The sequence below is a fragment of the Pristiophorus japonicus genome, unplaced genomic scaffold (genome assembly GCF_044704955.1).
Source record: "Pristiophorus japonicus isolate sPriJap1 unplaced genomic scaffold, sPriJap1.hap1 HAP1_SCAFFOLD_317, whole genome shotgun sequence".
In the NCBI taxonomy this organism is placed as follows: domain Eukaryota; kingdom Metazoa; phylum Chordata; class Chondrichthyes; family Pristiophoridae; genus Pristiophorus; species Pristiophorus japonicus.
In genome coordinates this window covers 487,447-630,266 of record NW_027252966.1, presented here as the reverse complement: position 1 = coordinate 630,266, position 142,820 = coordinate 487,447, and the positions used below count along the sequence as shown (strand labels likewise).

The window sequence follows — 142,820 nt, the reverse complement described above, 5'->3', positions numbered from 1 at the left end:
TTCCCAATGTTGGGAAGTCCAGAACCAGGGGTCACAGTCTAAGGATAAGGGATAAGCCATTTAGGACCGAGATGAGGAGAAACTTCTTCACCCAGAGAGTGGTGAACCTGTGGAATTCTCTACCACAGAAAGTAGTTGAGGCCAATTCACTAAATATATTCAGAAAGGAGTTAGATGAAGTCCTTACTACTCGGGGGATCAAGGGGTATGGCGAGAAAGCAGGAAGTGGGTACTGAAGTTTCATGTTCAGCCATGAACTCATTGAATGGCGGTGCAGGCTAGAAGGGCTGAATGGCCTACTCCTGCACCTATTTTCTATGTTTCTATGTTTCTATGAAAGGCGTTTTATTTTATGGGGTTCCCCTTACTGACATTCTCAATGAGGTTTTGAAATCGAGATCAAATGGAGACATGGAGTGGTTAATACCACTTCCTGTTCATGGTGCCTCTGTGGGGACATCTCAGGACAAAACATCGCGGAGGTGATAAGGAGTTCATGCTCCTTTACTAGAAAGGCGTGAAATTCTACAATGTTCTGTACAGTGGGAGTGAATGGGAAGGGGTTGGGTCCATTGGGATTGTGTACAGTGTGGGAGTGAATGGGAAGGGTTTGGGGTCCATTGGGATTGTGTACAGTGTGGGAGTGAATGGGAAGGGTTTGGGTCTATTGGGATTCTAATATAACTGAAGTGTGTGTGTCAGCTTGGCTTGTGTTGAGGGGAGAGCAATGGTTCCAAGCCCAATGCCCCCTCCAGCAGAAGTGGCCAATCATGTGTGAGCTTAGACAATGTCAACAAGCTATTCGACTGAGAGGCCTCACCATAGCTGCGCCCAATCGTATCCTCACACCACGTCCACAGTCGTTCACTCTTCATCAGTGGGGGGTATGTTGGGGGTGGCGGAGACTGGTCAGCGAGCAGGAAGCCCTGGCTGATTCCTCTCCCCCTCCCCAGCACCAGTTACTGAGACCCATTAACAGAGCAGGACACCCTAAGCTGGGGCCTCCCTCAGCCCCAAACTAAGCAGTATGCCTCTCTGATGGCTTTACTGGGCGAGTGGATCAGAGAGATGTGTGCAGTAGGCTGTGAGGTACCCACCCCAGATTGTGTGATTGTGTGATGCCCTGGTGGAGGTAGAATTGGAGAGGGCTAGCTTCTGCATCACTGGCTCCTCACACCGTGACTAGCCCAACATCATTCACCATGAATGTTTAAATTGCAGCCTGAGCCAAGAGGACACTGCGATGGTGCGTGGCTCCAAACCTAACCTAACCCTGACCTACCCACAGTGTCAGCTCTGCCTCACTGGGTACAACTCTCACCTCTGAGTCAGAAGGTCGTGGTACGAGTCTCACTCTAGAGCCTTGAGCAGCACATATCCAGACCGACACTCCCAGTGCAGTACTGAGGGAGCGGCGCACTGTCGGAGGGGCAGTACTGAGGGAGCGGCGCACTGTCGGAGGGGCAGTACTGAGGGAGCGGCGCACTGTCGGAGGGGCAGTACTGAGGGAGCGCCGCACTGTCGGAGGGGCAGTACTGAGGGAGCGCCGCACTGTCGGAGGGGCAATACTGAGGGAGCGCCGCACTGTCGGAGGGGCAGTACTGAGGGAGCTCTGCACTGTCGGAGGGGCAGTACTGAAGGAGCGCCGCACTGTCGGAGGGGCAGTACTGCGGGAGCGCTGTACTGTCAGAGGGGCAGTACTGAGGGAGCGCCGCACTGTCGGAGGTGCAGTGCTGAGGGAGGGCTGCACTGTCGGAGGGGCAGTACTGAAGGAGCGCTGTACTGTCGGAGGGGCAGTACTGAGGGAGCGCTGTACTGTCGGAGGGGCAGTACTGAGGGAGCACCCTAATTGATCCCACGGCACTATTTCGAAGAAGAGCAGGGGAGTTATCCCCAGTGTCCTGGGTCAATATTTATCCCTCAACCAACATCAATAAAACAGATGCTCTGGTCATTATCATATCGCTTTTGTGGGAGCTTGCTGTGCACAACTAATCTGCTGGGTTTCTGACATTACAACAGTGACTACACTTTCGAAAAGCACGTTATTAGCTGTAAAGCGCTTTGAGACATCCTGAGGTTATGAAAGGCGCCATAGAAATGTAATCATTCCCTTTTTGGTTTTATAAATGAGGAATTGTGGAGGCCATATATTAGTCACACGTTTAGTAGTAGCCCATATATTGACAGTACATTGGTGAGGGTTGTACCCTGGGTGAGCAGTGCCATCAAGTGACGGTTCGCTGGGGAATGACCCCAGGATTTAATGTTCCGCTCTGTGCCTGTACGATTAGCAGATCTGTTGTCAGAGAGACCTGTGTTCAGGTGTCTGTTTCTGTCGTGTCTGTCTAAGTGCCTGTTTTTACCTGTGTGTGCATGTCTGCATAAATACATCTATTTGTATCCGTGTGTCCATCTGTGTATGTGTATTTGCTTCTGTCAGTGCCCACATGCCCTTTCTGTTAATCCGTTCCTGGGATGTGTGGCCAAGGCCGGCATTTATTGCCCATCCCCCTAACTGCCCCTTGAGAAGGTGGTGGTGAGCCCCCTTCTTGAACCGCTGCAGTCCGTGTGGTGAAGGTGCTCCCACAGTGCTGTTCGGGAGGGAGTTCCAGGATTGTGACCCAGCAACGATGAAGGAACGGCCGATATATTTCCCAGTCAGGATGGTGTGTGACTGGGAGGGGAACGTGGAGGTGGTGGTGTTCCCATGCGCCTGCTGCCCTTGTCCTTCTAGGCGGTAGAGGTCGCGGGTTTGGGAGTATCATAACTCCAGCTACCCACCTTGGTTCCATAATCCTTAATACCCTTGTCTCACAAGCTCCTATCAATCTCAGCTTTGAAATGTTTAATTGAGCCCCCCTACCCTTCCCCGCACCCCCCAGCGGCTTTTTGTGGGTGGGGGGAGGGGGGAGGGGGGCGGGGGGAGAGTTCCAGATTTTTACTAACCCGAGCTTAGCACAATCACTTTCAATAATACAGAAACCATTTCAGGGCAGGATTAGGTGTGTGTAATGTATTTGCTTCATGGGTTCTTGGCTTAAGAATCCATAGCAACACATTGCTATTAAGAACTAGTTGGTTTATTAGCAAAAGGTTTAACAATCACACTACACATTACCAGTTCATCCACCAGGCTCACAACCACCTGCCCCATCGTGGATCCCCCGAACCCAACTGGCTGGGGTTTTATTGAGTCTTGTGAACATCACGTGACTGGCTAAGCCACTCCCACCTCAACAGCTCTACCAATCCGTGAGCATCCTCACCGGGACATACATACTGTGATTTGGCCATGGTGGACAGGAAATAGCTACTTGTGGGTAAATCAGTGTCGGAACAGTGGGAGGCATTCAAGGAGGAGATCCGGAAGGCTCAGGCCAAACATGTGCCTGAAAGAAAAAGGCTGGGAAAAATAATTCTAGAGCCCCCTGGATGTCTAGGGACTTATAGCGGAGGATAATGAAAAAAAGGGACTCTTATGTCATTTATTAATGGCAAAATACTATACTATAGAATCTTTAGAAGAATATAGAAAGTTAAGAGGCAAATTTAAGAAGGATATTAGGAATGCTAAGAGAGAGCACGAGAAATTCTTGATCAGTAAAATTAAAGAAAACCGTAAGATGTTCTCTAAATATATTAAGAGTAAGAGGGTAACTAAAGAAAAGGTAAGGCCTATTAGAGACCATGAGGGTAATCTTTGTGTGGAGGCGTGATACGTCCTTACTATACAGTATAAATGCACACGAGGCCCATGCTTGAGAGAAGTTCAGTCTGTGACCTGTCCTTTATTCCTTAGCACTCAAGTGCAGGAAGTAAGTGGAGCTTCCCCTTTTATACCTGAAGGTCCAGGTTAGGAGTGTCTCCCACAAGTTCACCACCTAGTGGTCATTACCTAGTACAACTTAGGTCAGATTATACATGGGTTCCAATGCTGGTTGAATACATGACATCACCTCCCCCCAAAGTCTTATTGGGATCACAGGTTGAGTCTCTCTGGTGGTTTACGCTCCCTTGTAGAGCGCCTGAGTTGGGGCTCCGGTTGTTGGACGCTGGCCTGAGTGTCTGCTGTTTGAGGTGCCTCAGGCCTGTCCGGACTGTCCACAGTGACTGGGCTCTCCTCCCTTTGGTCCGTGTGTTCGGTCACCTGTGGAGGAGTGAACTCTATATTGTGTTCTTCCTCTGCTTCTTCTATGGGGTTGCTGAACCTCCTTTTTGTTTGATCCACATGTTTGCGGCAGATTTGTCCATTGGTAAGTTTAACTACCAGAATCCTATTTCCCTCTTTGGCAATCACAGTGCCTGCGAGCCATTTGGGCCCTGCAGCGTAGCTCAGGACAAAAACAGGATCATTGACATCAATACATCGCGCCCTCGCATTCCTGTCATGGTAGTGATATTGTGACTGGCACCTGCTCTCGACAATTTCTTTCATGATGGGGTGTATAAGGGATAACTGGGTTTTGAGCGTCCTTTTCATTAGTAGCTCTGCGGGTGGAACCCCTGTGAGTGAGTGTGGTTGGGATCTGTAGGCCAACAGGAGGCGTGATAAGCGTCTTTGTAAGGAACCCCCTTGCATTCTGAGCATCCCCTGTTTGATTATCTGCACTGTTCGTTCTGCCTGGCCGTTTGAGGCCGGCTTGAACGGTGCTGTTCTAACATGGTTAATTCCATTGCCTGCCATGAAGTCATGGAATTCAGTGCTTGTGAAGCACGGGCCATTGTCGCTGACCAAAATGTCCGGTAGACCGTGGGCGGCGAACATTGCCCGTAGACTTTCTACCGTGGCAGAGGATGTGCTTGAATCTAAAATGTCACATTCGATCCATTTGGAGTAGGCGTCTACTACAACCAAAAACATTTTTCCCATGAAAGGACCTGCGTAGTCCACATGGATGCGTGACCAAGGCTTGGCGGGCCATGGCCAGGGGCTAAGGGGGGCTTCCCTGGGCGCATTGCCCAGCTGGGCACACGTGTTGCACCTGCGAACACAAAGTTCCAGATCTGCGTCTATCCCTGGCCACCAAACATGTGACCTGGCAATTGCCTTCATTATGACAATGCCCGGGTGCTCATTGTGGAGTTCTCTGATGAACACCTCTCTGCCCATCTGGGGCATGACTACGCGGTTTCCCCACAGTAGGCAATCAGCCTGGATCGAGAATTAATCCCTGCGCCTGTGAAATGGTTTAAATTCCTCAGGGCATGCCCTGTACGTGGCTGCCCAGTCCCCATTCAGGACACATTTCTTGACTAGAGACAATAGCCTCTATTTGTCCAGACTTTAATCTGACGGGCTGTCACGGGTGAGCCTTCGCTTCCGAAAGCTTCAACAGCCATGACCATCTCAGCAGCATGCTCGGTAGCCCCCTCAGTGGTGGCTAGTGGGAGCCTGCTGAGTGCATCGGCGCAGTTTTCAGTGCCCGGTCTGTGCCGAATTGTATAGTCATAGGCGGCTAACGTGAGTGGCCACCTCTGTATGCGGGCCGATGCGTTTGCATTTATGGCCTTGTTGTCGGCCAAAAGGGACGTTAGGGGTTTGTGATCTGTCTCAAGCTCAAATTTCTTGCCAAACAGGTACTGGTGCATTTTCTTTACCGCATATACACATGCGAGCGCCTCCTTTTCTACCATCTCGTAGCCCCTTTCTGCCTGGGACAGACTTCTGGAGGCATAAGCTACCAGCTGTAACTGACCCTTGGCATTGACATGCTGCAACACACACCCGACACCATAGGACGATGCATCGCACGTTAACACAAGTTTCTTACACGGGTCATATAGCGTTAACAGATTGTTGGAACATAACAAATTGCGTGCTCTATTAAAAGCCCTTTCCTGGCTGTCCCCCCAGACCCATTCACGATCTTTGCGTAGGAGCACGTGTAGCGGCTCTAGCCGCGTGCTCAATTTGGGAAGAAAGTTACCAAAATAGTTCAGGAGCCCCAGGAACGACCGCAGCTCCGTCGTGTTACGGGGTCTGGGTGCTCTCTGGATCGCTTCCGTCTTGTACGCAGTAGGGCGGATCCCGTCTGCTGCTACCCTCATCCCCAGGAATTCTACCTCTGGAGCTAGGAAGACGCACTTCGCCTTTTTCAGTCGCAGCCCTACCCGGTCCAGTCTGCGTAGCACCTCCTCCAGGTTGTGGAGGTGTTCTTCAGTATCGTAACCCGTGATGATGATGTCGTCCTGAAAAACCACCGTCCCTGAAATCATTGGAAGATCGCGGTGGCCGAGCGAATCCCGAACGGACATCTGTTGTACTTAAACAACCCCTTGTGTATCGTGATGGTGGTCAGCTTCTTTGACTCACTCGCCAGCTCCTGGGTCATGTAAGCTGAGATCAGGTTAAATTTTGAAAAAGTTTGCCACCGGATAGCGTCGTAAAGAGGTCCTCCGCTCTCGGTAGCGGGTACTGGTCTTGGAGTGACACCCAATTGATGGTGGCCAATCGGGTTCGCCCAGTCACTGAATTCGACTGGCGAGATGATGCCTTCCCTCAGCAGGCGGTCCAATTCACCTTCTATCTTTTCCCGCATCACGTACGGCACCGCTCTGGCCTTGTGGTGTACTGGCCTGGCGTCAGGGTTTATGTGAATCACTACCTTGGCCCCCATGAAAGTGCCGATGCCGGGTTGAAATAATGAGTCAAATTTGTCCAGGATCTGTGAGCATGATACTCGCTCCACAGAGGAAATTGCATTGACATCGCCCCATTTTCAGTTCATGACAGCAAGCCAACTCCTCCCCAGCAGTGCGGGACCGTCCCCTGGGACAATCCAGAGTGGCAACCTGTTCTCCGAATCTTTGTGGGTCACGACTACTGTGGCGCTGCCTAGCACCGGAATGATCTCCTTTGTGTATGTCCGTTGCTGCGCGTCAATCGGTGATAATTTTGGCCTCCTGGCCTTGGATACCCACAACTTTTCAAACTGTTTGATACCCATCAGGGACTGGCTGGCCCCCGTGTCTAGCTCCATTGATACTGGGATGCCATTGAGGAGCACTTTCATCATTATCGGTGGCATCTTGGCGTATGAACTGTATATGTGCTCCACATGAACTCGCTGAACTTCAGCTTTCAGCGATTTCCCCCAGCATTCATTTCTGCAATTTCTGCAGGTATTTTGCTCATCTCTGCAAACTCCGGCTGAGTGTATGCCTCCACGCCTCCAACATGAGCTGTTGTTGGAAACAAAAGGTCCCTTGCCAGTCGATCGTCCCTGACTGCCCCGTGATTGTCCTTGAGTGCACCATTAACAGGTGTTGATGGCCCCATTACTGGCCGCATTGTCACTTGCAATGGCGTGAATCGCTGTTCAGCTTGCCATTGTCTGTCGAATTCCCCCTCTGGGTTCGACTACATATTGGGGCATGCTCGATTGCCCTTGTCTGCCTGGAGAACTGTGTGCTGCTTTAACAATGTTGAATCTCTGTCCCAACCATTCCTTCACACAGTACCTCTCATCTGTTCTGCTAGTGGCCATGCTCGCGTGGTTTAAATCCCAGTTTCTCGTCGCCATTGATATGTCCTTACTATACAGTGTAAATGCACACGAGGCTCATGCTTGAGAGAAGGTCATTGTGTGACCTGTCCTTTATTCCATAGCACTCAAGTGCAGGAAGTGGGTGGAGCTTCCCCTTTTATACCTGAAGGTCCAGGTTCGGAGTGTCTCCCACAAGTTCACCACCTAGTGGTCATTGTTCTCACAGTGTACAACTTAGGTCAGATTATACATGGGTTACATTGCTGGTTGAATACATGACAAGGCGGAAGATGTTGGGAGGGTTCTTAACGAATACTTTGCATCTGTCTTCACAAAGGAAAGGGGCATTGCAAATACTGCTATCGAGGAGGAGTGTGATATTCTGAATGAAATAAATATAGTGAGAGAGGAAGTATTAAGGGGTTTCGCAGCTTTGAAAGTAGGTAAGTCCCAGGCCCGGATGAAATGCATCCCAGGCTGTTGAGCAAAGTAAAAGAGGAAATAGCAGAGGCCTTGACCATCATTTTCCAGTCCTCTTTGAATCTGGGCATGGTGCCGGAGGATTGGAGGACTGCTAATGTAGTACCCTTGTTTAAGAAGGGAGAAAGGGATAGGCCGAGTAATTACAGGCCTGTCAGCCTAACATCAGTGGTAGGAAAATTATTGGAAAAAATCCTGAAAGACAGGATAAATCTGCATTTGGAAAGGAACGGATTATTTAGGGACAGTCAGCACGGATTTGTTAAGGGAAGATGATGTCTGATTGAATTTTTTGAGGAGGTAACCAGGACGGTCGATGAGGGTAGTGCGTACGATGTAGTATATATGGACTTTAGCAAAGCTTTCGATAAGGTCCCACATGGTAGACTGGTCATGAAGGTTAAACCCCATGGGATTCAGGGCAAAGTGTCAAGTTGGATCCAAAATTGGCTTGGAGGTAAGAAGCAAAGGGTAATGGTTGATGGATGTTTCTGTGACTGGAAGGATGTTTCCAGTGGGGTTCCGCAGGGCTCAGTACTGGGTCCCTTGCTTTTTGTGGTATATATCAACGATTTAGATTTGAATATAGGGAGTATGATTAAGAAGTTTGCAGACGGCACTAAAATTGGCTGTGTGGTTGATAATGAAGAGGAAAGTCATGGGCTGCAGGAGGATATCAATCTACTGTTCAGGTGGGCAGAGCAGTGGCAAACGGAATTTAATTCAGAGAAGTGTGAGGTGATGCACTTTGGGAGGGCTAATAAGGAAAGGGTATACACACTAGGCGGTAGGCCACTTAATAGTGTAGATGAACAAAGGGACATTGGAGTGCTTGTCCACAGATCCCTGAAAGTAGCAGGCCAGGTGGATAAGGTGGTTAAGAAGGCTGAGGCACAGAATATAAGAGCTGGGAGGTTATGCTTCAATTGTATAATACTTTGGTTAGGCCACAGCTGGAGTACTGCGTGCAGTTCTGGTCGCCGTATTATAGGAAGGACGTGATTGCACTAGAGAGGGTGCAGAGGAGATGTACTAGGATGCTGCCTGGAATGGAGAATCTTAGATATGAGGGCAGATTGGATAGGCTGGGTTTGTTCTCATTGGAACAGAGGAGGTTGAGAGGAGACCTCATCGAGGTGTACAAAATATTGAGGAGCCTGGACATAGTGGATAGTAAGGGCCTATTTCCATTGGTGGAAGGGTCCATTACAAGGGGGCATAGTGTTAAGGTGGTTGGTGGAAGGTTTAGTGGGGATTTGAGGGGGGCTTCTTTACATAGAGGGTTGTGGGGATCTGGAACTCGCTGCCTGGAAGAGTGGTGGATGCAGAAACCCTCACCACTTTTAAGAGATGGTTGGATGGGCACTTAAAGTGCAGCAACCTGCAGGGTTACAGACCTAGAGCTGGTAATTGGGATTAGACTGGATGACCTTTTGTTGGACGGAGCAGATATAATGGTAAGTACTGCAGGGAATAGAATACGGCCAGGGTGATCTCCTGGAGTAGTGTCGATCGCCTGGATGGGTCGGAGAGGAATTTTCCCAGATTTTTTCTTCCTAAATTGGCCTGGGTTTTTATCTGGTTTTTCCCTCTCCCAGGGGATCCCATGGCTCCGGTTGGGGTGGAGTGTAGAATGTTTCAGTATAAGGGGTGTCGCAGTTGTGTGAGGCGGATTGGTTGGGCTGGGTGCTCTTTACCTTTCCGCCATTGTTCGTGGGTTTATATGTAACCTTCAGGGCTGCTGACCGAGGGCAGTGCGGCTCTTTGTCGGCCGGCGTGGACACGATGGGCCGGAATGGCCTCCTTCTGCGCTGTAAATTTCTATGTTTCTATTACAGAGTGTGCATTTCAGCGCCCAATAATCACGCTTCATACACAAATGTTTAATCTCCGTCAAAACCTTTGTACACAACGTCAGAAATGATTATTTATTCCATTTCAATCTTTGCACACTCAGGCTGTGGTCTCCTCGCTGCTCCAAGTCCCCCTCCCAAAAAAGTGTAATGCTGAAGGATTCGATGCCGGTTCTGGGGTGAGGTCCGTGTCGGGGGTGCTCTAGCGGGCGATCGCAAAGGTCTGCACCAGCAGATTGATCTGGTGAATCAGGGTCAGCGCGCCGACAATCACATCGCAATTCCTGGCACAGGGAACAGGAAAGCAGAGAGAAGCCCGTTACAAGCCGATCCCGAGAGGCAAGATCCCGTCCGTGTTTTCTGACTCGCCAGCCCATTCCGTCTGCCCTGCATTGGACTCCACTCCGTGTTTTTGTGGGCAGTTGCCAACCCTCCAGTATACGTTACAGGGACACCCTCAAAGTCTCCCTGATAAAGCGCAACATCCCCACCGACACCTGGGAGTCCCCGGCCAAAGACCAGTCCGCCCTAAGTGGAGGAAGTGCATCCGGGAGGGCGCTGAGCACCTCGAGTCTCGTCGCCGAGAGCATGCAGAAACCAAGCGCAGGCAGCGGAAGGAGCGTGCGGCAAACCTGTCCCACCCTCCCCTTCCCTCAACCTCTGTCTGTCCCACCTGTGACAGGGACTGTGGTTCTCGTATTGGACTGTTCAGTCACCTAAGAACTCATGTTAAGAATGGAAGCAAGTCTTCCTCGATTCCGAGGGACTGCCTATGATGATGATGGATATATCAATGAACTGGTCAGGTGGGCAGAACAGGGGCAAATGGAATTCAATCCGGAGAAGTGTGAGGTAATGCATTTGGGGAGGGGCAACAAGGAAAGGGAATACACATTAAATGGTCGGACACTGAGAAGTGTAGAGGAACAATGGGACCTTGGAGTGCAGATCCACAGATCCCTGAAGGTAGCAGGCCAGGTAGATAAGGTGATTAAGAAGGCACACGGAATACTTGCCTTTATTTACAAGAGCAGGGAGGTTATGCTTGAACTGTATAAAATATTAGTAAGGCCACAGCTGGAGTACTGTGTGCAGTTCTGGTCACCACATTACAGGAAAGATGTGATTGCACTGGAGAGGGTACAGAGGAGATTTACCAGGATGTTGCCGGGACTGGAGAATTTTAGCTACGAGGAAAGATTGGATAGACTGGGGTTGTTTTCTTTGGAACAGAGGAGGCTGAGGGTGACCTTATTGAGGTGTATAAAATTATGAGGGGCCTGGATAGAGTGGATAGGACGGACCTGTTTCCCTTGGCAGAGGGGTCAACAACCAGGGGGCAGAGATTTAAAGTAATTGGGGGGAGGTTTAGAGGGGATTTGAGGGGAAATTTCTTCACCCAGAGGGTGGTGGGGGTCTGGAACTCACGGCCTGAAAGGGTGGTAGAGGCAGAAACCCTCACCACATTTAAAAAGTACTTGGATGTGCCGTAACCCACAGGGCTACGGACCCAGAGCTGGGAAGTGGGATTGGGCTGGGTAGCTCTTTGTCGGCCGGCGCGGACACAATGCGCCGAATGGCCTCCTTCTGTGCTGTAAATTTCTGTGATTGGCCTTGGGAGTCTCCAGGAATTGACGATTAATCTCCAGGTCACTGGGAGAAAAATCAGTAAACAAACATTTTTCATATTATTGGAGATGGAGGAGGGGGGGAGCTATTTGACTGGGTGAGGCATCGAAACCTCCAGGGCTATTTCCAGCCCCAGAGTTGGCAACTGCTGTTTGGGTGTTGGACTGGCACCATCTATAGGCCAGACTGGGTAAGGGCGGCAGGTTTTCTTCCCTGGAGGACTGTAATGAACCAGATCGAGTTTTCCTGACAATCCGACCACCATCATGGTCACCATTACTGACAGCAGCTTCTTATTTCCAGATTTATTTTTTAAACCCGAATTGCGAATGCTCAAACTGCGGGATCTGAACTGGCGATCTCCGGGTTACTGGTCCAGTGATGTAACCCGCCGCACTCTCACTCCGTGCTGGTTGCAACCTGAGATCCCCCATCAGCGAAGAGTGTAAACATGACAACGCTGCCCTCTGCTGGGGGAAGGAGGGAGGGCTCAACACAAACCCACAAAAAAACTCAGGGTCAGAACTGGGAAGCACATGTCCTGTGAGGTACATCAGAACAGGAGGTGGCCATTCAGCCCCTCGAGCCTGTTACACAGGAACAGGAGGTGGCCATTCAGCCCCTCGAGCCTGTTACACAGGAACAGGAGGAGGCCCATACAGCCCCTCGAGCCTGTTACACAGGAACAGGAGGAGGCCCATACAGCCCCTCGAGCCTGTTACACAGGAACAGGAGGAGGCCCATTCAGCTCCTCGAGCCTGTTACACAGGAACAGGAGGAGGCCTTTACAGCCCCTCGAGCCTGTTGCATCGGAACAGGAGGAGGCCCCTACAGCCTCTCGAGCCTGTTACACAGGAACAGGAGGAGGCCATTCAGCCCCTCGAGCCTGTTACACAGGAACAGGAGGAGGCCCATTCAGCCCCTCGAGCCTGTTACACAGGAACAGGAGGAGGCCCATTCAGCCCCTCGAGCCTGTTACACAGGAACAGGAGGAGGCCCATTCAGCCCCTCGAGCCTGTTACACAGGAACAGGAGGAGGCTCATTCAGCCCCTCGAGCCTGTTACACAGGAACAGGAGGAGGCCCATTCAGCCCCTCGAGCCTGTTACACAGGAACAGGAGGAGGCCCATTCAGCCCCTCGAACCTCTCCCGCCATTCAATGGGATCTTGGACGATCTGCGAACTAAGTCCATCCACCCTCCTTTGGCCCATATCCCTTAATACCTTTGCTCAGCAGAAATCTATCAATCTCCAATTTTAAATTAAAATTGATCCAGCACCAATTGCCGTTTATGGAAGAGAGTTCCAAACTCTTCTCAACCTTTGTGGGTTTTTTTGTTCATTCCCGGGAATGTGAGCGTTGCTGGCAAGGCCGGCATTTATTGCCCATCCCCCGAATTGCCCCTTGAGAAGGTGGTGGTGAGCCTCCTTCTTGAACCGCTGCAGTCCGTGTGGTGAAGGTGCTCCCACAGTGCTGTTAGGGAGGGAGTTCCAGGATTGTGACCCAGTGTGTATAAGTGTTTCTGAACTTCACTCCTGAAAGGTCTGGCTCTAATCTTTAGACTGTGCCCCTAGTCCGAGACTCCCCAACCAGCGGGAATCGTTTCTCTCTCTCTACTCTATCTGTTCCCCTTAATATCTTAATATCCATCAGTTCACCCCTTAACCTTCTATATTCCAGAGAATACAACCTTAGTCTGTGCGATCTCCCCTCATAACTTAACACTTGAAGTGCGGCTATCATTCTGGATCGGGCTGGGACCGTGATGCCCTCTGCAGTCGAATAGCCTTCTGGCGCTGACCTGTCTCGGCCCCCCCCCCCCCCCCCGAACAAGGATTGGCCACTGAGCCGGGCCGCTTGAGGGCAGTACACCTTCCAGGGTCAGTGCTGGGGAACGGGGAGGGATTTAACAAATAAATAGCACAACTAAATCTCACCGGTTGTCCCGGAAGTACTTTTTCAACGTATCGCTGAAGGTTTTGGAGGCGATTACAAACTCCTTCTTCCTCTGGTCGAGCACCTGCGAAGGAAGTAAGATGGAGCTGTGGGTCGAGGTATTGGGAGAACGAGGGGAGGCGAGAGAGGGGCAGGGAGTGAGGGCGAGGAGGGCTCTGCGTCAATCCTCACTCCGAACAGCGAGATCGCTTCGACTCGGCAGCTTTGAGCTATCTGGGAGTTAATGGGGTCGGGGATGTTCGGAACTGACCGCGCGCTGCAGTATAACTCTGGGGTTCGCCAACATTCTGGGACTGCCCTGGAGTCTCCGGGGATCCACGATTAATCATCAGGACACTACTCCGAGTGTTCCAGGAGAGAAAAATCAATGGGGCGCGGGGGGGGGCCTTACAAAAAATTCCCCATTTAAAAAAATGTTCCTTTTCGTTTAGTTATTAAAAATGTTGGAGTTGGTGGGAAAAGGCTGTTCGACCAGGGGGGTGTGGACGTCACCAGCATTTATTGCCCTCGAGAAGCTGGTGAGCCATTGAGTGTTTCGCTGGGCCATTGCAGAGGGCAGTTAGGAGTCAACCACTTTGCTGTGGGTCTGGAGTCACCTATAGGCCAGACCGGGTAAGGGCGGCAGATTTCCTTCCCTGACAATCCAATAGTTTCATGGTCACCATTACTGATACTCGCTCTTTCTCTCACATTTATTTAATTAACTGAGTTTAAATTCCCCAGCTGCCGTGGTGGGATTGGAACTGACGTCCCGGGATCATTAGTCCCGCCCTCTGGATTACTGGTCCAGTTACATCACCACTCTGCTATTGTTCCCAATCGTGTGATCAGACCTCCAGAAATCCGTGCAGCCAGAGTTGGCAACCCAGTTCAACATGCCCGAGGCAGTCAGTGCATCAAAGGGGGGGTGTGGGGGGGCTCTATTGACAGAAGAAGGATGCTCAGGTCGATGCAATTCTCTCCCTCCCAGTCCCATTGTCTCTCGCTGGCCTGTGTTATCCTCTGCCTTCCTCCGAGGAGTTTCTCCTTCTCGAGTCCCGCCAACACGGTGTGTGATAGGCTAGTGCGGAACACCTGAATTTTAACACCCAGCTGTCTTACTCTCGTTCCGCAAATCTCATTTCGTAATCTGTCAGCCGTGGCTCAGTGGGTAGCTCTCGCTCGCCTCGGAGTCAGAAAGTTGTGGGTTCAAATCCCGCTCCAGGGACTTGAGCCCAAAAATCCAGGCTGACACTCCCAGTGCAGTACTGAGGGAGCGCCGCACTGTCGGAGGGGCAGTACTGAGGGAGCGCCGCACTGTCGGAGGGGCAGTGCTGAGGGAATGCCGCACTGTCGGAGGGGCAGTACTGAGGGAGAGCCGCACTGTTGGAGGGGATGCACTGAGGGAGCTCTACACTGTCAGAGGGGCAGTACTGAGGAAGAGCCGCACTGTCGGAGGGGCAGTGCTGAGGGAGTGCTGCACTGTCGGAGGGGCAGTACTGAGGGAGAGCCACACTGTCGGAGGGGCAGTACCGAGGGAGTGCTGCACTGTCGGAGTGGCAGTACCGAGGGAGTGCTGTACTGCACTGGAGTGTCAACCTGGATTTTTGTGTTCAAGTGCCTGGAGTGGGACTTGAACCCACGACCTTCTGACTCAGAGGCGAGTGAATTACAATTACACATGAAGTACATTTACCTGCATTGTGTGCAAGGCGTTCTCTACTAAACTTAGCATGCCTGGCGAAAGCAATTTCTATTGGGACGAGACTGCAATACAATCATTTGTAACACATGGATTTGTAACATTTTTGGCATGTAATACTCTGGTTTGTAATACCTTACCTGATGGGTCTGTGGGGGAAATTTCTTGATCAGATCAGAAACTGTGTTCAGCAGATTCTTGATAGCTAAAGCTGACTCCCTACAGAAACAATCGAAACACATTCATTAGCACAGCATTAGCAGCAAACTGCAAAGGGAGAACTTGCATTTCTATAGCGCCTTTCACAACCTCAGGATTGCCCAAAGCGCTTTACAGCCAACGAAGTACTTTTGGAGTGTAGTCACTGTTGTAACGTGGGAAACACGGCAGCTCAATTTGCGCACAGCAAACTCCCACAAACAGCACTGTCTCCTTATTTTTTTTAATTTATTAGTTCCTGGGATGTGGCTGTCGCTGGCCAGGCCGGCATTTATTGCCCATCCCCCTAATTGCCCCTTGAGAAGGTGGTGGTGAGCCGCCTTCTTGAACCGCTGCAGTCCGTGTGGTGAAGGTGTTCCCACAGTGCTGTTAGGGAGGGAGTTCCAGGATTGTGACCCAGCGACGATGAAGGAACGGCCGATATATTTCCCAGTCGGGATGGTGTGTGACTGGGAGGGGAACGTGGAGGTGGTGGTGTTCCCATGGGCCTGCTGCCCTTGTCCTTCTAGGTGGTAGAGGTCGCGGGTTTGGGAGGTGCTGTCGAAGAAGCCTTGGCGAGTTGCTGCAGTGCATCTTGTAGATGGTACACACTGCAGCCAGGGGGCGCCGGTGGTGGAGGGAGTGAGTGTTGGAGGTGGTGGAGGGAGTGAGTGTTGAAGGTGGTGGGTAGCGTGTCGATCAAGTGGCTGCTTTGTCCTGGATGGTGTCGAGCTTCTCGAGTGTTGTTGGAGCTGCAACTCATCCAGGCAAGTGGAGAGTATTCCATCACACTCCTGACTTGTGTCTTGTAGATGGTGGAAAGGCTCAGGGGGTGAGACTCTGGCCACAGAAGACCCAGCCTCTGACCCGCTCTTGTTGCCACGGTATTTTGAGCGGCTCTGCCGACCAATGTGATGACCACGTGGCTTCCTCTGTGCACACGGGCTCACGCCGTTCAACGCTTCACCCACACACGTCCGCGTGGAACCCAAACCAGAGGCCATTGTGTAGGGCACTGCAAGTATGGTGTCATTGACTGATGCACTGGGGGGTACTGACCTGATGGTCTCAATAAACTCTTTCCGGCTGTTGATGTTATCTGCAATCTCGCTGAGGACCTTCCTCAGTACCTGTCCTTTCGCTCGCAACTCTGATAAAACTTTGTCTTCTCCACCCTGGTCCAAGGGGCCTAAATAACAACAACAACTTGTATTTATATAGCGCCTTTAACGGAGTGACGTAGCCGCATAAGGAGAAATTAGGGCAGGTGACCAAAAGCTGGGTCAAAGAGGTCGGTTTTAAGGAGCGTCTTGAAGGAGGAGAGAGAGGCGGAGAGGTTCAGGGAGGGAGTTCCAGAGCTTGTCCCCAGGCAACAGAAGGCACGGCCACCGATGGTGGAGCGATTATAATCAGGGATGCCCAGGAGGGCAGAATTAGAGGAGTGCAGACATCTCGGGGGGTTGTGGGGCTGGAGGAGATTACAGAGATAGAGAGGGGTGAGGGCCATGGAGGGACTTGTAAACAAGAATGAGAATTTTGAAATTGAGGCGTTGCTTAACCGGGAGCCAATGTAGGTCAGTGAGCACAGGGGGTGACAGGTGAGTGGGACTTGGTGCGAGTTAGGACACGGGGCAGTGAGCACAGGGGGTGATGGGTGATCGGGACTCGGTGCGAGTTAGGACACGGGGCAGCGAGCACAGGGGGTGATGGGTGAGTGGGACTCGGTGCGAGTTAGGACACAGGGCAGTGAGCAGAGGGGGTGATGGGTGAGTGGGACTCGGTGCAAGTTAGGACACGGGGCAGCGAGCACAGGGGGTGATGGGCGAGTGGGACTCGGTGCGAGTTAGGACACAGGGCAGTGAGCATAGGGGGTGATGGGTGAGTGGGACTCGGTGCAAGTTAGGACACGGGGCAGCGAGCACAGGGGGTGATGGGTGAGCGGGACTCGGTACGAGTTAGGACACGGGGCAGCCTCAGCACATCCCAAAGCATTTTACAGCCAATGAATTAATTTTCGGAGTGTAGTCACTGTTGTAATGTAGGATACTCGGCAGCCAATTTGTGCACAGCAAGCTCCCACAAACAGCAATGTGATAATGACCAGATAATCTGTTTTAGTGATATTGGCTAAGGCACCAGGGATCACTCCCCTGCTCTTCTTCAAAATAATGCCATGGGATCTTTTACATCCACCTGCGGGAGCAGAGGGGATCCCCATTTAATGTCATATCCGACAGTGCGGCGCTCCCTCAGTACTGCCCCTACGAAAGTGCGGCACTCCCTCAGTACTGCCCCTCCGACAGTGCGGCACTCCCTCAGTACTGCCCCTCCGACAGTGCGGCACTCCCTCAGTACTGCCCCTCCGACAGTGTAGCACTCCCTCAGTACTGCCCCTCCGACAGTGGAAAGAGCAGGCTTGATGGGCCCAATGGCCTTTGCTTGTTCTGACATTCCACGGCCACCTGTGCAGTGAGGACAAACACAAACCTACCCCCAGCGTCCCGCCCGGACATGCGAAGCAGGGCCTCGGTGTAACTAACGTCCACATCTACAGACTCCTGTTCCAGAATTTTCAGGATCAGATTCTGGCAGAGGCCTGGTTTCTCCAACTCAGCCTTGAATCAACACAGAAAACAGCTCCAATCAACCACATTCTGTCACGAATCAACAGTAATAAATACTCTTGTTACCTTCCCTGTCCTTTCGTTACATGCAAAATAACTTATTGTGAGGGGAGTCTCAGAGGCCTGGGCTTGAGTTAGAGAGAGGGGCCTGGGTGTGAGATACAGAGAGGGGCCAGGGAGTGAGGTACAAGGAGAGGGGCCTGGGGGTGAATTAGAGAGAGAGGCCTAGGGGTGAGGTACAGAGGGGCCTGGGAGTGAGGTACAGAGAGAATGATGGAGTTACAGGCCCAGGAGAGGAGTGCTCTCTCATCCTTTTTTCAGTTATCTGAGATAAAGTCCCTCCACGTTTCCCCAATGGACCCTGGTTCCTCTGCCACAGACGTACTGTGGAGCGGGGCGAGGTGGGGGATGGGGGAGGGGCAAGGGGTGGACTGATCCACGGGGCGCCCCAGTGCCTTTAGGATGGGCGAGAGGTTCCAATTGTCCCCATTCCTTGTGAAAAAACACTTGGTTTCTTCTTGGCCCTCCCTCTGCCCCCAGAGTGATGCAGCTATTGGGGGCTTGTGGTACGGTGTGGGGGCGGCGGGCGGATGGTGAGGGAGATGGGAGCACTCCGATAGCGCAATGCCAGAGACTTTTTACTCTTACCTTGGTAAAAACAGCCTTCAGTTGTTGAGCAGCGACAGCATTGACTTCCTCCAGCTGGAATAAAGGACCGTGAGATGTCAAGACAGATACAACCATCGCTGACCTTCAAACTCTCTCAGCACTTCCCCCCCCCCCCCTTCCCCCTCCCTCTTAACATAAGAACATAAGAAATAGGAGCAGGAGTAGGCCATTCGGCCCCTCAGGCCTGCTCCACCATTCAATACGATCATGGCTGATCTGATCATGGACTCAGCTCCACTTCCCCGCCTGCTCCCCATAACCCTTCACTCCCTTATCGCTCAAAAATCTGTCTATCTCCACCTTAAATATATTCAATGATCCAGCCTCCACAGCTCTCTGGGGCAGAGAATTCCACAGATTTACAACCCTCTGAGAGAAGAAATTCCTCCTCATCTCTGTTTTAAATGGGCGGCCCCTTATTCTGAAACTATGCCCCTAGTTCTAGATTCCCCCACAAGAGGAAACATCCTCTCTGCATCTACCCTGTCAAGCCCCCTCAGAATCTTACACGTTCCAATAAGATCACCTCTCATTCTTCTAAACTCCAATGCGTGGAGGCCCAACCTATCTTCATAAGACAACCCCTTCATCTCAGGAACCAACCTAGTGAACCTTCTCTGAACTGCCTCCAATGCAAGTATATCCCTCCTTAAATAAGGAGACCAAAACTGAATGCAGTACTCCAGGTGTGGCCTCACCAATACTACTAATGTTCCTTGAAAGCTGAGCTGTTGAGCCAGTGGGTAAGTGGGCTCATGTGGATCGGAGCCCTACGGGCCGAAGGTCCCGGGCCGTGCTGAGTGGGCTGGACTCTGATGGGGGCGGTGGGTGAGGGGAGGGGCTATAATTGGTGATCTGCTTACAGAGTGTTTACAGCACAGAAAGAGGCCATTGGGCCCATCGCTCCGTGCCGGGGTTTATGCTCCACACCAGCCCCCTCCCACCCCTCCTCAAACTCCATCACCATATCCTTCTATTCCCTTCTCCCTCATATGTTTGTCCAGCTTCCCCTTAAATGCCTCGATACTATTCACCTCAACCCCTCCCTGTGGCAGCGAGTTCCACATTCTCATTGCTCTCTGGGTAAAGAAGTTTCTCCTGAATTCCCCATTAGATTTATTGGATAAACTTGCCATGGAGGGAGTGCAACGAAGGTTCACCAGACTGATTCCTGGAATGGGAGGATTGTCCTATGAGGAGAGATTGAGCAGATTGGGCCGATATTCTCTAGAGTTTAGAAGAATGAGAGGTGATCTCTTTGAAACATACAAAATTCTTACAGGGATTGACAGGATAGATGCAGGGAAGACGTTTCCCCCGGGCTGGGGAGTCTAGAACCAGGGGTCACAGTCTCAGGATAAGGGCTCGGCCATTTAGGACTGAGATGAGGAGAAATTTCTTCACTCGGAGGGTGGTGAATCTTTGGAATTCTCTGCCCCAGAGGGCTGTGGCGGCTCAGTCTTTGAGTATATTCAGGACAGGGATCGATAGATTTTGGGATATTAAGGGAAGCAAGGGATATGGGGATAGTGCAGGCAAGTGGAGTTGAGGTCGAAGATCAGCCATGATCTCATTGAATGGCGGAGCAGGCTCGAGGAGCCAAATGGCTGACTCCTGCTCCTAATTCTTATGTTCTTATATTTATGGCCCCTAGTTCTGGTCTCCCCCACAAGAATGTCTACCCGATCGAACCCTTTCATAATCTCAAATACCTCTATCAGGTCACCCCTCAGCCCTCGAGAAATGGATGATGAGGCGGAGTGCGGGAGAATCAGCCAAGACTCCAGTTTGAATTCATTCTCGGGCATGTCGGCGTTACCAGCAGGACCGGCATTTGTTGCCCGTCCCGAGTTGTCCCGAGAAGGAGGTGGTGAGCCGCCTTGAATCATGTGGTGAAGATGCTCCGAGGATGATGTTAATGTGCAGTGGCGTTGATCCAACTGAGTGGCTTACGAGGCCACTTCGGAGAGGGGCAGTGGACTCTCAGAGAGGTCGAGACTCTAAGGACAGCAGCCTTCCTTACCTGGAGGGACCAGTTGTATTTTTAACAACAATCTTTACTTTAAACTGAATTCCAATTCTCAAACAGAATAGACACATAACAATCTGCCTGCAAACGCTGGCTGCCAATCGGTTACCGCGGTGGGATCTTCCCATGCAGTATATGCAGGAAGGAGGGGCGGGCAATACGGGGGATTGACAACCGGCGGACAGCACCAATCTTTGCGTGCATCGTGTTCACGATTTATCCTTCAATTGACGACAGTTCTGATGGAACCCACCTCACCAAAGACCGGGTACATCACGGTGTAGAGAGCCATGGAGACGGTGCGGTTAGCAACCGAAACAGTGTCTGTCTTCTCCATGGTGCCACTGTCAGAAGAAGGAACCAACTTGCATTTATACGGCGCCTATCACGACCTCCGGACGTCCCAAACCCCTTCACAGCCAATGACGTACGTTTGAAGCAACTGCTAAACAGGGCGGATACTGGAAGTCTGAAATATAAACAGAGAATGCTGGCAATACTCAACGGATCAGGCGGCAACTGTGGAGCGAGAAACAGAGCTAATGTTTCAGGTCGATGACCCTTCGTCAGAATAGGCTGACTTGCTGAGTATTTCCAGCATTTTTTTTTTTTTTTTTTAAATTCGTAGCCAATCGTTCCAATTCTTTGTCAAATCACAAACGCCAGAGGTCACCTTGCACATGCCAAGGATCACTCTGCGCCAATGCTCTTAGCCAAAAGGCCTAGAGCCACTGTACCGTTCCTGGAAGTACTGCAATACCAGGTTCGTGCTATGGAGGTGGATGGGTCAGGTCCCCCACACACCTCCGTGGAGGTGGATGGGTCAACCCTCCCCACCCACCTCCTGTTTCCAAAAATGCAAGCATATACCTTCCTGACCAGGAAGAAACCACCCGGAGGTCATGGTGGCTGGTCAGAAACGGTACTACACTTGATCTTAGCCAAAAGGCTGAGTATTTCCAGCATTTGCCGCAACTACTTTTTGGAGTGTAGTCACTGTTGTAATGTGGGAAACGCAGCAGCCAATTTGCGTACAGCAAGCTCCCACACACAGCAATGCGATAATGACCCGATAATGTTTTTTTTTGTTATGTTGATTGAGGGATAAATATTGGCCCAGGCCACTTCTTCGAAATAGTGCCATAGGATCTTTTACGTGGGCAGACGGGGCCTCGGTTTAATGTCTCATCCGAAAGACGGCCCCTCCGACAGTGCAGTGCTCCCTCAGTACTGCCCCTCCAACAGTGCAGCGCTCCCTCAGTACTGCCCCTCCGACAGTGCAGCGCTCCCTCAGTACTGCCCCTCCGACAGTGCAGCTCTCCCTCAGTACTGCCCCTCCGACAGTGCGGCGCTCCCTCAGTACTGCCCCTCCGACAGTGCGGTGCTCCCTCAGTACTGCCCCTCCAACAGTGCAGCGCTCCCTCAGTACTGCCCCTCCGACAGTGCAGCGCTCCCTCAGTACTGCCCCTCCGACAGTGCGGTGCTCCCTCAGTACTTCCCCTCCAACAGTGCGGCGCTCCCTCAGTACTGCCCCTCCGACAGTGCGGTGCTCCCTCAGTACTGCCCCTCCGACAGTGCGGCGCTCCCTCAGTACTGCCCCTCCGACAGTGCAGCGCTCCCTCAGTACTGCCCCTCTGACAGTGTGGCGCTCCCTCAGTACTGCCCCTCCGACAGTGCAGTGCTCCCTCAGTACTGCCCCTCCGACAGTGCGGCGCTCCCTCAGTACTGCCCCTCCAACAGTGCGGCACTTCCTCAGCACTGCCCCTCCGACAGTGCAGCGCTCCCTCAGTACTGCCCCTCCGACAGTGTGGCGCTCCCTCAGTACTGCACTGCAGTGTCAGCCTGGTTACAAATTAAAAGACAGGGCAGTACTGAGGGAGTGCCGCACTGTCAGAAGGGCAGTTCATAAGAACATGAGAAGCAGCAGTAGGCCATACGGTCTCTCGAGCCTGCTCTGCCATTTAAAATGATCATGGCTGATCTGATCATTGACTCAGCTCCACTTCCCCGCCCGCTCCCCATAACCCCTTATCGTTTAAGAAACTGTCTATTTCTGTCTTAAATTTATTTAATGTCCCAGCTTCCACAGCTCTCTGAGGCAGCAAATTCCACAGATTTACAACCCTCTGTGAGAAGAAATTTCTCCTCATCTCAGTTTTAAATGGGTGGCCCCTTATTCTAAGATCATGCCCTCTCGTTCTAGTCTCCCCCATCAGTGGAAACATCCTCTCTGCATCCACCTTGTCAAGCCCCCTCATAATCTTATACATTTCGATAAGATCACCTCTCATTCTTCTGAATTCCAATGAATAGAGGCCCAACCTACTCAACCTATCCTCATCAGTCAACCCCCTCATCCCCTGAATCAACCGAGTGAACCTTCTCTGAACTGCCTCCAAAGCAAATATATCCTTTCGTAAATATGGAAACCAAAACTGCACGCAGTACTCCAGGTGTGGCCTCACCAATACCCTGTATAACTGGAGCAAGACTTCCCTGCTTTTATACTCCATCCCCTTTGCAATAAAGGCCAAGATTCCATTGGCCCTTCCTGATCACTTGCTGTACCTGCATACTAACCTTTTGTGTTTCATGCACCAGTACCCCCAGGTCCCGCTGTACTGCAGCACTTTCTCCATTAAAATAATAACTTGGTCATTGATTTTTTTCTGCCAAAGTGCATGACCTCCCCACACTTTCCAACATTATACTCCATCTGCCACATTTTTGCCCATTCACTTAGCCTGTATATGTCCTGAGGGAGTGCTGCACTGTCTGAGGGACAATACTGAGGGAGCGCCGCACTGTCGGAGAGACAGTACTGAGGGAGCGCCGCACTGTCGGAGGGGCAGTGCTGAGGGAGCGCCGCGCTGTCAGAGGGGCAGTACTGAGGGAGCGCCGCAGTGTCGGAGGGGCAGTACTGAGGGAGCGCTGCACTGTCGGAGGGGCAGTACTAAGGGAGTGCCGCACTGTCGGAGGGGCAGTACTGAGGGAGCGCCGCAGTGTCGGAGGGGCAGTACTGAGGGAGCGCTGCACTGTCAGAGGGGCAGTATTGAGGAAGCGCCGCACTGTTGGAGTGGCAGTGCTGAGGGAGCGCCGCACTGTCAGATGGACAGTATTGAAGGAGCGCCGCACTGTCAGAGGGACAGTGCTGAGAGAGCGTCGCACTGTCGGAGGGACAGTGCTGAGGGAGCGTCGCACTATTGGAGGGGCAGTACTGAGGGAGTGCCGCATTGTTGGAGGGGCAATATTGAGGGAGCACCGCAAGGTCGGAGGGGCAGTACTGAGGGAGCGTTAGAAACTGAATTTCGACCCCTGAGTTTTTTTCACTTTCTTTGAACACTTTGGCAATGGGGGAGGCGGAGGGGGAAAGTCTGATCCAATGGGGCGGGGCAGTGAGAGGCCAGGAATCATGGGATGAAACCTCCAGGGTTAGGTCCAACAGAATTGGCCACCCTGTGGAAACCCCTCAGTGGGATCAATCGCCATTGGGGTTTGTGCAGGTCTTTGTTCCTGTTCACCCCCCACCTCCCCTTGAAGCAGCTGCCCCCACCATCCCTGGGGGAGAAGATCGCCAATCACACACATACCCCACTCCTGAGACTCTTGATTTTGGGCTGGCCTGGGGAGGGGGTATCTCTAATTGTTACTCTTCCTTAGGGACTAAGGTTCTGAAGAAAGACGACACTCACCTTTGGCGGGCAATGCTGAGGTCGAACCCTGGCACTGGCAAATGGAGCAGGAGGTTAATCATTAACGGATCAGCAGGGCGGAGCTGGACTTTGGTGGCTGGTCAGGAACCTGCCTCCCGTACACCAGCGTCGGCTCAAGGCAGGAGATCATGAACGAGTGCAGCAGGGAGTGGCGGTGGGGAGGAGAGAGAGAGAGAGAGCTCAGCAGCAAGAAAGGAAGAATTGAATTTCTATAGCACCTTTTACGACCACTGGACATCCCAAAGCGCTTTACAGCCAATGAAGTACTTTATCAAAGTGTAGTCACTGTTGTAATGTGGGAAACGCGTCAGCCAATTTGCGCACAGCAAGCTCCCACAATCAACAATGTGATAATGACCAGATCATATGTTTTTATTCGGTTCATTGAGGGATAAATATTGGCTCCAGGACACCGGGGGTAACTCCCCTGATCGTCTTCAAAATAGTGCCATGGGATCTTTTACGTCCACCTGAGAGAGCAGACGGGGTCTCGATTTAACGTCTCACCTGAAAGACGTCACCTCCAACAATGCGGGACTCCCTCAGTGCTGCCCCTCCAACAGTGCAGCGTTCCCTCAGTACTGCCCCTCCGACAGTGCAGCGTTCCCTCAGTACTGCTCCTCTGACAGTGCAGCACTCCCTCAGTACTGCCCCTCTGACAGTGCAACACTCCCTCAGTACTGCCCCTCCGACAGTGCAGCGCTCCCTCAGTACTGCCCCTCCGACATGCAACACTCCTTCAGTACTGCCCCTCCGACAGAGCAGCGCTCCCTCAGTACTGCCCCTCCGACAGTGTCAGTCTAGATTCATGTGCTCAAGTTTCTGGAGTGGGGCTTGAACCCACAACCTTCTGTCTCTGAGGCCAGAGTGCTGCCCACAGATCTGTGGTGAGGGAAGAGGTTGCAGAGAAGAGGGATTTAAGGAGGCTGTGGGGAAAGGTATTAATGGACAAACGCTGTTCCTTCGATACCATTCACCTCTCCGCTGTTGTAATGTAAGGGTTAACTCCGACATTAATATAAGGTTTGGACGAATGGTGTTGGAGACATGTTAAGCATCCATCTGTTAATATAGCTAAATTATATTCAGGCTTCTCTGTAGACGCAAGAGTTCAACAGTGCCATCAACCGGTTCCAAATTTCCTTTTAATTTATTTTCTTACAAAGTTCTCAGTCATAAGAACAGGAGAAGGCCATTCAGCCCCTCCAACCTGTTCCGCCATTCAATTAGATCGTGGCTGACGTGTATTGTACAGCGAGTGAGGGATTTCAGCTACGTGGAGAGACTGGAGAAGCTGGGGTTGTTCTCCTCGGAGCAGAGAAGGTCGAGAGGAGATTTGATCGAGGTGTTCAAAATCAGGAGGGGTCTGGACAGAGTAGATCGAGAGAAACTGTTCCCATTGGTGGAAGGGTCGAGAACCAGAGGACACAGATTTAAGGCGATTGGCAGAAGAACCAAAGGCGACACAAGGGAAAACCTTTTCACGCAGCGAGTGGTTAGGATCTGGAATGCACGGCCTGAGAGGGTGATGGAGGCAGACTCAATCGTGGCTTTCAAAAGGGAGTTGGATAAGTACCTGAAGGATAAAAAAATTGCAGCGGAAAAGGCGGGGGAGTGGGACTGGCTGAAGTGCTCTTGCAGAGAGCCGGCACGGGCTACTTCTGTGCTGTAACCTTTCAATGATTAACTCCATCTACCCACCTTGCTTCCATATCCCTTACTGACCTTACTGAACAAAAACCTATTAATCTCAATTTTGAAATTTTCAGTTGACTTTAGTGACTGAATACAGTAATGATTATAGTTTACCAGCTCTTGGTTTAAACCACTGCCCTAGCTTAAAGGGCGATAAAACAGTAATACTCTCAGTATCAATCACCTTCCTACCATCCTGTGGTCCTGTGACATCAGTCCCATACATTCTCTCTCTCTCCCTCTCTCTCTGCTGCACACCCTTTTATCCCTGCTGCACTGGGCCCTCTTCACTCTTGTAGCAATGTCAGGATGTTCAAGGGGTTCCGGCCCTTGAACCCCAGGCAAGGTGGTCCTACTTTCTCTCGTGTTCCTGTGTTGTGGGCCGGTAGGTTTGGAAAGGGCTGTTTCTCACTGTCATTACCTCGTTGCTGGATACATCCTAAAATCAGGGAATTAATGGGAACAGGGATTGAGATTTTAGCTTTGAGACTTGAGTGTCAGCCGGGGCTCAGTGGGTTACACACTCTCTCTCTCTCGCTTCTGAGTCAGAAGGTTGTGGGGTCAAGTCCCACTCCACAGACTTCAGCACAAAACCCAAAAGAGTGCAAGGGAGTTTTCCCTGGTGTCCTGGGGAAATATTTATCCCTCAATCAACATCACTGAAACAGATGATCTGGTCATTGTGTGTACATGTGTGTATAAACGTGTATAATTATGCTATATATATACTAAGCTTACTAAGGCTACTCTACCTGCTGCGCCTGTGCTTACAGTGTGTGACGCTGCAGCTCCCACTTTTGCTCAACGTGCCCATGCGGTCCAACATGCTGGTGTGGAGCTCCATGGCCCACCCCGAGCAGAGGGGGATGGGGGGGCGGGGGAGGGGGTCAAGCGGCCCCTTCTGTGCTCAAAATCCTCTGTAAATGGCACCAAAACATCGGTGGGTTTAGTGAGTTTGGCGTCCGATGACTGATGCGAGCCCCGAGCTTTTGTCAAGCGTGAGACTGTTGACCCAACACTGTGAGCAATGGTTCTGTGACATGTTTTTGTTTCCATGTCAGCGAGCAAGAAAGCGAAATACTCCGAGGACAAGGCAAGTTCTACCCGGAGCAGGTATTCAGTTATAAAGGAGTGTGGTGAGTAGAGCGGGGTGTATTTTGAATACTTATTGAGTTGAACACCAACAGTACAAGTATGGGAGGTTGTATACACAATAATATTTCCTCTACCCTGTCCCCCTCCAAAAGGCACCTTAAATCCCAATGGCCAGGAACTGCTTCTGCCCGTAACAGTGTACGATGTGGGGTAAGGTATATAGGTAGAGCAGAGGCTTCATAGAATCATAGAAAATATCGGCACAGAAGGAGGCCATTTCAGCCCATCGTGTCCGTGCCTGCCAACCAATAGCCACCCAGCCTAATCCCACTTTCCAGCTCTGGGTCCGTAGCCCTGCAGGTTACGGCACTTCAAGTGCACATCGAAGTACTTTTTAAATGTGGTGAGGGTTTCTGCCTCTACCACCCTTTCAGGCCGTGAGTTCCAGACCCCCACCACGCTCTGGGTGAAATTTTATTTTCCTCATCTCCCCTCTAATCCTTCAACCAATTACTATAAATCTATGGGCCCTGGCTATTGATGTCTCTTCTAAGGGAAATAGCTCCTTCCTGTCCACTCTATCCAGGTCTCTCAAAGATGCACAACCCTCTGAGTAAAGAAATGTCTCCTCATCTCCGACCCCTTATCCTGAGAAATTTTCCAGATTTTATTCCCTAATTGGCCTGGGTGTTCTTCGCCTCTCCCAGGAGATCACACGGCTTCCAGGTAGGCGAGGGGCTATCTGTATTATGATGCAGCAGCGAGCACAGCTGTGAGGGAGTTGCTGGATGGACCAATGGGTCTTTTCCCACCCATCGTTTTTCTTGTGTTTGTATAACTAATCTGGGAATTCTGAGCGCAGATACTGGGACCACAATTTGGAAAAATATCCCATTCCCAGGGCAGACATCCCATGTGCTGATAAGCATACACTCCGTCAGAGAGCGAAGACTGAAGTGAACTTGAACTAAACCACTCAAGCGATGAATAACGCTGCAAATGAATGAGGTTTTATTTAGCCAAGGGTATTGAACTGTATTGACTTATTTTGATTATTGATCATACTCATTTTCAGATATGTATGCCCAGCGAATCAGATGGAATCGTAGATAGAGGGAGTGTGATCATTGGCCATTCACTGAAATGGTCCAATCAATGTTGAACAGCTATATGATGTATGTCTCATGATGTAGTGGGTACCTAGCCTATCTTTCAACAGCATAAAGGCAAAATGTCTGACATTACATCAGTGACTACACTTCAAAAAGTGCCTTACTGGCTGTGAAGTGCTTTGTGACGTGCTGAGATGGTGAGAGGCGCTATATAAATGCAACGTAATAATGACCAGATCATCTGTTTTTTTGTTATGTTGATTGAGGGATGAATATTGTCCAGGACACGGGGGATAACTCCCCTGCTTTTCTTCGAAATAGTGCGGTGGGATTTTTTACATCCACCTGAGAGTGCATGACGGGGCCTCGGTTTAACGTCTCATCTGAAAGACAGTACCTCCGGCAGTGCAATACTCCCTCAGTACTGCCCCTCCTAATGTGAGGAAGGACGTTCTTGCTATTGAGGGAGTGCAGCGAAGGTTCACCAGACTGATTCCCGGGATGGCAGGACTGACATATGAGGAGAGACTGGATCGACTGGGCCTGTATTCACTGGAGTTTAGAAGAATGAGAGGGAATCTCATAGCAACATATAAAATTCTGACGGGACTGGACAGGTTAGATGCAGGAAGAATGTTCCCGATGTTGGGGAAGTCCAGAACCAGGGGTCACAGTCTAAGGATAAGGGGTAAGCTATTTAGGACCGAGGTGAGGAGAAACTTCTTCACTCAGAGAATTGTGAATCTGTGGAATTCTCTACCACACAAAGTTGTTGAGGCCAGTTCATTAGATATATTCACAAGGGAGTTAGATGTGGCCCTTACAGCTAAAGGGATCAAGGGGTATGGAGAGAAAGCAGGAATGGGGTACTGAAGTTGCATGATCAGCCATGATCTTATTGAATGGTGGTGCAGGCTCGAAGGGCCGAATGGCCTACTACTGCACCTAATTTCTATGTTTCTATGTTCCTAAGTCTTCCTTTCTTGTAATAGACTTATGGACCCTTCCGGCGATGGAGAGGCATGCCAAAGAGAACATGGATAAACTGTACATCTCGCTAAGAGACAAGATTGGAGCCGAAGGGATGAAAATGATTGAAGGCGGGGTACGGGGAAGGAAAATGAAAGCATCATTCTCCATCACGGCCAAGGGAGCTCATGATATAGTCAGCAACAAAATGTTCAAAACATTCCGCTCCCAAGCTACGGGAGGCTTCAAATCCTTTCCTTGGAATCTTGCGGCCAATTATTTATTTGAAGGGGTGACCCCCTAGGGGTCAAAGAACACGCGAAGGTCACAGATCAGACGCAGATGTTGGTGGCTCTCCTGTAGACGTGACAATGGATAATGAGTCTAAGAAAGAACCTTCTGGTATATTTGTTGGTAGTCTGGGGTGGTCTTGAGAGAGGTACAAATCTCAGGGCTCACTGAAGATTCTGTAGATGTGGCAGAGGATAACGGAATAGATAACAAAAAAGACATAAAACTGCCCAGACGGGATTTGGGATTTGAGCCAAATCTTTCTGCCGATGATCTGACCCAGATCAAAGATGGGGAGGAGGAGAAGGGTAATGATGGAGGAGAGTCACTGAGTCAAAGTCCACCCCAAGTGACTTCCTCAGCGACCTCCGAGGCTGCCAGCCGATTGGCTAACAGCGTGACGTCTCAGGGGCCACCCAGCAGAGCCAGGACCATTGCGAAGCGGAGAGGTTTAGGGAGGGAATCCCAGAGCTTGGGGCCCAGCTGAAGGCACGGCCAATGGGGGAGCAATGGAAATTGGGGATGAATCACCTTTGCCGTTGAGCTGGGGATGTTCACCCAGTTTTATAATCCAGGAAGCCCAGCCAATGGGGAATCAGTGAACCGGAAGGCCTCGTATTCCACACTCAATATTTTCCAATCTGCCATATTATGTCTGCTTGCTGACTGAGGTAGCTTGTTTAGTGTTTTCAGGGAGGGCTGCGGCTTCAGGGGAAGGGCTGTCGTATATTTGTGGCACAAACAAAATAAAGACTCAAGTTAATTCTATGAACTGTGCTGTTGTGATTCTTCTCCCCGGTGCGCACACGCGCTGACTCACCTGGTCATAGCTCGAGGCTCAGGGTTTACATTTGCATTTCTATAGTACCTTTCAAAACCTCAATGAGTCCCAAAGTGCTTCACAGCCAAGGGAAAGCTTTAGAAGTGTGGACACTGTTGTGATGTAGCGAGCGCGGCAGCCAATTTGCGCACAGCAAGCTCCCATTGCTGTCTTAAACCTACTTTTGTTTGTTCACTTGATGACTATCTTCTGGTTATGATCATTTTAACATTTAGCTTCAGCACAGAAAGCAATTTACAGGCAGAGTATAGTCCCAGATAGAGCATGCACACCCAGGCCTGGGTCCTTTTGTGCTGCTTGAGCAAAGGAAGAAGCTTATATTCTATTTTCTTATCACACTGGAGCAGGCATTGCCTAATATGGTCATATCTGGCTACTGCATAGTCCAAGGACACAAGTCTTCATTTTCTTCAACGTACATCAACAATGTTAGAAGCTCATAAAAACATTGAGCCCTTGCTGTGGCAAGCATAAACCTTCTAGTCTCTAGCCTTCCTTGTCCTGACATAATATTTCCAATCTAAACATTCTATTCTGAAAATATCCAAGGCCGGTTGGTTGCAAACACCATCTGTTGCTAAGTGACATCTGTATCCCTCTCTCTCTAATGAAACTAACCACGTTTTCCACATATTTAATGCACTAAACATGACCAGCATTCAGAATCTGAATTAACCGAGTTCCATCTGCAAACACCCACAGACATGAGATAATGATTAAATACATTTTTTTTTAGTGATGTTGGTTGAGGGATAAGGATTGGCCCCAGGACACCCGGGGTTAACTCCCGAGCACAGCACCATCGACTGTCAACGCCAGTCTTTCTCTCCGGCCTACTGTTGTTCTGTTAGCTCATAATCCGTTCTTGTGTAAGGCTTGTCTGCTGTGTCTCAGTGGGTAGCACTCTCGCCTCTCAGTCAGAATATCGTGGCTTCAAGTCGCACTCCAGAGACTTGACCACAAAAATCTAGGCTGACACTTGCAGTGCAGTACTGAGGGAGTGCCGCACTGTCGGAGGGGCAGTACTGAGGGAGTGCCGCACTGTCGGAGGGGCAGTACTGAGAGAGCGCCGCACTGTCGGAGGGGCAGTACGAAGGGAGCGCCACATTGTCGGAGGGGCAGTACTGAGGGAGTGCCACACTGTTGGAGGGGCAGTACTGAGGGAATGCCGCCCTGTCGGAGGGGCAGTACTGATGGAATGCCATACTGTTGGAGGGGCAGTACTGAGGGAGTGCCACACTGTTGGAGGGGCAGTACTGAGGGAGTGCCACACTGTTGGAGGGGCGGTACTGAGGGAATGCTGCACTGTTGGAGGGTCAGTACTGAGGGAATGCCGCACTGTTGGAGGGGCGGTACTGAGGGAATGCCGCACTGTTGGAGGGGCAGTACTGAGGGAATGCCGTACTGTCGGAGGGGCAGTACTGAGGGAGTGCCACACTGTTGGAGGGGCAGTACTGAGGGAATGCCGCACTGTTGGAGTGCCAGTACTGAGGGAATGCCGCACTGTTGGAGGGGCGGTGCTGAGGGAGCGCTGCACTGCCGGAGGTGTGGTCTTTCAGAAGCGACGTTAAACCGAGTGGACGTATTGTAGTGTCCCTGCACCTTGCTACTGAATCACACGAGGCATGTATTGCAGACACGGTCACTGCGTGACCTTCCTTTATTCCCAGGACCAAGAAGTGATGACCCTGCGTGGGACCTCCCTTTTTCGTACCTGAGTGCCCAGGTGAGGAGTAACTCCCACAAGTTCACCCCCTGTGGTCAAGGTGTGCATTTCCAGGACATATATATAATGTACAGTGTGGTTGCTTGAAAGTTACAGTTACATGAAGGTTACAGTTGTATGAAAGTTGCATACATGACATCACCTCCCCCCTCACGTCTTCTTGTGTCAAAGGTTAAGTCTTTCAGGCGGTCGACGCTCTTTCGTGGAGCGCCACAGTTGGGGCTCTGGTGGCTGAGCCTTGGCATGCATCTCTGTCACCTGAGGTGATTCCGGCCTGTCCGTGCTGGCCGCAGGGACTGTGCATGTTGGTGAATGTCCTTGTTGCTTGCCCACTAGCAGTGGTGTAGGTAACATCTCATGCTCTTCCTCAGGTTCCTCAGTGTCTATGCTGAACGTTTTCTTTACTTGGTCCAAGTGTTTTCGGCATATCTGCCCATTGTTGAGTCTGACCACTATGACCCTATTCCCCTCTTTGCCGATTACAGTGCCCCCAAGCCATTTGGGTCCCAAAGCATGATTAAGAACAAATATCGGGTCATCAATTTCTATACACCTCCCCTTTGCGTTACGATCATGGCACTCAGTTTGGAACTGGCGCTTGCCCTCAACAATGTCTGCCAGGGCTGGATGAATGAGGGACAGCCGCATTTTTAGCGTGCGTTTCATGAGTAGTTCCGCTGGCGGGACTCCCGTGAGCGAATGCGGGCAGGTCCTGTAGGCCAGTAGGAGGCGCGATAGGCGGTGCTGAAGGGGGGGTCCTTGGATAAGGAGCATGTCCTGCTTTATGACTTGGACCGCACGTTCCGCTTGGCCGTCGGAAGCCGGCTTGAACGGCGCTGTCCGGACGTGTTTGAGTCCATTAAGCGACATAAACTCCAGGAATTCAAGGCTAATGAAGCACGGGCCATTGTCGCTGACCAGAATGTCCGGCAAGCCGTGGGTCGCGAAAACCGTGCGCAGACTCTCCACTGGGATGGATGTCGTGCACGAGTTTAATATGATGCACTCGATCCATTTCGAGTATGCATCGACAACGATCAAGAACATTTTTCCCATGAACGGGCCCGCATAGTCTACGTGAAAGCATGACCATGGCCTGGTGGGCCAGGGCCACGGACTGAGGGGGGCCTCCCTGGGGGCATTGCCCAACTGGGCACACGTCGTGCACCTGCGAACCGTGTTCCAGGTTTGAGTTAATTCCCGGCCACCATACATGTGACCGGGCAATGGCCTTCATTAGCACGATGCCAGGGCGCTCGCTGTGGAGTTCCCTGATGAATGCTTCCCTGCCCCTCTGGGGCATGACTACCCAGCTGCCCCATAGCAGGCAGTCGGCTTGGATGGAGAGCTCATCCATCCGTCTGTGAAATGGTCTAACCTCCTCGGGGCACGCCCCGTGTGCGGGTGGCCAATCCCCAGTCAGAACACATTTCTTTATCATGGACACAAGAGAGTCTCTGTTGGTCCAGATTTTGATCTGGCGGGCTGTGATGGGGGAGCCTGTGGTGTCAAAAGCCTCAACGGCCATGACAATCTCAGCGCTTTGCTCCAACGCCCCCTCGGTGGTGGCCAGTGGGAGCCTGCTGAGTGCGTCAGCGCAATTCTTGGTGCCTGGCCGGTGCCACATGGTGTAGTCATACGCAGCCAGCGTGAGGGCCCATCGCTGTATGCGAACTGACGCATTGGCATTGACAGCGTTGCAGCCAGACAACAGGGATGTTAACGGCTTGTGGTCCGTCTCTAGCTCGAACCGCCTACCGAAAAGGTACTGGTGCATCTTTTTCATACCGTAAACACACGCGAGTGCTTCCTTTTCGACCATGCCGTATCCACGCTCTGCCTGGGAGTGCGATCTGGAGGCGTAAGCCACCGGTTGGAGTCGGCCATCATCATTACTCTGCTGCAACACACACCCAACCCCATCAGATGATGCATCACACATTAAAACCAGTTCTTTACAGGGGTCGTACAAGGTCAACAGCTTGTTAGAACAAAGGAGGTTCCACGCTCTAATGAAAGCCCGTTCTTGACCGTCCCCCCAAAACCATTCACAACCTTTATGCAAGAGCACGTGTAACAGCTCCAACCATGTACTTACGTTTGGCAGAAAGTTCCTAAAATAGTGCAATAGTCCCAGAAATGATCGCAACTCCGATGTGTTGCCGGGCCTGGCACAACGGTGGGCCGAATCCCATCTGCGGCAACTCTCCTGCCCAAAAACTCAACCTCTGGGGCCAAAAACACACACTTGGGCTTTTTCAACGCAAGCCTACCCGATCCAGTCGGCGTAGCACCTCCTCCAGGTTGTGGAGGTGTTCCTCGGTGTCTCGAGCCGTTATTAGGATGTCGTCTTGGAATACGATCATTCCAGGAATGGATTTAAGCAAGCTTTCCATGTTCCTCTGAAAGACAGCGGCCGCCGAACGAATGCCAAACGGACACCTGTTGCATATAAATAGCCCCTTGTGCGTAGTGATGATGGTCAGAAGCTTCGATTCTTCAGCCAGTTCCTGGGTCATGTCGGCCGAAGTGAGGTCCAACTTGGTGAACAGCTTGTCACCTGCCAGCATGGCAAAGAGGTCCTCCGCTCTCAGAAGCGGGTATTGGTCCTGTAGTGACACTCGGTTGATGGTGGCCTTGTAGTCGCCACAAATCCTGACCGAGCCATCGGCTTTAAGGACAGGAACGATGGGGCTTGCCCAGTCACTGAATTCAACTGCCGAGATTATGCCCTCTCTGAGCAGCCTGTCCAATTTACTTTCAATTTTCTCACGCACCACATACGATACCGCTCTGGCTTTGTAGTGCGTCCGGAGTGATGCGTATCATTACTTTGGTGCCCTTGAAAGTCCCGACATCTGGTTGAAACAGCGCCCCGAATTTCTGTAGGACCTGTGAGCATGAGCTTCGCTCCACAGATGAAATAGCGTGCACATCTCCCCATTTCCAGTTCATCTCGGCTAGCCAGCTCCTCCCCAAAAGTGCGGGGCCATTTCCCGGGACGATCCAGAGTGGCAGCCGGTTCTGTGATCCATTATGTGTTCCCACCAAGTTTGCACTGCCTAGCACTGGGATGATCTCTTTGGTGTACGTCCGTAGCTGCGTGTCAATGCGTTCCAGTTTGGGCCTGCTAGCTCTGTGTGACCATAGTCTCTCAAATTGTTGGACGCTCATAAGGGATGGGCTAGCTCCTGTGTCTAGCTCCATGCCATTCAATAAAACTTTCATCATCATGGGTGGCATTTTGGTATATGAGCTGTGGACGTCAGCCGCATGGACCCGCTGAACTTCAGCATCCATGGCTTTGCCCCAAGCATCATCCTGCATTGCAGACCCCTCGTCTGGTTCCTCTGTCTCGTAGATTAGCCTCGCTACAGCCTTCCTGCACATTCTGGCCAAGTGTCCACTGATGTTGCAATTCCTACAGATAAATTGCTGGAACTTGCAGCTTTTCGCAGTATGTCTACCCCCACACCTCCAGCATAAGCTGAGGTTGTTGTTAAAAGGGCTGTTACCAGGCATTCCTCTCTGATTGTCCTTTTGGTTGTTTCTAAGCGCCTTGATGGTGGGTGTCAATGGTCCCATGGGACGCATTGTTCCTCGAGATGGCGTGAATTGCCGATCCCCTTTCCATTGTCCCTGTTGCAGGCCCACCCTAGCGTCTGTTGCTGCCTGGCCAGTTTCAAAATGCCCTTGCCTGCCTGCGGGGTCCCAAGCCGCGTTCACAATGTTAACTCCCTGGTCCATCGCCATGTTGGAACCAGAGCTACGCGCGTAAATTTGCTTGGTCTCCTCTTCCCCTGCCATGAAGGTCTGAGCTATCAACGCCGCCCCTTCTAAAGTCAAGTCCTTGGCCTCTATGAGCTTCCTGAAAATCCCGGCATGACTAATGCCCTCAATGAAGAAATCCCTTAACATCTCCCCCCCGCAGACGTCTGTGAACTGACAGAGGCTGGCCAAGCGCCGCAGGTCTGTAATGAAGTCCGAGATATTTTGTCCCTCCCGACGCCGGTGTGTAGAACCGGTGCCGGGCCATGTGTATGGTACTTGCCGGTTTGAAATGCTCACTGATCAGCTGGCTGAGCTCTTCGAAGGATTTGTCCGCCGGCTTCTTGGGTGCGAGCAGGACTTTCATCAGCGCATACGTCTTTGGTCCACAGTTGGTCAGTAGATGCGCCCTCCGCTTGTCAGCCGCTGCCGCTCCCAGCCAGTCCTTCATGACGAAACTCTGCTGGAGTCTCTCAACGAAGTCGTCCCAGTCCTCACACAGTAATGTTCCTCCATGCTACCGGTGGCCACCCTCGTGGTTCGGTGATTCCCGTTTCTCGTCGCCAAATGTAGTGTCCCTGCACCTTGCTACTGAGGTGAGGCCACACCTGGAGTATTGTGTACAGTTTTGGTCTCCTAACCTGAGGAAGGACATTCTTGCTATTGAGGGAGTGCAGCGAAGGTTCACCAGACTGATTCCCGGGATGGCGGGACTGACCTATCAAGAAAGACTGGATCAACTGGGCTTGTATTCACTGGAGTTCAGAAGAATGAGAGGGGACCTCATAGAAACATTTAAAATTCTGACGGGGTTAGACAGGTTAGATGCAGGAAGAATGTTCCCAATGTTGGGGAAATCCAGAACCAGAGGTCACAGTCTAAGGATAAGGGGTAAGCCATTTAGGACCGAGATGCGGAGGAACTTCTTCACCCAGAGAGTGGTGAACCTGTGGAATTCTCTACCACAGAAAGTTGTTGAGGCCAATTCACTAAATATATTCAAAAAGGAGTTAGATGAGGTCCTTACTACTAGGGGGATCAAGGGGTATGGCGAGAAAGCAGGAATGGGGTACTGAAGTTGAATGTTCAGCCATGAACTCATTGAATGGCGGTGCAGGCTAGAAGGGCCGAATGGCCTACTCCTGCACTTATTTTCTATGTTTCTATGTTTCTATCACACGAGGCATATATTGCAGACACGGTCACTGCGTGACCTTCCTTTATTCCCAGGGCTAGAAGTGATGACCCTGCATGGGACCTCCCTTTTTCATACCCGAGTGCCCAGGTGAGGAGTGTCTCCCACAAGTTCACCCCCTGTGGTCAAGGTGTGCATTTCCAGGACATATATACAGTGTACAGTGTGGTTGCATGAAGGTTACAGTTACATGAAGGTTGCAGTTGTATACATGACATGTATCAGATCCAAAGGCACTATTTCGAAGGAGGGAGCTTTACTCTGTATCTAACCCAGTGTTGTACCTGCCCTAGGAGTGTTTGATGGGATAGTATAGAGGAAGCTTTACTCTGTATCTAACCCCTTGCTGTACCTGCCCCAGGAGTGTTTGATGGGACAGTGTACATCGAAACATAGAAAATAGGTGCAGGAGTAGGCCATTCGGCCCTTTGAGCATGCACCACTATTCAATAAGATCATGGCTGATCATTCCCTCAGTACCCCTTTCCTGCTTTCTCTCCATACCCCTTGATCCCTTTAGTTGTAAGGGCCATATCTAACTCCCTCTTGAATATATCCAATCAACTGGCATCAACTACTCTCTGCAGCAGGGAATTCCACAGGTTAACAATTCTCTGAGTGAAGAAGTTTCTCCTCATCTCAGTCCTAAAATGGCCTACCCCTTATCCTAAGACTGTGTCTCCTGGTTCTGGACTTCCCCAACATCGGGAACATTCTTCCTGCATCTAACCTGTCCAGTCCCGTCAGAATCTTATACATTTCTATGAGATCCCCTCTCATCTGTCTAAAATCCAGTGTATAAAGGCCCAGTTGATCCAGTCTCTCCTCATATATCAGTCCAGCCATCCCTGGAATCAGTCTGGTGAACCTTCGTTGCACTCCCTCAATAGCAAGAACGTCCTTCCTCAGATTAGGAGACCAAAACTGAACACAATATTCCAGGTGAGGCCTCACCAAGGCTCTGTACAACTGCAGTAAGATCTCCCTGCTCCTATACCCAAATCCCCTAGCTATGAAGGCCATGATGCCATTTGCCTTCTTCACCGCCTGCTGTACCTGCATGCCAACTTTCAATGACTGATGAACCATGACACTCAGGTCTCATTGCACCTTCCCTTTTCCTAATCTGCCGCCATTCGGATAATATTCTGCCTTCGTGTTTTTGCCACCAAAGTGGATACCCTCACATTTATCCACATTATACTGCATCTGCCATGCATTTGCCTACTCACCTAACCTGTCCAAGTCACCCTGCAGCCTCTTAGCGTCCTCCTCACAGCTCACACCGCCACCCAGTTTAGTGTCATCTGCAAACTTGGAGATATTACACTCAGTTCCTTCATGCAAATCATTCATGTATATTGTAAAGAGCTGGGTTCCCAGCACTGAGCCCTGCGGCACTCCACTAGTCACTGCCTCCCATAAGAATTAGGAACAGGAGTAGGCCATCTAGCCCCTCGAGCCTGCTCCGCCATTCAACAAGATCATGGCTGATCTGGCCGTGGACTCAGCTCCACTTACCCGCCCGCTCCCCATAACCCTTAATTCCCTTATTGGTTAAAAATCTCTATCTATCTGTGACTTGAATACATTCAATGAGCTAGCCTCAACTGCTTCCTTGGACAGAGAATTCCACAGATTCACAACCCTCTGGGAGAAGAAATTCCTTCTCAACTCGGTTTTAAATTGGCTCCCCCATATTTTGAGGCTGTGCCCCCTAGTTCTAGTCTCCCCGACCAGTGGAAACAACCTCTCTGCCTCTATCTTGTCTATCCCTTTCATTATTTTAAATGTTTCTATAAAATCACCCCTCATCCTTCTGAACTCCAACGAGTAAAGACCCAATCTACTCAATCTATCATCATAAGGTAACCCCCTCATCTCCGGAATCAGCCTTGTGAATCGTCTCTGTACCCCCTCCAAAGCTAGTATATCCTTTCTTAAGAAAGGTGACAAAAACTGCACGCAGTACTCCAGGTGCGGCCTCACCAATACCCTGTACAGTTGCAGCAGGACCTCCCTGCTTTTGTACTCCATCCCTCTCGCAATGAAGGCCAACATTCCATTCGCCTTCCTGATTACCTGCTGCACCTGCAAACTAACTTTTTGGGATTCATGCACAAGGACCCCCAGGTCCCTCTGCACCGCAGCATGTTGTAATTTCTCCCCATTCAAATAATATTCCCTTTTACTGTTTTTTTTCCCCAAGGTGGATGACCTCACATTTTCCGACATTGTATTCCATCTGCCAAACCTTAGCCCATTCGCTAAACCTATCTAAATCTCTTTGCAGCCTCTCTGTGTCCTCCACACAACCCGCTTTCCCACTAATCTTTGTGTCATCTGCAAATTTTGATGCACTACACTCTGTCCCCTCTTCCAGGTCATCTATGTATATTGTAAACAGTTGTGGTCCCAGCACCAATCCCTGTGGCACACCACTAACCACCAATTTCCAAATCGAAAAGGATCCGTTTATCCCGACTCTCTGTTTCCTGTCTGCCAACCAATTCTCTATCCATGCCAGTACATTACCCCCAATACCATGTGCTTTAATTTGGTACACCAATCTCTCGTGCGGGACATTGTCAAAAGCCTTTTGAAAGTCCAAATACACCACATCCACTGGTTCTCCCTTGTCCACTCTACTAGTTACATCCTCAAAAAATTCGAGAAGATTTGTCAAGCATGATTTCCCCTTCATAAATTCATGCTGACTTGGACCGATCCTGTCACTGCTTTCCAAATGCACTGCTATTTCAATCCTTAATAATTGATTCCAACATTTTCCCCACTATTTGTCAGGCTAACCGGTCTATAATTACCCATTTTCTCTCTCCCTCCTTTTTTACAAAGTGGTGTTACATTAGCTACCCTCCAGTCCATAGGAACTGATCCACAGTCGATAGACTGTTGGAAAATGATCACCAATGCATCCACTATTTCTAGGGCCACTTGCTTAAGTACTCTGGGATGCAGACAATCAGGCCCCGGGGATTTATCGGCCTTCAATCCCATCAATTTCCCCAACACAATTTCCCGCCTAATAAGGATATCCTTCAGTTCCTCCTTCTCACTAGACCCTCGGTCCCCTAGTACATCCGGAAGGTTATTTGTGTCTTCCTTCGTGAAGACAGAACCAAAGTATTTGTTCAATTGGTCTGCCATTTCTTTGTTCCCCTTTATAAATTCACCTGAGTCCGACTGCAAGGGACCTACATTTGTCTTCACTAATCTTTTTCTCTTCACATATCTATAGAAGCTTTTGCAGTCAGTTTTTATGTTCCCGGCAAGCTTCCTCTTGTACTCTATTTTCCCCCTCCTAATTAAACCCTTTGTCCTCCTCTGCTGAATTCTAAATTTCTCCCAGTCCTCAGGTTTGCTGCTTTTTCTGGCCAATTTATATGCCTCTTCCTTGGATCTAACACTATCCTTAATTTCCTTTGTTAGCCACGGTTGAGCCACCTTCCCTGTTTTATTTTTACTCCAGACAGGGATGTACAATTGTTGAAGTTCATCCATGTGATCTATAAATGTTTGCCATTGACTCTCCACCGTCAACCTTTCAAGTATCATTTGCCAGTCTATTCTAGCCAATTCATGCCTCATACCGTCAAAGTTAGCTTTCCTTAAGTTCAGAACTCTAGTTTCTGAATTAACTGTGTCACTCTCCATCTTAATAAAGAATTCTACCATATTATGGTCACACTTCCCCAAGGGGCGTCGCACAAGATTGCTAATTAGTCCCTTCTCATTACACATCATCCAATCTAGGATGGCCAGCTCTCTAGTTGGTTCGACATATTGGTCAAGAAAACCATCCCAAATACACTCCAGGAAATCCGCCTCCACCGCATTGCTACCAGTTTGGTTAGCCCAATCTATATGTAAATTAAAGTCGTCCATGATAACTGCTGTACCTTTATTGCACACATCCCTTATTTCTTGTTTGATGCTGTCCCCAACCTCACTACTACTGTTTGGTGGCCTGTACACAACTCCCACCAGCGTTTTCTACCCTTTGGTATTCCGTAGCTCCACCCATACCGATTCCACATCATCCAAGCCAATGTCCTTCCTTACGATTGCATTAATTTCCTCTTTAACCAGCAACGCCACCCCGCCTCCTTTTCCTTTCTGTCTATCCTTCCTAAATGTTGAATACTCCTGGATGTTGAGTTCCCAGCCTTGGTCACCCTGGAGCCATGTCTCCGTGATGCCACTTACATCATATCCATGAACTGCTATCTGCGCAGTTAATTGGTCCACCTTATTCCGAATACTCCTCGCATTGAAGCACAGAGCCTTCAGGCTTGTCTTTTTAACACACTTTGCCCCTTTAGAATTTTGCTGTAGAGGGAGCGTTACTCTGTATCTAAACCATGCTGCAACTGCCCTGGGAGTGTTTGATGAGGCAGTGTAGAGGGAGCTTGACTGTGTAGCTAACCCATGCTGTACCTGCCCTGGGAGTGTTTGATGGGACAGTGTAGAGGGAGCTTTACTCTGTATCTAATCCCGTGCTGTACCTGCCCAGGGAGTGTTTGATGGGACAGTGTTGAGAACTCCCTTGCTCTTCTTCGAAATAGTGCCTTTGAATCATTTTCATCCATTCGTTTTAACATCTCATCCGAAAGACGGCACCTCCGACAGCACAGTACTCCCTCAGCACTGCACTGGAGTGTCAGCCTAGATTTTTGTGCTCAAGTCTCTGGAATGGGACTTCTCAGAAACCTGCGACTTTCTGACTGAGCCACCGCAGACAAGCCTCATATAAGATTATGAGCTAACAGAACTGTAGGCAGGGGAGAAAGACTGGCTTTGACAGTCAATGGTGCTGCGCTCAGGAGTTATCCCCGGGTGTCCTGGGGCCAATCTTTATCCCCTCAACCATACATCACTAAAAAACAGCTTATTTGGTCATTATCTCATTGTCTGTGTTGGCAGATGGAACTTGGTTCATTCAGCTTCTGAATGGTGATCATGTTTAGAGCATTCAATACAGGAAAAATGTGGTTGGTGCCATTAGAGAGAGGGAGAGATAGCGATGTCACTTAGCGACAGGTGGTGTTTGCAATTAACTGGCCTTAGGTATTTTCAGAATAGAGGGTGAGAAATTTGGCCGTGGTTCTGTTGTGGCGTTAATCCAGGCGGAGCGGTATTTTTAGCGCCTTGAAAAACATTACGCAAGAAATTCATCAGAATTGCTCGAAGAGCTGACAGGGGCAATAAATCAGGCGTTGCACACCCGAGCTGAGGGAGGGGTGGGGGGGAAGCGATAACGAAAGTTTGCTCAGTACATTTTGCAGACCCATCACGCATGCTCGGAACTCCGATTGTGATCCCGGGAAAAGCCGAGTCTTAAAAGGCGCGGCATAGTAACGCACCCTTTAAAGTTTTCAAAATCACTACTTTCCAGTCTGCACCGTTATGTCTGTCTTCCTGCTGCAAACTCGGAGGCTCACCCACTATGCTGTGTGTAAACATTGCACTGAGTGTGACCTCCGAGGGAAGCGTTTCCTCGTTCCTTTAAGTAGTCACCAGTCAATGACTCTGCAAGCCTGGACTGACTGTTTTTCCAGACGTTTTTTTTGGCGGGCGCTCAATGAGGCGGCTGCATCAAATTTACCGACCGGGCGCAAGCGTGGGCGTTGCACCAGGAATACATCAGGATCGGAGCGATCGTCAGAAGCCGAGTGCTAATGGTTTGCGCCCCCGGTGAACCGCTAATGAATTTTCCGCCAGGGCCGCTAAATGCTGCACTCCCGATCAGTAACCTCTTACACTCCCATTAACGTGCCCTCTGGCTGCTAACGGAGGTGTTAGACCAGCGAAAATCCAGGTCAGACTGTTTAGATTAGAAATATTATGTCAGGGTAAGAAACTCTAGTGACTAGAATGTTAATGCCTACCGCAGCAAGTGCACCATGTTTTTTTGCGCTTGTAACGTTGTTGATGTACGTTGAAGAAAATGTAGACTTGTGTCTCGGGACTATGCAGTAGTCAGATACTACATATTAGGCAATGCCTGCTCCTGTGTGATAAACAGTGTATAAATGTAAGCTTTTTCCTCTGTTCAAGCAGCACAAAAGGACTCATGCCTAGGTTTGCGTGCTCTATCACTGTCAGCAGGTGTACGCACCGGGGAGAAGAAACACAATAGCACAGTTAGTAGAATTAGATCGAGTCGTTATTTATTTTTGTGCCACAAATATACGACAGCCCCTCCCCTGAAGCCACAGCCCTCCCTGAAAACACTAAACAAGCTACCTCAGTCAGCAAGCAGACATAATATGGCAGATTGGAAAATATTGAGTGTGGCACATGATTGGCCCAACAATGGCCTTCCGGTTCACTAATTCCCCATTGGCTGGGTTTCCTGGATTATAAAGCTGGGTGAACATCCCCAGCTCAACGGCAAAGGTGATTCATCCCCAATTTCCATCGCTCCCCCATTGGCCGTGCCTTCAGCTGCCTGGGCCCCAAGCTCTGGGATTGCCTCCCTAAACCTCTCCGCCTCTCTTTCCTCCTTTAAGACACCCATTAAAACCTACATCTTTGACCCAACTTTTAGTCACCTACCCTAATATCTCTATGTGGCTTGGTGTCAAATTTCTTTGTCTTACACTACTCCTGTGAAGTGCCTTGGGACATTTTACTACATTAAATGTCAGGAGCATTATCCAAAGTCAGGATGGAGTGTGTGACTGGGAGGGGAACGTGGAGGTGGTGGTGTTCCCATGCACCTGCTGCCCTTGTCCTTCTAGGTGGTAGAGGTCGCGGACTTCGAGGTGCTGCCGAAGAAGCCTTGGCGAGTTGCTGCAGTGCATTTTGTAGACGGTGCACACTGCAGCCACGGTGCGCCGGTGGTGGAGGGAGTGAATGTTGAAGGTGGTGGATGGGCTGCTGATCAAGCGGGCTGCTTTGTCCTGCATTGCATCGAGCTTCTTGAGTATTGTTGGAGCTGCGCTCATCCAGACAAGTGGAGAGTATTCCATCACACTCCTGACTTGTGCCTTGTAGATGGTGGAAAGGCTTTGGGGAGTCAGGAGGTGAGACACTCGCCGCAGAATACCCAGCTTCTGACCTGCTCTTGTTGCTACAGTATTTATGTGGCTGGTCCAGTTAAGTTTCTGGCCAATAGTGACTCCCAGGGTGTTGATGGTGGAGGATACATAGAAACATAGAAAATAGGTGCAGGAGCAGGCCATTCAGCCCTTCTAGCCTGCACCGCCATTCAATGAGTTCATGGCTGAACATGAAACTTCAGTACCCCATTCCTGCTTTCTCACCATACCCCTTGATCCCCTGAGTAGTAAGGACTTCATCTAACTCCCTTTTGAATATATTTAGTGAATTGGCCTCAACTACTTTCTGTGGTAGAGAATTCCACAGGTTCACCACTCTCTGGGTGAAGAGGTTTCTCCTCATCTCGGTCCTAAATGGCTTACCCCTTATCCTTAGACTGTGACCCCTGGTTCTGGACTTCCCCAACATTGGGAACATTCTTCCTGCATCCAACCTGTCCAAACCCGTCAGAATTTTAAACCCAAGGCAAAGAACAAAAAGGGCCATTGTACAGCAAAATTCTAAAAGGACAGAGGGTGTTAAAAAAACAAGCCTAAAGGCTTTGTGTCTTAATGCAAGGAGTATCCGCAATAAGGTGGATGAATTAACTGTGCAAATAGATGTTAACAAATATGATGTGATTGGGATTACGGAGACGTGGCTCCAGGATGAGCAGGGCTGGGAACTCAACATCCAGGGGTATTCAACATTCAGGAAGGATAGAATAAAAGGAAAAGGAGGTGGGGTAGCATTGCTGGTTAAGGAGGAGATTAAGGCAATAGTTAGGAAGGACATTAGCTTGGATGATGTGGAATCTATATGGGTAGAGCTGCAGAACACCAAAGGGCAAAAAACGTTAGTGGGAGTTGTGTACAGACCTCCAAACAGTAGTAGTGATGTTGGGGAGGGCATCAAACAGGAAATTAGGGGTGCGTGCAATAAAGGTGCAGCAGTTATAATGGGTGACTTTAATATGCACATAGATTGGGCTAACCAAACTGGAAGCAATACGGTGGAGGAGGATTTTCTGGAGTGCATAAGGGATGGTTTTTTAGACCAATATGTCGAGGAACCAACTAGGGGGGAGGCCATCTTAGACTGGGTGTTATGTAATGAGAAAGGATTAATTAGCAATCTCGTTGTGCGAGGCCCCTTGGGGAAGAGTGACCATAATATGGTGGAATTCTGCATTAGGATGGAGAATGAAACAGTTAATTCAGAGACCATGGTCCAGAACTTAAAGAAGGCTAACTTTGAAGGTATGAGGCGTGAATTGGCTGAGATGGATTGGCGAATGATACTTAAGGGGTTGACTGTGGATGGGCAATGGCAGACATTTAGAGACCGCATGGATGAACTACAACAATTGTACATTCCTGTCTGGCATAGAAATAAAAAAGGGAAGGTGGCTCAACCGTGGCTATCAAGGGAAATCAGGGATAGTATTAAAGCCAAGGAAGTGGCATACAAATTGGCCAGAAATAGCAGCGAACCTGGGGACTGGGAGAAATTTAGAACTCAGCAGAGGACAAAGGGTTTGATTAGGGCAGGGAAAATGGAGTATGAGAAGAAGCTTGCAGGGAACATTAAGACGGATTGCAAAAGTTTCTATAGATATGTAAAGAGAAAAAGGTTAGTAAAGACAAATGTAGGTCCCCTGCAGTCAGAATCAGGGGAAGTCATAACGGGGAACAAAGAAATGGCGGACCAATTGAACAAGTACTTTGGTTCGGTATTCACGAAGGAGGACACGAACAACCTTCCGGTTATAAAAGGGGTCGGGGGGTCTAGTAAGGAGGAGGAACTGAGGGAAATCCTTATTAGCCGGGAAATTGTGTTGGGGAAATTGATGGGATTGAAGGCCGATAAATCCCCAGGGCCTGATGGACTGCATCCCAGAGTACTTAAGGAGGTGGCCTTGGAAATAGTGGATGCGTTGACAGTCATTTTCCAACATTCCATTGACTCTGGATCAGTTCCTATGGAGTGGAGGGTAGCCAATGTAACCCCACTTTTTAAAAAAGGAGGGAGAGAGAAAACAGGGAATTATAGACCGGTCAGCCTGACATCGGTAGTGGGTAAAATGATGGAATCAATTATTAAGGATGTCATAGCAGTGCATTTGGAAAGAGGTGACATGATAGGTCCAAGTCAGCATGGATTTGTGAAAGGGAAATCATGCTTGACAAATCTTCTGGAATTTTTTGAGGATGTTTCCAGTAGAGTGGATAAGGGAGAACCAGTTGATGTGGTATATTTGGACTTTCAGAAGGCGTTCGACAAGGTCCCACACAAGAGATTAATGTGCAAAGTTAGAGCACATGGGATTGGGGGTAGTGTGCTGACATGGATTGAGAACTGGTTGTCAGACAGGAAGCAAAGAGTAGGAGTAAATGGGTACTTTTCAGAATGGCAGGCAGTGACTAGTGGGGTACCGCAAGGTTCTGTGCTGGGGCCCCAGCTGTTTACACTGTACATTAATGATTTAGATGAGGGGATTAAATGTAGTATCTCCAAATTTGCGGATGACACTAAGTTGGGTGGCAGTGTGAGCTGCGAGGATGCTGTGAGGCTGCAGAGCGACTTGGATAGGTTAGGTGAGTGGGCAAATGCATGGCAGATGAAGTATAATGTGGATAAATGTGAGGTTATCCACTTTGGTGGTAAAAACAGAGAGACAGACTATTATCTGAATGGTGACAGATTAGGAAAAGGGGAGGTGCAAAGAGACCTGGGTGTCATGGTACATCAGTCATTGAAGGTTGGCATGCAGGTGCAGCAGGCGGTTAAGAAAGCAAATGGCATGTTGGCCTTCATAGCAAGGGGATTTGAGTACAGGGGCAGGGAGGTGTTGCTACAGTTGTACAGGGCATTGGTGAGGCCACACCTGGAGTATTGTGTACAGTTTTGGTCTCCTAACCTGAGGAAGGACATTCTTGCTATTGAGGGAGTGCAGCGAAGGTTCACCAGACTGATTCCCGGGATGGCGGGACTGACCTATCAAGAAAGACTGGATCAACTGGGCTTGTATTCACTGGAGTTCAGAAGAATGAGAGGGGACCTCATAGAAACATATAAAATTCTGACGGGGTTAGACAGGTTAGATGCAGGAAGAATGTTCCCAATGTTGGGGAAGTCCAGAACCAGGGGTCACAGTCTAAGGATAAGGGGTAAGCCATTTAGGACCGAGATGCGGAGGAACTTCTTCACCCAGAGAGTGGTGAACCTGTGGAATTCTCTACCACAGAAAGTTGTTGAGGCCAATTCACTAAATATATTCAAAAAGGAGTTAGATGAGGTCCTTACTGCTAGGGGGATCAAGGGGTATGGCGAGAAAGCAGGAATGGGGTACTGAAGTTGAATGTTCAGCCATGAACTCATTGAATGGCGGTGCAGGCTAGAAGGGCCGAATGGCCTACTCCTGCACCTATTTTCTATGTTTCTATGTTTCTATGAGGTCCCCTCTCACTCTTCTGAACTCCAGTGAATACAAGCCCAGTTGATCCAGTCTTTCTTGATAGGTCAGTCCCACCATCCCGGGAATCAGTCTGGTGAATCTTCGCTGCACTCCCTCAATAGCAAGAACGTCCTTCCTCAAGTTAGGAGACCAAAACTGTACACAATACTCCAGGTGTGGCCTCACCAAGGCCCTGTACAACTGTAGCAACACCTCCCTGCCCCTGTACTCAAATCCCCTCGCTATGAAGGCCAACATGCCATTTGCTTTCTTAACCGCCTGCTGTACCTGCATGCCAACCTTCAATGACTGATGTACCATGACACCCAGGTCTCGCTGCACCTTCCCCCTTCCTAATCTGTCACCATTCAGATAATAGTCTGTCTCTCTGTTTTTACCACCAAAGTGGATAACCTCACATTTATCCACATTATACTTCATCTGCCACGCATTTGCCCCTCACCTAACCTATCCAAGTCACTCTGCAGCCTCATAGCGATGGTAATGACGTTGAATGTCAAAGGGTGGTGGTTAGACTCTCGCTTGTTGGAGATAGTCATTGCCTGGCACAGGTGTGACGTGAATGTTGTTTCTACCTATCGACCCAAGCCTGAATGATGTCCGGATCTTACCACAAGCGTGCATGGACTGCTCCATTATCTGAGGAGTTGGGTTACCGCATGTGGGCACGGATTGCTCCATTATCTGGGGAGTTGGGCTACCGCATGCGGGCATGGACTGCTCCATTATCTGGGGAGTTGGGTCATCGCACGCGGGCACGGACTGCTCCATTATCTGAGGAGTTGGGTCACCTGACCAGCGGACTTCCAGAGGGAGCCACGGCTCATTCAATCGTGAGGTCAAGGGTTGGACCAGATGTCTCGAATTCTAGCCGTGACCAATGTCTTTCTTTATGATCCAGTTCTTTTTGTGGAGCTAATGTCTCGGCATCGAGTACTTTTAGTGAGCGTCTTGTCCCCCCCCCCACCACCCCACACAGCAACTACTCTGTGCAGAATAACTCTTTTCCTGATCTCTTGGAGCCGGTTCAATTTATCTTCTTCAATGTCCCATCAATCTCATGCTCCTGTGCCATTATGGTCACCTGCCACTGCCTCAAGGCTCGCAGCCAACCGAATGCCCACTTCAACGTGGTTCGATTCTTTCAACCAAAAGAATCTATATTAATGACTTGGATGAAGGGACCAAGTATAACATAGCCAAGTTTGCTGATGATACAAAGATGGGTGGGAAAGCAAGTTGTGAGGACACAGAGTTTGCAAAGGGATATAGACAGACTCAGTGAGTGGGCAAAGATTTGTCCACTCACAGATGGAGTATAATGTGGGAAAATGTGAGGTTTTGAAGAATAAAAAAGCAAATTATTTTGTACAAAATGCTACAGTACAGAGGGACCTGGGGGTCCTTGTGCAAGAAACACAAAATGTTAGCATGCAGGTACAGCAAGTGATCAGGAAGGCAAATGGAATGTTGGCCTTTAGTGCAAGGGGGGTGGAGTATAAAAGTAGGGAAGTTCTGCTCCAACTGTACCGGGCGTTGGTGAGACCACACCCAGAGTATTGCATGCAGTTTTGGTCTCGTATTTAAGGAGGGATATATTTGCATTGGAGGTAGTTCAGAAAAGGTTCACATGTTGATTCCTGAGATGAGGAGGTATCTTATGAAGAAAGGTTGGGCCTATACTCATTGGAGTTTAGAAGAATGAGAGGTGATCTTATTAAAACGTATAAGATTCTGAGGGGGCTTCACAGGATAGATGCAGAGAGGATGTTTCCCCTCGTGGGGGAATCAAGAACTAGGGGGCATAGTTTCAGAATAAGGGGTCGCCCATTTAAAATGGAGATGAGGAGGAATTTCTTCTCTCAGAGGGTGGTGAATCTGTGGAATTCTCTGCCCCAGAGAGCTGTGGAGGCTGGGTCATTGAATATATTTAAGGTGGAGATAGATAGATTTTTGAACTATAGGGGAGTCAAGGGTTATGGGGAGTAGGCAGGGAAGTGGAGCTGAGTCCATGATTAGATCAGCCATGATCGTATTGAATGGCAGAGCAGGCTCGATGGGGCCAAATGGCCTACACCTACTTCTATTTCTTATGTTATGTTCCACCTCAAGGCTCAAAGTTGGCCCACCGTGTCCAGGGTTGGTATTGAAGACATGCCCACCCCCTGGATTCTAACTCTAACCCTGTGCCTCCAAAAACACACCCAGCTTTCTCTGCTCCCTGAAGTATACGGCCAGCAGGGGAAGGACAGCCTCTGTAATAAATCCTTCCAGGGTGGTCCTGATGCTGTTAAACTCATTTTCATTATAGTCGTACTTGTGGATATCTGCGCGACCCTGACTGTAAAAGACAGCGTCAGTTCGCGAAATCCCTCCCAGGACCCCCATGTTGTACTGGACACAGGAGAGGTGGACCTTTTTCAGTCCGCCGCTCTTCATGCGCGAGGCGAAGGTGTTGCCTCCTGGTTTGGTGGGGAGCTGCAGGAAGACGGCCACTTTCACCTTCTGAACCGTGCACGCCAGGCAGTTCCGGGCTCTCAGAGCACTGCATTCTGGGTGTTCCCCGATGTGGACCTGCTCCAGACTCGCTTCCAGCTCGTTCATCACTTCTTCCCGGCTTCGTGAGTCTCCGTCTCTCAGTATCTGGTCCACCTGCTCCTGAACCCATTGTTTCATGGCAGCTCTTTTGGCTTTTATCTCTTCCTCCACAGTCCACACATCCTTCCTCCTCGGTCGCTTCGCAATGGTCCTGGCTCTGCTGGGTGGCCCCTGAGACATCACGCTGTTAGCCAATCGGCTGGCAGCCTCGGAGGTCGCCGAGGAAGTCACTTGGGGTGGACTTTGACTCAGTGACTCTCCTCTATCATTACCCTCCTCCTCCTCCCCATCTTTGATCTGGGTCAGATCATCGGCAGAAAGATTTGGCCCAAATCCCGAATCCCGTCTGGGCAGTTTTATGTCTTTTTTGTTATCTATTCCTTTATCCTCTGCCACATCTACAGAATCTTCAGTGAGCCCTGAGATTTGTACCTTTCTTAAGTCCACCCCAGTGCGGTCCATCAGACTATCAACAAGTATACTAGAAGGTTCTTTCTTAGACTCATTATCCATTGTCACGTCTACAGGAGAGCCACCAGCATACGCCACTGATCTTTGACCTTCACTTGTTCTTTGACCTCTAGGGGCCATCCCTTGCAATAAATCATTTGCCGCAGTATTCACAGGAGAGGAGTTGAAGTATCCCTTAGCTTGGGAGCAGAATGTTTTGAAGTCTCCTCTATCATTACCCTCCTCCTCCTCCCCATCTTTGATCTGGGTCAGATCATCGGCAGAAAGATTTGCCTCAAATCCCGAATCCTCTCCGGGCAGTTTTATGTCATTATCGTTATCTATTCCTTTATTCTCTGACACATCTAAAGAATCTTCATTGGGCAATGATATTTGTACAAATGTAGCAGAAGATTCTTTCTCAGACTCATTATCCATTGTCACATCTACAGGAGCGCCACCAACATCTGCGTCTGATCTGTGACCTTCGCCTGCTCTTTGATCTCTCACCCCTTCAAATAAATAATTGGCCGCAAGATTCCAAGGAAAGGATTTGAAGCTTCCCGTAGCTTGGGAGCGGAATGTTTTGAACATTTTGTTGCTGACTATATCATGAGCTCCCTTGGCCGTGATGGAAAATGATGCTTTCATTTTCCTTCCCCATACCCCGGCTTCAATCGTTTTCATCTCTTCGGCTCCAATCTTGTCTCTTAGTGAGATGTACAGTTTATCCATGTTCTCTTTGGCATGCCTCTCCATCGCCGGAAGGGTCCATAAGCCTATTACAAGAAAGGAAGACTTGCATTTATATAGCGCCTCTCACCATCTCAGCACGTCACAAAGCGCTTCACAACCAGCAAGGCACTTTTTGAAGTGTAGTCACTGATGTAATGTCGGACATTTTGCCTTTCTGCTCTTGAAAGGTAGGCTAGCTACCCACTACCTGATGAGACATCTATATAGCTGTTCGACATTGACTTAACCGTTTCAGTGATCATCAACTTAAAATCTTTTTCTACTTTGCCATTGGCCATCCCTTCCCTGATTACACAAATTCATGGTCTCAACATAAAGAAAGACTTGCATTTACATAGCGCCTTTCATGACCACCGGACGTCTCAAAGCACTTTACAGCCAATGAAGTACTTTTGAAGTTTAATCGCTGTTGAAATGTGGGAAACGTGGCAACCAATTTGCGCACAGCAAACTCACACAAACAGCGATGTGATAATGACCAGATCATCTGTTTTTGTTATATTGATTGAGGGATAAATATTGGTCCCAGGACACCAGGGATAATTCCCCTGCTCTTCTTCGAAATAGTGCCGTGAGATCTTTTACATTTCCAGATCAGTTGTACAAACACATGGAAAATGATGGCCAGGAAACGACCCAATGGTCCATCGAGCACGTCCCTCACAGCTGTGCTCACTGATCCATGTGATCTCCTGGGAGAGGCGAAGAACAGATTTGAAAAAAGCCTGAACCAATTAGGGAATAAAATCTGTAAAATTCCTCCAGGTAATGGGTTGGTCTTTTAGGACGGAGATGAGGAGACATTTCTTCACTCAGATGGAGGCTTGTAAGAAAGGTATGGCAATAATCATGGGCGATTTTAATTTTCATATTGATTGGACAAATCAAGTTGGCCAAGGTAGCCTTGAGGAAGAGTTTATTGAAGGCTGCTGACAAAGGGCCCTGCAGCTCTTTGTCGGCCGATGCAGTCACGATGGGCCGAAATAGTCTCCTTCTACGCTGTAAATTTCTATGTTTCTATGTATTCGGGATAGTTTCCTTGAACAGTACGTTGCGGAACCAACCAGGGAGCAGGCTATCCTGGATCTGGTGCTGTTTAATGAGACAGGATTAATAAATTATTTCCTAGTAAAGGATTCTCTAGGAAAGAGTGATCATAGCATGGTTGAATTTCAAATTCAGTTGGAGGGTGAGAAAGTTGGATCTCTAACCAGTGTCCTGATCTTAAGTAAAGGCGATTACAAAGGTATGAGGGCAGAGTTGGCTAAAGTGGACTGGGAAAATAGGTTAGTTAAAGTGTGGGAAGTTGATAAGCAGTGACAGACAAATAAGGAGATATTTCATAACTTTCAAGTAAAATATATTCCAGTGAGAAGAAAGACTTTAAGAGAAGGGAATACCATCCGTGGCTAACTAAGGAAGTAAAGGGTGATATCAAACTGAAAATAATGGCATACAAAGTAGCCAAGATTAGTGAGAGGTAAGAGGATTGGGAAATTTTTAAAAACCAGCAAAGAATGACTAAAAAAATTATAGAGAGGGTACAATAGATTATGAGTGCAACCTAGCAAGAAATATAAAAACAGATAGTAAGAGTTTCTACAGGTAGATAAAAAAGAAAAGAGTGGCTAAAGTAAATGTTGGTCCCTAAGAGGATGAGACTGGGGAATGAATAACGGGGAACAGGGAAATGGCAGAGACTTTGAACAAATATTTTGTATCGGTCTTCATGGTGGAAGACACTAAAAATATTCCAAAAGTGGGTAATCAAGAGGCTATAGGGAGGGAGGAACTTAAAACAATCACTATCACTAAAGAAAAAGTACTCGGTAAAATAATGGGCCTAAAGGCAGACAAGTCGCCTGGACCTGATGGCTTGCATCCCAGAGTCTTAAGAGAAGTAGTGGCAGGGATAGTGGATGCATTGGTTGTAATCTACCAAAATTCCCTGGATTCTGGGGAGGTCCCAACAGATTGGAAAACTGCAAATATAATGTCCCTATTTAATAAAGGAGACGGACAAAAAGCAGTAAACTACAGACCAGTTAGTCTAACATCTGTTGTTGGAAAAATGCTGGAGTCCAGTAGCAGGACATTTGGAAAAGCATAATACAGTCAAGTAGAGTCAGCATGGTTTTATGAAAGTGAAATCATATTTGATAAATTTTCTGGAGTTCTTTGAGGATGTAACGAGCAAGGTGGATAAGGGGGAACCAGTGGATGTGGGGTATTTGGATTTCCAGAAGGCATTCAATAAGGTACCACATTAAAGATTACTGCACAAGATAAAAGCTCACGGGGTTGGGGGTAATATATTAGCATGGATAGAGGATTGGCTAACTAACAGAAATCAGTGAGTCGGGATAAATATGTCATTTTCCGGTTGGCAAACAGTAACTAGAGGGGTGCCGCAGGGATCGGTGCTGGGTCCTCAACCATTTACAATCTACATTAATGACTTGGATGAAGGGACCGCGTGTAATGTAGCCAAGTTTGCTGCTGATACAAAGATGGGTGGGAAAGCAAGTTGCGAGGAGGACACAAAGAATCTGCAAAGGGATATAGACAGGCTAAGTAAGTGGGCAAACATTTGGCAGATGGGAGTATAATGTGGGAAAATGTGAGGTTGGCAGGAAAAATAAAAAAGCAAATTATTACTTAAATGGAGAGAGGTCCTTGTGCTTGAAACACAAAAAGTTAGTATACAGGTACAGCAAGTAACCAGGAAGGCAAATGGAATGTTGGCCTTTATTGCAAGGGGGATGAAACTGTACAGGGTATTGGTGAGACCACACCTGGAGTATTGTGTACAGTTTTGGTCTCCTTATTTAATGAGGGATATATTTGCATTGGAGGCAGTTCAGAGAAGGTTTACTCGGTTGATTCCTGAGATGAGGAGATTGACTTAGGAAGACAGGTTGAGTAGGCTGGGCCTATACTCATTGGCGTTCAAAAGAATGAGAGGTGATCTGATTGAAACATATGAGATAATGAAGGGGCTTGACAAGTTGGATGCAAATGCACTCGTGGGGGAATCTAGAACTGGGGGCATAGTTTAAGAATAAGGGGTCGCCCATTTAAAACGGAGATGAGGAGGAATTTCTTCTCTCTGAGAATCGTAAATCTGTGGAATTCTCTGCCCCAGAGAGCTGTGGAGGCTGGGTCTTTGAATATATTTAAGGTGGAGAGAGACAGATTTTTGAACGATAAGGGAGTCAAGGGTTATGGGAAGCGGGCGGGGAAGTGGAGCTGGGCCCAAGATCAGCTCAGCCATGATCTTATTGAATGGCAGAGCAGGCTCGAGGGGCCAAATGGCCGTCTCCTGCTACTATTCCCCATGTTCCTATGAATCTTTGAGGGGCCGAGGTGGAGTGAAAATTCCCGTAGGGAAAATTCCCTTAGCAGAGAAGTCAACAACCAGGGGGCATAGATTTAAAGTATCTGGTAGAAAGTTTAGAGTCGATTTGAGGGGAAATGTTTTCACCCAGATGGTGGTGGGGGTCTGGAACTCACTGCCTGAAAAGAAGGGGGGGGGGTGGGGGGGTGGTGGAGGCAGAAACCCTCGCCACATTTAAAAAGTACTGTAAATGCCATAACCTGCAGGACTAAGTACCTGGTGCTGGAAGGTGGGATTAGGTTGGATAGCTCTGTCAACCAACACGGACATGATGGGCTGAATGACCTCCTTCTGTGCCGATATTTTCGATGATTCTATGAATTCTTTGCTCTGCCTTTTGGAGGGGGACAGGGTAGAGGGAATATTACTGTGTATACAACCTCCCATACTTGTACTGTTAATGTTCAACTCAATGAGTATTCAAAATACACCCCGCTCTACTCACCACACTCCTTTTTAACTGAATACCTACCCCGGGTGGAACTTGCCTTGTCCTCGGAGTATTTCATTTTCTTGCTCGCTGACATGGAAACAAAAATATAAGAACATAAGAAATAGGAGCAGGAGTAGGCCATACGGCTACTCGAGCCTGCTCCGCCATTCAATAAGATCATGGCTGATCTGATCATGGACTCAGGCCCACTTCCCTGCCCACTCCCCATAACTCCTTATCCCCTTATCGTTTAAGAAACTGTCTATTTCTGTCTTAAACTTATTCAATGTCCCAGCTTCCACAGCTCTCTGAGTCAGCGAATTCCACAGATTTATAACCGTCTGAGAGAAGAAATTCCTCCTCATCTCTGTTTTAAATGGGCAGCCCCTTATTCTATCGTGCCCTCTCGTTCTAGTCTCCCCCATCAGTGGAAATATTCTCTCTGCATCTACCTTGTTGAGCCCCCTCATAATCTTATATGTTATCAGCTCTCATTTTTTTGCATTCCAATGAGTAGAGGCCCAACCTACTCAACCTTTCCTCATAAGTCAATCCACTGATCCCCAGAATCAACCTAGTGACCCTTCTCTGAACTGCCTCCAAAGCAAGTATATCCTTTCGTAAATATCAAAACCAAAACTGCACGCAGTATTCCAGGTGTGGCCTCACCAATACCCTGTATAACTGTAGCAAGACTTCCCTGCTTTTATACTCCATCCCCTTTGCAATAAAGACCAAGATACCATTGGCCTTCCTGATCACTTGCTGTACCTACATACTATCCTTTTGTGTTTCATGCACAAGTACCCCCAGGTCCGGCTGTACTGCGGCACTTTGCAATTTTTCTCCATTTAAGTGATAACTTGCTCTTCGATTTTTTTTCTGCCAAAGCGCATGACCTCACACTTTCCAACATTATACTCCATCTGCCAAATTTTTGCCCACTCACTGAGCCTGTCTATGTCCTTTTGCAGATTTTGTGTGTCTTCCTCACACATTGCTTTTCCTCCCATCTTTGTATCATCAGCAAACCTGGCTACGTTACACCCAGTCCCTTCTTCCAAGTCGTTAATATAGATTGTAAATAGCTGGGGTCTCAGCACTGATCCCAGCGGCACCCCCTGCGTTACTGGTTGCCAACCAAAGAATGAACCATTTATCCCTGCTCTCTGTTTTCTGTTCATTAGCCAATCCTCTATCCATGCTAATATATTACCCCCAACCCCATGAACTTTTATCTTGTGCAGTAACCTTTTATGTGGCACCTTGTCAAATGCCTTCTGGAAGTCCAAATACACCACATCCACTGGTTCCCCTTTATCCACCCTGTTCGTTACATCCTCAAAGAACTCCAGCAATTTGTCAAACATGACTTCCCCTTCATAAATCCATGATGACTCTGCCTGACCGAATTATGCTTTTCCAAATGTCCCGCTACTGCTTCTTTAATAATGGTCTCCAACATTTTCCCAACCACAGATGTTAGGCTAACTGGTTTCCTGCTTTTTGTCTGCCTCCTTTTTTAAATAGGGGCATTACGTTTGCAGTTTTCCAATCTGCTGGGACCTCCCCAGAATCCATGGAATTTTGGTAAATTACAACCAATGCATCCACAATCCCTGCTGCTACTTCTCTTAAGAGGCTGGGATGCAAGCCATCTGGTCCAAGGGAATTATCCGCTTTTAGTCCCATTATCTTACTGAGTACCACCTCCTTAGTGATTGTGATTGTGTTAAGTTCCTCCCCCCCCTATAGCCCCTTGACTATCCACTGTTGGAATATTGTTTGTGTCCTCTATCGTAAAGACTGATACAAAATATTTGTTCAGAGTTTCTGCCATCTCCATGTTCCCCATTACTAATTAGCCTTAGTAGAGTAGCCTTAGCAAGCTTAATATATATAATATATATAATATAAATAAATATACACATGGCACAGAACCATTGCTCACAGTGTTGGGTCAACAGTCTCACATTTGACAAAAGCTCGGAACTGACATGAGTCATCGGACGCCAAACTCACTAAACCCAGCGCTGTTTTGGTGCCGTTTACAGAGGATTTTGTACACAGAAAGGGGCCGCTCGACCCCCACGCTCAGGGTGGGCCATGGAGTTCCACACCAGCATGTTGGGCCGCACGGGCACTTTGAGCAAAAGTGGGAGCTACAGCATCACACACTGTAAGCACAGGCGTAGCAGGTAAGCCTTAGTATGCTTAATATATATATATATTATATATATAATATAAATAAATATACACATGTACACACACATACATACATATATATACGCACACAAATACATCATCATCATCATAGGCGGTCCCTTGAATGAGGATGACTTGCTTCCACACCAAAAGGATGAGTTCACAGATGTTTCAATGAAGGACCTAATAGTCCAGTCCTGAAAGATGCCTGTGCGTGGATTTTTTTTTTAACGTGTGGTGACCATTGCATACCAGCCACCACACGGGCTTGACAGAGTTGGGCCTTTACCCAGTACCAAGGACGACTGGAGACCTGCTCTGCTGCACGGACTTAGTGCGCACACATATCGCAGTGTGGGCTGGCCCGTGCTGCCCCTGAGCCCTCGCCTCTTCTCGGCCCCGCACCCTCATTTGCTGCACCTTCCGCCACAATCTCTCGCCGCGCCTCCCGCCACGATCTCTCGCCGCTCCTCTGCCACGATCTTTCGCCGCACCTCCCGCCACGATCTCTCGCCGCTCCTCCGCCACGATCTCTCGCCGCTCCTCCGCCACGATCTCTCGCCGTTCCTCCGCCACGATCTCTCGCCGCTCCTCCGCCACGATCTCTCGCCGCTCCTCCGCCACGATCTCTCGCCGCTCCTCCGCCACCAAACATTTCCCGCACCTCCGCCGCGATCACTTGCCGAATCTCAGCCACGATCCCTCACCGCTCCTCCGTCCCAATCACCTACCGCATTTCTGCCTCGATCTCTCGCCGCTCCTCCGCCTCAATCATCGTGGGCCACCCCGACCTGCAAAAGGACACCACCACACATACATATACACACACACACACACACACATACATAAATTCATACACACACACACATATACATACATATACACACATATACACAAATATACATACACGTACACAAACACATGCATGTGCACATATATATACATATATATATGCATTAATTAATTAATAATTAACTAATTACCTGGTGCATTAACCTCATCTGCTGCATCGTTCTCATCAGGCTGTACTGGAAAAAGACGAAATTAAAGAACTTTCAAAATGCTATAAACATGAAGACTGGACACAGACCCTGAAGATAAGGATCCAAGGGATGAGAAATCGTGGGTTGGCCCATCAGGTCTGCTCCTTGAACCTGTTCAATATTGTGGGCTCTAGTCCCACCCACTCAATCCGGTGAGAGGAAATTCTACATCATCCTCCCCGAAGATTATCGAGCAAAACCCAGAATATTCATCCCTCTCTGTTAGGTAATGGTGAACTGCTGCTTCCCGGGCCAAGTCTTCCCTCCCTCCCCATGCCGCACCCCCCGCCTACTGCAGTCCGCAGGTTGTCCGAGCTTTACACTTCATAGGTGCCTGCCCTGAATTCACAGGGGCCGGGAGTGAAGAGAGAAAGACTTGCATTTATAGAGCCTTTCATGACCTCCGGATGTCTCAAAGATCTTTACAGCCAATGAAGTACTTTTGAAGTGTAGTCACTGTTATAATGTAGGAAACGCAGCAGCCAATTTGCTCACAGCAAGTTCCCACAAACAGCAGTGTGATAATGACCAGATCATCTGTTTCAGTGATGTTGATTGAGGGATAAATATTGGCCCCAGGACACCAGGGAAAACTCCCTTGCACTCTTTCAGCCTAGGTTTTGTGCTGAAGTCTGTGGAGTGGGACTTGACCCGACAACCTTCCGACTCAGAGGCGAGAAAGAGAGAGAGTGTAACCCACTGAGCCACGGCTGACACTCAAGTCTCAAAGCTAAAATCTCAATCTCTGTTCCCATGAATTCCCTGATTTTAGAATGTATCCAGCAACGAGGCAATGACAGTAAGAAACAGCCCTTTCCAAACCTGTCGGCCCACAACACAGGAACACGAGAGAAAGTAGGACCATCTTGCCTGGGGTTCAAGGGCCGGAACCTCTTGAACATCCTGACATTGCTACATGAGTTACAGCCATCGGCACGACATGTCTGAGGGCGTTTGGTGCCCGTGGAACCTGTACCCCAGCAAGAGTCTTCACAGGAAATGGGTAATGCTGAAGTCACTAGATCTCCCCATACTTACTATTCACTAAATCCGTGGACAATTTATCGGCAGTATTTCTTTGCTGAATTGCCGTCAGAACGTCTACTGTCACCTTGCCGGCAATTTCTTCACTGTAGTGGCGGATGATCATGTCGATAATTTCCCACACAATTTTGCCTTCAAGGCATCCATACCCTATCGGGTCTAAGTTTGCAAGCTTATATTCACAGAGCTTATGAATAAAACTCTTCAGGTCATTCTGACCCAGATCTTCCAGTGCATGGACTAAACAATCTCTGATGGTCGGGGTCATCGTGGGATTCTCAGGATGCAAGAGGGCCATCAGTCTGAAAGGAGAAAGCGGGGTTAAGCACAGAGCCTCCATGGAGATGAACACATTTTCAATTGTGTCACCTCACGGTGTGACATTTTTCAGCGTACTATTTTACGATGGGTGGATGCAGTTCGGGAGAAAAAGCTACGCAAAATTTGACGCCGACCCGCATAAGGAGATTGTAGGACAGATGACCAAAAGCTTGGTCAAAGAGGTAGGTTTTAAGGAGTGTCTTAAAGGAGGAGAGAGAGGTGGAGAGATTTAGGGAGGGAATTCCAGAGCTTGGGGCCCAGGCAGCTGAAGGCACAGCCACTAAAGGTGGAGCGATTAAAATCGGGGCTGCTCAAGAGAAAAAGCTACTCACATTTAGCGGGAAACACTGTGTTCGAACTCTCGCACACCAACTGTTAAGGATAGAGGAGAAGGTTAACAATGATCAGTTCTGCATGGGAGGTTAACAGGTCGGGAGATTGCCATAACAATTTGCATTTAAATAGCACCTTTAATGTAGTAAAACATCCCAAGGCGCTTCACAGGAGCATTGGCAAACAAAATGTGACACCGAGCCAAATAAGGAGATTATAGGATAGCTGACCAAAAGCTTCATCAAGAAAGAGACGGAGAGGTTTAGGGGGGGAATTCCAGAGCTTAGGGCCCAGGCAGCTGAAGGCACGGCCGCCTACGGTGGAATGATGGAAATCGGGGGATATTCAAGATGCAAGAATTGGAGGAGTGCAGAGATCTCGGGGTGGGGGGGGTGTTGTCGGGCTGGAGGAGGTCACAGAGATAGGGAGGGTTGAGACCATGGAGGGGCTTGAACACAGATTGAGAACTTTAATATCGAGGCGTTGCTGCACTGGGAGCCAATGTAGGGGGCGATGGGTGAGCGGCACTGGGTGCGAGTTAGGACACGGGGCAGTGAGCACAGGGATGGGTGAGCGGGACTCGGTGCGAGTTAGGACACGGGGCAGCCGAGTTTTGGATGAGCTCAAGTTTAGGCAGGGTGGAAGATGGGAGGCCGGCCAGGGGAGTGTTGGAATAGTCGAGTCCAGAGGTCAGAAAGGGACAGATCGGAAGTGGCTCAAGGAGGAAATCAGGAAGAGCGGGGGCGAGTGGAGGTCCCAGGTTGGAATCTGGGCCAGGGCTCGGGTATCTGATCTGGGCCCAGTCACCAATGATGGAGGGAGTGACCCGTCATCAGCAAATGGGCTCACTCCACCTAAATCGGATCCGATTAAAACGAAAGAAAACACGCTGCTCCTCATGGCTGTCGGCGAGGTGAAAGGTAAACGGGGAAATGGAAAACAGGAACTCACAAATGAAGAGGATCCCAACAAGCCTCTCTCTCTCTCTCTCCTTCTTTGGCTCAGTGTCAGTTTTATCTCTGTTTACACGCTGATGAAGCGCCTTGGGACGTTTTACTACATTAAAGGCGAGTTGGTTATGTGAGCCACCTTTAATGCAGGTTAATGAGAGAGAGACAGAAGCTAAACCTAGAGATTAGGTAACAATACTCACAGAATTTAGCAGCACAGGTCTGCATTTCCACATCAGTAACCTCACCCATTAATTACAGCAACCTCCCTCCAACTAGTAAAATTACATTATATGGAACATACAACACAGGAACAGGCGCGACAGGTGCATGCTGGGGTTTATGCTCCACACGACGCTCCTCCCACCCCTCTACATCTCACCTATCAGAGTATCCTTCTATTCCTTCTCCCTCATGTGTTTATCCAGCCCGAGTGACTCCGACCAACAGCCGGAAGCTGTGCAGAAGCGTACTGCGCATTCATCTGGAACCGGAAAATCCTTTTTTTCCCCTCAGAGCATTTGTGACCGGCATTTTTCCTCACAGCCCACTTCCTCCCGACATTTTACCCGTTATGTAAGGTTTACACATTTTCACGAAAGGCACTGCAAGAGGCCAGGAACTAAAATGGTTTAAAAGAAACCTTTGGGACTGTTGGAACTGGAAAAAGGGCGCCAGCCTGGGGCAGGTTGTGACTCATCACCGATTAATGCAATCTCTGCGGTCAGGAGCGAGACCCGATTAAACATTGAGACAAAGGGTTTGATACAATCGTGCAGAGGAGCCCCTGGATTGATTGGCCGGAGGGGGAAAACCCAGGACAACAAAGGATCCCACAAGGCATGCATTGTTGGATAACGAGGCACCAGGAGTTATTTTTTGCCCTGTCGATTCCGTGTGTGAATTGTGGCCATCCAAACAGACCCAGACCCATCATCACAGCCATCGAGACCCATGCAGACGCATTAGCTGAAAACCAGCCCAGCAAGAGATATGTTCATCAAATGGATATATATGTAAGAGCTGAGAACAACAGCTCAGAAGGAAAAAGATCAAGAAGAACAAGGAAGACTATGATCGACAAGCAGGACGAGGAGAGAACATTGTAGAGGAACAGCCGGTCGAGGAACAATGACCATGAGCCTACAATCGACAACAGCAGCAACTGGTTGGATGGGTGATTGTATGTCTTCGGTCAATCTCTAAGAAGTTTTGTTCTGTAATTTTTAGTTAGTTCTTGTGTAATAAACTAACAGTTGGGTTTAAGCCTAAACTTCGCACAACATAGAGACCTTCCTGTAATTCCAAAGGTCTATGAATCAAAGTAGAGTGGGAAACCAACACCCTACAGTTCCCTCCTGGCATTTTCCCGCTCCCGCCGGCTGAAAACAAATTAAACAGCATTATCCACAAGTTGCAGTTTCACTTTCAGCACTCGATGGTAAAAAGGTGAGAGACAGGACAGAAACCCGAGATGCAATCGAGTCCCCAGGACTTGCAAAGCTGGTGTCAAGAGGCAGTCGGGTCAGCAAAGAATGAACAGTGAACGGTGGAGGTGGAGCCTCTCCGGCTGGGACCAGCGACCGAGAGCAGCAACAGGAAGAGAGAGAGAGAGAGAATGTATGGGACTGATGTCACAGGACCACAGAAAGGTGATTGATACCGAGAGTATTACTGTTTTATCGCCCTTTAAGCTAGGGCAGTGGTTTAAACCAAGAGCTGGTAAGCTATAATCATTACTTCATTCAGTCACTAAAGTCAACTGAAAATTTCAAAATTGAGATTGATAGATTTTTGTTCAGTAAGGAATATGGAAGCAAGGCGGGTAGCTGGAGTTAATCATTGAAAGGTCACAGCACAGAAGTAGCCCGTGCCGGCTCTCTGCAAGAGCACTTCAGCCAGTCCCACTCCCTCGCCCTTTCCCCAGAGCCCTGAAAAATTTATTTCCTGCAGATATTTATCCAGCTCCCTTTTGAAAGCCACGATTGAATCTGCCTCCATCATCCCCTCAGGCAGCGCATTCCAGATCCTAACCACTCACTGCGTGAAAAGGTTTTTCCTCATGTTGCCTTTGGTTCTTCTGCCAATCACCTTAAATCTGTGTCCTCTAGTTCTCGACCCTTCTGCCAATGGGAACAGTTTCCCTCTATCGACTCTGTCCAGACCCCTCATGATCATGAACACTTCGATCAAATCTCTTCTCAACGTTCTCTGCTCCAAGGAGAACAACCCCAGCTTCTCCAGTCTCTTCACGTAGCTGAAATCCCTCACTCGCTGTACGATACAGGTCAGCCACGATCTAATTGAATGGCGGAACAGGCTGGAGGGGCTGAATGGCCTTCTCCTGTTCTTATGACTGAGAACTTTGTAAGAAAATAAATTAAAAAGAAATTTGGAACCGGTTGATGGCATTGTTGAACTCTTGTGTCTACAGAGAAGCCTGAATATAATTTAGCTATATTAACAGACGGATGCTTAACATGTCTCCAACACCATTCGTCCAAACCTTATATTAATGTCGGAGTTAACCCATACATTACAACAGCGGAGAGGTGAATGGTATCGAAGGTACAGCATTTGTCCATTAATACCTTTCCCCACAGCCTCCTTAAACCCCTCTTCTCTGCAACCTCTTCCCTCACCACAGATCTGTGGGCAGCACTCTGGCCTCAGAGACAGAAGGTTGTGGGTTCAAGTCCCACTCCAGAAACTTGAGCACATGAATCTAGACTGACACTCCAGGGCAGTATAGGGGCAGTACTGAGGGAGTGCCGCACTGTCGGAGGGACAGTACTGAGGGAGTGCCGCACTGTTGGAGGGGCAGTACTGAGGGAGCGCCGTACTGTCGGAGGGGCAGTACTGAGGGAGCGCTGCACTGTCGGAGGAGCAGTACTGAGGGAGGGCTGCACTGTCGGACGGGCAGTACTGAGGGAGCGCCGTACTGTCGGAGGGGCAGTACTGAGGGAGCGCTGCACTGTCGGAGGAGCAGCACTGAGGGAGGGCTGCACTGTCGGACGGGCAGTACTGAGGGAGCGCCACACTGTCGGAGGGGCAGTACTGAGGCAGCGCCGCACTGTCGGAGGGGCAGTACTGAGGGAGTGCCGCACTGTCGGAGGGGCAGTACTGAGGGAGGGCTGCACTGTCGGACGGGCAGTACTGAGGGAGCGCCGCACTGTCGGAGGGGCAGTACTGAGGGAGCGCTGCACTGTCGGAGGGGCAGTACTGAGGGAGGGCTGCACTGTCGGACGGGCAGTACTGAGGGAGCGCCGCACTTTTGGAGGGGCAGTACTGAGGGAGCGTCGCACTGTCGGAAGGGCAGTACTGAGGGAGTGCTGCACTGTCGGAGGGGCAGTACTGAGGGAGCGCGAGTAATTTAAATTGACCAGAGATCGGGAGCGCTGCAGATTTGCTTCAGCTTCCAATGCTGTCCACTGCCCCGAAACATCAGTGTGGCGGTAGGCCCGGTCCCATCCTCTGTCCCGGTTAGCCCGGCTCTGGCCTGACATTTGCCGAGCCCCCCGGTGCAAAGTCCCTGCGGTTTCGGGACGGACACACACCGGCTCCCGGCATTTTCACAGTTTGGTGAGTGCGAAAGCGAGTGGTGTATAAACAGAGACAGGAGTCGGGTGTGGGATAACACATCCTGTATGTTCATCATACACACACAGCATGGCTGCACTGCACGGCAACGTTACAGCACAGTGCGCTACAGACGCTCACATAGTGTCCCCAGTCTCTATTTATATCTGGCCCTATTATAGAAAACCATTTTGGTTAGTTTGACCGGTCCAATGCAGGTGTTTTCTTATGGATTTGGCTCCTGGGCTGCTGGTTCAGTGTTTATCATCACATTTCCCGCTGTTTTCCTCAGATTTCCTGGAGTTTCCTCTCACATTTCCCGCTGTTTCCCCACATTTCATACAAACATAGAAAATAGGTGCAGGAGTAGGCCATACGGCCCTTCGATCCTGCACCGCCATTCAATGAGTTCATGGCTGAACATGCAACTTCAGTACCCCATTCCTGCTTTCTCGCCATACCCCTTGATCCCCCCCAGTAGTAAGGACTAAATCTATCTCCTTTTTGAATATATTTAGTGAATTGGCCTCAACAACTTTCTGTGGTAGAGAATTCCACAGGTTCATCACTCTCTGGGTGAAGAAGTTTCTCCTCGTCTCGGTCCTAAATGGCTTACCCCTTATCCTTAGACTGTGACCCCTCGTTCTGGACTTCCCCAACATTGGGAACATTCTTCCTGCATCTAACCTGTTATGTAATGATGTGTGTATCGTCCTGGTACCTTAAATGTAATGTAAGCACTATGCCACACCTGAGAGGCACTCTGGAGCTGAACAATAAAGGATGAAGGTCACAGCAGTTAGATTTACACCAGACCGTGTGGAGTCGGTGATTTGTGTGCTACATACACCACATTGGCAATGAGGAAGCGGACGAACTCCACGCAACCATGGCTACTCTGGGCTCGCTAAAGGATTTTACCATGGGCAATGATTGGGAGGCCTTTACGGAAAGGCTCGAGTACTACTTCACAGCAAACGACCTGACGGAGGACACGGACGCAATGAGAGATAAGCGTACAGCGATATTGCTCTCCAGTTGTGGAGGTGAGGTTTACTGTCTCGTCAGGGATTTGCTGGCACCCGGGAGTGCCAGGGACAAGTCATACGAGGAGCTGACTGAACTCATTCGTGACCAGTTGAAACCGAAGGAGAGCATCCTCACGGCCAGATACAAATTTTACCATCACTGCAGACCCGAGGGCCAGGATATCACCAAATATGCTGCGGACCTCAGGAGACTCGCGACGCCGTGTGATTTTGGGGCACACCTTGACAAGGCGTTACGGGACGTTTTCATTATGGGGATTGGCCACGAGTGCCTCCTTCACAAGCTACTAGCCATGGAACTCACAGTCACCCTGACAAAGGCCATCACCATCAGCCAGGCATATATGACCTCGACTTGCAGCACCAAGCAAATAATCCACAGTCTCGAACCCGGCAGGCACTGTCCACAGGATAGCGCCCATCACGGCAGAACGTGGCTCTGCCCGGGGCAGAGAGCACGGACCTCGGGATCCTGGAATTCAGAGTCCGCTGAGGGGGGCCAATCAAGCAGCACCATGCTGGCGTTGTGGAGGAAGCCATGGGGCTCACCGGTGCAGGTTTGCGGAGTACATGTGCAATACCTACCATGTTAAAGGCCACCTTCAGCGTATGTGTAAAAGAAATCGGACACACCATGTGGCTGAGGAGATGGGGGATGATCTACTGTTCAGCGAGGAGCAGATAGAAGATGAGGTGTTTGGACTGTATACATGCACTGACGATTCGCCCCCAGTGATAAGGGAAGTAAAAATCAATGGAGTCCCAGTGAGTATGGAAGTGGACACGGGCTCGGGTCCGTCGTTGATGAGTCAGAGAACTTTTGATAAACTGTGGATTAACCCAGCTGCATGACCCAAGCTGGTCCCGGTGAAGCTGCGTACCTACATCAGGGAACTGATACCTGTTCTTGGCAGAGCGATGGTGCAGGTATCCCACGGAGACGAGATGCACGATTTACCTTTGTGGGTCATTGCAGGCGATGGGCCGACACTCCTCGGCCGGAGTTGGATGGGGACGGTCCGTGGGAACTGGGAAGACTTCATCACTCCACAGGCTGCTGCTCCCCGGGGTGCTGCCGTGCCCCGGGTCCCCAGAGAGCAGCGCCGACCGAGCTGGAGCTGCAGCCTCAATCCACCCACGGGCAAACCCCAGGCCTGGACCTCAAGCCACAGAGATCCTGCAGCCTCAGCCCCCACAGGCAAGCAGCCCTGCATAGAGGGGCCTGGGGGGAGGGGGCGGGGGTGAGCCGGCGGGGTGCGAGGGATCCAGGGTGGCTGGCGGATCGGAAGAGCCCCGCCGAGGAAGTTGCCGTTGGGCGGGACTCGCCGAGGAACCTGCTGTTGGGCGGGCCTCGCCGAGCAAGTTTCCGCTGGGCGGGCCCCGCCGAGGAAGTTGCCGTCGGGCGGGCCTCGCCGAGGAAGTTGCCGTTGGGCGGGCCTTGCCGAGGAAGTTGCGGTTGGACGGGCCTTGCCGAGGAAGTTGCCGTTGGGTGGGCCTTGCCGAGGAAGTTGCCGTTGGGCGGGCCCCACCAAGGAAGTTGCCGTTGTGCGGGCCCCGCCGAGGAAGTTGCTGTTGGGCGGGCCCTGCCGAGGAGCTGTTAGTGTCGGGCAGCAGCAGCAGCTGGAGGTCGGCGGCTGCATGGGAGGCCGCTACGGAGGCCATGGGGGAGGTGCAAGTGCGGCCGCTGGAGAGGCCACGACAGCCGCAGGAGAGGCGGCAAGTCAGATGGCAGCGGAGGGGAGCGGAGGCTGCGGCGGCAGAGGGCATCCGGAGCGGCGGAGAGCAAGATGGCAGCGGCATCGTGTTGAGCAGCAGAGCATCAAAGATGGCGGCGCCCAAGGAGAAGCCTCGTGGAATCCTCCTGCATCAAAGATGGCGCCTTAAAAAGGAAATTCACCCGGGAGTCTTAAAAGGGCCTTACAATGAGGTGGTCCCCACAAAGGACTTCTGTAAGGCAGAGCGAGTCTAAAATGAGCTGTTAATGTGAGATGGCGAATTTATAAGAAGAATTAATTTTTTAATGCTGAATGGCCACTGTATTTGTGTAAAATAATGGATGAAGTACAATTAATGATAAGGTCTACAAGGAAATCAAGGATCCGTTACCAGTCAATAACTAGTTAATGTACCAGATAATATATACCATACTAGCGCACTGTCTATGCCTACCTGCCTTCCGTCGGACAAGTGTGATGTTATGTAATGATGTATCGTTGTCCTGCGTGCTGGTGGGGGGGTGAAGGTGATGTTATGTAATGATGTGTGTATCGTCCTGGTACCTTAAATGTAATGTAAGCACTATGCCACACCACAGAGGGCGTTGTGGTGGGAAACCTGGAAGTACCTAGAACAGGCACTATATAAGGCTGACCACCACATCTGAGAGGCACTCTGGAGCTGAACAATAAAGGACGAAGGTCACAGCAGTTAGATTTACACCAGACCACCACATAACCTGTCTAAACCCGTCAGAATTTTCAACGTTTCGATGAGGTCCCCTCTCATTCTTCTGAACTCTAGTGAATACAAGCCCAGTTGATCCAGTCTTTCTTGATATGTCAGTCCCGCCATCCCGGGAATCAGTCTGGTGAACCTTTGCTGCACTCCCTCAATAGCAAGAATGTCCTTCCTCAGGTTAGGAGACCTCACCAAGGCCCTGTACAACTGTAGTAACACCTCCCTGCCCCTGTACTCAAATCCCCTCGCTATGAAGGCCAACATGCCATTTGCTTTCTTAACCGCCTGCTGTACCTGCATGCCAATCTTCAATGACTGATGTACCATGACACCCAGGTCTCGTTGCACCTCCCCTTTTCCTAATCTGTCACCATTCAGATAATAGTCTGTCTCTCTGTTTTTACCACCAAAGTGGATAAGCTCACCATTATACTTCATCTGCCACGCATTTGCCCACTCACCTAACCTATCCAAGTCACTCTGCAGCATCATAAAATCCTCCTCGCAGCTCACACTGCCACCCAACTTAGTGTCATCCGCAAATTTGGAGATACTACATTTAATCACCTCGTCAAAATCATTAATGTACAATGTAAACAGCTGGGGCCCCAGCACAGAACCTTGCGGTACCCCACTAGTCACTGCCTGCCATTCTGAAAAGTACCCATTTACTCCTACTCTTTGCTTCCTGTCTGACAACCAGTTCTCAATCCATGTCAGCACTCTACCCCCAATCCCATGTGCTTTAACTTTGCACATTAATCTCTTGTGTGGGACCTTGTCGAAAGCCTTCTGAAAGTCGAAATACACCACATCAACTGGTTCTCCCTTGTCCACTCTACTGGAAACATCCTAAAAAAATTCCAGATTTGTCAAGCATGATTTCCCTTTCACAAATCCATGCTGACTTGGACCTATCATGTCACCTCTTTCCAAATGCGCTGCTGTGACATCCTTAATAATTGATTCCATCATTTTACCCACTACCGATGTCAGGCTGACCGGTCTATAATTCCCTGTTTTCTCTCTCCCTCCTTTTTTAAAAAGTGGGGTTACATTGGCTACCCTCCACTCGATAGGAACTGATCCAGAGTCAATGGAATGTTGGAAAATGACTGTCAATGCATCCGCTATTTCCAAGGCCACCTCCTTAAGTACTCTGGGATGCAGTCCATCAGGCCCTGGGGATTTATCGGCCTTCAATCCCATCAATTTCCCCAACACAATTTCCCGACTAATGAGGATTTCCCTCAGTTCCTCCCCTTACTAGACCCTCTGACCCCTTTTATATCCGGAAGGTTGTTTGTGTCCTCCTTAGTGAATACCGAACCAAAGTACCTGTTCAATTGGTCCGCCATTTCTTTGTTCCCCGTTATGACGTCCCCTGATTCTGACTGCAGGGGACCTACGTTTGTCTTTACTAACCTTTTTCTCTTTACATATCTATAGAAACTTTTGCAATCCGTCTTAATGTTCCCTGCAAGCTTCTTCTCGTACTCTATTTTCCCTGCCCTAATCAAACCCTTTGTCCTCCTCTGCTGAGTTCTAAATTTCTCCCAGTCCCCAGGTTCACTGCTATTTCTGGCCAATTTGTATGCCACTTCCTTGGCTTTAATACTATCCCTGATTTCCCTTGATAGCCACGGTTGAGCCACCTTCCCTTTTTTATTTTTATGCCAGACAGGGATGTACAATTGTTGTAGTTCATCCATGCGGTCTCTAAATGTCTGCCATTGCCCATCCACTGTCAACCCCTTAAGTATCATTCGCCAATCTGCAATTTCCCGGTGTTTTTACCTCACATTTCCCGGTGTTTCTCACTCACATTTCCCGGTGTTTTTACCTCACATTTCCCGGTGTTTTCCCCTCACATTTCCCGGTGTTTTTCCCTCACATTTCCCGGTGCTTTTCCCTCACATTTCCCGGTGCTTTTCCCTCACATTTCCCGGTGTTTTTACCTCACATTTCCCGGTGTTTTTACCTCACATTTCCTGGTGTATTTACCTCACATTTCCCGGTGTTTGTTTTTCCCTCACATTTCCAGGTGTTTTCCCCTCACATTTCCCGGTGTTTTTCACTCACATTTCCCGGTGTTTTTACCCCACATTTCCCGGAGTATTTACCTCACATTTCCCGGTGTTTTCCCCTCACATTTCCCGGTGTTTTTCCCTCACATTTCCCGGTGTTTTTCCCTCACATTTCCCGGTGTTTTTCCCTCACATTTCCCGGTATTTTTCCCTCACATTTCCCGGTGTTTTTAACCTCACATTTCCCGATGTATTTACCTCACATTTTCCAGTATTTTTCACCCTCACATTTCCCGGAGAATTTACCTCACATTTCCCGGTGTTTGTTTTTCCCTCACATTTCCAGGTGTTTTCCCCTCACATTTCCCGGTGTTTTTCCCTCACATTTCCTGGTGTTTTTACCCCACATTTCCCGGAGTATTTACCTCACATTTCCCGGTGTTTTTACCTCACATTTCCCGGCGTTTTTACCTCACATTTCAAGGTGTTTTTACCTCACATTTCCCGGCGTTTTTACCTCACATTTCCCGGTGTTTTTACCTCACATTTCCCGGTGTTTTTACCTCACATTTCCCGGCGTTTTTACCTCACATTTCCCAGTGTTTTTACCTCACATTTCCCGGTGTTTTTACCTCACATTTCCCGGCGTTTTTACCTCACATTTCCCGGTGTTTTTACCTCACATTTCCCGGTGTTTTTACCTCACATTTCCCGGCGTTTTTACCTCACATTTCAAGGTGTTTTTACCTCACATTTCCCGGTGTATTTACCTCACATTTCAAGGTGTTTTTAACTCACGTTTCCCGGAGTATTTACCTCACATTTCCCGGTGTTTTTATCTCACATTTCCCGGTGTTTTTACCTCACGTTTCCCGGTGTTTTTACCTCACATTTCCCGGTGTTTTTACCTCACATTTCCCGGTGTATTTCACTCACATTTTCCGGTACTTTTTCCCTCACATTTCCCAGTGTTTTTACCTCACGTTTCCCGGCGTTTTTACCTCACATTTCAAGGTGTTTTTACCTCACGTTTCCCGGAGTATTTACCTCACATTTCCCGGTGTTTTTCCCTCACATTTCCCGGTGTTTTTACCTCACATTTCCCGGTGTTTTTACCTCACATTTCCCGGTGTTTTTACCTCACATTTCAAGGTGTTTTTACCTCACATTTCAAGGTGTTTTTACCTCACATTTCCCGGTGTTTTCCCCTCACATTTCCCGGTGTTTTTCCCTCACATTTCCCGGCGTTTTTACCTCACATTTTTCGGTGTTTTTCCCTCACATTTCCCGGTGTTTTTCCCTCACATTTCCCGGTGTTTTTCCCTCACATTTCCCGGCATCACATTTCCCTGCATTTTTCCCTCACATTTCCCGGTGTTTTTAACCTCACATTTCCCGATGTATTTACCTCACATTTCGCAGTGTTTTTACCTCACATTTCCCGGTGTTTTTACCTCACATTTTCCGGTACTTTTTCCCTCACATTTCCCAGTGTTTTTACCTCACATTTCCCGGTGTTTTTACCTCACATTTCGCAGTGTTTTTACCTCACATTTCCCGGTGTTTTTACCTCACATTTTCCGGTACTTTTTCCCTCACATTTCCCAGTGTTTTTACCTCACATTTCCGGTGTATTTACCTCACATTTCCCGGTGTTTTTCACTCACATTTTCCGGTATTTTTTCCCTCACATTTCACGGTGTTTTTACCTCACGTTTCCCGGTGTTTTACCTCACATTTCCCGGTGTTTCTCCCTCACATTTCCCGGTGTTTTTACCTCACATTTCCCGGTGTTTTTACCTCACGTTTCCCGGTGTTTTCCCCTCACATTTCCTGGTGTTTTTACCTCACATTTCCTGGTGTTTTTCCCTCACATTTCCCGGTGTTTTTAACCTCACATTTCCCGGTGTATTTACCTCACATTTCGCGGTGTTTTTCCCTCACATTTTCCAGTATTTTTTCCCTCACATTTCCCGGAGTATTTACCTCACATTTCCTGGTGTTTTTCCCTCACATTTTCCGGTGTTTTCCCCTCACATTTCCCGGTGTTTCTCCCTCACATTTCCCGGTGTATTTACCTCACATTTCCCAGTGTATTTACCTCACATTTCCCGGTGTTTTCCCCTCACATTTCCTGGTGTTTTTACCTTACATTTCCCGGCGTTTTTCCCTCACATTTCCCGGTGTTTTTCCCTCACATTTCCCGGTGTTTTTCCCTCACATTTCCCGGTGTTTTCCCTCACATTTCCTGGTGTATTTACCTCACATTTCCCGGTGTTTTTCCCTCACATTTCCCGGTGTTTGTTTTTCCCTCACATTTCAAGGTGTTTTTACCTCACATTTCCCGGTGTTTCTCACTCACATTTCAAGGTGTTTTTCCCTCACATTTCCCGGTGTTTTTCCCTCACATTTCCCGGTTTTTTACCTCACATTTCCCAGTGTTTTTACCTCACATTTCCCGGAGTATTTACCTCACATTTCCCGGTGTTTTTACCTCACATTTCCCGGTGTTTTCCCCTCACATTTCAAGGTGTTTTTACCTCACATTTCCCGGTGTTTTCCCCTCACATTTCCCGGTGTTTTTACCTCACATTTCAAGGTGTTTTTACCTCACATTTCCCGGTGTTTTCCCCTCACATTTCCCGGTGTTTTTACCTCACATTTCCCGGTGTTTTTCCCTCACATTTCCCGGTGTTTTTACCTCACATTTCCCGGTGTTTTTACCTCACATTTCCCGGTGTTTTTCCCTCACATTTCCCGGTGTTTTTACCTCACATTTCCCGGTGTTTTTACCTCACATTTCCCAGTGTTTTTACCTCACATTTTCCGGTATTTTTTTCCCTCACATTTCCCGGTGTTTTTACCTCACATTTCCCGGTGTTTCTCACTCACATTTCCCGGTGTTTTTACCTCACATTTCCCAGTGTTTTTCCCTCATATTTCCCGGTGTTTTTACCTCACATTTCCCGGTGTTTTACCTCACATTTCCCGGTGTTTGTTTTTACCTCACATTTCAAGGTGTTTTTACCTCACATTTCCCGGAGTATTTACCTCACATTTCCCGGTGTTTTTACCTCACGTTTCCCAGTGTTTTTACCCCACATTTCCCGGTGTTTCTCACTCACATTTCCCGGTGTATTTACCCCACATTTCCCGGTGTTTTTACCTCACATTTCAAGGTGTTTTTACCTCACATTTCCCGGTGTTTTTACCTCACATTTCAAGGTGTTTTTACCCCACATTTCCCGGAGTATTTACCTCACATTTCCCGGTGTTTTTACCTCACATTTCCCAGTGTTTTTACCTCACATTTCAAGGTGTTTTTACCTCACATTTCCCGGAGTATTTACCTCACATTTCCGGGGTTTTTATCTCACATTTCCCGGTGTATTTACCTCACATTTCCCGGTGTTTTTACCTCACATTTCAAGGTGTTTTTACCTCACATTTCCCGGTGTTTTTACCTCACATTTCAAGGTGTTTTTACCCCACATTTCCCGGTGTATTTACCCCACATTTCCCGGTGTTTTTACCTCACATTTCCCGGTGTTTTTACCTCACATTTCAAGGTGTTTTTACCCCACATTTCCCGGAGTATTTACCTCACATTTCCCGGTGTATTTACCTCACATTTCCCGGTGTATTCCCCTCACATTTCCTGGTGTTTTTACCTTACATTTCCCGGCGTTTTTCCCTCACATTTCCCGGTGTTTTTCCTTCACATTTCCCGGTGTTTTCCCTCACATTTCCTGGTGTATTTACCTCACATTTCCCAGTGTTTTTCCCTCACATTTCCCGGTGTTTGTTTTTCCCTCACATTTCCCGGTGTTTTTCACTCACATTTCCCGGTGTTTTTACCCCACATTTCCCGGAGTATTTACCTCACATTTCCCGGTGTTTTTACCTCACATTTCAAGGTGTTTTTACCTCACATTTCCCGGTGTTTCTCACTCACATTTCCCGGTGTTTTTCCCTCACATTTCCCGGTGTTTTTCCCTCACATTTCAAGGTGTTTTTTCCTCACATTTCTCGGTTTTTTACCTCACATTTCCGGTGTTTTTACCTCACATTTCCTGGTGTTTTTACCTCATATTTCCCGGTGTTTTTACCTCACATTTCCTGGTGTTTTTACCTCATATTTCCCGGTGTTTTTACCTCACAATTCCTGGTGTTTTTACCTCACATTTCCCGGTGTTTCTCACTCACATTTCCCGGTGTTTTTACCTCACATTTCCCGGTGTTTTTACCTCACATTTCCCGGTGTTTCTCACTCACATTTCCCGGCGTTTTTCCCTCACATTTCCCGGTGTTTTTCCCTCACATTTCCCAGTGTTTTTCCCTCACATTTCCCAGTGTTTTTACCTCACATTTCCCGGTGTTTTTCACCTCACATTTCCCGGTGTTTCTCACTCACATTTCCCGGCGTTTTTCCCTCACATTTCCCGGTGTTTTTCCCTCACATTTCCCAGTGTTTTTCCCTCACATTTCCCAGTGTTTTTACCTCACATTTCCCAGTGTTTTTACCTCACATTTCCTGGTGTTTTTCCCTCACATTTCCTGGTGTTTTTCCCTCAAATTTCCCGGTGTTTTTACCTCACATTTCCCGGTGTTTTTCCCTCACATTTCCCGGCGTTTTTCCCCTCACATTTCCCGGTGTTTTTCCCTCACATTTCCCAGTGTTTTTACCTCACATTTCCTGGTGTTTTTCCCTCAAATTTCCCAGTGTTTTTACCTCACATTTCGCAGTGTTTTTCCCCTCACATTTTCCAGTATTTTTTCCCTCACATTTCCCGGTGTTTTTACCTCACATTTCCTGGTGTATTTCACTCACATTTTCCGGTATTTTTTTCCCTCACATTTCCCGGTGTTTTTACCTCACATTACCCAGTGTTTTTACCTCACATTTTCCGGTATTTTTTTCCCTCACATTTCCCGGTGTTTTTACCTCACATTTCCCGGTGTTTCTCACTCACATTTCCCGGTGTTTTTACCTCACATTTCCCAGTGTTTTTCCCTCATATTTCCCGGTGTTTTTACCTCACATTTCCCGGTGTTTTACCTCACATTTCCCGGTGTTTGTTTTTACCTCACGTTTCCCGGCATTTTTACCTCACATTTCCCGGTGTTTTTCCCTCACATTTCCCGGAGTATTTACCTCACATTTCCCGGTGTTTTTCCCTCACATTTCCCGGTGTTTTTACCCCACATTTCCCGGTGTTTTTACCTCACGTTTCCCGGTGTTTTTACCTCACATTTCCTGGTGTTTTTACCTCATATTTCCCGGTGTTTTTACCTTACATTTCCTGGTGTTTTTACCTCACATTTCCCGGTGTTTCTCACTCACATTTCCCGGTGTTTTTACCTCACATTTCCCGGTGTTTTTACCTCACATTTCCCGGTGTTTTCCCCTCACATTTCCCGGTGTTTTTACCTCACATTTCCCGGTGTTTTTACCTCACATTTCCCAGTGTTTTTACCCCACATTTCCCGGAGTATTTACCTCACATTTCCCGGTGTTTTTACCTCACATTTCCCGGTGTTTTCCCCTCACATTTCCCGGTGTTTTCACCTCACATTTCCCGGTGTTTTTACCTCACATTTCCCGGTGTTTCTCACTCACATTTCCCGGCATTTTTCCCTCACATTTCCCGGTGTTTTTCCCTCACATTTCCTGGTGTTTTTCCCTCAAATTTCCCGGTGTTTTTACCTCACATTTCCCGGTGTTTTTCCCTCACATTTCCCGGCGTTTTTCCCTCACATTTCCCGGTGTTTTTCCCTCACATTTCCCAGTGTTTTTACCCCACATTTCCCGGTGTTTTTACCTCACGTTTCCCGGTGTTTTACCTCACATTTCCCGGTGTTTCTCCCTCACATTTCCCGGTGTATTTACCTCACATTTCCCGGTGTTTTCCCCTCACATTTCCTGGTGTTTTTACCTTACATTTCCCAGCGTTTTTCCCTCACATTTCCCGGTGTTTTTCCCTCACATTTCCCGGTATTTTCCCTCACATTTCCTGGTGTATTTACCTCACATTTCCCGGTGTTTGTTTTTCCCTCACATTTCCAGGTGTTTTCCCCTCATATTTTCCGGTGTTTCTCACTCACATTTCCCGGTGTTTTTCACTCACATTTCCCGGTGTTTTTACCCCACATTTCCCGGAGTATTTACCTCACATTTGCCGGTGTTTTTACCTCACATTTCAAGGTGTTTTTACCTCACATTTCCCGGTGTTTCTCACTCACATTTCAAGGTGTTTTTACCTCACATTTCAAGGTGTTTTTTCCTCACATTTCCCGGTGTTTTTCCCTCACATTTCCCAGTGTTTTTCCCTCACATTTCCCGGTGTTTCTCACTCACATTTCCCGGTGTTTTTCCCTCACATTTCCCGGTGTTTTCCCCTCACATTTCCCGGTGTTTTCCCCTCACATTTCCCGTTTTTTTACCTCACATTTCCCGGTGTTTGTTTTTACCTCACGTTTCCTGATGTTTTTACCTCACATTTCCCGGTGTTTTAACTCACATTTCCCGGTGTTTTTACCTCACATTTCCCGGTGTTTTAACTCACATTTCCCTTGTTTTTACCTCACATTTTCAGGTGTTTTAACTCACATTTCCCGGTGTTTTTACCTCACATTTCCCGGTGTTTTTACCTCACGTTTCCCGGTGTTTCTCACTCACATTTCCCGGTGTTTTTACCTCACGTTTCCCGGTGTTTTTACCTCACGTTTCCCGGTGTTTCTCACTCACATTTCCCGCTGTTTTTCCCTCACATTTCCCAGTGTTTTTCCCTCACATTTCAAGGTGTTTCTCACTCACATTTCCCGGTGTTTTTCCCTCACATTTCCCGGTGTTTTTCCCTCACATTTCCCGGTTTTTTACCTCACATTTCCCGGTGTTTGTTTTTACCTCACGTTTCCTGGTGTTTTTACCTCACATTTCCCGGTGTTTTAACTCACATTTCCCGGTGTTTTTACCTCACGTTTCCCGGTGTTTTTACCTCACATTTCCCGGTGTATTTACCTCACATTTCCCGGTGTATTTACCCCACATTTCCAGGTGTTTCTCACTCACCTTTCCCGTTGCCGCCGCGGATGGTTGTTTTGGCCCCGCCCCTCCCGCGCCTGTCAATCATTCACGCCCCACGTGACCGAGCCGGGCCAATCCCCTTCCCGGGACTGGGCGCCAATCCTTGAAAGTGACGGGAGGGCGCGAGCGCCGCGGCTTTCCTCAGCTTGCCCAAACATCGGGCTCCGCGGCGGTAGGCCCGGCCCGATCCTCGGACCCGGTTAGCACGGCTCTGGCCTAACATTTCTCGAGCCCCCCCCCCACCGGTGCAAAGTCCCTGCGGCTTCAGGACGGACACACACCGGCTCCCGGCATCGTCACAGATTGGTGAGTGCGAGAGCGAGTGGTGTATAAACAGAGACAGGAGTCGGGTGTGGGATAACACATCCTGTATGTTCATTATACACACACACAGCCTGGCTGCACTGCCCGGCAAAGTTACAGCACAAGAAATGATTCCTGAAATTCAAACAGCATTGGAACTTGCCGTGGTACATCAGTCATTGAAGGTTGGCGTGCAGGTACAGCAGGCGGTGAAGGCACATGGCACAGGAACATAGAAAATAGGTGCAGGAGGAGGCCATTCGGCCCTTCGAGCCTGCACCACCATTCAATAAGATCATGGCTGATCACTCCCTCAGTACCCCTTTCCTGCTTTCTCTCCATACCCCTTGATCCCTTTAGCCGTAAGGGCCACATCTAACTCCCTCTTGAATATATTCAAAAAGGAGTTAGATGTAGTCCTTACTACTCGGGGGATCAAGGGGTATGGGGAGAAAGCAGGAAGGGGGTACTGAAGTTGCATGTTCAGCCATGAACTCATTGGCGGTGCAGGCTAGAAGGGCTGAATGGCCTACTCCTGCACCTATTTTCTATGTTTCTATATCCAATGAACTGGCCTCAATAACTCTCTGGTAGAGAATTCCACAGGTTCACAACTCTCTGGGTGAAGAAGTTTCTCCTCATCTCGGTCTAAATGGCTTACCCCTTATCCTTAGACTATGTCCCCTGGTTCTGGACCTCCCCAACATCCGGAACATTCTTCCTGCATCTAACCTGTCCAGTCCCGTCAGAATCTTATACGTTTCTATGTGATCCCCTCTCATCCGTCTAAACTCCAGTGAATACAGGCCCAGTCAATCCAGTCTCTCCTCATATGTCAGTCCAGCCATCCCGGGAATCAGTCTGGTGAACCTTCGCTGCACTCCCTCAATAGCAAGAATGTCCTTCCTCAGATTAGACCAAAACTGAACACAATATTCCAGGTGAGGCCTCACCAAGACCCTGTACAACTGCAGTAAGACCTCCCTGCTCCTATACTCAAATCCCCTAGCTATGAAGGCCAATATACCATTTGCCGCCTTCACCGCCTGCTGTACCTGCATGCCAACTTTCAATGACTGATGTACCATGACACCCAGGTCTCGTTGCACCTCCCCTTTTCCTAATCTGCCGTCATTCAGATAATAATCTGCCTTCATGTTTTTGCCCCCAAAGTGGATAACCTCACATTTATCCACATTATACTGCATCTGCCATGTATTTGCCCACTCACCTAACCTGTCCAAGTCACGCTGCAGCCTCTTAGCGTCCCCCTCACAGCTCACGCCGCCACCCAATTTACCTAGTGTCATCTGCAAACTTGGAGATATTACACTCAATTCCTTCATCCAAATCATTAATGTATATTGTAAAGAGCTGGGGTCCCAGCACTGAACCCTGCGGCACCCCACTAGTCACTGCCTGCCATTCTGAAAAGGACCCGTTTATCCCGACTCTCTGCTTCCTGTCTGCCAACCAGTTCTCTATCCACGTCAGTACATTATCCCCAATACCATGTGCTTTGATTTTACACACCAATCTCTTGTGCGGGACCTTGTCAAAAGCCTTTTGAAAGTCTAAATACACCACATCCACTGGTTCTCCCTTGTCCACTCTACTAGTTACATCCTCAAAAAATTCCGGATGATTTGTCAAATATGATTTCCCTTTCATAAATCCATGCTGACTTGGTCTGATCCTGTCACTGCTTTCCAAATGCGCTGCTATTTCATCTTTAATGATTGATTCCAACATTTTCCCCACTATTGATGTCAGGCTAACCGGTCTGACGGTGTTGGACAGACTGGATGTGGGGAGGATGTTTCCCCGGGGCTGGGAAGTCTAGAACAAGGGGTCACAGTCTCAGGATACGGGGTCGGAAATTTCGGAGCGAGATGAGGAGAAATGTTTTCACTCAGAGGGTGGTGAACCTGTGGGATTCTCTACCACAGAAGGCTGTGGAGGCCAAGTCACTGAATATATTTAAGAGGGAGATAGATAGATTTCTAGAAACAAGGCATCAAGGGGTATGGGGAGAAAGTGGGAATATGGTGTTGAGATAGAGGATCAGCCATGATCATATTGAATGGTGCAGACTCGAAGGGCCGAATGGCCTACAAATGCTCCTATTTTCTGTTTCTATGTTTAAAGATGGTTTGGAAACGCTGACATGGACGGATGACAAGACCTAACAAGCTGCTGAGGGAAAGGTTCATATTTTGTAAATTCCAAGAAAATTCAAACTTTTTGAAATCCGTGGCCAGTATATTGCAATTGTAAAACCTACAGAAATATTGTCCTGTTGTATATTTTGTAGTCAATCAATCATAGGCAGCCTCTCGGAGTCGAGGAAAACTTGCTTCCACTCCTAAAGTGAGTTCTTTAGTGGCTGAACAGTCCAACACGAGAGCCACAGACTCTGTCACAGGTGGGACAGACATTTGTCGAGGGAAAGGATGGGTGGGACAGGTTTGCCACACGCTCCTTCCGCTGCCTGCGCTTGACCTCTTCACGCTCTCGGTGTTGAGCCTCGAAGAGCTCAACGCCCTCCCGGATGCACTTTCTCCACTTAGGGCGGTCCTCGGCCAGGGTTTCCCAGGTGTCAGTGGTGATGTCGCACTTTACCAGAGAGGCTTTGAGGGTGTCCTTGTAACGTTTGCGCTGCCCACCTTTGGCTCGTTTGTCATGAAGGAGCTCCGAGTAGAGCATTTGCTTAGGGAGTCTCGTGTCTGGCATGCGAACAATGTGGCCCTGCCCAGCGAAGCTGATCGAGTGCGGTCAGTGCTTCAATACTGGGGATGTTAGCCTGGGCGAGGACACTGACGTTAGTGCGCCTGTCCTCCCAGGGGATTTGCAGGATCTTGCGGAGACTTATTAGTAGTGGCACCATGTCAACTGTTTACTTTACCTGAATGAAGAAAAGAAAGTAGTTTTCATTGAACTTCGCACTTGCGCTGTTTTGATGCTGTTCTTGTGCTGTTGGCTGCATGTGATCCATGCATTCGGAGCTGGTGATATCCGAAAGCCAAATGCACTGGCCCCAACATTCCTTGCTGCTTTTGACATTCCTGTGGCGCAGCATTGGTGAATCCTGATTTATTGGCCTGCGAATTGGTGCAGCAGCCATCTCCCCTAGATTTCAGCTCGACTGTGTTACGTATTTAACCCTTTGTAACCTGCATCACACCTGACCACCAGAGGGCCCACCTGTTGGTGTCCCAAGGGATCCCAGCAGATAAGCAGGGCACCTACTGGAATCGTAATAAAGGAGCTAAGGTCACACTTGCTCATTACACATAGTAATCAGTCTCACCATTTATTATGAGTGTAACAATTGGCGACAAGGTAACGATGCGAAAATGCAAAGAACTGTCGTCCTGGAGAAGTTCTCATAAGGGGATGATTGGGAGGCCTTCGTGGAGAGACTCGACCAATACTTTGTGGCCAACAAGCTAGAAGGGGACGAGAATGCCACCAAACGAAGGGCGATCCTCCTAACTGTCTGTGGGGCAACAACCTATGGCCTCATGAAGAATCTCTTGGCCCCGGCAAAACCAACAAAGAAATCCTACGAAGAATTGTGTACGCTGGTCTAGAAGCATCTAAATCATAAGGAAAGCGTTTTGATGGCGAGATATCGGTTCTACATGTGTCAACGATCGGAGGGCCAGAAAATGGCGAGCTATGATGCCGAACTAAGGTGCCTCGCAGGACATTGTGAGTTTGAGGGATTCCTAGAACAAATGCTCAGAGACTTTTTTTGTACTGGGCATCGGACATGAGACAATCCTTCGCAAACTATTGACCATAGAAATTCCAACTCTGAGTAAAGCCATAACGATAGCCCAGTCATTTATGTCCACCAGCGACAACACCAAGCAGATTTCGCAGAACAAGGAAGTTTCGGCCAGTACTGTGCATAAAGCTAAGTCGGTTTTGAGCAGAAATGTACATGGCAGAACATACATGCCGGCTGTTGTGGCCCGACCTCAATTGACCCAGAGTCTGCCATCATCTGTTAATGCGAGGCAGTTAACATCCTGTTGGCGCTGTGAAGGTGATCATCGGCCCCATCAATGTCGCTTTAAGCACTATGCGTGCAATGGTTGCAGAACAATGGGATACCTCCAACAAATGTGCAGGCGAGCTGCAAACCACCATATTGCAGAGGAAGATCGATCCACAGCGGACCAGAGTGAATTGGAAACTCATAGTGAGGAGGCAGAAGTGTATGGGGTACATATGTTCACGACGAAATGCCCACCAATAATGTTGAAAGTTGAACGGCATTCCAGTATCTATGGAGCTGGACACGGGGTCAAGTTAGTTCAAATGAGTAAAAAGGCCTTCGACAGGCTGTGGGGCAAAAAGGCACATAGGCCCAAGCTCAGCCCCATTCACACCAAACTAAGGACTTACACTAAGGAACTAATCCCTGTAATTGTCAGCATTGAAGTCAAAGTCTCCTATGATGGAGCAGTACACGAACTCCCACTGTGGATTATGCCAGGGGATGGCCCCACGTTGCTTGGCAGAAGCTGGCTGGGGGAAATCCGCTGGAACTGGGACGACATCCGAGCGCTTTCATCCATCGACGACACCTCATGCACCCGGGTTCTAAGCAAGTTCCTATCATTATTCGAGCCAGGCATTGGAAGCTTCTCGGGGGCGAAAGTGCAGATCCATTTGGTTCCCGGTACACGACCTATCCACCACAAGGTTTGGGCGGTACCATACATGATAGTGAAAAAGTGGAAATCGAGCTGGACAGGTTGCAACGCGAAGGCATCATCGTGCCGGTGGATTTCGACGACTGGGCCAGTCTGATTATCCCGGTACTCAAGGAGGACAGTACGGTTAGAATTTGTGGAGACTATAAAGTAACGATTAACCGTTTTTCGCTGCAGGACCAGTACCCGCTACCCAAGGCAGACGACCTATTTGCGACCCTGGCTGGAGGGAAGACGTTCATCAAGCTGGACCTGACCTCTGCCTACACGACACAGGAGCTGGAGGAGTCTTCGAAAGGCCTCACCTGCATCAACACGCGCAAAGGTCTGTTTACCTACAACCGGTGCCCGTTCGGGATTTGGTCGGCTGCAGCGATCCTCCAGCGGAACATGGAGAGCCTGCTAAAGTCGGTTCCTTGCACAGTGGACTTCCAGGATGACATATTGGTTACAGGTCGGGACGCCATGGAACACTTGAAGAATCTGGAGGAGTTTTTAGTTGATTGGATCACGTGGGGCTCAGGTTGAAACGCTCGAAGTGGGTTTTCCTGGCACAGGACGTCGAATTCTTAGGAAGGAGACAGCATCAGACCCACTGACTCCAAGACGGAGGCCATTAAGAACGCGCCGTGACCACAGAACATGACGGAACTGCAGTCGTTCCTGGGACTCCTTAACTATTTCAGTAATTTCCTACTTGGGTTAAGCACCCTGCTAGAACCCCTATATGCGCTACTGCGCAAGGGAGATAACTGGGCATGGGGGAATTCACAAGAGGCTGCCTTTTAAGAAAGCCAGAAATTTATTGTGTTCTAACAAACTGCTTGTCCTGTATAACCCATGTAAACGATTAGTGTTAGCTTGCGATGCGTCATCATACGGGGTCTGGTGTGTGTTACAACAGGCTAATGAATCGGGAATTTTGCAACCGGTTGCGTATGCATCCAGGAGTTTGTCCAAGGCCGAAAGAGCCTACAGCATTGTTGAAAAAGAGGCTCTTGCGTGCGTTTATGGGGCAAAAAAAATGCACCAGTACTTATTTGGCTTCAAGTTCAAACTTGACCACAAGCCGTTCATAATCGCTATTCTCGGAGAGCAAAGGGAATAATAGCAATGCCTCTGCCCGCATCCAAAGATGGCGCTCACGCTGTCGGCATACAATTATGTAATCTGCCACATACCGGGCACAGAACTGCGCAGATGCTCTCAGTTGGCTACCATTGCCCACCACCGGGGTAGAAATGGCACAGCCAGCGGACTTGCTCATGGTCATGGAGGCATTTGAGAACGAGAAGTCCCCCGTTATGACCTGCTAGATCAGGATCTGGACAAGCCAGGATCCTTTACTATCCTTGGTAAAACAAACTGTCCTCCATGGGAGCTGGTCCAGTGTCCCAGTGGAGATGCAGGAAGCGATTAAGCCATTCCACAGACGCAAAGATGAGTTGTCCCTGCAGGCAGACTGTCTTTTGTGGGGCAATCGCGTGGTTTTGCCCAAGAAAGGCAGAGACATATTTATTTGCGAACTGCACAACACCCACCTAGGCATCGTAATGATGAAAGCCATAGCCAGATTTCACGTTTGGTGGCCTGGCGTCGACTCAGATTTAGAGTCATGCATGCGCCAGTGCAACACTTGCTCTCAGTTGAGCAATGCATCCAGAGAGGCACCGCTAAGTTTGTGGTCATGACCATCCAATTCCTAGGCAAAATGTTTTTGGTTGTCGTGGACGCTGATGGGGTGAATCGCCCTTCTCTCTTAACAAGCCCGGATTCAACAGACGGATACCTTGGACAAGTTTCAATTACTTTAATTCCAACACGTGAAGGGGGAGCATCTCACTTCTCAGCCCCTGAGAAAGGATCTGCAACGAGCTGCTCAAATTGCATCTTAATTATACAGGGTTTAGCACATGGACAGACCTTAACAGTGACGTGATTGGTTGTACCAACGCATGATCAAATATCCATTTGTTCCCTCCTTCCAAGTGTCACTCGCCTTGCATTATATTGCTTCCTTGAGCCCGAGGTCAACGAGTGGTCATCTTGTGGCTCTATGCATAAGTGCAGTTTTAAGCATATCTTCTGTTTAGTCAGCTCAGGGCCTACATAATAGCCAGATAACATCTTTGATAATCAATCTTGCTCTTGCAGACGCTTACTCAAAATGGATTGAATGTACAATAATGTCTGTAAGCACATCCACGGCCACCATTGAAAGCCTACGAGCCATGTTTGCCACGCACGGCTTGCCTGATGTCCTAGTCAGCGACAATGGGCCGTGCTTCACCAATGCTGAATTCAAGGAACTCATGGCCCGCAACAGGATCAAACATGCCACATCTGCTCCATTCAAGCCTGCATCCAACGGCCAGGCAGAACGGGCAGTTCAGACCATCAAGCAAAGCTTGAAATGTGTGTCGGAAGGCTCTCTGCAGACCCGGTTGTCCCGAGTGCTGCTCAGCTACTGCACCAGACCCCACTCACTCACCGGGATTCCCCCAGCTGAGCTGCTCATGAAAAGGGCGCTTAAAACAAGTCTCTCTTGTCCACCCTGATCTCTATGATCACGTGGAAGGCAAGCGGCATCAACAAAGTGTGTACCATGACCGCGCAAATTTGTCACGCGATATTGAGATCAATGATCCTGTGTTTGTGCTCAATTATGGACATGGTCCCAAATGGCTCGCTGGCACGGTCACAGCCAAAGAGGGGAGTAGGGTGTTTCAGGTGAAACTGACCAATGGACAAACGCACAGAAAACATTTGGACCAAATCAAATTGCGGTTCACTAACAGCTATGAACAACCCGAAGAGGACACCGCCAACTTTGACCTTCCAACACACACACACAAGTGGCAACTGACATCACAGTTGACCACGAAACTGAACTCATCATCCCCAGCAAGGCCGGCTGCCCATCAGCCCAGTGAAGAACTGACCAACCGACCCACACCAGCATTTGTACCGAGACGATCGACAAGGGAGCGCAAAGCCCCAGATCGTCTCACCTTGTAAATAAGTGTACTGTTATGTTTTTATCCCTTTGTAACCTGCATCACATCTGACCACCAGAGGGCCTACCTGTTGGTGTCCCAAGGGACCCCAGCTTCCCTTGGGAGCACATTATATAAACAGGTATCTGCTCTCTGGAATCGCAATAAAGGAGCTACGGTCACACTTGCTCATTACACACAGTACTCATTCTCACCATTTATTATGAGTGTAACAGAGTGCCCGATCACTGTCTAGGCCTCCTGCCTGCCAAGTCCCCACAGAGCTATTTTAAATGTTTGTAAATAAGGGGCAATGGCATTGGTATATTGAAATGCCACAGAGTAAGCTCGCAATGCACCAGGGGAAAATTAGAACAGGATATACAAGGTGTACCTGTTATCAGCATCAACTGAGACTGGTGGCAGTCAGGAACCTTTGAGCCTAAAGAGCGCAGAAACTTTGACTGAATTACTGGCATTTGGCCTAGATAGTGCTGGACTGGCCTTTGACTGAATGTGGGACTATGAAACCACGAGGATATTTTTTCCCTCATTCTAGTGGAGGAAGTGGAGCAGTAGGAGACGATGGGGGAAAGAAGGGGAGGCAGAATGAGGAGGATGCACTCTTCAAGATATTACCCTTCCAAAGGAATTTACAGGTCACACAGGTCCTATGAAGATCTTAGTGGCATTGGTATATTGTTAGTTAGAAAATGCGCCTCACCAAAGCGGCGATAGGGGAACTGTGCCAGCTACTGCATTCAAAGTTTAAGACACTGTCTCATTTCAGGCAGCCAGGGGTACAGTGTAATATCAGCCATGGTGCCATCAGGGCGTGTATTTGTAATTGACATTCTCCCCTCCCAGAGAGCTGGGAAATTCATCCAATTTGGCTTCACAAAAAGTCAGCAGTAAGATAGGGCCATCCAGTTTTATTGCATCGCTTAGTCTCCCAAAGTTCAGGAAGCATTAGGTGCCATCCATATTGCTTTGTGAATTCTTATGATTAACCCACTCAACTTCTTGAACAGAAAGGGCAACCACTCTTTAATTGTCCAAATTGTGTGTGACAACAAGCGAAGAATTCTCCATATTAATGCAGGATTTGCTGCAAGTTTGCAGGATGCATTCACTTGCCTGGAAGCCGCGGCAGGCTCTCGGTGCACTAATACATGGTGGAGGAGCTGCGAATGATCGTATCGGAGGTGCGGCAAGTAAGGGTGCGGGGCCGAGAAGAGCCGAGGGCCCCAGGGGCAGCACGGGCCAGCCCACGCTGCAATATGTGTGCGCACTCGGTCCGTGCAGCAGAGCAGGTCTCCAGTCATCCTGGTTTACCCTTGCCACTTGATAAAGGCCTAGCTCTGTCAAGCCCGTGTGGTGGCTGGTGTGCAACGGTCACCACACGTTAAAAAAATCCATGCACGGGCATCTTCCACCCCTGGTGTTCAGGACTGGAATATCGAGTCCTCCATTGAAACAACTATGAACACATCCCTTTTGGTGTGGAAGTAAGTCATCCTCATTCGAGGGACCACCCATGATGACTGAGCGAGCGCTGCACTGTTGGAGGGGCAGTACTGAGTGAGCGCTGCACTGTCGGAGGGGCAGTACTGAGGGAACGCTGCACTGTTGGAGGGGCAGTACTGAGGGAGCGCCGCACTGTCGGAGGGGCAGTACTGAGCGAGCGCTGCACTGTCGGAGGGGCAGTACTGAGGGAGCGCTGCACTGTCGGAGGGGCAGTACTGAGGGAGCGCTGCACTGTCGGAGGGGCAGTACTGAGGGAGCGCCGCACTGTCGGAGGGGCAGTACTGAGGGAGCGCCGCACTGTCGGAGGGGCAGTACTGAGGGAGCGCTGCACTGTCGGAGGGGCAGTACTGAGGGAGCGCTGCACTGTCGGAGGGGCAGTACTGAGGGAGCACCGCACTGTCGGAGGTTCGTTTCCACACTAACTGCTGACCACACAACTTGCTTTTCTGGTCCCTGTATTAATGGACATTGTAAATGGTTCCCTCTCCTCAGGTAGTGTCCTTCTCCCTTTCAAATACCACAGACACCATCTCACTAATCAGAAAGTTCTCCACCATCACCTCCAATGCTCATAGCGATGAACCATCCCATCTCCAACCTCCCACTGCTCAGTGAGGTCCTGAGCATTTCTCCACTCCCAGGATCTGCGCCCATCTCGCCCACAACCCCATGTTTAAACATCTGCATTCAGATTCCCACGCCTCGCAGTGCACTGAAAGGGGTCTAACCACAGTAGCCGGTGACCATTCGGCCCATCGTACCTGTGCCAGCTCTGTGAAAGCGATCTAATCAGTCCCCCACTCCCCCAGCTCCTTCCCCACAGCCCTGCAATATTTTCCTCCAAGTATTTATCCAAATTCCTTTTGAAAGTTACTATTCAATCTGCTCCTACCGTCCTTTCAGGCAGCGCGTTCCAGATCACAACAACACGCTGCGTAAATAAGTTTTCCCCCGTGTCGCCTTTGGTTCTTCTGCCAATCACCTTAAATCTGTGTCCTCTAGTTCTCGACCTTTCCACCAATAGGAACAGTTTCTCTCGAACTACTCTGTCCAGACCCCTCATGATTTTGAACACCTCGATCAAATCTCTCAGCCTTCTCTGCTCCAAGGAGAACAACCCCAGCTTCTCCAGTCTATCCATGCAACTGAAGTCCCTCACCCCTGGTGCTGTTCTAGTAAATCTCCTCTGCACCCTCTCCAAGGTCTTCATATCCTTCCTAAAGTGCCCAGAATTGGACACAATGCTCCAGTTGCGGCCGAACCAGTGATTTATAAACGGTTTAAAGCCCGTGGCTCCCGTTCGTACGTTTGACTGGAACAAATGAAAGATCGAGTTCATGACTTAATTAAAAATGATTTTATTTAATAATTGCAAAACTGTAAATTGGTGAAGGCAGTGAGCACCTACTGTATGGCCTGTGCTGATAGCAGAGTACCAGTTCTGGGTTACTGAATACAATCTAACCATTGGGCAAGCTGTCTTATAACCAGCAGTGTTCCTGTCCAGGTACAATTATCTGTTCATATTTTACAATCATGCCAAAGTTTACAAAAGGTTGAGGCACCTAAATGTGCGGGATGGGGGAGAGAGCTCAGCCGAGGCTCAGTGGGTAACAATCTTGCCTCTGAATCAGAAGGTTACATACATCAGATTACACAGGGTATAAAGCACAGAAACTGGCCGTTCGGCCCAACCAGTCCATGCCGGCGTTTATGCTCCACTCGAGCCTCCTCCAGTCTTTCCTCATCTAAATCTATCAGCATAATCCTCTATTCCCTTCTCCCTCATAAAAGATGGACGTAAAAGATTCCATGGCACTATTTCGAAGAAGAGCAGGGGAGTTCTCCCCGGTGTCCTGTGGCCAATATTTATCCCTCAATCAACATAACAAAAACAGATTATCTGGTGATTATCACATTGCTGTGCGCAAATTAGTTGCCACATTTCCCACATTACAACAGTGACTGCACTCCAAAAGTACTTCATTGGCTGTAAAGCGCTTTGAGACATCCGGTGGTCGTGAAGGCGCTACAAAAATCCAAGTCGTTTATGTGTTTATCCAGCCTCCCCTTAAATGCATTGATACTATTCGCTTCAACCCCTCCCTGTGGCAGCGAGTTCCACATTCTCACCGCTCTCTGGGTAAAGAAGTTTCTCCTGAATTCCCCATTGGATTTCTGGGTGACTATCTGATATTGATGGCCTCTAGTTATACTCTTCCCCACAAGTGGAAACATTCTCCCTGTAGCCACTCGATCAAAACCGTTCATCATTTTAAATACCACTATTAGATCACCCCTCAGCCTTCTTTTGAAACCACTATGAACTCATCCCTTTTGGTGTGGAAACAAGTCATCTTCGTTCGAGGGACCACTTATGATGATAATGATTTTTAAAAGAGAGACCCAGCCTGTTCATCCTTTCCTGATATGTATACCCTTGCATTTCTGGTTTTGGGTTCAAATCCCACTCCAGACACTTGAGCACACAATCCAGGCTGATTCTCCCAGTGCAGTGCTGAGGGAGCGCCGCACTGTCGGAGAGGCAATGCTGAGGGAGCGCCGCACTGTCGGAGGGGCGGTACTGAGGGAGCGCCGCACTGTCGGAGGGGCGGTACTGAGGGAGCGCGCCACACTGTCGGAGAGGCAGTACTGAGGGAGCGCCGCACTGTCAGAGAGGCGGTACTGAGGGAGTGTCGCACTGTCGGAGGGGCGGTACTGAGGGAGCGCCGCACTGTCGGAGGGGCAGTACTGAGGGAGCGCCACACTGTCGGAGGGGCCATCTTTCAGATGAGACGTTAACCAAAGTCCCTGTCTGCTCACAGATGGATCCCGTGGCCACTATTTTGATGAGCAGGTGAGTTCTCCCTTGTGTGTTGCAGCCAATATTTGTCCCTTGAACAAGAGCAACTGATAGAAAGAAACTATTTCGGCTGGTTGGGGATTTTAGGACTAGGGTCACAGTCTAAAAATTAGAGCCAGACCTTTCAGGAGTAAAATTAGGAAACACTTCTACACACAAAGGGTGGTGGAAGTTTGGAACTCTCTTCTGCAAACGGCAATTGGTGCTGGGTCAATTGTTAATTTTAAATCCGAGATTGATAGCTTTCTGTTAACCAAAGAGCCAAAGGCGGGTGGATAGGTCGCAGATCAGCCAAGGTCTCATTGGATGGTGGAACAGGCTCGAGGGGCTGAATGGGCCTCCTCCTGTTCCTGTGTAACAGGCTCAAGGGGCTGAATGGGCCACCTCCTGTTCCTGTGTAACAGGCTCGAGGGGCTGAATGGGCCTCCTCCTGTTCCTGTGTAACAGGCTCAAGGGGCTGAATGGGCCACCTCCTATTCCTGTGTAACAGGCTCGAGGGGCTGAATGGGCCTCCTCCTGTTCCTGTGTAACAGGCTCGAGGGGCTGAATGGGCCTCCTCCTGTTCCTGTGTAACAGGCTCGAGGGGCTGAATGGCCTCCTCCTGTTCCTGTGTAACAGGCTCGAGGGGCTGAATGGGTCTCCTCCTGTTCCTGTATAACAGGCTCGAGGGGCTGAATGGGCCTCCTCCTGTTCCTGTGCAACAGGCTCGATGGGCTGAATGGGTTTCCTCCTGTTCCTGTATAACAGGCTCGAGGGGCTGAATGGGCCTCCTCCTGTTCCTGTGCAACGGGCTCGAGGGGCTGAATGGCCTCCTCCTGTTCCTGTGCAACAGGCTCGAGGGGCTGAATGGCCTCCTCCTGTTCCTGAGTCCCTACTGAAAGCGGATGATCAGATCATGATCACATTAGTGTTTATGGGAGCTTGCTGTGTGCAAATTGGCTGCCATGTTTTCTAAAGTTCAACACAGTGTCAACTTGCCGACCCTTCCAGCTGGGGGGTCACAGGGTAAAGGTCAGTGCTTCCATCACCATCGCGAACCAGGAATTATACCTGGGGCCCTGTGGGTTAGCGCCCCTCAGTATCGCAGCAGACACTGCCCACTTCGTCTTGGAGCCATTGATGGGGGATTAACGTCGGTCGTTGCTGTAATAGACCTCCAGCTAGTGGGCGACTGTAGTAGTGCAACTGCTGATGTAAATGTCATGACGGAACATGTGACAGTCACATGACAGGTTCCTGTAGTGCCATCTTGTAGTCTGTGTGTGTATGATGTAAAGCATAGATCACAATTGTCCCCGATGGCCCAATCGGCTGATTGGGCCGGTCCTGAGGCACACACACAGCACAGGAAGATCCCAGGTTCGAGCCAACTGATTGGCCGGGATTGTCCTCACTCAGACGCCGGAGGGTCAGAGGGCAGTCAGGTTGTTGCTGGAGGAGACTTCGACCAGGAGCGATCCCAGCCGATGCTGTCTGTTGGACTTGTCCAGGAGCTGCAGGACGCAGCTTGAATCACTCTCGTTCTGGTCCGCTACAAGCATTACCTGTCCCAGAAAATCATCCCGCAGGAAATTGCTCGACCAAACCTTGGGGGGGGGCGGAGCCAGAGAGAGATAAACAACAGGTTAAATTTCATACCATGGGCGTTATTTTCCCGCGAGTGCCACGCGTGCAGTAAACACATTCAGTGCCCCATCAACAGCAAGACTCAACACCCCCATTCACCGTACCCAAATGAGAGTCAGTGTGTGTGGGAATGTACCCCAATGAGAGTCAGTGTGTGTGGGACCCGTACCCCAGTGAAAGTCAGTGTGTGTGGGACTGTACCCCAGTGAGTCTTTGTGTGTGGGACACATACCCCAGTGAGAGTCAGTGTCTGTGGGACCCGTACCCCAGTGAAAGTCAGTGTATGTGGGTCTGTACCCCAGTGAGAGTCTGTGTGTGTGGGACCCGTACCCTAGTGAGAGTCAGTGTGTGTGGGACCCGTACCCCAGTGAGAGTCAGTGTGCGTGGGACCCATACCCCAGTGAGAGTCAGTGTGCGTGGGACCCGTACCCCAGTGAGAATCAGTGTGTGTGGAACCCGTACCCCAGTGAGAGTCAGTGTGTGTGGGACCAGTACCCCAATGAAAGTCTGTGAGTGGGACTATACCCCAGTGAGAGTCAGTGTGCGTGGGACCCGTACCCCAGTGAGAGTCAGTGTGTGTGGGACCGGTACCCCAGTGAGAGTCAGTGTGTGTGGGACTGTACCCCAGTGAGTGTCAGTGAAAGTACTGAGGAGGGAAGGGGTTCGACAGTTGAATCCACCCCCATGAATTTCAGCCGCTCTACTCTGAAGCTCACCCACCTGGATTTTAATGGCCTTAGTCTCATGCTTCCTGTAGAACAGTCCCTTCAGGTCAAAGTCGGGGTTGGAGTTCGACTTGTGCACCTTGGATTTCACTTTGGTGCCCTCACTGCTGATCACTACGTACGCATCAGGCGCTGGGAGCAAACAGACCAGAGGATTATAGCAGGCCAGAGGGCACCCAGCCCAGCATCTCCTTACCCAAGGAAGGATATACTTGCCATAGAGGGAGTGCAGCGAAGGCTCACCAGACTGATTCCTGGGATGGCAGGACTGTCGTATGAGGAGAGATTGGGTCGACTGGGCCTGTATTAGCTAGAGTTTAGTAGAATGAGAGGGGATCTCATTGAAAGGTATAAAATTCTGATGGGGCTGGACAGACTGGATGCGGGGAGGATGTTTCCCCGGGGCTGGGCAGTCTAGAACAAGGAGTCACAGTCTCAGGATACGGGGTAGGAAATTTAGGACCGAGATGAGGAGAAATGTTTTCACTCAGAGGGTGGTGAACCTGTGGAATTCTCTACCACAGAAGGCTGTGGAGGCCAAGTCACTGAATATATTTAAGAGGGAGACAGATAGATTTCTAGAAACAAAAGGCATCAAGGAGTATGGGGAGAAAGCGGGAATATGGTGTTGAGATAGAGGATCAGACATGATCATATTGAATGGTGGTGCAGGCTCAAGGGGCCGAATGGCCTACTACTGCTCCTATTTTCTATGTTTCTATGCCCCTCCCATCACCCTGCTCGCCCCGGACTGTACCTTTGCAGGCCGTGGGTGTCGCTGGCAAGGCCGGCATTTATTGTCCGTCCCCAGAAGGTGCCGGTGGGCCGCCTTCTTGAACTGCTGGTGGCAGCTTCGATCCAACCGGGTGGGCACTGTTAGAGGGCCGGGAAGAGTCAACCAGGTTGGGCTGGGACTGGAGTCACGTGTAGTCCTGACCGGATAAGAACGGCAGAAGCAAATCAAAGATCAATATCCAAGTCGGATATCCAGGTAAAGCTTCTGGTGTAACAGCGTGGATACCCTGCAGGCTGCCTGCAAATTCCCTCTGAGGGCAGTGCTCAATAATGTGCTCCAGGGTCTGACTGGGAACTCCACATGATGGAGAGGCTTTAATCATCCACTGATGGAGAAGGTGGCAGCATCGACCGTTACCGGTTCTGAGACGGTTCAGTCAATGGTTGATCCTTCAGGTTGCACTGTGGGCTCCTCGATAAGGAATCCATCCCATGCACAGGTACACAGTGGGGATCCCCGGAGGTCGGTACGAGGACCTCTGCTTTCCCCGATTTATATTAATGACTTAGACTTCGGAGCTTTGACCCAGCTTTTGGTCATCTTGTAATTTCTTCTTTTGTGGCTCAGAAACAAATCTATTTGTTTTGTCTTATAATGCTACTGTGAAGCACCTTGGGACCTTTTACTACATTAAAGGCGCTATATAAATGCAAGTTGTTATTGTTCGTGGGTGTACAGGGCACAATTTCAAAATTTGCAGATGACAGCAAACTTGGAAGTATAGTGAACAGTGAAGAGGATAGTGATAGACTTCAGGAGGACACAGTCAGGCTGGTGGGATGGGCGGGCACGTGGCAAATTAAATTTAATGCAGAAAAGCCCCAAGTGATCCATTTGGGTAGGAAGAACGAGGAGAAGCAACATAAACTAAAGGGTACAATCCTAAAGGGGGTGCAGGAACAGAGTGGCAGGGCAAGTTGAGAAAGCGGTTAAAAAAGCTTACGGGATCCTGGGCTTCATAAATACAGGCATAGAGTACAAAAGCAAGGACATTATGATGAACATTTATAAAACACTAGTTCACCCTCAACTGGAGTATTGTGTCCAATTCTGGGCACCGCACTTTAGGAAGGATGTGAAGGCCTTAGAGAGGGTGCAGAAAAGATTTTCGAGAATGGTTCCAGGGATGAGGGACTTCAGTTACGTGGAGAGTCTGGAGAAGCTGGGGTTGTTCTCCTCGGAGCAGAGAAGGTTGAGAGGAGATTTGATCGAGGTGTTCAAAATCATGAGGGGTCTGGACAGAGGAGATCGAGAGAAACTGTTCCCATTGGTGAAAGGGTCGGGAACCAGAGGGACACAGATTTAAGGCGATTGGCAGAAGAACCAAAGGCGACTCGAGGGAAAACTTATTTACGCAGCGAGTGGTTAGGATCTGGAATGCGCTGCCTGAGGGGGTGGTGGAGGCAGACTCAATCGTGGCTTTCAAAAGGGAGTTGGATAAATACCTGAAGGAAAAAAATTAGCAGGGCTCCGGGGAAAGGGCAGGGGAGTGGGACTGGCTGTGAGGTGCTCTTGGAGAGAGCCGGCATGGCCTCCTTCTGTGCTGTAACCATTCTGTGATTCTACAAACTGCAAAGAAAGATTTCAAAGTGGAGGGCAGATTTTTTTTGTTAGGCAAAGGGTACCAAGGGTTATGGAACCAGGCAACCATGGAAACGATCAGCCAAGATCAGATTGAATGGCGGAATAGGCTCGGGGGCTGAATGGCCTCCTCCTGGTCCTATGCGAGAGATTATGCCAAGTGATAACAGGGAAAGCAAGGAGCAGCTCTGCAAACCAGACTCATCTTTAGCAGAAGGACTGATGGAGGACTCCTGGGTTAACCGGGCAGCGCCATGGGGACTGTACCAGTTTTTTATTTCTCAAACAACCATGGTATGATTCTCCGGATTATCACTCCAGGTCCCCGGGGAGAGTTTGAGCAGCACCAAGCATAGAATCACAGAAATTTACAGCACGGAGGCCATTCGGCCCATCGTGTCCGCGCCGGCCGGCAAAGAGCTACCCAGCTAATCCCACTTTCCAGCTATTCGTCCGTAGCCCTGTAGGTTCCGGCACTTCAAGTGCACATCCAAATACGTTTTAAATGTGGTGAGTGTTTCTGCCTCTATCACCCTTTCAGGCAGTGAGTTCCAGACCCCCACCACCCTCTGAGTGAAAAGTGTTCACCTCAAATCCCCTCTTAACCTCCCCCCAATTACTTTAAATCTATGCCCCCTGGTTGTTGACCCCTCTGCTAAGTGAAATAGGTCCTTCCTATCCACTCTATCCAGGCCCCTCATAATTTTATACACCTCAGTCAGGTCTCCCCTCAGCCTCCTCTGTTCCAAAGAAAAAATCCCAGCCTATCCAATCTTTCCTCATAGCTAAAATTCTCCAGTCCCAGCAACATCCTGGTAAATCTCCTCTGTACCCTCTCTAATGCAATCACATCTTTCCTGTAATGTGGTGACCAGAACTGCACGCAGTACTCCAGCTGTGGCCTAACCAGTGTTTTATATAGTTCAAGCATAACCCCCCTGCTCTTATATTCTATGCCTCAGCTAATAAAGGAAAGCATTGTGCCTTCTCAACCACCTCGGTGTCATATTTGACAATGAACTGAGCTTCCTGCCACATATACATGACGTAACTAAAACCGCCTGTTTCCATCTCCGTAACATCGCCCGTCTCCATCCCTGCCTCAGCTCATCTGCCGAAACCATCATCCAGGCCTTGAGAGTTGACTATTCCAACATACTCCTGGGCGGCCTCCCACATTCTACCCGATGTAAACATGAGCTCATCCAAAACATGACTGCCCCGTGTCCTAACTCGCACCGAGTCCCACTCACCCATCACCCCCTGTGCTCGCTGCCCCGTGTCCTAACTCGCACCCAGTCCCACTCACCCATCACCCCCTGTGCTCACTGCCTTGTGTCCTAACTCGCACCGAGTCCCACTCACCCATCATCCCCTGTGCTCGCTGCCCCCGTGTCCTAACTTGCACCAAGTACCGCTCACCCATCACCCCCCTGTGCCCCGTGTCCTAACCCGCACCGAGGCCCACTCACCCATCACCCCCTGTGCTCGCTGCCCCGTGTCCTAACTCGCACCCAGTCCCACTCACCCATCACCCCCTGTGCTCACTGCCTTGTGTCCTAACTCACACCGAGTCCCGCTCACCCCCTGTGCTCGCTGTCCCGTGTCCTAACTCACACCGAGTCCCGCTCACCCATCACCCCCTGTGCTCGCTGCCCCATGTCCTAACTCGCAACGAGTCCCGCTCACCCATCACCCCCTGTGCTCGCTGCCCAGTGTCCTAACTCGCACCGAGTCCCGCTCACCATCACCCCCTGTGCTTGCTGCCCCATGTCCTAACTCGCAACGAGTCCCGCTCGCCCATCACCCCCTGTGCTCGCTGCCCAGTGTCCTAACTCGCACCGAGTCCCGCTCACCCATCACCCCCTGTGCTTGCTGCCCCGTGTCCTAACTCGCACCGAGTCCCGCTCACCCATCACCCACCGTGCTCACTGCTCCGTGTCCTAACTCGCACCGAGTCCCGCTCACCCATCACCCCCTGTGCTCGCCGACCTACATTGGCTCCCAGTTAAGCAACGCCTCGATTTCAAAATTCTCATCCTTGTTTACAAATCCCTCCATGACCCTTGCCCCTCCCTATCCTTATAATCTCCTCCAGCCCCACAACCCCCCCTTAGATCTCTGCACTCCTCCAATTCTGCCCTCCTGAGCATCCCTGATTATAATCGTTCAACCATCGGTGGCCGTGCATTCTGTTGCCTGGGCCCCAAGCTCTGGAACTCACTCCCTAAACCTCTCTGCCTCTCTTTCCTCCTTCAAGACACTCCTTAAAATGTACTTCTTTGACCAAGCTTTTGTTCATCTGCCCTAATCTCTCCTTATGTGGCTCGGTGTCAATTTTTTTTGTCTTATAACACTCCTGTGAAGCGCCTTGTGATGTTTTACTATGTTAAAGGCGTATATATAAATGCATTCTGTTGTTGTTGTTGTTGTCCCACTACTTTCAGGGATCTATGGACCTGCAGTCCAAGATTCCTTTGTTCCTCCACACTTCAGTGCCCTACCATTTAAGGGTGCACATATTTGTACTGCCAAAATGACCACATTGTCTCCGATTGGCTCTCCATTATCACATGGCCTATTGCTGATTGGTTCCCTTGGAGGATAAGCCACACCCTGAAGTTTCTCTGGAATGTGTAACTGGAACCGGCCAGCCCAAGTTCTGACTGACTTTGCAAATTGTAATTTGATCCACTCTGACTTCAGAAGCTGGAGAGGACAGATCTCTACCAACCCAGCAAAAGCCTCCGAAGTTCCAGCCGAAGTCCCTTAACCCAGCGCATGCATGACCATACCCCCACCCCCCTCGTGTGTTCCCTCGCTTTGTTAGCCCTCGTCCTACTTACAGCTGGAAGATTCTGGAAGGCGTAACCCGGCGGCGCTATGGACGTGGACGGAAGTGACGCGCTTCGGGTAACCGAGGCAACAGCTCCAGAACGACGGCTTGGGCTGGTCCAAGGTCAGCTCTCTGGTGGGGGGAGGGGCGGGGGGAAGAGAAACAGAAGGAATGCGGTCAATGAATGGTCAGCGAGGCCGGAGCGGAGGGAGAGGGCTGGTCCGCGGGGCCACGGTTACCTGAGCTGGGCAGGATTCTCGGTGAAGAGTCGGAGCAGGAACCTGCCTGAATCGCCGGGCTCGAAGGTGCTCGGCACCACCACATAACGGCCCTGCTTCAGCTCGGCCCGTAGGAAGACACTGCGCGAGTCGATGTACGTCGACCCCGTGACCTTCTGCTGGAACGCGTGCATCCGGTACGTCCGGTTCAGCTCCACCTGTGGAGGGAGGGAAAGAGGCATCATTCGGTGTCAGCCCATTCCAGATTTGAGCCCAGAATCAAGGCCGACACTCCCAGGGGCAGTACTGAGGGAGCACCGCACTGTCGGAAGGGCAGTGCTGAGGGAGCGTTGTACTGTCGGAGGGGCAGTACTGAGGGAGCGTTGCACTGTCGGAGGGGCAGTACTGAGGGAACGTTGCACTGTCGGAGAGGCAGTACTGAGGGAGCCCCGCACTGTTGGAGGGGCAGCACTGAGGGAGCGCTGCACTGTCGGAGGGGCAGCACTGAGGGAGCGCCACACTGTCGGAGGGACAGTACTGAGGGACGGCCGCACTGTCGGAGGGGTGGTACTGAGGGAGGTTGCATCTTTCAGATGAGATGTTAAAGCGAGCCTCCCTCTACCCTCTCAGGTGGATGTAAAACATCCCACTGCCACTTTTGAAGAGCAAGGGCGTTCTCTGGTTCTGGGGCCAATATTTATCCCTCAACCAACATTAGTAAAACAAATAGTCTGGTCATTATCACATTGCTGTATGTGGGAGCTGGCTGCCGCGTTTCCTACATTACAACAGTGACTACACTTCAAAAAGTACTTAATTGGCTGTGAAGCATTCTGGGACATTCTAAGGTGGCAAAATGAGTTATATTTCAAAGAAGAGCAGGGGACGTTCTCTCTTGTATCCTAGGGCCAATATTTATCCCCCTCAAAACAACATCACTAAAAATGACCCCATAACATGCGCTGTTAGTTATTTGCTTCGTGGCTTCTTTGCTTAAGAATTCATAGCAACACATTGCTATTAAGAACCAGTTGGTTTATTATCAAAAGGTTTAACAATCACACTACACATTACCAGTTCATCCACCAGGCTCACAACCACCTGCCCCATTGTGGATCCCCGAACCCAACTGGCTGGGGTTTTATTGAGTCTTGTGAACATCACGTGACTGGCTAAGCCACTCCCAGCTCGACAAATCTATGGGCATGCTCAAACATGCAGACATTACACTCGCCAATTTGATATATTTTGTGGTTACCCCCACAACAAGGCGTTGTTAATCCAGCGACGGTTACGTCCGCGTGACTCTGGCCCGACTGGTTGCAAACAAGTTTTAATATTAATATGTTGACCAAGAACAGTACTGTTCTATTACAATTGTTCAACAGTGCGGCATTAAGTGACAAGCAATTAATACAACCTGTTCTTCTCACAGATTTCAAGATAATCCAATTGACCTCTGAGGGCTGGCTCAAGGCAAAAAGAAAGAAAGATTTGCATTTATATAGCGCCTTTCACGACCACCAGATGTCCTTGAAGTACTTTTTGGAGTGTAGTCACTGTTGTAATGTGAGAAACGCGGCAACCAATTTGTACACAGCAAGTTCCCACACACAGCAATGTGATAATGACCAGATAATCTGTTTTTTTGTTATGTTGATTGAGGGATAAATATTGGCCCCTGGACACTGGGAATAACTCCCCTGCTCTTCTTCGAAATAATGCCACGGGATCTTTTACACCCACCTGAGAGCGCTGACGGGGCTCGGTTTAACATCTCATCCGAATGACGGCACCTCTGACAATGCGGCGCTCCCTCAGTACTGCACTGGAGTGTCAGCCTAGATTTATGTGCTCAAGTTGCTGGAGTGGGACTTGAACCCACAACCTTCTGACTCAGAGGCAAGAGAGAGTGCTGCCCACTGAGCCACATCTGACACTCAAGGGACATCCAACTGTCCTGAGAGCTCCCACTTTATTTCTATCTCTGTTTTTATTCACACAGAGAGACAGGAACTTCACCCCCAACGTAGCAAAACTCTTCTGCTAAATGCCCGGACACCATGCGAGGAGGGATAAGAACATAAGAATTAGGAGCAGGAGTCAGCCATACGGCCCCTCGAGCCTGCTCCATCATTCAATATCATGACCTCAACTCCACTTTCCTGCCCGATCTCCATATCCCTTGATTCCCCTAGAGTCCAAATATCGATCCCAGCCTTGAATATACTCAACGACAGCCTCCACAGCCCTCTGGGGCAGAGAATTCCAGAGATTCACCACCCTCTAAGTGAAGAAATTCCTCCTCATCTCAGTCCTAAATGGCCGACCCCTTACCCTGAGACTGTGACCCCTGGTTCCAGACTCCCCAGCCCGGGGGAAACATCCTCCCTGCATCTACACTGTCAATCCCCCTCAGTATCTTGTATATTTCAATGAGATCGCCTCTCATTCTTCTAAACTCCAGAGAGTATTGGCCCAGTCTACACAATCTCTCCTCATAAGACAATACTCTCATCCTAGGAATCAATCTAATGAACATGCCGTTTGCCTTCCTTATTGCTTGCTGTACCTGCATGCTCGCTTTCTGTGTTTCGTGCACAAGGACACCCATTGGATACTTGCAGGGATGGATTAACGCCAGGCCCACCAAATAACTGTCGGAAAAAAATATAAGGCCTCCCAAATAGGCTGAATAGAATTAAGAATGAGAGGAAAAACAAGAATGAGAGGAAAAACAAGACTGAGGAAAATAGATTCACTTGTTTATACCTATATACAGAAGTACCTATATATACTAATGTACCGATATACAGAGCAGAATATGTACTAGACTGTTTTATTTTACATTTTATTGAGAGAATTTTGCATATATGTGTAGGAATCTATTATTGCAATGTTACCGGAACCAGAATATATACCGACTTGATACAGAATATATGCTTTCATTGTTGAATATACTGGCCTATGTTTCCATACTCAGAATCAGAATCATACATGTCATGTATCGAACATGACCAAATATAACTATCGGCCCATTGCGATCAGTTTGCACCAGGCCCATCAGGCCCTGAATCCAGCCTGGATACTTGGCGATAAATATTCTACAGGTTGGACCTCTCTGGTCCGGCACACTCTGGTCCAGAAACATCCGTAGTTCGGCATTAACTGGGCCTGAGGGAGAGAAGGGTTTATAAAAAGAACTTTTGATTGGCTGGAGTTGCTGTCAGTGAGCGAGTGTGCTCGGCGATTGGCTGGAGCAGCTGTCAGTCAGTGAGTGTGTTCGGCGATTGGCTGGAGCGGCTGTCAGTGAGTGAGTGTGCTCGGTGATTGGCTGGAGGGGCTGTCAGTCAGTGAGTGTGCTCGGCGATTGGCTGGAGCAGCTGTCAGTCAGTGAATGTGCTCGCCGATTGGCTGGAGGGGCTGTCAGTCAGTGAGTGTGCTCGGCGATTGGCTGGAGGGGCTATCAGTCAGTGAGTGTGTTTGGCGATTGGCTGGAGGGGCTGTCAGTCAGTGCGTGTGCTCAGCGAGTGGCTGGAAGGGCTGTCAGTCAGTGAGTGTGTGTTTGGCGATTGGGTGGAGGGGCTATCAGTCAGTGAGTGTGTTCGGCGATTGGCTGAGGGAGCTGCCCACAGGCTGCCAGCACGCGCACACACACACAGGAGCCCGCGCACTGTCGACAGGTGCCAATAAGCGTGACGTCCCATGGTTCGGAAAGATCCTGAGGTTGCCGGACCAGAGAGATCCAACCTGTAGCATTTTTGCTCCCCGGTTTTGTTTCGCCCCGCTCACAAGGAGCCTGCGCCCCCGGGGTATGGGTTCCCCACTCACCCTGAAGATCTCGAACCCGATGGCCAGGTTCTGCCCCAAACCCTCTCTGCGATACGAACGATTGTCTTCCTGCTGCAGGGAGAGCAGGGCGGAGTCATCACTTGGGATGTCGAACACAAACTGCGGGAACCAGGACAGAAAACAAGAGATAAAAATCAGAAAATGCTGGAAATACTCAGCAGGTCAGGCAGCAGTTGTGCATCCACTTGAGAGAGCAGACCTCACACCCGAAAGACGGTCCCTCGGTACTGGCACTGGGAGTGTTGGCTTGGATTTTGTGCTCAAGTCCCTGGAGTGGGTCTTGAACCCACAACCTTCTGACTCGGAGGCGCGAGAGAGAGAGAGTGCTGCCCACTGAGCCACGGCTGACACAATAGGAATTCTAGTCTCTGGAGCGGAATGTGTTGCTCGGAAACTCAGCGGTTAAAGAACAACTTGCATTTGTATAGCGCCTTCTCAAGAGCGCTTTAAATAAACATTTGTCCCTGAGCCACAGAAAGAGATATTGGGACAGGTGACCCAAAGCTGGGTCAAAGAGGTGGGTTTTAAGGAGCGCTTAAAAGGAGGAGAGAGAGGCGGTGAGGTTTAGGGAGGGAGTTCCAGAGCTTGGGGCCCAGGCAACAGAAGGCACGGCTGCCGATGGTGGAGCGATGGAAATCAGGGGGATGCGCAAGAGGGCAGAATTGGAAGAGCACAGAGATCTGGGAGGGTTGCGGGGCTGGAGGAGATTACAGAGATAGGGAGGGGGCGAGGAAGGCCATGAAGGGATTTGAAAACCAGGATAAACTCAGGAGATAAAAACAGAAAATGCTGGAAAGCTCAGTGGGTCGGGCAGCATCTGTGGAGAGAGAGACAGGGTTAAAGTTTCAGGTCTGTGACCCTTCGTCAGAACTGGCAAAAGTTTGAGATGTATCAGATTGCTAAGGAAGTGCAGGGGCAGTGAAAGAGGGAGAGGAGGAAAGAACAAATGGGAAGGTCTGTGATAGGGGAGAAGGCAGGCGAGATTAGAGAGACAAAAGGGATGATGGGCAAGAATGAGATGGTAATGGGACAAGTTAGGAAACTAAAGATGGGTCTAGCTAGGGAGTGAATAGCAGAATAATTACCAGCTGCCGTGGGAAAGAGAAAAATAAAAAGAGAAGGGTTTGTAAAAAAAATAGGAGGAAAGCGAACAAAAAATATAGGCAGAGATTCTGGTCTGAAATTGTTGAACTCGATGTTGAGTCCAGAAGGCTGTAAAGTGCCTAAATGAAAGATGAGGTTCTGTTCCTCGAGCTTGTGTTGAGCTTCGTTGGAACAGTGCAGGAGGCCGAGAGTAGAAAGATCACAGAGAGAGCATGATGCCCAGAACACTCAATCATGGGAACTGTACGTTGCTGAAAGCACAAGGTTTATTTTTCTGCAGATTCCCGGCTCTCAACAAAATGAGACATTTATATAACGCCATTAATGTACTGAAACATCCCGAGGCTCTTCACAGGAGTGTAATAAGAACCAAACCCGACACCGAGCCACACAAGGAGATATTAGGGACAGGTCAAAACTGGGTCAAAGAGGTCGGTCTTAAGGAGCGTCTTAAAGGAGGAGAGAGAGGCGGAGAGGTTTAGGGAGTGAGTTCCAGAGTTTGGGGCCCCAGGCAGTTGAAGGCACAACCACCGCTGGTGGAACAATGGAAATCAGGGGGATACTCAAGAGTCCAGAATTGGAGGAGCACAGACATCTCGGGGATGTGGGGCTGGAGGAGATTACAGAGATAGGGAGGGGCGAGGGACATGCAGGGATTTGTAAGCAAGGATGAATGTTTTCAAATCGAGCTGTTGCCAGATTGGGAGCCAATGTAGGTCAGCCAGCACAGTTTGATGGGTGAACGGGACTTGGTCCGAGTTAGGACACGGGGCAGCCAAGTTTTGGATGAGCTCAAGTTTATGGGGAGTGGCGGATGGGAGGCTGGTCAGACGTGCATTTCAATATTTGAGTCTGGAGGTGTAATGTATTTGCTCCGTGGATTCTTTGCTTAAGAATCCATAGTAACACATTGCTATTAAGAACTAGTTGGTTTTTTAACAAAGGTTTAACAATCACACTACACATTACCAATTCATCCACCAGGCTCACAACCAGCTGCCCCATCGTGGATCCCCCGAACCCAACTGGCTGGGGTTTTATTGAGTCTTGTGAACATCACGTGACTGGCTAAGCCACTCCTAACTCAACAGCTCTACAACTATTTCAGTTGAAACCATAAATCAAGTGCCCCCTGATTAAAAGGGGGGGGGGGGGAACTAAAACCGACACTTTAAACAAATTAAACTTTTGACAGTAAACTTAACTCAAATTAAAATTTGGTTGCCGGGGGTGATGATGCACTCCAGTCCCTCCGGCGCCCACCTCTCGCGGAAGGCCACGAGCGTACTGGTGGACACCGCGTGCTCCATGTCCAGGAGCACCTGGCTCGGATGTAACCACGGAAGAGAGGCAGGCAGTCGGGCTGAACGACCGCCCGCTGCCTGGACCGGCTGAGGGCCCCCTTGGCCAGGCCCAGGAGCAGTCCTACGAGGAGGCCTTCCGACCTGCCCGCTCCCCTCCGCACAGGGTGCCCAAAGATCAGGAGCGTGGGACTGAAGTGCAATCAGAATTTGAGGATCAGCCCCTTCAAATATTGGAAGAGGGGCTGCAACCTCACACATACAACATAGACGTGGAACAGGGACTCCTCCAGACCGCAGAGTTTTACAGGCCGCCTGGGAGCCAGTGAACCGACTTAAAAAATGATTGCAAGGGACTACCCCGTGTAACACCCTCCAGGCCAAGTCCCCAATAAATAGAGGGGGTGCGATAGCTCTACAAACCTGTGAGCATACTCACAGGTACATACATTACAGGAGGTAACAGAGGATGTGGGATACAGGTTGTCGCTGTTGGACAGAACAGAAAGATCCCAGCTCCCTCCCATCCGCCGCTCCCCCCCCTCCCCAGCACGTGCTGATGGGGATTCACCCGGCACAGACCTGTGGGTTCTGCAGGAAGGTGTCCTGGTTGTTGATACAGCCTCCGCTTCGGTTCTGCAGCGGAGAGGCGGAGAGGAGCCACTCACTGAAGAGAGTGGCCTCCGCCCAGGTTTTGTGGAAGCTAAACCACGAGGTGTTGATCCGTCGGCACACCACCAGGTCCGTGAAGTAGGTGGAGAAGTCGTCGAAATTCATCCTGCACCGCAAGGAAGGAAGAAAAATGTCCCCCAGTCAATTCATCACGACCATCGAGGTTACAGCACAGAAAGAGGCTATTCGGCTCAAGCCGGTATTTGTGCTCCACACGACCCTCCTCCCAACCCTCCATCTCACCCGAGCCTTCTATTCCTTTTTAGGAATTATAGAATCATGGTTACAGCACAGAAGGAGGCCATTGGGCCTGTCGAGCCTGTGCCGGCTCTCTGCAAGAGCACCTCAGCCAGTCCCACTCCCCGCCCTTTCCCCATAGCCCTGCTAACTTATTCCCTTCAGGTATTTATCCAACTCATTTTGAAAGCCACGATTGAATCTGCCTCCACCACCCCCTCAGGCAGCGCATTCCAGATCCTAACCACTCGCTGTGCAAAAAGTTTCCCCCCGTGTCACCTTTGGTTCTTCTGCCAATCGCCTTAAATCTGTGTCCCTCTGGTTCTCGAACCTTCCACCAATGGGAACAGTTTCTCTCGATCTCCTCTGTCCAGATCCCTCATGATTTTGAACACCTCGATCAAATCTCCTCTCAACCTTCTCTGCTCCGAGGAGAACAACCCCAGCTTCTCCAGTCTATCCCCGTCACTGAAGTTCCTCATCCCTGGAACCATTCTTGTAAATCTTTTCTGCACCCTCTCTAAGGCCTTCACATCCTTCCTAAAGGGCGGTGCCCAGAATTGGATGCAATACTCCAGTTGAGGCCGAACCAGTGTTTTATAAAGTTCATCATAACGTCCCTGCTTTTGTACTCTGTGCCTCTATTTATGAAGCCCAGGATCCCGTAAGCTTTTTTAACCGCTTTCTCAACCTGCCCTGCCACCTGCAACGATGTGTGCCCATATACCCCCAGGTCTCTCTGTTCCTGCACCCCCTTTAGGATTATACCCTTTAGTTTATATTGCCTCTCCTCGTTGGTCCTACCCAAATGGATCACATCACACTTTTCTGCGTTAAACTTCATCTGCCACGTGACCGCCCATTTAATCAGCCTGTCTATGTCTCCCTGAAGTCTCGCCCTATCCTTCTCACTGTTCACTATACTTGTTATGCCTTGAAGGGAAAGCTAGCTAAGTTCACGAGGGAGAAAGAAATAGAAGGATAATAGGGTTTAAACCCTCATCTTGGGAGTGTTGATCATAATTAGATTCATGCCTAAAATCACCTGTCATTATCGGCGTACCCAAATACGGGCCCGACGTATGCTGTTGGTTTCCTATTGGACAGTGGGAGTACTGCAAGATCTCGCTACACTGAAAAGAAGTCAACAGTGAATCTCTATAACAACAACTTGCATTTGTATAACGTAGTCAAACATCCCAAAATGCTTTGTAGGTGCAATTATTAAACACATTTTGACACATAAGGAGATATTAGGGCAGGTGACCAAAAGCTTGATCAAAGAGGTCGGTCTTAATGAGCGCCTTAAAAGAGGAGAGAGGGGCGGAGAGGTTTAGAGAGGGAATTCCAGAGCTTGGGGCCCAGGCAACAGAAGGCACGGCCACCGATGGCAGAGCGATGGAAATCGGGATACGCAAGAGGGCAGAACGGGAGCAACGCAGAGATTCTGAGAGGTTGTAGGGCTGGAGGAGGTTAGAGAGATAGGGAGGGTTGTGTAAGGAGAGGACGTTACAGAGATAGGGAGAGGTGTCGGAGCTGGAGGAGGTTACAGAGATAGGGAGGGGTGTAGGAGCTGGAGGGGGTTTACAGAGATAGAGAGGGATGTAGGGGCTGGAGGTTGTTACAGAGATAGGGAGGGGTGTCGGGGTTGGAGGAGGTTACAGAGATAGGGAGGGTTGTAGGGGCTGGAGGAGGTAACACATAGAGAGGGGTGCAGGGGCTTGAGGAGGTTACAGAGATAGGGAGGGATGTAGGGGCTGGAGGTGGTTGCAGAGATAGGGAGGGGTGTAGGGCTGGAGGTGGTAACAGAGATAGGGAGGGGTGTAGGGGCTGGAGGAGGTTAGAGAGATAGGGAGGGTGTAGGGCTGGAGGGGGTTAGAGAGATAGGGAGGGGTGCAGGGGCTGGAGGAGGTTACAGGGATAGGGAGGGGTGTAGGGGCTGGAGGAAGTTACAGGGATAGGGAGGGGTGTAGGGCTGGAGGGGGTTACAGGGATAGGGAGGGGTGTAGAGCTGGAGGAGGTTACAGGGATAGGGAGGGTTGTAGGGCTGGAGGAGGTTACAGGGATAGGGAGGGGTGTAGGGCTGGAGGAGGTTACAGGGATAGGGAGGGGTGTAGGGCTGGAGGTGGTTACAGAGATAGGGAGGGTGTAGGGGCTGGAGGAGGTTACAGGGATAGGGCTGGGGGGTATTTATTGAAATTTACCAGAATTCCCCGTCATCCCGGACGGTTACTCCCAGTCTCTCCCGCTCACCCTTGCTGATCCGTTGCCATTCCTCAGACCTACGGATGAAAGTGGACAAGGTGGTGAGGCCATACACAGGCCCGACGAGATGCCTCACCTCATCTCCCCACCTCCACCCCCCGCTCTCCTGATGGGCAGGACTCACACTGGGGCCAGTCACCATCCCCTCAGTCCCACCTCTTGGCCCTTCATACACCTCCCGTCCCACAAGGACATCAGAAATAGGAGCAGGGGTAGGCCACCTGGCCTCTCGAGCCTGCTCCGCCATTTAATAGGATCATGGCTGATCTGATCATGGACTTAGCTTCACTTCCATGCCCGCTCCCCATAACCCTTGTCTCTCTTAGCATTCAAAAATCTGTCCATCTCCACCTTAAATATATTCAATGACCCAGCCTCAACAGCTCTCTGGGGCAGAGAATTCCAAAGATTTGCCACCCTCAGAGAAGAAATTCCTCTTCATCTCTGTCTTAAATTGGCGACCGCTTATTCTGAAACTATGCCCCCTAGTTCTAGATTCCCCCACGAGGGGAAACATCCTCTCTGCATCCACCTTGTCAAGCCTCCTCAGAATCTTATATGTTTCAGTAAGATCACCTCTCATTCTTCTAAACTCCAATGAGTACAGGCCCAACCTGCTCAACCTTTCCTCATAAGGCAACCCCTTCATCTCAGGAATCAACCTAGTGAACCTTCTCTGAACAGCCTCCAATGCAAGTATATCCTTTCTTAAATACGGAGACCAAAACTGTACGCAGTACTCCAGATGTGGCCTCACCAATGCCCTATACAGTTGTAGCAGGACTTCTCTGCTTTTATACTCCATCCCCCTTGCAATAAAGATCAACATTCCATTTGCCTTCCTGATCACTTGCTGCACCTGCATACTAACTTTTTGTGTTGCATGCACAAGGACCCCCAGGTCCCTCTGTACCACAAGTTGGTTAGAAATAGTTCAAGTCTAGAGTGCCCAGTTGATTGATGGGTTGTTGGATCCCTCTGCCCTGGGAGTGTTTGATGGGACAGTGTAGAGGGAGCTTTACTCTGTATCTAACCCGTGCTGTACCTGCCCTGGGAGTGTTTGATGGGACAGTGTAGAGGGAGCTTTACTCTGTATCTAACCCCGTGCTGTACCTGCCCTGGGAGTGTTTGATGGGACCGTGTAGAGGGAGCTTTACTCTGTATCTAACCCCGTGCTGTACCTGCCCTGGGAGTGTTTGATGGGACAGTGTAGAGGGAGCTTTACTCTGTATCTAACCCGTGCTGTACCTGCCCTGGGAGTGTTTGATGGGACAGTGTAGAGGGAGCTTTACTCTGTATCTAACCCGTGCTGTACCTGCCCTGGGAGTGTTTGATGGGACAGTGTAGAGGGAGCTTTACTCTGTATCTAACCCGTGCTGTACCTGTCCTGGGAGTGTTTGATGGGACAGTGTAAAGGGAGCTTTACTCTGTATCTAACCCCCTGTACCTGCCCTGCGAGTATTTGATTGGACAGTGTAGAGGGAGCTTTACCCTGTATCTAACCCCCTGTACCTGCCCTGCGAGTATTTGATGGGACAGTGTAGAGGGAGCTTTACCCTGTATCTAACCCGTGCTGTACCTGCCCTGGGAGTACGATGACTGGGAAGACAGAATGCTCCGGCCCACATTAACGGACACACCTACCCATCGCTCCACTGGCCGTTCCATTCCGTGCTGCCCCACGGGTTCCTCATGCGGATCATGAACAGCTTCTCCGTGTTAAAGAAAGACAGGAGGCCCACACCCGGACGCAACTTCCGCACATCTGTGACGCCGTAGGCGTGACCTTTGACCAGACCGCAGCCTGTCTGGGCCTCCAGCTGTTCGCCAGACTCGGGCTGTACCAAACACACAACAAAATGGGGGGAATGGGTCAGGGGGCAGCGGTTAGAAATCTTTAAACCCAAAGAATTTGCGAATTACGACCGTTCCCGCGGAGGTTACATGCACAGCCCACTGGTAAGTTTACACACAACAATTTCATTGATATAGCGCCTTTAACATAGTAAAATGTCCCCAAGGCGCTTCACAGGAGTGATTATCAGACAAAATTTGACACCGATCCGCATCAGGAGATATTAGCGCAGGTGACCAAAGACATCGGTTTTAAGGAGCGTCTTAAAAGGAGGGAGAGAGGCGGAGGGGTTTAGGGAGGGAGTTCCAGAGCTTGGGGCCCAGGCAACAGAAGGCACGGCACCGATGGTGGAGTGATTATAATCAGGGATGCTCAGGAGGGCAGAATTAGAGTAGCGCAGACATCTCGGGGGTTGTGGGGCTGGAGGAGATTACAGAGATAGGGAGGGGCAAGGGGCCACGGAGGGATTTGAACACAAGGTTTAAGATTTGTTAAATCGAGGCGTTGCTTAACCGGGAGCCAATGTAGGTCAGCGAGCACAGGGGATGATGGGTGAGCAAGACTCGGTGCGAGTTAGGACACGGGACACAGTTGTTGATGAGTGAGCGGGTCTTGGTGCGAGTTAGGACACGGGGCATAGGGGGTGATGGGTGAGCGGGACTCGGTGCAAGTTAGGACATGGGGCAGTGAGCACAGTGGGTGATGGGTGAGCGGGACTTGGTGGAGTTAGGGCAAAGGGCAGTGAGCACAGGGGGTCATGGGTGAGCGAGACTCGGTGCGAGTTAGGACATGGGGTACAGTTGTTGATGAATGAGCGGGTCTTGGTGCGAGTTAGGACACAGGGCAGCGAGCACAGGGGGTGATGGGTGAGCAGGATTCGGTGCGAGTTAGGACACGGGGCAGCGAGCACAGGGGGTGATGGGTGAGCAGGATTCGGTGCGAGTTAGGACACGGGGCAGCGAGCACAGGGGGTGATGGGTGAGCGGGACTCGGTGGAGTTAGGACACAGGGCGGTGAGATCAGGCGGTGATGGGTGAGCGGGACTGGGTGCGAGTTAGGACACAGGGCAGAGCTCTGGATGAGCTAAAGTTTACGGAGGGTGGAGGTGTCCTCCCCTATTTGGAGGACACAGAGACTGTCACTGGGGATTCCCCACAAAATGGCAGATCAGTCCCCGCTCGGATCGCATGCAGTCCGTCCGCGTATCGCAAAGCGGGAGCCTCAGCACGCAACCCGTTGGTTACACGATTTTCACAGCCCGGAGTCACGTGTGTCAGACATTGCCGCCACAGTCAACATGCTCGCTCGCCATTTTGCAGCAGTGGCTCTTGGGACATTATCAACAAGGTCCAGCACAGAGATTACACAGACTAGGGTTGTGTTCCTTCGAATTTAGACGGTGAGGTGGTGATTTGTTCGAAGTTTAGGAGATTTTAAGGGGAACGAATAGGGTAGAGAGAGAGAAGCTATTTGTGCTGAATATTAAAGATTAGAGCCAGACCTTTCAGGAGTGAAGTTAGGAACCACTTCTACACACAAAGGGTGGTGGAGGTTGGGAACGTTCTTCCACAAACGGCAGTTGATGCTGGGGCAATTGTTCATTTTAAATCGGAGATTGATGGATTTCTGTTAAACAAAGGTATTAAGGGATATGGGCCAAAGGCGGGTGGGTGGAGTTAGGTTGTAGATCAGCCGTAATCCCATTGAATGGCGGAGCAGGCTCGAGGGGCTGGATGGCCTCCTCCTGTTCCTCTGACAGTGCAGCGCTCCCTCAGTACTGCCCCTCCAACAGTGCAGCGCTACCTCAGTACTGCCCCTCCGACAGTGCAGTGCTCCCTCAGTACTGCCCCTCCGACAGTGCGGCACTCCCTCAGTACTGCCCCTCCGACAGTGCGGCGCTCCCTCAGTACTGCCCCTCCAACAGTGCGGCGCTCCCTCAGTACTGCCCCTCCGACAGTGCGGCACTCCCTCAGTACTGCCCCTCCAACAGTGCGACACTCCCTCAGTACTGCCCCTCCGACAGTGCGGCGCTCCCTCAGTACTGCCCCTCCGACAGTGCGGCACTCCCTCAGTACTGCCCCTCCAACAGTGCGACACTCCCTCAGTACTGCCCCTCCGACAGTGCGGCGCTCCCTCAGTACTGCCCCTCCGACAGTACGGCACTCCCTCAGTACTGCACTGGGAGTGTCGGGCCTGGATCATGGGCTCGAGTCTCTGGAGTTGAGCCCACGACCGTCCCACTGACGAGGGTCAGAAGAGCAGAGGAGGGGCCTGGTCTTACCCGAATGGAGCAACTGATCAGAGAGCCCCGGGAGTGGGCCTTCAGCAGGTTCTGGTAGAGTTTCTTCCGCTTCTCGAGGTCCGTTCTGTAGCCCTCCTTGTCCAGGGCCATGGGCTCGGAGATTCCCCCGGTGAAATCCACCAAGGCCTCCCCCGTGTTGCCTCCGTCCAGGGCCTCGTAGCAGCCGTTCAGCCTGTCACAGAACGGGATATGTGGTGAGTTCAGGCACACAAGTTGCCCGATGCAGCCCTGCTACAGACTGTTCTTGTGTTCCCGGAACCTCTCTTGCAGAACCTTCTGGACCATGTCCAAAGACACTCCCCTGTCTGCAAACTGGTGTCCTTCCTCCAAAAATCCCACTGGATCAGGCAGGAACCCCACCAGCCCATAAAAACATAAATAGGAGGAGGAGTCGGCCATTTGGCCTCTCGAGCCTGCTCCACCATTCAATAAGATCATGATTGATCATGGACTCAGCTCCACTTTCCCGCCCGCTCCCCGTAACCCTAGACTCCCTTATCGTTCAAAAATCTGTCCATCTCCACCTTAAATTTATTCAATGACCCAGCCTCCACAGCTCTTTGGGGCAGAAAATGCCACAGATTTACAACCCTCTGAGAGAAGAAATTCCTCCCCGTCTCAGTTTTAAATGGGCCATCCCTTATTCTAAAACTATGCCCCCTAGTTCTAGATTCCCCCACGAGGGGAAACATCCTCTCTGCATCTACCCTGTCCAGCCCCCTCAGAATCTTATATGTTTCATATAAGAACATAAGAATTAGGAACAGGAGTAGGCCATCTAGCCCCTCGAGCCTGCTCCGCCATTCAACAAGATCATTACTGATCTGGCCGTGGACTCAGCTCCACTTACCCGCCCGCTCCCGGAACCCTTAATTCCCTTATTGGTTAAAAATCTATCTATCTGTGACTTGAATACATTCAATGAGCTAGCCTCAACTGCTTCCTTGGACAGAGAATTCCACAGATTCACAACCCTCTGGGAGAAGAAATTCCTTCTCAACTCGGTTTTAAATTGGCTCCCCCATATTTTGAGGTTGTGACCTCTAGTTCTAGTCTCCCCGACCAGTGGAAACAACCTCTCTGCCTCTATCATGTCTATCTCTTTCATTATTTTAAATGTTTCTATAAGATCACCCCTCATCCTTCTGAACTCTAATGAGTAAAGACACAGTCTACTCAATCTATCATCATAAGGTAACCCCCTCATCTCCGGAATCAGCCTAGTGAATCGTCTCTGTACCCCCTCCAAGGCTAGTATATCCTTCCTTAAGTAAGGTGACCAAAACTGCACGCAGTACTCCAGGTGCGGCCTCACCAATACCCTGTACAGTTGCAGCAGGACCTCCCTGTTTTTGTACTCTATCCCTCTCGCAATGAAGGCCAACAATTCCATTCGCCTTCCTGATTACCTGCTGCACCTGCAAACTAACTTTTTGGGATTCATGCACAAGGTTGCAGCCCCTGTTTTATTATTTGAAGGGGCTGCTCCTGAAATTCTGGCTGCACTTCAGTCCCACTCTCCTGATCTTTGGGCACCCTGTGCGGAGGGGAGCGGGTAGGTCCGAGGGCCTCCTCGTAGGACTGCTCCTGGGCACGGCCAAGGGTGCCATCAGCCGGTCCAGGCAGCGGGCGGTCGAGGGGGTCGTTCAACCTGACTGCCTGCCTCTCTTCCGCTCTTACATCCAGTCCAGGGTGTCCTTGGAGATGGAGCACGCGGTGTCCACCGGTACGCTCGCGGCCTTCCGCGAGAGGTGGGCACCGGAGGGACTGGAGTGCATCATCACGCCCGGCAACCAAATTTTAATTTGATTTTACGTTTTAAAGTTTAATTTGTTTTAATTGCCGGTGCTTTTAGTGTCCCCCTCTCCTTTTATAGGGGGCACTGGAATAAGGAAAAATTTGATTTTAGTGCCCAAAAAAAAACCACAAAAAAAAAACCAAAACAAAAAAAACAAAAAAAAGGGCCTTGTAAATGTCTTGTGTGTGTCATCCAGGTCGGGTGGCACGGATACATGTTTTATGTTTTGCAGGTAGACTCTAAAAGAGTTTCATGCACAAGAACCCCCAGGTCCCTCTGCACCGCAGCATGTTGTAATTTCTCCCCATTCAAATAATATTCCCTTTTACTGTTTTTTTTTGCCCTAAGGTGGATGACCTCACATTTTCCGATATTGTATTCCATCTGCCAAACCTTAGCCCATTCGCTTAACCTATCTAAATCTCTTTGCAGCCTCTCTGTGTCCTCTACACAACCCGCTTTCCCACTAATCTTTGTGTCATCTGCAAATTTTGTTACACTACACTCTGTCCCCTCTTCCAGGTCATCTATATATATTGTAAACAGTTGTGGTCCCAGCACCGATCCCTGTGGCACACCACTAACCAACGATTGCCAACCTGAAAAGGACCCGTTTATCCCGACTCTCTGCTTTCTGTTAGTTAGCCAATTCTCTATCCATGTAATACATTTCCTCTGACTCCGCGTACCTTTATCTTCTGCAATAACCTTTTGTGTGGCACCTTATCGAATGCCCTTTGGAAATTCAAATACACCACATCCATCAGTATACCTCTATCCACCATGCTCGTTATATCCTCAAAGAATTCTAGTAAATTAGTTAAACATGATTTCCCCTTCATGAATCCATGTTGCGTCTGTTTGATTGCACTATTCCTATCTCGATGTCCCGCTATTTCTTCCTTAATGATAGCTTCAAGCATTTTCCCCACTACAGATGTTAAACTAACCGGCCTATAGTTACCTGCCTTTTGTCTGCCCCCTTTTTTTAAACAGAGGCATTATATTAGCTGCTTTCCAATCTGCTGGTACCTCCCCAGAGTCCAGAGAATTTTGGTAGATTATAACGAATGCATCTGCTATAACTTCCGCAATCTCGTTTAATACCCTGGGATGCATTTCATCAGGACCAGGGGACTTGTCTACCTTGAGTTCCATTAGCCTGTCCAGCACTACCCCCCCCCCAGTGATAGTGATTATCTTAAGGTCCTCCCTTCCCACATTCCTGTGACCAGCAATTTTTGGCATGATTTTTATGTCTTCCACTGTGAAGACCGAAGCAAAACAATTGTTTAAGGTCTCAGCCATTTCCACATTTCCCATTATTAAATCCCCCTTCTCATCTTCTAAGGGACCAACATTTACTTTAGTCACTCTTTTCCGTTTTATATATCGGTAAAAGCTTTTACTATCTGTTTTTATGTTTTGTGCAAGTTTACTTTCATAATCTATCTTTCTTTTATAAGATCACCTCTCATTCTTCTGAACTCCAATGAGTAGAGGCCCAACCTACTCAATCTTTCCTCATAAGACAACCCCCTCATCCCAGGAATCAACCTCATGAACCTTCTCTGAACTGCCTCCAATGCAAGTATATCCTTCCTTAAATATGGAAACCAAAAATGTGCGCAGTACTCCAGGTGTGGCCTCACCAATACCCTGTACAGTTGTAGCAAGACTTCTCTGCTTTTATACTCTATCCCCCTTGCAATAAAGGCCAACATTCCATTTGCCTTCCTGATCACTTGCTGTACCTGCATACTAACTTTGCGTGTTTCATGCACAAGGACCCCCAGGTCTCGCTGTACTGCAGCATTTTGTAATCTCTCCCCACTGAAATAATAATTTGCTTTTTTATTTTTCTTACCCTCACACTTTCCCACATTATACTCCACCTGCAAAATGTTTAGCCCACTCACTGAGCCTGCCTCTATCCCTTTGCAGATTCTTTGCGTCCTCCTCACAACTTGCTTTCTATCTTTGCGTCGTCAGCAAATTGCTCCTCCGCTCCGTTATGAATGGGCGCCCCCTTGTGGTGAGACGGCGCAGCACGGCACGGCGGGACCCCGCCGCAGGCACCCACTCACTTGGCGTAGGCCTTCTCCAGCAGGGCGCACCAGAACTCGCGGCTGTCGTCGGCGTGGCAGAAGAGGAGCTGGCCGTTGATGGTGGGCAGCCGGTCGTCAATCACCACGTCCAGCCAGCCGCTGAAACGGCAGAAGCGGAAATGGAAGATGCCAGCGTAGGTGTCGGGGCGTTTGGGGTCCCATTCCTGCTCCCGGTGATCCGGGATTACCTGGAGAGAGAGAGAGAGAGAGGAAAATAGCAGTTCCGAACGTCAGGGTGTTGGGAAACAGGTGACTCTCCGGCAGCGGATAGCCCGGCCGAGCGAGCTTCCACAAGTGCTGTGGTGTAAAGGTTCAATCCTGGATCCTCGGTATTCCCATATATTCCATACTGATACATCTGGCTGTCTGGAGCTCCCGGTTCCCCTGGACTGCTATCCATCACCTGAGGGGATCGGAGAGGAGTTTTCCAGAATATCGTTTCCCTGATTGGTCCTGGGGTTTCATAGAATCATGGATTACACGGGATATACAGCACAGACACAGGCCGTTCGGCCCAACCTGTCCATGCCGCCGTTTATGCTCCACTTGAGCCTCCTCCTGTCTTTCCCCATCTAAATCTATCAGCATAACCCTCTATTCCCTTCTCCCCCATACGCTTGTCCAGCCTCCCCTTAAATACATCGATACTATTCGCCTCAACCCCTCCCTGTGGCAGCGAGTTCCACATTCTCACCCCTCTCTGGGTAAAGAAGTTTCTCCTGAATTCCCCGTTGGATTTCTGGGTGACTATCTGATATTGATGGCCTCTAGTTATGCTCTTCCTCACAAGTGGAAACATTGGGGTCAAGTTTCGGACTGAGTCGCTCCTATTTTTTTGGAGCAACTAGTTTAGAATGGAGTATCTTAGAAATTGCAATTCTCGGCATTTAGTTTGCTCCAGTTCTAGTCAGTTAGAATAGTTTCATTTTAGATTTTCTTTTCCAAAAGGGGGCGTATCCAGCCACTTACGCCTGTTTTGCAAGTTTAGGCAGCGAAAACTTACTCCAAACTAACTTAGAATGGAGTAAGTGTAGATTTTTCTACGCTCAGAAAAACCTTGCCTACACTTAGAAATCAGGCGTAGGGATCGAGAGATTGGGGGGGGGGGGGGGGGGAGTTTACAAACATTAAACACATCACTTTTAAAAATAAAGAGCCATCATCAATAATAAATGATCAATAAATCAATCAAAAAAAATGTTTTTAATAATTTAAAAAATAATAAAAAATCATTCAATAAATAAAAACATTATTTATACTCACCTACTGCAACACTGGGGAGAAGCGAGGGGGCGGGGGGGGAGAGGGAGGGGGGAGGGGGGAGAGAGAGGGAGGGGGAGAGAGAGAGAGAGGGGGGCCAGGAGAGAGAGAGGGGGGGCAGGAGAGAGAGGGGGAGGCAGGAGAGAGAGGGGGAGGGGGGAGAGAGAGGGAGGGAGGGGGAGAGGGAGGGAGGGGGAGAGAGAGGGAGGGTGAGAGAGAGAAAGAGGGAGGGGGAGAGAGAGAGGGAGAGAGAGAGAGAGGGAGGGCGGGAGAGAGAGAGGGAGGGGGAGAGAGAGAGGGAGGGAGTGGGGGGAGGGAGGGGAGAGAGGGAGAGGGGAGAAAGGGAGGGAGAGGGGGGAGAGAGGGAGGGGGAGGGGGGGAGAGAGGGAGGGAGGGGGAGAGAGAGGGAGGGGGAGAGAGAGAGAGGGAGGGGGAGAGAGAGAGGGAGGGGGGAGAGAGGGAGGGAGGGGGGAGAGAAGAGAGGGTGGGGGGAGAGAGAGGTAAGGGGAGAGAGGGAGGGAGGGGGGAGAGAGGGAGGGAGGGGGGAGAGAGAGGGGGAGGGAGGGGGGAGAGAGAGAGGTAGGGGGAGAGAGGGAGGGAGGGGGGAGAGAGAGAGGGAGGGAGGGGGGAGAGAGAGATAGGGGGGAGAGAGGGAGGGAGGGGGGAGAGAGAGAGGGAGGGAGGGGGAGAGAGAGAGATAGGGGGGAGAGAGGGAGGGAGGGGGGAGAGAGGGAGGGATCGGGGGGGAGAGAGGGAGGGAGGGGGGGAGGGAGGTGGGAGAGGGAGGGAGGTGGGAGAGGGAGGGAGGGGGGGGAGAGAGGGAGGGAGGGGGGAGAGAGTGAGGGAGGGGGGAGAGAGGGTGGGGGAGAGAAGAGAGGGTGGGGGAGGGAGGAGATGACGAAGCCAGGCCCGCCGAGGACTTCGGGCAGGCCCCGCCGACAAGGTAAGATGCGTCAGGCCACTCGGCCCGGGATAGGGGCGACGTCCCTTCGGCCTGGGTGCGGCTTGTCGCCTCGGAGATGGGACGCGCTGGGAGGGCCAGGAGCCGCTGCACATGCGCACAGCTGCCGGCACTGTTTTTGCCGCCGGGCTGCAGCTCCACCCCCAGCAGCTCCTGCTGCACCGCACTGCGGTGGAAATAGGCCAACACCTATCGGAGAATCGGCAGGTAAGTATTCTGTGCAAATTTTATTCTACAAATTAGGCGGGCCTCTCCGATGTGAGCCGTTCTAGCGAGAGTCCGAAACTTGAGCCCATTCTCCCTGTATCCACTCTATCAAAACCTTTCGTAATTTTAAAGACCTCTATTACAAAATGTAATACCTCACATTTATCTGTGTTGAACTTCATTTGCCAATTCTATGCCCATTCTGCAAGTTAATTAATGTCCCCCTGTAATTTGGTGCAGTCCTCCTCAGTATTGACGATCACCCCCCCCAACCCCCACCCCCTCAATTTGGGGGCATCCGCAAATTGAGAAATTGTGTTTTTAATTCCAAAGTCTAAATCGTTAATATAAATTGTGAACAACAGTGGTCCCAGCACTGATCCTTGTGGAACACCACTGCCCACCTTCGGCCCCTGTGAATAGCTGCCCTTTACCCCTACTCTTGGCTTTCTGTCTTGAAGCCAGCTAGCGATCCATAGAATGGTTACAGCACAGAAGGAGGCCATTCGGCCCATCAAGCCCGTGCCGGCTCTCTGCAAGAGCCCCTCAGCCAGTCCCACTCCCCCACCCTTTCCCCGTAGCCCTTCAGGTATTTATCCAACTCCCTTTTGAAAGCCACGATTGAGTCTGCCTCCACCACCCTCTCAGGCAGCACATTCCAGATCCTAACCACTCGCTGCGTGAATAGGTTTTTCCTCGAGTCGCCTTTGGTTCTTCTGCCAATCGCCTTAAATCTGTGTCCCTCTGGTTCCTGACCCTTCCACCAATGGGAACAGTTTCTCTCGATCTACTCTGTCCAGACCCCTCATGATTTTGAACATCTCGATCAAATCTCCTCTCAACCTTCTCTGCTCCGAGGAGAACAACCCCAGCTTCTCCAGTCTATCCACGTCACTGAAGTCCCTCATCCCTGGAACCATTCTCGAAAATCTTTTCTGCACCCTCTCTAAGGCCTTCACATCCTTCCTCCAGTGCGGTGCCCAGAATTGGACACAATACTCCAGTTGAGGCTGGACCAGTGTTTTATACAGGTTCATCATAACGTCCTGGCTTTTGTACTTTATGCCTCGATTTATGAAGCCCAGGATCCTGTGTGTGTTTTAACCACTTTCTCAACCTGCCCTGCCACCTTCAACAATGTGTGCCCATATACCCCCAGGTCTCTCTGTTCATGCACCCCCTTTAGGATTGCAGCCTTTAGTTTGTATTGCCTCTCCTTGTTCTTCCTACCCAAATGTATCACTTCACACTTCTCTGCGTTGGGGTTTATTTGGGCTCTCCCAGGAGATCACATGGTGGCAGGGGGGTAGGGGAGTATAAGGATTTAGTCACAATGCTCCAGCCATTATGTTGCGGACCGGGCTGAATGGACCAGTTGGGCTTTTACTGCCCTTTATGCTCGCGTGTGATAACAATCGATTGCGGGGTTCCGAATTAGGATTTATCCACCAATGAGGCAACAGCCCAAGACCCGCCCTTTCCCAACAATCCCACCCACAAAACTCAAACAGCAAAGAAGAAATAAATAACAAATGTTTCCTGCTCCGATTAGATACAGAGTAAAGCTCCCTCTACACTGTCCCATCAAACACTCCCAGGGCAGGTACAGCACGGGTTAGATACAGAGTAAAGCTCCCTCTACACTGTCCCATCAAACACTCCCAGGGCAGGTACAGCACGGGTTAGATACAGAGTAAAGCTCCCTCTACACTGTACAAATCAAACACTCCCAGGGCAGGTACAGCACAAGGTTCGATGCAGATTAAAGCTCCCTCTCCACTGTCCCATAAAACACCCCCAGGGCAGGTACAGCACGGGTTAGATACAGAGTAAATCCTCCTGATATTTAGTCCTATGCAACTTAAATGTGTGCCCCCTGGTGCTGCCTAACCTATTTAACTGAAATAAATGGTCAGCTGGAACATTCCCTTCATTATCTTATAAACCTCAATCAGATCCCCGCTCAGTCTACGCTGCTCTAACGTATAGAGTCCCAACTCTATTTACCTGTCTTGATAACTAAGCTGCTTTCGACTGAGAATTAGTCTAGTGGCCCTCTTCTGCACCCTTTCCAGAGCCTCAATATCACCCACCCTGTGAGGAGACCAAAACTGGACAGAGTGTTCCAAGTGCAGCCCAACTAAGGTCTTGTACACGGACAACACAGTCTCGCCTCGTCTTATCCTCAATTGTCCTTTGGTGTTGCGGGAATCCTATTTTTCCGCCATCTGTACGCAGTGAGGTGATTGACAGCGGTACATCCATAACCCACCCTCCCCTCCACCCTCAGGCGGCAGAGATGGAAAGTTCCAGACCTTTGTCCATAGAGACCGCTCCGTCGCCAGACACGAACACGCGGCCACGAACCAGCAGTTCCCCAGGCTCCCCTGGTTCAGATCCCGTGAGCTGATCCCGTCCACAAACAGCCGCGGGTCCGTGCAGAGCTCCTGCGGGAACAACAAAGTCAAGGGTCACGGGCGTTCAGGGTGGAGACCCGACCAGGGTCCCCGGAATATAGAAAGAAAGGACTTGCATTTATATAGCGTCTCAGGACGTCCCAAACTGCTTTACAGCCAATGACAGCTCAAGTGTAGTCACTGTTGTAATGTAGGAAACGCGGCAGCCAATTTGTGCACAGCAAGCTCCCACACACAGCAATGTGATAATGACCAAGTCAAATGCTTTTAGTGGTTAAAGTGGATACTGGCCAAGACTCCCCGGATCTTCTTCAGAATAACAGCCGTGGGATTATTTACAACCACCAAGAATAAACGATGTCTCGGGTTATCGTCTCATCTGAAAGACGGCCCCTCCGACAGCGCGGCACTCCCTCAGCGCTGCCCCTCCGACAGTGCGGCGCTCCCTCAGACACCGCGGCGCTCCCTCAGCACTGCCCCTCCGACAGCTCGGCATTGCTCGGTGCGAGAGCATAGCAGTGGGGTCACACCGCCACCTAGTGGCTGTAATGTGTGACTACAGCGCCACCTGATGGCTGTAGCTCGCAATTACAGCACCACCTGATGGAGACACATTTACTGAGGCGTACGAAAGCATGGGCCTTACGCTAAACATCCGTAAGATAAAGGTCCTCCACCAGCCTGTCCTCACTGCACAGCACTGCCCCCCAGTCATCAAGATCCACGGCGCGGCCCTGGACAACGTGGACCATTTCCCATACCTCAGGAGCCTTTTATCAACAAGGGCAGACATTGACGCCGAGATTCAACATCGTCTCCAGTGCAGCCTTCGGCCGCCTGAGGAAAAGTGTGTTTGAAGACCAGGCCCTCAAATCTACCACCAAGCTCATGGTGTACAGGGCTGTAGTAATACCCGCCCGCCTGTATGGCTCAGAGACATGAACCATGTACAGTAGACACCTCAAGTCGCTGGAGAAATACCACCGACGATGTCACCGCAAGATCCTACAAATCCCCTGGGAGAACAGACGCACCAACATCAGTGTCCTCGTTCAGGCCAACATCCCCAGCATCGAAGCACTGACCACACTCGACCAGCTCCGCTGTGCGGGCCACATTGTTCTGCCTGCCTGACATGAGACTCCCAAAGCAAGCGCTCTACTCGGAGCTCCTTCATGGCAAACGAGCCAAATGTGGGCAGAGGAAACGTTACAGGGACACCCTCAAAGCCTCCCTGATAAAATGCAACATCCCCACTGACACCTGGGAGTCGCTGTTCAAAGACCGCCCGAAGTGGAGGAAGAGCATCCGGGAGGGCGCTAAGTACCTCGAGTCTCATCGCCGAGAGCATGCAGAAACCAAGTGCAGGCAGCGGAAGGAGCATGCGGCAAACCTGTCCCACCCTTCCCTTCCCTCAACCACTGTCTGTCCCACCTGTGACAGGAACTGTGGTTCCCGTGTTGCACTGTTCAACCACCTAAGGACTCACTTTTAGAGTGGGAGCAAGTCTTCCTCGATTCCGAGGGATTGCCTATGATGATTATGATGATGCAGCTCGCAACTACAGCACCACCCAGAGGTGTTTACTTAGGGAATAGCTGTTGCGACTGATGGTTTAGGAATTTGCAAATTATAAATGTTGATATTAAAAAGAGCAAATAAAAAAGCACGACAACAGGAAGTGAAGTTTTCGGAGAGGAAATAAACACACAAAAGATTCTTGATATCATATATAGATAGTTAAATTTGCATTTAACCTAGGAACACGGGGAGGCCATTCAGCCCCTCGAGCCTGTTCCGCCATTCAATTAGATCGTGGCTGAACTGTATTTTAGTTCCATCTACCCGCCTTGGTTTTGTAATCCTAATACCCTTACCCAGCAAAAATTTATTAATCTCACTCTTTAAATTTCCAATTGACTCCCGACCTCAACGGCTGTTTGGGGCAGAGTGTTCCAGATTCCCACTGCCCTTTGTGTGAAGAAGTGCTTCCTGACATCACCCCTGAACTCTAATTTTAAGTTATGCCCCTTGTTCTGGAATTCCAACCCCGCCACCCCCGACTCCACAGAAACATAGAAACTAGGTGCAGGAGTCGGCCATTCGGCCCTTCGAGCCTGCACCACCATTCAATAAGATCATGGCTGATCATTCCCTCAGTACCCCTTTCCTGCTTTCTCTCCATACCCCTTGATCCCTTTAGCCGTGGGGCCATATCTAACTCCCTCTTGAATATATCCAATGAACTGGCCTCAACAACTCTCTGCGGAAGAGAATTCCACAGGTTAACAACTCTCTGAATGAAGAAGTCTCTCCTCATCTCAGTCCTAAATGGCTTATCCCTTATCCTTATACTGTGTCCCCTGGTTCTGGACTTCCCCAACATCGGGAACATTCTTCCTGCATCTAACCTGTCCAGTCCTGTCAGAATTTTATATGTTTCTATCAGATCCCCTCTCTTCCTTCCAAACTCCAGTGAATATAGCCCCAGTCGATCCAGTCTCTCCTCATATGTCAGTCCTGCCATCCCGGGAATCAGTCTGCTGAATCTTCACTGCACTCCCTCAATAGCAAGAACGTCCTTCCACAGATTAGGAGACCAAAACTGAACACAATATTCCAGGTGAGGCCTCACCAAGGCCCTGTGCAACTGCAGTAAGACCTCCCTGCTCCTATACTCAAATCCCCTCGCTATGAAGGCCAACATACCATTTACCTTCTTCACCGCCTGCTGTACCTGCATGCCAAACTTCAATGACTGATGTACCATTGCCCCCAGGTCTCGTTGCACCTCCCCTTTTCCTAATCTGTCGCCATTCAGATAATATTCTGTCTTCGCGTTTTTGCCCCCAGAGTGGATAACCTCACATTTATCCACATTATACTGCATCTGCCATGCATTTGCTCACTCACCTAACCTGTCCAAGTCACCCTGCAGCCTCTTAGCGTCCCCCTCACAGTTCATACCACCACCCAGTTTAGTGTCATCTGCAAACTTGGAGATTTAACACTCAATTCCTTTATCTAAATCATTAATATATATTGTAAATAGCTGGGGTCCCAGCACTGAGCCCTGCGGCACCCCACTAGTCACTGCCTGCCATTCTGAAAAGGACCCGTTTATCCCGACTCTCTGCTTCCTGTCTGTCAACCAGTTCTCCAGTACATTACCCCCAATACCATGTGCTTTAATTTTACACACCAATCTCTTTTGTGGGACCTTGTTGAAAGCCTTTTGAAAGTCCAAATACACCATATCCACTGGTTCTCCCTTGTCCACTCTACTAGTTACATCCTCAAAAAATTCCAGAAGATTTGTCAAATATGATTTCCCTTTCCTAAATCCATGCTGACTTGGACCAATCCTGTCACTGCTTTCCAAATGCACTGCTATTTCATCTTTAATAATTGATTCCAACATTTTCCCCACTACTGATGTCAGGCTAACCGGTCTATAATTACCCGTTTTCTCTCTCCTTCCTTTTTTAAAAAGTGGTGTTACATTAGCTACCCTCCAGTCCATAGGAACTGATCCAGAGTCAATAGACTGTTGGAAAATGATCACCAATGCATCCACTATTTCTAGGGCCACTTGCTTAAGTACTCTGGTTGCAGACTATCAGGCCCCGGGGATTTATCGGCCTTCATTCCCATCAATTTCCCTAACACAATTTCCCGCCGAATAAGGATTTCCTTCAGTTCCTCCTTCTCACTGGACCCTCGGTCCCCTAGTATTTCCGGAAGGTTATTTGTGTCTTCCTTCGTGAAGACAGAACCAAGTATTTGTTCAATTGGTCTGCCATTTCTTTGTTCCCCATTATAAATTCACCTCAATCTGACTGCAAGGGACCTACGTTTGTCTTCACTAATCTTTTTCTCTTCACATATCTATAGAAGCTTTTGCAGTCAGTTTTTATGTTCCCAGCAAGCTTCCTCTCATACTCTATTTCCCCCCTTCTAATTAAACCCTTTGTCCTCATCTGCTGTATTCTAACTTTCTCCCAGTCCTCAGGTTTGTTGCTTTTTCTGGCCAATTAATATGCCTCTTCCTTGGATTTAACACTATCCTTAATTTCCCTTGTTAGCCACGGTTGAGCCACCTTCCCCATTTTATTTTTACTCCAGACAGAGATGTACAGTTGTTGTGTAGTCACTGTTGTAATGTGGGAAAGTGTAGAAAGGCATCCATGGGGCTAAGTGAGGGGGGAGAGGGCGGGGTGGGACAGAGCAGCTTAACTCTGAGTTGTGTCCAGGCGATGGTTTCACATATCTCCGGCGGTGACTGCAGCCCAGGTGGGACTGAGAGAGACCCCAGCGACGGGCAGCTGATAGTTTTGGGAACACCACTGTGACCAACCCAAGGGTCTGATGTGAGGCTCCGTCCTAAACCGACTGAGTCACAAACATGACCTGCAGCCTCTCCATCATGAGCAGAATGTCAAACACATACACACACACACACACACTCTCTCTGGTTTAATAATAACCCACTGAGACAGGCAGAGCCCCATCGCTAAATATAACCCCAGCAGACCAATCCCAATTCAGGAAATGTAGGAACAGGACGAGGCCTTTCGGCCCCTCTCTCGCCCAGCACTGTGACTGCCCTCCATCACCTCACCCGAGCAGCCTCCTCAGGTGGCGAGCCCAATAAGCGAACGGCGACCGGATGTTTGACTGTGGAAGCCTTCGCCCGACGGTATCGGGACGAGGAATGGGCTGACTGTGCCCTCTCTAACCCCGGGCACACAGAGGCAGGGTGAGATCGACAATCTCAGCACAGATTGTGGTGGTGTCGGGGGCGGGATCTCGAGCCAGAGGTGGTCCTGGTGAGTGTAGTTCGGCCTCACACCGGGCTGGAGAATTACCACTGGACCTTGGTGCTATTGGAGAGGGTCAGGTCAGCACTGGCACAGTTTGTATAAAGCTCGGGTCAGACCCCGTGTGCAGTAACTGCGTCCAGTCTTGGGCCCCGCCCCTCAGGGGGAGGACATATCGATCTCGGAGTGACAGCAGGGCAGATTCCCCGGACTGCTACCCAGGGCGGGAAGGGTTAAATGACCAAGACAGGTCGCACAGACTGGGCTTGTGTTAAGGGGTGATCTAATTGAGGTTTTTAAGATAACGAAAGGATTCGATCGGGGAGATAGAGAAAATCATTTCCTCTGGTGGGGGGAAACCAGAACCGGGGGTGTAACCTTCAAATTAGAGCCAGGCCGTTCAGGGGTTTACATCGGGTTAGACGGGATATACGGCCCAAAAACAGGCCGTTCGGCCCAACCAGTCCACTTTATGCTCCACTTGAGCCTCCTCCTGTCTTTCCCCATCTAACTCTATCAGCATAACCCTCTATTCCCTTCTCCCCCATATACTTGTCCAGCTTCCCCTTAAGTACATCGATACTATTCGCCTCAACCCCTCCCTGTGGCAGCAAGTCCCACATTCTCACCGCTCTCTGGGTAAAGAAGTTTCTCCTGAATTCCCCGTTGGATTTCTGGGTGACTATCTGATATTGATGGCCTCTAGTTATGCTCTTCCCCACAAGTGGAAACATTCTCTCTGTATCCACTCCATCAAAACCTTTCATCATTTTACAGACCTCTATTAGCTCACCCCTCAGCCTTCTCTTATCTAGGGAAAAGAGACCCAGCCTGTTCATCCTTTCCTGATATGTATACCCTCGCATTTCTGGTATCACCCTTGTAAATCTCTGCACCCTCTCCAGTGCCTCTATATCCTTTTTATAATATGGTGACCAGAACTATACGCAGTGCTCCACGTGCGGTCCAACCAAGGTTCCATACAAGTTCAGCATAATTTACCTACTTTTCAATTCTATCCCCCTAGATGTCGGGAAGTACCTCTTCACACAAAGAGGAGTGCAAATCTAGAACTCTCTCCCCCCCCCAAAATGCTGTCGAGGCTGTGGGGGGGGGGCGGGATGAGAGGGAAGAGTCAATTGAAAATTTGCTGGGTAAGGGTATTAAGGGTTATGGAACTAAGGCGGGTGGATGGAGTTAGGTCGCAGATCAGCTGCGATCTGATTGAATGGCGGAACGGGCTCGAGGGGCTGAATGGCCTCCTCCTGTCCCGACGTTAGTTTACAATACAAGGCGGACTCGAGAACAAACCGGTTAACCCTCGCGACTTACACTCGGTCGTTTCCATTCGATGGCCCCAGTGGGGGACCGGTTGTAGTAGATGGAATCATCAGTGATGGGGAAAAGTGGGTCCTCGAACAGTACCTTCTCCCGCAGACACCCTTTCCGCAGTGCCCGGTAATTCTGGTCCTGGAACTGGCTGACCCGCCACGGCATTTTACAATCGACGGCGATATCTGCCGAGGTCGCGAGCCTGGAAAACACAGTGCGAGAAATTAGCCATGGGCACTCAATAGGTTTTCAGACTGGGCGCCGTGGGGGTCCCCGGGAGTGTGTCAGTATTTACAGGGGGGTCGCCGGGAGTGTGTCAGTATTTACAGGGGGTCCCCGGGGAGTGTGTCAGTATTTACAGTGGGGTCCCCGGGGAGTGTGTCAGTATTTACAGGGGGTCCCCGGGAGTGTGTCAGTATTTACAGGGGGTCGCCGGGAGTGTGTCAGTATTTACAGGGGGTCCCCGGGGAGTGTGTCAGTATTTACAGGGATTCCCCGGGAGTGTGTCAGTATTTACAGGGGGGTCCCCGGGGAGTGTGTCAGTATTTACAGGGGGGTCCCTTGGGAGTGTGTCAGTATTTACAGGGGGGTCCCCGGGGAGTGTGTCAGTATTTACAGGGGGTCCCCGGGAGTGTGTCAGTATTTACAGGGGGTCCCGGGGAGTGTGTCAGTATTTACAGGGGGTCCCCGGGAGTGTGTCAGTATTTACAGGGGATCCCCAGGGAGTGCATCAGTATTTACAGGGGGTCCCCGGGATTGTGTCAGTATTTACAAGGGGTCCCCGGGAGTGTGTCAGTATTTACAGGGGGGTCCCCGGGGAGTGTGTCAGTATTTACAGGGGGGTCCCCGGGGAGTGTGTCAGTATTTACAGGGGGTCCCCGGGAGTGTGTCAGTATTTACAGGGGGTCCCGGGGAGTGTGTCAGTATTTACAGGGGGTCCCCGGGGAGTGTGTCAGTATTTACAGGGATTCCCCGGGAGTGTGTCAGTATTTACAGGGGGGTCCCCGGGGAGTGTGTCAGTATTTACAGGGGGTCCGCGGGAGTGTGTCAGTATCGGTAGGGTTGGTGTTAAACACCTCTCTGTATTGAACATGGTGCTAAACAGGCTGCGAGATCTCCTCCAGCGTCTGCCCGAGTTAAACATCGATGACCCCTTTCTCTGATCAGCCTGCTCTCCCCCGAAGGTGTTGATTTCATGCTGCCTAAAGCGAGTGTGAGTCTTTACACATAATCGCAACCCTGTCTATATCACACCAAAAGAGCCATCCTTCAGGTTTGAGTCAAGTTGGCGAGCGTGGGCTATTTGGCCAAGGAGGGCACCACAGCCGAGTCAGCTCCTGCCCTCGCCCACCACCCAGCCACAAACACCGAACCTCTGCCGCCCTGGCCCAGGGAAACCGCCGCCATCTTTTGTTTAACCTCATTCCTGAGATACGGGCACCGCTGGCAGTGCCCACCGCCGCCAGCAGGAGTCGCTGGTCAGCCGTTAGTAGCGGATAACCTGGCTGATCCAACCTCCCACCGCCCCCCACAAAGGAGGTCCCGTAAACAAATATGTCGACACATTTCTCTCTGTGTCGTAACTAAAACTATCAGAAGAATGTAATTGCGATCGGTGAGTCACAGGAATGTCAGTGAATTGGCAAACGTGCCTCTTGATTACCGGTTTGGGTAGTTTGATGAGCTGTGGGTGTTCCAGGTATGAAGGCACGGGCCTTTAAACACCAGCCTCCTCACCACCTCACACGGCCCCAGGGAGAAGGTGATCATTTTCAGAAAGCAGAAAAAGGTCATTAGATTCAACATGCTCATTCATTCCTAATGGGCCAATTGCAGCTCACACCCACACTCACCATAACTTCAACCGGCCCCCCACCTTATCCCCCAACCCCACCTCCCCACCAACCCCATCATATCCCCCAACCTCACCTCCCCAGCAACCCCATCACATCCCCAACCTCATCCACCTCCCCATCACCCACCATATCCCCCGACCCCACCTCCCCACCATATCCCCAACCTCACCTCCCCACCAACCCCATCACATCCCCAACCTCATCCACCTCCCCATCACCCACCATGTCCCCCGACCCCACCTCCCCACCATATCCCCCAACCCCACCTCCCCACCATATCCCCCGACCCCACCTCCCCACCATGTCCCCCGACCCCACCTCCCCACCATATCCCCCGACCCCACCTCCCCACCATATCCCCCGACCCCACCTCCCCACCATATCCCCCAACCCAATCTCCCCACCGTGTCCCCCGACCCCACCTCCCCACCATATCCCCCGACCCCACCTCCCCACCATATCCCTCAATCCCACCCACTCACCCACCTTACCCCCAACCCCGCCCGCCTCCCCATCATATCCCGGAAACCCCCCATCCCGGGCCCTGAGCCCCCCCCATGGCGATAGGGCCACTGGGTGGGGCAGTTTTGCTGACCCAGTGCTGCCTCAAACAAACCAAAGTGTATCTCCCTCGCAAAACAAACAGGATCTACATCCTTCTCCCACACTGACTGCTGGGGCTTAACCCCTCTCTGTCTGCACGCTGCCGATTCACAGAAAGAGGCATATTGCAGAGGGAATGTATACTTTGTGTGGATCTCAATCAGTCTTGCGCCCCCATATCAGATTTGGCAAGTTCGTAGGCGGGGGTGGGGGGGGAGCGTTATAAAACATCCACCTGAGAGCGCCTCAGGGCCTCGGTTTAACGTCTCATCTGAAAGACGGCACCTCCGACAGTGCGGCGCTCCCTCAGTACCGCCCCTCCCACAGTGCGGCACTCCCTCAGTACTGCCCCTCCGACAGTGCGGCGCTCCCTCAGTACTGCCCCTCCGACAGTGCGGAGCTCCCTCAGTACTGCCCCTCCGACAGTGCGGCGCTCCCTCAGTACTGCCCCTCCGACAGTGCGGTGCTCCCTCAGTACTGCCCCTCCGACAGTGCGGCGCTCCCTCAGTACTGCCCCTCCGACAGTGCGGTGCTCCCTCAGTACTGCCCCTCCGACAGTGAGGCGCTCCCTCAGTACTGCCCCTCCGACAGTGCGGTGCTCCCTCAGTACTGCCCCTCCGACAGTGCGGCGCTCCCTCAATCACCATCAGAGGCAGTCCCTCGGGATCGAGGAGGGGCTTGCTTCCACTCCCAATGTGAGTCCTTTGATGGCTGAACAGTCGGATACGAGAGCCACAGACCATGTTACAGGTGGGACAGACATACGTCGAGGGAAGGGGTCGGTGGGACTGGTTTGCCGCGTGCTCCTTCCGCTGCCTGCGCTTTCTCCACCTCGGGCGGTCTGCGGCCAGGGTCTCCCAGGTGTCAGTGGTGATGTCGCACTTTACCAGGGAGGCTTTGAGGGTGTCCTTATAACGTTTCCGCTGTCCTACTTTGGCTCGTTTACCATGAAGGAGCTCCACATAAAGCACTTGCTGAGGGAGTCTCGTATCTGGCATGCATACTATGTGGTCTGTCCAGCAAAGCTGATCGAGTGTGGTCAGTGCTTCAATGCTGGGGATGTTAGCCTGGTCGAGGACACTGATGTTGGTGCGTCTGTCCTCCCAGGGGATTTGCAAGATCTTGCGGAGACATCGTTGGTGATATATCTCCAGCAACTTGAGGTGTCTACTGTACATGGTCCATGTCTCTGAGCCATACAGGAGGGTGGGTATCACTACAGCCCTGTAGACCATGAGCTTGGTGGTAGATTTGAGGGCCTGGTCTTCAAACACTCTTTTCCTCAGGCGGCCGAAGGCTGCACTGGCGCACTGGAGGCGATGTTGAATCTCCGCATCAATGTCTCCCATATCTCCCGAGATATGGGAAATGGTCCACGTTGTCCAGGGCCGCGCCGTGGATCTTGATGACTGGGGGTCAGTACTGTGCGGTGATGGGCTGGTGGAGGACCTTTGTCTTACGGATGTTAAGCGTAAGGCCTATGCTTTCATATGTCTCAGCGAATACATTGACTATATCCTGGAGTTCAGCCTCTGAATGTGTGCAGGCCCGGGTGTCGTCTGCATACTGCAGCTCAATGACAGAGGTTGGGGTGATCTAAGTATTGCCCCTCCGACAGTGTGGTGCTCCCTCAGCACCGTCCCTCCGACAGTGCGGCGCTCCCTCAGTACTGCCCCTCCGACAGTGCGGCGCTCCCTCAGTACTGCCCCTCCGACAGTGCGGAGCTCCCTCAGTACTGCCCCTCCGACAGTGCGGCGCTCCCTCAGTACTGCCCCTCCGACAGTGCGGCACTCCCTCAGCACCGCCCCTCCGACAGTGCGGCACTCCCTCAGTACTGCCTCTCCGACAGTGCAGCGCTAAGCTCCGAAACTCCCTCCCTAAACCTCTCCGCTTCGCTATCTCTTTCCTCCTTTAAGACGCTCTAAAACCTACCTCTTTGACCGGGCTTTTGGTCACCTGTCCTAATATCCTTATATGGCTCAGTGTCAAATTTTGTTTGATAATGCTCCTGTGAATGCCTTGGGATATTTTAACTAAAAAGTGCCTACATTGGAATCAGTGGCCTTGCAAACGTTACCCCTTCTATTCATAAATAAGGAACAACCACGGGTGAGATGTCAGAGGCCCTCCACCCTATCACAGACCTTCCCTTTTGTTCTTTTGTCTCCTTTCCCTGCCCCTACACTCACTTAAAACCTGTTACATCTCTAACTACTTCTTTTATCTGATGAAAGGTCATCGACGTGAAACGTTAACTCTGTTTCTCTCTCCATAGATACTGCCTGACCTGCTGGGTATTTCCAGTATTTACTGTTTGTATTTCCCAGTCGAAGCCATCCTGCCTCACCCTGATTGCTGCGATTATGACCCGTGCGTTGCCAACAGCACTGTGTGTTGCACATTCACCCAAAGCGATTCCAGAGAAAGAAAGGCTTCCATTTACACCGCCTTTCAGTACATCCCAAAGCACGTCACAGCCAATGAAGTACTTTGGAAGTGTAGTCACTGTTGTAATATTGGCCAGGACACCGGGGATAACTCCCCTGCTCTTCTTCGAAATAATGGCTGCAGGATCGTTTACGTCCACCTGAGAGGGCAGTGCGGCGCTCCCTCAGTACTGCCCCTCCAACAGTGCGGCGTTCCCCCAGCACAGCCCCTCCGACAGTGCGGAGCTCCCTCAGCACCGCCCCTCCGACAGTGCGGAGCTCCCTCAGCACTGCCCCTCCGACAGTGCGGCACTCACTCAGTACTGCCCCTCCGACAGTGCGGCGCTCCCTCAGCACTGCCCCTCCGACAGTGCGGTGCTCCCTCAGCACTGCCCCTCCGACAGTGCAGCGCTCCCTCAGTACTGCCCCTCCGACAGTGCGGCACTCCCTCAGTACTGCCCCTCCGATAGTGCGGCTCTCCCTCAGCATTGCACTGGGAGTGTCAGTCTGGATTATGTGCTCAAGCCTCTGGAATGGGGCTTGAACCCACAATCTCCTGACTCAGACGAGAGTGCTGCCTTTTCTCAACACTTTCTAACCAATTACAGGGGATAGTGAAAGTCATTGGGAACAGGGCGATGGTTTAAGAGATCTCTGAATGCATCCAGTTTAACTGAACATCTTGCCTGCCCGTCAGGGGATGAATATTCTAGTGACAGGAATCTTGTGCAAATTTATCAAAGCTTGTTGCCTGAGTGACTATGTTGGTACATCCCCGAGATTCGATTCACTTCCCCTGTTGGGTTCGTCAGTTTCAGTACTGACATTAACTAGTCCAGCCCTTGTGCCCACTGCCTCTTCAACTTTCCTGATATCGCAACACTTTTAAACAACTTTAAATTTTTTAAAAAACGTTTTAAAAACTTTTAAATAGTGCTTAAAAGGCAGTGCATTATTGATACAAGGCGGGGGCGGGTAATGAAATGAGTATTTCAAGAAATTAACAATTGCCCAGAGTCAGATATTAGTGAAATAAAGGTTTAATCAACTTTAATCAGACGCCGCCTGTCGGCTAGGATATAAATGCATCTTCGCCTCCTGCAAATGCGATTCTCTCACTGTCCTGTCGCGATTTTTTTGTGCATCAAGGTAGGTGCAGTTGGTGACAAATCTGCAAGACTCTCTTCCCTTCCTTCATCTCCACACCCATTGCTAACTCAAACAGACTGACCTGCCAGAGACTATTTTCCGCTCTCAAACCGGGGCCGATGCTCGCCGCTCCTCTCCCACTGCTGTAATCCGGAGCACACAGAAAGGATCTCTGCTCCTGAAACCAGTGTCACTCGTCTTTGAATAGGAGCCCAGGTGCCTCCCAAACCAATCGCCTGCAACTTCCTGGGTGGTTTCACAGAGGCTGGGGTTGAATTTCGGCCAAAGTTACACACACACATTAACCCTTAAAAAAAAACACCTTGATTTCTGGCTCTGATAAATTGACCCAATCATTGGGGGGATATGCAGAGTGATGGTACAGTGGTTCTGTTACTCAGCTAGTAATCCTGAAACCAGGACTAATAATCTGCGAGACACAAATTCACATCCCACCACAGCAGCTGGGGAATGTTAATTAAATAAATCTGTAATTTTAAAAGGTGACCATAATGGTCGTTAAAACCCATCTGGGTCACTAATGCCCCTTTAGGGAAGGAAATCTGCCGCCCTTACCCGGTCTGACCGATATGTGACTCCAGATCCACAATGACTCTGAACTGCCCTCTGAAATGGCCCAGCAAGACACTCAGTTGTACCAAACTGCTACAATAAAGTCAGCACTGTGTGGGGATCATCAAAATCCACGGCACAGCCTTGGATAACGTGGACCATTTCCCATACCTCGGGAGCCTACTATCAGCAAGGGCAGACAGCGACGATGATGTCCAACACTGCCTCCAGTGCGCCAGTGCAGCCCTCGGTCGCCTGAGGAAGAGAGTGTTTGAAGACCAGGATCTCAAATTGGGCACCAAGCTTATGGTCTACAGGGCAGTGGTGATACCCGCCCTCCTGTATGGCTCAGACACGTGGACCATATACAGGAGACACCTCAAAGCACTGGAGAAATACCACCAGCAATGTCTCCGCAAGATCCTGCAAATCCACTGGGAAGACAGGTGCACCAACGTTAGCGTCCTCAACCAGGCCAACATCCCCAGTATTGAAGCACTGACCACACTCGATCAGCTCCACTGGTCAGACCACATTGTCCGCATGCCAGACACGAGACTCCCAAAACGAGCGCTCTACTCGGAACTCCTTCACAGTAAGCGAGCTGAAGGTGGGCAGAGGAAACGTTACAAGGACACCCTCAAAGCCTCCCTGATAAAGTGCAACATCCCCACCGACACCTGGGAGAGCCTGGCCAAAGACCGCCCTAAGTGGAGGAAGTGCATCCAGGAGGGCGCTGAACACCTCGAGTCTCGTCGCCGAGAGCGTGCAGAAACCAAGCGCAGGCAGCGGAAGGAGCATGCGGCAAACCAGTCCCACCCTCCCCTTCCCTCAACCACTGTCTGTCCCACCTGTGACAGGGACTGTGGTTCCCGTATTGGACTGTTCAGTCACCGGAGAACTCACTTTTAGAATGGAAGCAAGTCTTCCTCGATTCCAAGGGACTGCCTATGAGCCTATGCTGATGATGACTGTGCGAGCACCTGCACCTCACGGACTGCAGTCGGTTTAAGAAGTCGGCTCACCACCACCTTCTCGAGGGTCATAAATGCCGGCCTTGCCAGCGGAGCCCACAATCCCCGTGAATGAATAAAATAAAGTTGAGAGGCGCAAGTCGACTTTACTCAATTCGTTCACCCACTCGGTCACAACTGACTTTTTCACCACAGAAAGCTCCCTCTGAGACAGATATGCATAAAGTGTTGAAAACTGGGGGTGGAGTATATTCAAAAACCTGCTTTAACATCCCCTAAGCTCAGTATGGGGGAACTGTTAGAAAGATACTCAGGGGGGGGGGGGGGGGTTGAGGGATATGGTCTGAAGGTGGATAAAAAAAAAACATTTGTATAGCACCTCTCACAAACTCAATGTCCCAAAGCCTTCGCAGCCAATCAAGTACTTTTGGAATGTAGGAAACCGGCAGCTAATTTTCGCACAGCAAGCTCCCACAAATAGCAATGACCAGATAATCTTTTTTTTTAAGGTGTTGATTGAGGGATAAATATTGGCCCCAGGACACCGGGGATAACTCCCCCTGCTCTTCTTCCAAATAGTGGCCCTGGGATCTTTTACCTCGACCTGAGAGGGTAGAAGAAGAGCAGGGGAGTTCTCCCCAGTGTCCTGGACAATATTTATCCCTCAACCAACATCACTAGTCAGTGTCAGCTGTGGCTCAGTGGGCAGTTCTCTCTCTCTCTCACCTCTAAGTCAGAAGGTCGTGGGTTCAAGTCCCACTCCAGGGACTTAAGCACAAAAATCTAAGTTGATACTCCAGTGTAGTGCTGAGGGAGCCCCGCACTGTCGGAGGGGCAGTACTGAGGGAATGCCACACTGTCGGAGGGCAGTACTGAGGGAGTGCCTCACTGCTGGACGGGTAGTACTGAGAGAGTGCCTCACTGCTGGAGGGGCAGTACTGAGGGAGCGCCGCACTGCCGGAGGGGCAGTATTGAGGGAGCGCTGCACTGTCAGAGGTGCCGTCTTTTCGATGAGACGTTAAACCGAGGCCCTGTCTGCCCTCTCAGATGGATGTAAAAGATCCCATGGCACTATTTCGAAGAAGAGCAGCAGGGGAGTTATCCCCCTGTGTCCTGGGGCCAATATTTATCCATCAATCAACACAACAACAAAAGAACAGATGATCTGGTCATTATCACATTGCTGTGTGTGGGAGCTTGCTGTGCACAAGTTGGCTACTGCGTTTCCTACATTACAACAGTGACTACACTCCAAAAGTACTTCATTGGCTGTAAAGCGCTTTGAGACATCCGGTGGTCGTGAAAGGCGCTATATAAATGCAAGATGACACTAAGTTGGGTGGCAGTGTGAGCTGCGAGGAGGATGCTGTGAGGCTGCAGAGCGACTTGGATAGGTTAGGTGAGTGGGCAAATGCATGGCAGATGAAGTATAATGTGGATAAATGTGAGGTTATCCACTTTGGTGGTAAAAACAGAGAGACAGACTATTATCTGAATGGTGACAGATTAGGAAAAGGGGAGGTGCAAAGAGACCTGGGTGTCATGGTACATCAGTCATTGAAGGTTGGCATGCAGGTGCAGCAGGCGGTTAAGAAAGCAAATGGCATGTTGGCCTTCATAGCAAGGGGATTTGAGTACAGGGGCAGGGAGGTGTTGCTGCAGTTGTACAGGGCCTTGGTGAGGCCACACCTGGAGTATTGTGTACAGTTTTGGTCTCCTAACCTGAGGAAGGACATTCTTGCTATTGAGGGAGTGCAGCGAAGGTTCACCAGACTGATTCCCGGGATGGCGGGACTGACCTATCAAGAAAGACTGGATCAACTGGGCTTGTATTCACTGGAGTTCGGAAGAATGAGAGGGGACCTCATAGAAACATTTAAAATTCTGACGGGGTTAGACAGGTTAGATGCAGGAAGAATGTTCCCAATGTTGGGGAAGTCCAGAACCAGAGGTCACAGTCTAAGGATAAGGGGTAAGCCATTTAGGACCGAGATGCGGAGGAACTTCTTCACCCAGAGAGTGGTGAACCTGTGGAATTCTCTACCACAGAAAGTTGTTGAGGCCAATTCACTAAATATATTCAAAAAGGAGTTAGATGAGGTCCTTACTACTAGGGGGATCAAGGGGTATGGCGAGAAAGCAGGAATGGGGTACTGAAGTTGAATGTTCAGCCATGAACTCATTGAATGGCGGTGCAGGCTAGAAGGGCCGAATGGCCTGCTCCTGCACCTATTTTCTATGTTTCTAAGTCCTTCTTTCTTTAACAAGTTGATTTGGTCATTTATCTTATGGCTGTTTGCTTGGGATCTTGCTATGCTCGAATTGGCCACTGCCTTTTCCACATTGCAACCGTGACTACACCCCCAAAGAATGTTGTTGGTTGTAATGCGCTTTGGGATGTCCCAAGGTCAGGAAAGGTGCTATGGAAATGCACGATTTTTCAGTCCAACACATCAGCATCGAGCTCCCTCAGTCGCAGCACAATTTAACTCAACGTAAAGACCCTACTCTAAATAAGACCATTTTGCACCATTCTGGCCTGTGCTTGCAAGATTTCTAATAGGAACACAGGAATTGTTGCTCAAAAACAGACCTGGGTCCATCCAGTCCCCCTTCTACCATCCTGGCAGTCACATAATACAACGATAATGGAGTTATTAACTGATTACAGCAATCAATCTCGATCAATCGGTTTACAAAAGCCCCAGACATGAGGCGTGGAAAGCCCCCAGAGGTGGAGAGCTTGGGAACAACAGGTCCAAAGCTACCTGTTCCTCCCAAACACGTCACACTCACCGCATCTAAAATGACTGATCGCAAAATGTTTATTTTCTGAAAGAAATCTATCTCATTTGTATCTCAATCAATGCTAATGGCTTCCACCGTCACCCGAGAGAGCCTGTTCCATAAATGTGAGACTGAAACCCACAAGCTTCGGACTCAGAGGTGACAGCGACACACACAAGAGCTCTTACAGCTAGCAGGGGGGGAATTCATCAAGTGAATTTGCAAATAATCCCATAATTCAACCCAATCAATCATAGGCAGTCCGTCGGAATCGAAGAAGACTTGCTTCCACTCTAAAAGTGAGTTCTCAGGTGGCTGAACAGTCCAATACGAGAGCCACAGTCCCTGTCACAGGTGGGACAGACAGAGGTTGAGGGAAGGGGAGGGTGGGACAGGTTTGCCGCACGCTCCTTCCGCTGCCTGCGCTTGGTTTCTGCATGCTCTCGGCGACGAGACTCGAGGTGCTCAGTGCCCTCCCGGATGCACTTCCTCCACTTAGGGCGGTCTTTGGCCAGGGACTCCCAAGTGTCAGTGGGGATGTTGCACTTTATCAGGGAGGCTTTGAGGGTGTCCTTGTAACGTTTCCTCTGCCCACCTTTGGCTCGTTTGCCATGTAGGAGTTCCGAGTAGAGCTCTTACTTTGGGAGTCTCGTGTCTGGCATGCAGACATCATCAAGTGAATTTGGAATAATCCCAAACCATAATTCAACCCACAGGAACAATGTCTCCCAAGGTATGTATTTACAGGCCGCTCCCTGTTTCAGAGTGATGTAACGTTTCACCTGCAAAATACTTGTACTAGTTGAGCAAGTGTAAATATCCACGCCCATTACTTACTGGTTCAGAAGCTACAACATAGATAACTTGAGCTGCTGTCTGTTGCTGGAAGAGGGGGCCCAATCCTTCAAGGAACCCACGTGGAATTGAGGTGGTCAAGGCGGCCAGACCTCAATATGTAGCTTAAAGATCGCTTGCATTAGTAAATCAAACTATCTACTGTCAATAAAATGGTCTTGTTGTTAAACCACCTGCAGTAAAAGCGGTCTAAAGTTTGTTTGCACTAAGAGACTAAAGTCTCGCCCAGCTTTTGTCAGTTGCCACAGAAATCCTGATTTATTTCTCTCGCACCATGGCAGCTGTAATAGCGATTGGAAGAAAAAAAGATTGATTTGCATTTCACAATAGCGCCTTTCACAACCACTGGACATCTCAAATCGCTTTACAGCCAATGAAGTACTTTTGAAGTGTAGTCACTATTAGAATGTGGGAAACGCGGCAGCAAGCTCCCACAAACAGCAAGGTGATAATGACCCAGATAATGTTTTTTTCTGTTGTTGATTGAAGGATAAATATTGACCAGTACACCGGGATCGCTCCCCTGCATATCTTCGAAATAGTGCCACGGGATCTTTTATGCCCACCTGAGGGAAGAAGGGGCCTCTCTGTAATCTCCAGCCCTACAATCCCCCGAGATGTCTGCGCTTCTCTAATTCTGCCCCCCTGACCATCCCAGATTATAATCTCTCCACCATCGGTGGCCGTGCCTTCTGTTGCCTGGGCCCCAAGCTCTGGAACTCCCTCCCTAAATCTCACCGCCTCACTCTCCTCCTTTAAGACGCTCCTTAAAACCGACCTGTGACCAAGCTTTTGGTCACCTGCCCTAATTTCTATTGTGGCTCGGTGTCAAATTTTTAAACTCATAATACTCCTGTGAAGCGCCTTGGGACGTTTCACTACGTTTAAGGTGCTATATAAATACAAATTGTTGTAATCACAGCTGTGCGCACAAGGGGATCCCCATTAAATTCCGTTGAATTGGACTGTGTCGGAAAACCCAATGAGGAACCAGAGATTGCGAGATCTTTGAACGGAGTGTACTTTGGGGGATCCAGCAGCAAAAACCTTTGCTTCACAGCTGACTGCAAACATCAGGCCATTAATATGTCAGCAAATGGAGCAGCCAACTTATTCTCCAAAACCAGTATTACAAGAAGGTTTGTTCCAGAGGAGGCGCTGATAAAGAAAGATTTGCATTTCTATAGCGCCTTTCATGACCACTAGATGTCTCAAAGCACTTTGCAGCCAAATAAATATTTTTGGAGTGTAGTCACTGTTGTATTGTGGGAAACGCAGCAGCCAATTTGCGCACAGCAAGCTCCCACAAACAGCAATGTGATAATGACCAGATAATGTTTTATCGATGTTGATTGAGGGATAAATATTGACCCCAGGAATAACCCCCCTGCTCTTCTTCGAAATAGTAGCCATGGGATCTTCTACATCGACAGTGCGGCACTCCCTCAGTACTGCACTGGAAGTTTCAGCCTAGAATTTGTGCTCGGGTCTCTGGACTTGAACCCATCACCTTCTGACTCGGAGGAGAATACTACCTGCTGAGCCATGGGTGAACGGTATGCTCAGGGAGTGGGTGGAATGGTGGGTTAGGCACTGTTCTTTCACTTCTGGGAGCTGGGTTCAAAGCCAAACTAGGTCAATGAAGCGAGTGCCTTCTCTTGTTGCCAGCGGTAAGGGTCCCAAGTGACATTAGGTTGGGGGCCATGCCAATGTCCCCATATCCCAATGGCAATGGGCTCAAGGCACAAAATTGTGCAGCTCCAATCTCACCTTAGAAAGGATATACTGGCCTTGGAGAGAGGCCAGCGTAACTTTACCAGAATGATTCCTGGATGCCAAGGATTAAATTAAGGGAGATTATACAAATTAGAGTTGTATTCCCTGGAATTTAGAAGGATAAGGGGTGATTTGATCAACCTTTTCAAGATATTAAGGAGAACTGATAGGGTGGATAAACTATTTCTGCTGGTTGGGAAGTCTAAGACTAGGGGGAATGTTCTGAAAATTACAGTCTGACCTTTAAGGAGTGGAGTTAGGAAACACTTCTACACGTAAAGGGCGGTAGAAGTTTGGAACTCTCTTCCTCAAACAGCAATTGATGCAGGTTCAATTGTCAATTTTAAATCTGAGATTGGTAGATTTTTGTTAACCAACGTTATTAAAGGATATGGGGCCAAGTCGGGTATATGGAGTTAGGTCGCAGGTCAGCCATGATCTCACTGAATGATGGAACAGGCTCAAGGGGTGAAACGGCCTCCTCCTATTCCTAGCTCATTCAGTAGGCCACAGGAGGCTACTGTGGAGAATGTCAAGATACTGCTCTGGTGGAGATGGGGTTAGGGTTGAGGGACATTATTGGGGCAGAGTAGAGGGAGCTTTACTGTGCATCCAATCGTGTTGCACGTGCATCTGGAGTGTTCGATATCAATGGGTGTCTTGGGACATAGGAACTACTAGACAAAAACAGACTAAAGTCTATCTAGTTCGCCTTCTACCATCCTGGTTGTCGCATATGACGATAATGGACTAATCATGGTAATCAATCTATAATCAATCTATCATTTAGTCTACAACAGAACCAGACATGAGGTGAGGAAAACCACCAGTGGTGGAAAACTTTAGGAAGCACAGGTCTAAAGTCGCCTGTCGCCTCCCCCACCCCCCCTACACTCACTGCATACCATGTCTCAAATAACTCTCAGACTGTATCCAAAAATATTATTTTTTGAAATAAATATATCTAACTTATATTTGAATGGATCAATATTAATTGCTTCCACCATCTCCCTAGGGAGCTTGGTCCATAGACTGGCCACTCGCTAACTGGAATACTGCTCCGCAGATTAATTTTGAATTTATCCCCTTCAAACACAGGCCATTTCCCTCTGGTTCTACTGTTCCGGACAAGGTGAAATAAGCTCGTTGAGATCTAGATTATCCAATGCCTTTAGAATCCTAAAACAGCAATCACAATACCTCCTAACCTCTGTTCCGTGAGAACATGGCCAATTCACATAAACATTCCTCAGTGGCTCAGTGGGCAGCACCCTTGCCTCGGAGTCAGAAGGTCATTGGAGTGTGACTTGAACCAGAGACTTGAGCACAAAAATCCAGGCTGACACTCCACTCCCAGTGCGGTGCTGAGGGAGCGCTGCACTGTCAGGTGAGACATCAAACCGAGGCCCCATCTGCTCTCAGCTGGACGTAAAAGATTCCATGGCACTATTTCGAAGCAGAGCAGGGGAGTTCTTCCCTGGTGTCCCAGGGCCAATATTAATTCCTCAATCAACATCATTATAGCAGATTATTTGGTCATTATCACATTGCTTTGGTGGGAGCTTGCTGTGCTCAAATTGGTTGCCGCGTTTCCCACAACAGTAACCACACTTTAAAAGTACTTCATTGGCTGTAAAGCGCTTTGGGACGTCCGGTGGTTGTGAAAGGCGCTATATAAATGCAAGTCTGTCTTCCTTCCTTTCATAACCCAATCCCTCTTGTCTGCTGAAGCTTTCCGATGCCTGAAATGCTCCAATTCCCAACGAGGGAATCCGTCACTCGAGCACAAATCGCAACAAGGACACATGGCACAGCACCCAAGGATCTTACAACACAACGATCGGCAAGCGGACTTATTTCAACAAGGCCTCGACTTTAAAATCCTCACCAGTGTATTCACATCACGGTCATAGCCCCCCCCCCCTCCCTCCTCCCTCCCCATCTCTATAACCTCCTGCAGCCCTACAACCCTTCCCCCCTCCCCACCCCAAGATCTCTGCCCGCCTCCAATTCTGCCCTCTATCGCGTTGCCGATTTTAATCGCTCCACCATCAGCGGCCTTCAGCTGCCTGGGCCCCATGCTCGGGAACTCCCTCCCTCCCTAAACCTCTCTCTCCTCCTTAAAAACCACCTCTTTGACCCAGCATTTGGTCACTGGTCCTAATGCCTCTTTAGGTGGCTTGGGGAGTCAAATATTCTTCTGATTACGCTCCCGCGAAGTGCCTTGGGATATGTGACTACATTAAAGGCGCTCTGTAAATGTGAGTTGTTGTTGTACGGCCTTGTCTCGAGGCCAATGACCTACCTCTGCTCCATTTAGATCAGTGGCCAGAGACAGCCCGTTCCCAGCGAGAGGAGAGGGGTGGTGTGCCGGCCAAGAGCCTCACATCACAGTGGCACTTGTAACATCCAGGGCTATATAATTGTTTCAATGAAGAGCGACTTTATGAAATGATCCTTTATTCTAAAAATGATTGGATACAGTTGTGTAAATTGGGACAGTTTGCATGGCGATCCGACTTGTGGGAGCACCTGCCCCCCCGAAGCTCTGGTTGCTGTATCCCCACTGTGTCAGTATTTACATAGGTTTGCGTCTCTTCCGATGTGCCGATGCCTCCACGCACATCACATACCCCGCCCCGCCCGACATACCCCGCCAGAGGCCGGCGGGACTTGCGGCATCCTCCTCAATGCAGGCTGCTTGAAACGCCTTCCGTTCGACACCTCCCGCCGGGCGTGAAGAGAAGCCCCACCCCACACCCCCCTCCCCCCCCACCCCGCGAAGGGTCAGAGCAGGGCTGGCATTTGCTCTGCAACATCGAGCCTCGTCGCCACCTTTTCAGCTTCCGGCAAGACTTGGGTCTGAGGCCAAACACCGTCCCCCGCCCCCGCCGTGACTCACCCATCGCGTTTCCTCGGGTTTAATACTTCCCCACCCACCCCCACCAGTTTATGGGGGAAGAGCAGGAGCCGCGAGAGAGGGAGAGAGAGAGAGAGAGAGAGTGAGCCAGCGACGGGTCTCATTTGGGCGCGTGCTGCTGCAAGGTGCTGCTGTTGGACTGAGCCTTGCTGTCCGAGGCCGACGGAAGGGACACCACAATGTATTTCTGGGCGTTCCCGGTCACTGTGCTACTGGGTGCGGTCTGGGAGGTGGAGACCAGCTTGACGATGGGTTGAATGCTGGGCACTGTGGTGGTGACGGGAGATGTGCTGCCGGTTCCACACGGCGTGGTCCTCAGCGTGATCACCTGACGGAAAAGGAACAGGAGAAGCGTTACCACCTTCTGACTGCATTCCCCTTCCCTGGTGACCCTCCGCAGCAATGCAACTCGGCTGAAATGGACTTCAGCTCAAACAATCTAATCCCCCCTCCCCCAACTTGTCTCTTGCTCCTTCCCCACACACACAATTTACAGAACAGAAACAGGCCATTCTGTGCCAGTACATAAAATATAAGAATTAGGAGCAGGAGTCGGCCATTCGGCCCCTCGAGCCTGCTCCGCCATTCAATGAGATCATGGCTGACCTTTGACCTCAACTCCACTTTCCTGCACTATCCCCATATCCTGCGATTCCCCCTAGAGTCAAAACATCTTTATATTCAACGACTGAGCCTCTGGGGCAGAGAATTCCAAAGATTCACCACCCTCTGAGTGAAGAAATTCCTCATCTCAGTCCTAAATGGCCGCCCCCTTATCCTGAGACTGTGACCCCTGGTTCTAGCCTCCCCAGCCCCGGGGGAAACAACCTCCCTGCATCTACCCTGTCAATCCCCCTCTAAGAATTTTATATGTTTCAATGAGATTAAAGGGTTACGGAAATAAGGCAGGGCGGGATAGATGGAA

The 142,820-nt window shown here is 49.9% G+C and overlaps 4 protein-coding genes, 1 long non-coding RNA gene and 1 pseudogene across 8 annotated transcripts in view; 1 reads left to right on the top strand and 5 right to left on the bottom strand.

The window, feature by feature from the left end:
* Positions 1–9,934: 9,934 nt before the first annotated feature.
* LOC139249533 (programmed cell death protein 10-like) lies at positions 9,935–24,391 on the bottom strand. The gene is made up of 8 exons (XM_070872467.1): positions 24,303–24,391; positions 20,864–21,079; positions 18,561–18,614; positions 17,780–17,903; positions 16,348–16,477; positions 15,231–15,309; positions 13,391–13,473; positions 9,935–10,107 (listed from the first exon to the last, which is right to left on the bottom strand). Exons 2-8 carry the CDS (start codon positions 20,945–20,947, stop codon positions 10,026–10,028), a joined length of 636 nt encoding a protein of 211 aa, XP_070728568.1. The 5' UTR covers positions 20,948–21,079; positions 24,303–24,391; the 3' UTR covers positions 9,935–10,025.
* On the bottom strand, positions 21,337–21,567 carry LOC139249541 (U2 spliceosomal RNA; annotated as a pseudogene).
* A 24,173-nt stretch (positions 24,392–48,564) lies between the features above and the next one.
* On the bottom strand, positions 48,565–77,308 carry LOC139249532 (uncharacterized). Of its 3 annotated transcripts, XM_070872464.1 has the most exons (6): positions 77,273–77,308; positions 60,138–60,177; positions 59,479–59,786; positions 58,381–58,425; positions 55,232–55,279; positions 48,565–51,385 (listed from the first exon to the last, which is right to left on the bottom strand). In XM_070872464.1, exons 3-6 carry the CDS (start codon positions 59,780–59,782, stop codon positions 49,737–49,739), a joined length of 2,046 nt encoding a protein of 681 aa, XP_070728565.1. In that variant the 5' UTR covers positions 59,783–59,786; positions 60,138–60,177; positions 77,273–77,308; the 3' UTR covers positions 48,565–49,736. The 3 variants fall into 3 exon arrangements, with proteins under 3 accessions (XP_070728565.1, XP_070728567.1, XP_070728566.1); XM_070872466.1 differs by lacking the exon at positions 55,232–55,279; XM_070872465.1 differs by lacking the exon at positions 60,138–60,177.
* Positions 77,309–77,407: 99 nt separating this feature from the next.
* LOC139249523 (uncharacterized) lies at positions 77,408–100,421 on the top strand. Of its 2 annotated transcripts, XR_011591196.1 has the most exons (3): positions 77,408–77,593; positions 79,739–79,797; positions 98,921–100,421. It is a non-coding gene; the product is annotated as an uncharacterized lncRNA (long non-coding RNA). The 2 variants fall into 2 exon arrangements; XR_011591195.1 differs by lacking the exon at positions 79,739–79,797.
* Positions 88,164–126,159, bottom strand: LOC139249522 (calpain-5-like). Its single transcript, XM_070872448.1, has 12 exons — positions 125,977–126,159; positions 119,723–119,854; positions 114,959–115,167; positions 111,053–111,245; positions 108,561–108,754; positions 106,856–106,933; positions 104,325–104,520; positions 101,317–101,436; positions 97,507–97,703; positions 97,278–97,399; positions 92,050–92,186; positions 88,164–91,289 (listed from the first exon to the last, which is right to left on the bottom strand). Exons 1-12 carry the CDS (start codon positions 126,139–126,141, stop codon positions 91,113–91,115), a joined length of 1,920 nt encoding a protein of 639 aa, XP_070728549.1. The 5' UTR covers positions 126,142–126,159; the 3' UTR covers positions 88,164–91,112.
* Positions 126,160–141,751: 15,592 nt separating this feature from the next.
* taf6 (TAF6 RNA polymerase II, TATA box binding protein (TBP)-associated factor) overlaps positions 141,752–142,820 on the bottom strand; it is a 36,600-nt gene continuing 35,531 nt past the window's right edge. Inside the window, exon 16 of the mRNA XM_070872446.1 lies at positions 141,752–142,223. Within this exon, the coding sequence (XP_070728547.1) occupies positions 141,996–142,223 (228 nt within the window). The 3' untranslated portion in view covers positions 141,752–141,995. The remainder of the gene's footprint in view (positions 142,224–142,820) is intronic.

Bases quoted from the DNA above. Each gene is read 5' to 3' on its own strand.
- LOC139249533 (XM_070872467.1), bottom strand. From the start codon at position 20,947: ATGGAGAAGACAGACACTGTTTCGGTTGCTAACCGCACCGTCTCCATG. The intron at 15,310-16,347 runs GTCAGTACCCCC...TTGTTTCTGTAG, and splicing joins GAGTTTATTGAGACCATCAG to GGAGTCAGCTTTAGCTATCA. The intron at 13,474-15,230 runs GTAAGGTATTAC...CTTCCTTCGCAG, and splicing joins TTCCCCCACAGACCCATCAG to GTGCTCGACCAGAGGAAGAA.
- LOC139249532 (XM_070872464.1), bottom strand. From the start codon at position 59,782: ATGGCCCTCTTGCATCCTGAGAATCCCACGATGACCCCGACCATCAGA. The intron at 58,426-59,478 runs GTAAGTATGGGG...GTCTTTTTCCAG, and splicing joins GTCCACGGATTTAGTGAATA to TACAGCCTGATGAGAACGAT. The intron at 55,280-58,380 runs GTAATTAGTTAA...TTTCCATGTCAG, and splicing joins AGATGAGGTTAATGCACCAG to CGAGCAAGAAAATGAAATAC.
- LOC139249522 (XM_070872448.1), bottom strand. From the start codon at position 126,141: ATGCCGTGGCGGGTCAGCCAGTTCCAGGACCAGAATTACCGGGCACTG. The intron at 115,168-119,722 runs GTCTGGAACTTT...CTCTCTCTCCAG, and splicing joins AGCGGTCTCTATGGACAAAG to GTAATCCCGGATCACCGGGA. The intron at 92,187-97,277 runs GTAAGTAGGACG...GTTTGCTCCCAG, and splicing joins CCTTCCAGAATCTTCCAGCT to CGCCTGATGCGTACGTAGTG.